We start from the raw sequence: 144,179 nt of genomic DNA, 5'->3' as shown, positions 1-144,179 counted from the left end.
CAAGAAGAGGTGACTAATCCAATAATCCACACACGGCATGCTCTCCACTATGAAAAATACTCCTTCTTGGTAACTACCAGAGGTGGAGAAACCTTGTACAAGACTCACACAACAAGATACAACACACAAGAGGAAAATACAAGAATGAAAATGAAAAACCCTCTTTGTCCTTGTTGATGAAGAATGCCTCTGGACCCTTTGGAAAGTGCACAAGCACTTCTCTTCCAAGCTTGAAGTCTGGCGATGAGTAGTGCAGAAATCGTATGAAGATCGGGTAAGCTCTTTCGAAGAAGAAAGCATGCAACGACTTTATACTTGGCGCTTCTAGGGTTCCCAATCGATTGGGCTTGCTCCCAATCAATTACCACATCAGATCCCAATGATCCCAGCCATCCAAAACCTACAACCTGTGCAATGGTTATATCCCAATCGATCAGCTGATTGATTGGGAATGCTTGAATCGATTGACTAATCGATTCAGCGCTCTTTTGTGCGCTTGCTTCCTCGCGATAATCCCAGCTCCAATCGATCGATCGATCGATTGGCGATGCCCAATCGATCGGCCGATCGATTGGATTGCTCTCTATGCTTGCGACAAAGACTTCTAATCGATTGACTGATCGATTGGGCTGCTATTTGTCACAACACTGTGCCCAATTGATTAGCTGATTAATTGGGCTTGGTCCAATTTGATCACTTGATCAAATTGACCAACCCTAGCTTGCCAGAGTCAAGTCTAGGGCTCTTAAATCCAACATCCGGTCAACTGTGATGGTCATATACCAATCGATCGGCTGATTGATTGGGAAGACTTGAATCGATTGACTAATCGATTCAGCGCTCTTTTGTGCGCTTGCTTCCTTACGATAATCCCAGCTCCAATCGATCAATCGATCGATTGACGATGGCCAATCGATTGGCCGGTCGATTGGACTGCTCTATGTGCTTGCGATAAAGACTCCTAATCGATTGACTGATTGATTGGGCTGCTATTTGTCACAACATTGTGCCCAATCGATTAGCTGATCGATTGGGCTTGGTCCAATTTGATCACTTGATCAAATTGACCAACCCTAGCTTGCCCGAGTCAAGTCTAGGGCTCTTAAACCCAACATCCAGTCAACCGTGACCTGTTGGAACTCCTCGTGCCTAGCATCCGGTCAATCTTGACTTGTTGGGACTTCTTCACCAAGTGTCCGGTCAATCCTTTGACCCACTTGGACTTTTCTCCTCGTGCTAAGTATCTGGTCAACCTTGACCCACTTAGACTTACCGCCTTGTGCCAAGTGTCCAGTCCTCCATGATCCACTTGGACTTCCTTCCACCAGATGTCCGATCATCCTTGACCCATCTGGATTTCCTTGTGCCAAGTATCCGGTCACTCCTTTGAACTACTTGGACTTCCTAGCACCAGGTGTTCGGTCAACCTTGACCCACCAAGATTTCCACGTGTCTGGCTTCACTCACCAGGTCTTTCTATCTGCCTAGCTTTACTCACTAGGACTTTTCATCTACCTGACTTCACTCACCAGGACTTTCAATCTGCCTGACTTCACACACCAGGACTTTCAATCTGCCTGACTTCACTTACCAGGACTTTCCCACTGCCCGACTTCACTCATCGGGACTTTCACATAGCTTCACTCACCAGGATTTCTAACTGCCTAACCTCCAGTTAGGAATTTCCCAGTCAAGTATCCGGTCAACTTTCATCTACTTGACTCTTTTTCACATCAAACTGGTTAAACCTTCACTAGAGGGGAATTGCACCAACAATCTCCTCAATCGGACGATTTCACCTGCAATCTCTACATATTGTCAAACATTGAAACCCAAACATCAAGACTCAAGCATGAGCCAACTTAAGCTTAGTCAACTTGGTCAACCTTGACTTAGGAGATATTACACCAATAATCTTTCCTTTTTTGATATTTGATAATACCTTTAAGTTAGTCTAATCCCATAGCCTCAAATTCCCTTCATGTTAAAGCATGAATGAGGGTTTCCTTTATTCTCTCCCTTTCCTAGAGGGCAAACTCCCTCTTTAGGTAATGAAGACACAACTTAAACTCTACATTCTACCCCTTTGGCATGCATAAAAAACTCTCCCCTGAAGAGTTACTCATACGTTGTTCACAACCTCACATGTTGTTCACAACACGACAATGAAGGTCCTATACCCTTCATTTTCTTCAATGCTCACTCTTGAGCATTAACCACTTTGCAATGCTCATCCTAGAGCATTCATCATTCCAATAATGAAGGTCTCATACCCTTCATTATATCCAATACTCATCCTTGAGTATTGATCCACTTCATAATGCTCATCCTAGAGCATCCACAACTCAACAATGAAAATATCTACTCTCCATTATTTTTCAATGCTCAACCTTGAGCATTTACTCTAACGAAGGTTAACCACTTTCCATGATGTTTGAAAAATTAAATTTCATGTGCTTAAAGAGTGACTCCCCCTCAATACATGCTCTAAATTTCTGTCATTGCACCAACAATGACTTGGAATTATTAAACCTTTAGAAAACCCAAAACTTGAAGTTTCGAGGCTTAAAAGATTCAATATTGAAATCAACCTCAACCTAAACTCCAATTTAGTCTATTTTTAACCAAACCATTCTTGTTTCAACAAGAATATTACCCTTAAATGTATATAAATATATTCCAAGGGGTTAGGAATGGTTAAAGAGACTAAAAATAGCTTAAAGTGATGAAATTAGACTTTCCCAGCTAAAATCAGCATTCTCAATCGATTGGTGTTGGGACTCAATCGATTGGCACCATTTCAATCGATCCACTGATCAATTCTGCAAGCTCCTGTTCGCGGAGAAAACGCTTGAATCAATCCATTGATCGATCCAGGCAAGAATGAATCGATCGACTGATCGATTCAGTGAGCTTCTGCCCACGGGAAACCAATCTCAATCGATTGTCCGATCAATTGAGACACTCCAATCGATTGAAGGTCTGATTTATTGAAAGTGAATTTCAATCGAAATTCAGAAATGCCCTAAAAATTCTATAAAATTTTAAAAATCATGAAACTTCTTGTAGACAATATTTAGGGTATATACTATCATGAAAAAAATATTTTTCTAAGAAAATACTTCCCATTTTTAAAGATTGACACAAATTTTAAAACTCTTGAAAACTTCAATGTTTTCTTCTAATTTGTGTCTAATTTTTCAATGATGATTACTATCAAAAGATAGTCTTCACCAAGGTTTCCCAAAGTATATTTAAAATGAATTTCAAAACCAATTTCCAACCATGTTCTTTGGGCTCAATGCACATGACTTATAAATTATCTTTTCCAATGATTGGAGTACACATAACTATGTGTTTTGATGAAATCAAAACTCAAATAGATGCACTAAATTAACATCTTGAGTCTTGTTCATTATCCTAACATCTCACTTGTATCTAATGTGCATTAAAATACATACAAGTCAACTTATAGTCCTTGTGAGATGTAGATTTTGGTTTTGCCCTAAACTAGAGATCATGCATATCTATCTAGGTATTTCAATAATTATGATCATCCACCTAGGATGTCACTTGTTAGTAAATGTCATTGTTCTTAATTACAAGAAATTAAAATGATGCATGATGATCTATGGCATACATCAAAATAAGTAATTTTTTAAAAGAAAACATACTATAGCTACATAATGTATGTATGTCATGACATGATATTTTTGTTTATTTTTCCATAATAAGCATGAATACAAAATATGATATCATGGCATATGATAGACAAACAATGATGGAAATTAGCATAAATAAAATATACCTAGATAATCTATCTAAGTATCTTAAATCCTTAGCTAAACTAAAATTGATCCTTGATTTGCCCATATCTTCCTAAAAAATGCCAAAACCCAACTTGATATTTCTTCTACTCGTGATTAGTTGTGCCAATTTAAATCAAGTCCAAATCCCCAAATTTGACACATTTTACTCTTCCAAAGAGTAATCAATTAATCCTTTTCATTTTCAAAGGTTAACAAAAACCTTGAAAATGCATTCAAGTGTCAACTTTATCAAGGTTGGGTTAACCACCCAACCCATTTAGAGTTGACACTCTCTAAACCCATCTAGGATGTAGAGAATATACTCCTAGAAATCCAAAACCTATTGATGCTCCATGGATACTCTAGGTACTCAATAGGGATAACTTCCCTAGTTATCTTCTTAATGACCTTTTTAGGTTTCTTAAAAGCCTTGGTCATTTCCTCTAGGTCAACTCTAGGGATAACTTCCCTTGTGACCTTCTTGGTGACTTTCTTTGACTTCTTAGAAGTCTTAGTCACGTTAGTCTTTGCAAAAAATACTTTTAGGGATAACTTCCCTTGTATCTTTGACTTGACCTCTAGACCTAGAATTAGTTCCATAACTATATGGAACCCTATGGTAAGAAGTCACATCCTTTTTCACCTTAGGTTTGTATCCCAAACCTTTATGGTCATTTGATGGCTCTTGATGTCCTAAACCTAGGTTTTACTGATTTTGACCCTTAAGAATATTTTTCATTTTCTTTATGGTCTTTTCTAATTTATCAAGCCTTGACCTCAAGGCTTGGTTTTCCAACCTTAAATCCTTAGATTTTGATTTTTCTTGATTCTTATAAGCATTTCTATTTTTAGGCCTATATCTAAAATCCTTAGAATCATTGCCTAATTTGTTGTCTATTTTTCTAGCCTTAGATTGTGTGGTTTTAGCAAGATAAGCTATATAATTTTCCTTAATTTTATCATGCTTCCTATTTTCATGATAAATAGTATTAAAATGATATACACTATTCCTAGCATGCTTTTTATCATTACTTAAAGGAATAGACTCAATAAATGATACCTTGGGTTTGCTCTTGAGAGCTCTCCATTGAGTTGAGCTTCCTCCTTAGGCTTTGGCCAGTTTCTTCCCCTTAGGACATTGACTCCTACAATATCCTTTTTAATGGCACAAAATGTTAGAGTGTATACCAAAAGCCTAACTTTTGGTATAAACATTTATCTAGAAATAAGAATCACATTAGTCAAATGTCTACATTTATGATAAATGTAGTTGCTCAATTAATTTATATTGTATATAACATGGTGTGTGGTGTCACACACAGAAAATCGTGTTATCGGTTCCTTATAAATTATAAATAGTAGCTCACGACCAAGATGGAAAGGAACAAACCATTGGAAGGTCGTAGTGTAATTAGGTATTAGTTTATCTTAACTATATAATTATACTAGTACACTTAGAGTGTATTGAGTAGGACCATTTGAGGTCGTTCCTTTTATACTGACTTTATGAAGGAACAAAGACCTCAGTTATTATGGAAGTGTGTGCTCTTAATCCTAATATAATAACAAGCACATATATTTGATATTTATTTCTTTAATTTATCAATGGGTGAGATTTAGTTCGATAAATCAATAAGTCCGATAAGTTGGGAAATGATATCACTTATAGTGTGTGTTGTTGATTATAAAAGGAAACTGTGTCCTAGTGATCTAGGTTAAGAATGTCCCCAAGAGGAGCTCATAAGGATTGTCATGTTAAACCCTGCAGGTGGACTTAGTCCGACATGACGATGTAGTTGAGTGGTACTACTCTTGGAGCTAGATATTAATTAAGTGAGTTGTCAGTAATTTACTTAATTAGTGGACATTTGTTATCTTAAACACAGGGAGACTAACACACTCATAATAAGAAGGAGCCCAAAATGTAATTTGGGATTGGTGCGGTAGTTCAATAATAGTTCTTTAGTGGAATGAATTATTATTGATGAAATTAAGTTGTGTGTTCGGGGCGAACACGGGATGTTTAATTTCATCAGGAGACCAAAACCAATTCCTCCTCTCGGTCCCTATCGTAGCCTCTAGTATATAGAGATTTATACCCACCGTATACCCACCTTCTTACCCATCCAATGGGGCCGGCCAAGCTTGCTTGGAACCCAAGCTAGGGCCGGCCAAGACCAAGTGGATGAGTCATGTAGGTGGCTGGCCAAAGCTTGGGTCCCAAGCTTAGGTGGCCGGCCACTAGAATATTAAAAAGGATTTTTATTAAAATTATTTCTTATGTGGATATCATGATTTTGAAAGAGAGTTTAAAAATTAAAAATTTCCTTTTATAACTTTCTACAAAAGATTAAGAGAAGAGATTAATCTCTTTCCTTATTTGTAGTTTAAAAGGATGGTTTTAATTTTTGGTAAAAACTTTCCTTATTTGTAAATCATCTACATGTTTAAAAGAGAGTTTAAAATTTGAAATCTTTCCTTATTTGTGGATTAAAGGTGGATTTTAAATTTTAAGAAAACTTTCCTTTTTAACCATGTTCATGATTTAAAAGAGAGTTTAAAATTAAATATTCTCTTTTATAAGTTTCTACAAAAGATTAAGAAAAGATTTGATATCTTTCCTTATTTGTAGATTAAAAGAGATTTTAATTTTTAGAGATAACTTTCTTTTTATCCACATGTTTAAAAGAAAGATTTTAATTTATTAAATTTCCTTTTTATAAACCAATCATGAAGGGATAAAAATTATTGGAGAAATTTTTATAAATTTCCGGAAGCAAATAAGGAAGTTTTAATTGTTGTTTAAAATTTTATTTGCTTGGAAAATTTATGTGGTGGCCGGCCATTACAAATTAAAAAGAAAAATTATTTTTAATTAAATAAATTTTCCTTTTTAATGGCAAAAGAATTAAGGAAGTTTTTATTAAATTTTCCTTATTTGCCAAGACCAAGGATTATAAAAGAGGGGGTAGAGGAGGCTTCAAGGCTAATGATCTCTATTCTTTTCCCTCCTCTCCTCTTTGGTTTTGGTGGCCGGCCCTAATTCTCTCCTCTCCTCTTGTTGGCCAAAACTTATCTTTTGGTAGAGCTTTTATTTGTGGCCGGATCAAGGAAGGAGAAGAAGGAGAGAAAGCAAGCCTCGTTTCTAATATCCCTTGGAGCATGATGGTGGTAGCCGAACCTCTTCATCCTAGAAGAAGTTTTGATGGCCGAAATTTGCAAGGAAGAAGAAGGTGTTTGGTGGTTCTCATCTCGGAAGATCGTTGCCCACACAATGTCCGAGGTTAGAAGAGGAATACGGTAGAAGATCAAGAGGTTTTTCTAAAAGGTATAACTAGTAATTTTTCTTTCCGCATCATACTAGTTATTTTTGGAAATAATACTAAATACAAGAGGCATACGATTCTAGTGTTTCAAATTTGTGTTTCTTTTATTTTTTTTGAACTTGTGATTTGATTGTTCTTTTTGGTTGACCTAAAGTTATTTTAGGAAATTAAATATTAGCTTTCCATAAAAGGTTTTGTCTAGTCGGTGGTGGTTGTTCCCATATCCAAGAAGGCCATGTGCCTCGCCACGTTAGTACTGGGAACCAATTATGGAAATTAATATTTAATGGAATTAATAACTTAGGTGATTTGGATCGAACGTGTTAAGTTCCGCAGGAGATCCAAGTCTAAACCTAAAAGAACAAATAGATTAAGTTTTGGATCAAACGTGTTAAGTTCCGCAGGCGATTCAAAATTTAATTTAAAAGAACACATGGTAGCTAGGAAAAAGTTCAGTCCTTTGTACAAAATTTTTGTACAGTGGAACCTCTAGGTTTTCCGAGTAGCAACCAACACAAGAAACACACAATGTGTTCCTTGCTCTTCTTTGTCATGGGGCCGACCTCCTTGACCTTCTTCTTAGCCTTGGGTGCCACTTGGCTCTTCTTCTTGGTCAATTTAGGGCACTTACTCTTGTAGTGTCCTTTTTTCCTACACTCAAAGCATATAATGTGATTTGTATTATTTAAATTTGAAATTGTTATACCTTTACTTATGAGGGTGACACTTTCTTCATTTGATCCAGATAAGGAGACTTCTTCTTGATCCGGCAATAAAGGTCCACGCTCCCCCTCAATCCTAGAGGTGGAGACCTCTTCATCTTCATCCTCAAGCACATAAAATAATGAGTGCACACTTTGCCTTTATTTTTATGCTCTCTTGAGGATGACTTTTCTTGAATTTCTTTTCCGATATTGAGTACCTCTCAACTTCAGATTCTTCTTTCTCTTGATTCAATGAATTGTCCTCTTTGGATTCTTCTTGATTTTGTATAGTGGGGGGTTCTTCATGAATCTTCACCAATTTAATCCAAAGCTCCTTGGTGTTTTGATAATCTCCAATTTGGCTCATGATTATGCTTGGTAATAAACTAACTAATAATTTGGTTACCTTGTCATTCGCCTCGCACCTTTGAATTTGCTCCTTGCTCCATTTGTCTTTCTTGATGAGCTTGCCTTTTGAATCCCTTGGAGCTTCAAAGCCCTCCATTAGAGCAAACTATTGCCTATTTCCATCATGAAGAAATTTTCAATTCTTAATTTCCAAGAATTGAAACTTGTGGATACGTATGGTGGATGCACCCTTGTATCATATCCGAGTCCATCTCAAAAATCCATCTTGAAGTTGAGCTTTTGAAATCTTGTCTTGTTTTCTTTGGAGCTTCAACTTCTTCTCCCTCTAGCTTGTTTCCCTTTCTGATGATGATTCCGGTGAAGAGAGACTTTGCTTTGATACCACTTATTGGGGTTAATTTGTAGCTAGAAGGGGGGGGGGGGTGAATAGCTCTTCACACTTCATTTGCTTGCTTCGATGTTGTTGATATGCAGCGAAAATAACTTGAAACAAGACTCACAACGCTAATACAAGGATTTACTTGGTATCCACCTCAAGAAGAGGTGACTAATCTAAAGATCCACACATGACACGCTCTCCACTATGAAAAACACTCTTTCTCGGTAACTACTGGAGGTGGAGAAACCTCGTATAATACTCACATAACAAGATACAATATACACAAGAAGAAAATACAAGAATGAAAATGAGAAACCCTCTTATTGCTTGACCTTGTTGATGAAGAACACCTCTGGACCCTTTGAAAAGTGCACAAGCACTTCTCTTCTAAGATTGAAGTCCAGCAGTGAGTAGTGGAGAAATCGTATGAAGATCGGGTAAGCTCTTTCAAAGAAGAAAGCGTGCAACGACTTTATACTTAGTGCTTCTAGGGCTCCCAATCGATTGGGCTTGCTCTCAATCGATTATCACGTTAGATCCCAACGATCTCAGCCGTCTAAAATGTACAACATGTGCAATAGTCATATCCTAATCGATCAGCTGATCAATTGGGAAGGCTTGAATTGATCGACCAATCGATTCGGCGCGCTTCTGTGCGCTTGCTTCCTCGCGATAATCTCAGCTCCAATCGATCAGTTGATTGATTGGCAATGCCCAATCGATCGGCTAATCGATTGAGCTACTCTCTGTGCTCACGACAAAGACTCCCAATCGATCGGCTAATCGATTGAGCTGTTGTTTGTCGCAACACTGTGCCCAATCGATTAGCTGATCGATTGGGCTTGGTCCAATTTGATCACTTGATCAAATTGACCAACTCTAGCTTGACCGAATCAAGTCTAGTGCTCCTAAACCCAACATCCAGTCAACCGTGACCTGCTGGAAGTCTGGAACTCCTCGTGCCTAGCATCCAGTCAACCTTGACTTGTTGGGACTTCTTCACCAAGTATCTGGTCAATCCTTTGACCCACTTAGACTTTTCTCCTTGTGCCAAGTGTTCGGTCAACTTTGATCCACTTGGACTTATCGTCTCGTGCCAAGTGTCTGGTCCTCCATAACCCGCTTGGACTTCCTTCCACCAGATGTCTGATCATCATTGATTCATCTAGATTTTCTTGTGCCAAGTATCCGGTCACTCCTTTGACCTACTTGGACTTTCCAGCACCAGGTGTATGGTCAACCTTGACCCACCTAGATTTCCATGTGCCTGGCTTCACTCACCAGATCTTTTTCATCTGCTTAGCTTCACTCACTAGAACTTTCCATCTACCTGGTTTTACTCACCAGGACTTTCAATCTTCCTGGTTTCACTCACCAGGACTTTCACCTAGCTTCACTCACTAGAATTTTCTATCTGTCTGACTTTACTCACCAGGACTTTCAATTCAGCTTCACTCACTAGGACTTTTTCACTACCCGACTTCACTCACCGGGACTTTCACCTGACTTCACTCACCAGGATTTCCAACTGCCTAACCTTCAGTTAGGACTTTCTGTTATGATTTCGCAAGTGCACGGATTCGTCGTCAGTAATAAAGATTATCGATTCCATGAAGACTGGTTATAAGCACTAGCGATGGCTTACTTAGGATTAGCTAAACTACCAATGGTTGTAAGTTATCTAAAGAAAAGAGGTTTGGAAACGGAAACAAGAACTAGCAAAGAAGAAGTAATAGACTTGGTTTATGAAGAGTCCTAGGAGTTCGATTTCATTGTGGTAGTATTGATGTATCACATTCTATCCTTTACTTATTGTCCATCAACATGCATTCGCCGGAAGCTGAAGTATCTATTCTTAGGTACCAAATAAAGAAGATCCCTATGAAATTTTGTTATGATTAACCCCTATCACTAGGGCGTCTCGGTAGATCACAAGAACACTACTCTAATTGGTGTCACTAAGGATAGAGATAAGGAACTTAGTTTGGTCTCTTACTTCCTTGTGGAGGAATTGTCTCTCCTTTCAAGGAAGTACCCTAGATGTCCGTGAACGGGTTACCCTTATCACTAGGGCCCCTCGGGTGTACGATCTAAGATATTCTCTCTACAAGATAGGCAATTCCTACACAATCAATTAACACGATATAGAGATTAAGTAGTCGAAACAAAGCAAGCGAAATCATCCAATGAAATAGAGGTAAAAGTATGAGTCTTACATCAAACCAATCCACAACTACTCCCTCATCCTAGAACAAGGAATCTACTCCATAGACGCCGGAGAAAAACCCGAAGACATAATGTTAAGTATACAATTTTCAAACAAGAAGAGAGAAAGAGAAAAGACGTTTATCCAACGACGATGAGTGATCTTCGGATCCAATCCTTTGCTTCTGGAGTTGATGTGGTGATGAAGGATCACTGGATGGAGGTCCTGGATAGCGTGGAATGGTACCAAGTCGATTCTCTCTCTGACGGCTCACTTCCCCGCTCTCCTCCCCTTGAGGAAAAGGGTTAAAACCCTTTTATAGTCTAGGGTGCGGCTGCGGTGGCACGACCGTGTAAGAATGGCACGGTCATGCCCTTTCTTGTCTATGGCCGCACTGCACGGTTGTGCCAATTGGCAAGACCGTGTGAGCTTAGGGCTCGGTTCGTGGGCACGGCCGTGCAGGGTTGCACGACTGTTCCTTGCTTGGCTTCGATCGTGGGGGGCATGACCGTGCAAGTATGCACGACCATGCTCTGACCTACCTCTGGGTTGGCCACATGACCATGCAAGAGTTGCACGACCATGCACTTCTCCACTCCTGTTTGGCCACACGACCGTGCGAGGTTGCACGGTTGTGTTCTCTGGCTTATTCCGGTGCGTCGATGTAACGACCCGCCTTCTAACTACTAGGCTATAAGGCGAATCGCTACAGTTTACTGTGCTACTGTAGCTAAATTACTAATGCGGAAAACTGGGCTGAATAAAATTTTTCTTTTACTAAACTATTGTGGTTGCCTCTGTTAACTCTGTGAGAGTGAGATTTCATGTCCCACTACCTTCTAGATGTTTATAGCTAGGCTGAGGAGGCGAAATTGGAGCTTTGGATCGGTCCGTGGAACGATCCATCGAGCCCCACGCGAACACTGGCTGGATCGGTCTGGGGACCGATCCAGTAGAGGCTGGATCGGTCGGTAGACCGATCCAGGAACCTACAGAATCCTGGGTTCGCTACTGTCCAGTGATGGATCGGTCGGCAGACCGATCCAAGTATGTCTGGATCGGTCGGCTGACCGATCCAAGCACCTGGAATACCTGGGATCGCTACTGTATCGCGCTGGATCGGTCGATACAGTAGCATACTGTATCTCGCTGGATCGGTCGGCTGACCGATCCAGTGGCACAACTCAGACCCTGATCGATCTGGAGACCGATCAGAGTCTGATTTCACCCGGAAGTTCTGATTTCAGCACTTTGGCGTGCCAAAACCTCACACAGCAGTTCTAAATCAATTGAAGCTACTTCTAACATACATTAACAAGCATTCCCAGAAATGACTACTAACAACCTAACTCGTTCTTTCATAGTTTAGTATGTTCCAAAACTAAAGGTGCATAAAGATGAAAGTATTAAACCATAAACTGTAAAGTGCTAAGGTAAACATGCTAAAAAGTCTAATGTTCATCCTGCTAAGTCCCCTAAGGACCTTTGATTCCAGTTCCACACACACACACCCTCATCTGCATTGACCTCCAGCCTCCACTGCTAATCCACTTTTCTTTTACCTGTATCTGCAGTATAAGAAAAGTAGTATCTGTAAGCTAACGCTTAGTAAGAAACCATCTACCTCACAAAATCATGCATACGATGCAGTTATGATTTGAAAACATGCTATTCGAAAACATACTGGACAGGCTAGCATGGCATGACATACAATCATATAAACATGGCATACTGAACTAATCATGGCATAGCATACAACCAATTATAAAGCTAACATAGTGAACTGAACTGAAATATAATACTGAGCTAAACTAACTAAACTGAAGCTGCAATCAAACTCAACTAGCATAAAAACTGAACTGAAACAACATGCTGAGCTAAACTATCTAAACTGAAGCTGCAATCAAACTCAACTAGCATAACTGTTTTTGAGTTTTGAAAACTAGTACATAATAAGTGAAAATAATAAACATGCTGTTGGGCCCGGCAACTGTACTTGCTGTGCGCGCATCCCTACTAGACCCGGAGTTGCAAGTCCCGAATTTAGCAGGGTTCACTAGGTTATCTGAACCTAGGGACCGACTATGGGAGCCCAGCCCAATGGACATCTAATCCAGTACGGTGCCAACTGAAAGTAAAATACTGAAGTAGCTAATACTGTTTTGCTGAAACTAGGTTGTCTGAACCTAGAGGCGACTATGGGAGCCCACCCATTGGATATCTAATCCATATCAGCTGTAATAACTGAGTATACTGAATAGATACTTCTAATGTATCTAACTGAGCTGTTGAAGATGCCTAAGGTGCATTTTTACTAAACTAGCTATTTTATCGAACACCTAGCGTGGCCTAACTCTCCTCTCTATTAGGGAGACCACCTCTAGGCACCCGACAACGTCTAACCTCCTATCTGAAGAGGGAAGACATGCCCGGCCCATCTAAAGGTGTTCAACTAAGACCCTAATCTGAAAAGAGAGTTAAATACACCCTAGATATCGATAAAACAATCTGCATACATCCTACTAAAGCGTAAAAACTCAAACGGAGCTATTATACTGCAGGTGAGGGGTTTCTTACCTCAATCGTAAGGTTTTCTTACGATTCTATCCGCTAGGTTTTCCGGAAAACTGATCCTCTCGACGATCCGTTCACGTCTTCGCGTTCCTCTCGCGGAGATGAACCTTTTTCGTGTTGGAGTCGTCGCCGGAAAGTGATCCGAGAGCCTTGGGGCTTGGGCGCCGAGAGAGAGGGAGGAGAAAGGGTGTTCGGCGGTGAGGGTTTGGAGAGGATCGGCGTGAGTTGGGGTGAGGAGAAGGAAGTTGCCGAACCAAAACTAAAATAAACCAAACCCTACTTAAACCCTCTATTTATATTAAGTGGATAACCCGAACCAACTCTAATATAAATTAAATTGTCCCCCTTTCCTTTCAGCACAGCCCTGCTGGGTCCACTGGTTACTAGCCTTGTCCACTAAACCATAGGTCTCGGGTTAAATCCCCGCCTAGGCCGTTTTACGCTTATATTTATTTTTGCTACTTCCGCTACTCGGAAAATTCCGGAAAAATATCTAAAAATTCCAGAAAAATCGTAAAATAATTCTAATGCAAGTTTGAGAATTTTCGGGCGTTACAATCCCCCATACCTTATAAAAAGTTCGTCCTCGAACTTAGAACAATTCTGGGTACTTCTGTCTCATGCTGACTTCTGTCTCCCAAGTCGCCTCTGCTGCTGTGTGATTTTGCCAGCTGACTTTGACTAAAGGTACTTCCTTGTTCCGTAACTTCTTTACTGCTCGGTCTATTATCTGAATAGGCCGACTGTCATAGCTGAGATCATCACGGACCTGTACCAACTGGGGCTCAATCACCTGGGTGGCGTCTGGAATATGCTGCTTCAGCATGGAGACATGAAATACGTTGTGGACAGCTGACATCTCCTGAGGTAGCTCTAGCTCATATGCTACCTTGCCCACTCTCTTCGTGATAAGGTATGGTCCCACATATCTGGGAGCTAGCTTGCCCTTCTTCCCGAAACGCATGACTCCCTTCATGGGAGCTACTCTGAGGAAAACTGTATCCCCAACTGAGAACTCTAGGGGTCTGCGGCGTGTCGGCATAGCTCTTCTACGGCTCTGTGCTGTCTCTATCCTCTGGCGAATCTGCTATATGGCTACTGTGGTATCTGCTACTAGATCTTGCTCACCACTCTCATACCAGCAGATTGGTGATCTGCACCTCCGCCCATAGAGTGCCTCATAAGGTGCCATGCCGATAGTGGCACGATAGCTATTGTTGTATGCAAATTCTGCTAAGCTCGGATATTTGCACCAACCTCCTTGAAATCTAGGGCACAAGCTCGGGCATATCTTGAGTATCGGTTTACTCGCTCAGTCGACCATCATGCGAGGATGGAATCTTTGTCTTGAATCTTAACCGTGCCCAATCTTGTTGTACACTCCCGAAGTGTGATGTGAATCTGCTGTCTATCCGAAATGATGGTTCGTGGGACTCCATGTAGTCCGACGATCTCCGAGATACAACTGAGCTAGCTTCTCCATGGAATAGGATACCTTGATAGCTAAGAAGTGGGCTGATTTAGTCAACATGTCTATTACCCGGATGGCGTCAAAACCATTCGTGGTTCCGGTAGTCCCACTATGAAATCCATGGAGATATCCTCCCACTTCCATTCGGAATCAGATAGTGCTGCAACTCCCCACAGTCGTGATGTTACGCCTTGACCCTCGGCGGGTGAGGGATGCTAACATATCTGGCGATGTCTCGCTTCATCCCGGCCACCAAAACGTTTCTTGGTCTTGATACATTTTGGTGGAGCCTGGATGCATCGCATAGGGAGTCTGTGAGCCTCATCTAAAATGTCTCCGTAGCTCCTCCCGATCTGGAACACATAGTCTGCCGCCAAAATACAACACCCGCTATCGGACACTCGAATTCTCTACTTTCGCTTGCTTGATTTTCTGAATCTCGGGGTCCCGATCCCGAGTGATGAATATCACCAAGCAAGGTAGACTCTAAGGTCATAGTAGAGAGCTGTCCCACGATGAGTTCGAGACCAAAATCCACGATCTCCTTCCGTAGGGGCGGTGACATGGTTAGAGATAATAGGTAGCACTGGATTTCCGCTAAGTGCATCTGCTACCTTATTGGCTTTCCCTGGATGGTAGAGGATGTCTATATCGTAGTCCTTGACCAGCTCAAGCCATCTGCGCTGTCGCATATTCAGATCCTTCGAGTGAAGAAGTACTTGAGACTCGATGATCTGTATACACTCTGCACTGAGCTCCATATAAGTAATGTCTCCAAATTTTGAGAGCGAACACTACTGCTGCAAGCTCAAGGTCATGAGTAGGGTAATTCTTCTCATAATCCTTGAGTTGTCTGGAGGCATAGGCAATCACCTTGCCATTTTGCATCAGTACTGCTCCTAGTCCCAACTTAGAGGCATCACTATAGATGTCAAAGCTGCTGGTGTTGTCTGGTAGAGCCAAAATGGGAGCACTGGTCAATCTCCTTTTTAGCTCGCTGAATCTGTTCTCACAGTCCTCTGTCCACTGAAATTTCCTGTTCTTTCTGGTAAGAGCTGTCAGTGGGGAGGCTATCCTGGAGAAATCCTCTACAAACTTCCTGTAATATCCTGCTAATCCCAGAAAGCTCCTGATTTCGCTGGCGTTCTTCGGCTGCTTCCAGTTACTTACTGCTTCTATCTTGCTGGGATCCACCATAATACCATCCTTTGAGATGATGTGACCCAGAAAGGACACCTGATCTAGCCAAAATTCACATTTCGTGAACTTGGCGTAAAGCTGGTTCTGCTGAAGTGTCTGCAATACTAGTTTCAGGTGCTCTGCATGTTCTTCCTGAGTTCCTGAGTAGATAAGAATGTCATCGATAAACACAATAACAAACTTATCTAAATACTCCCTGAATACTCTTCATGAGAATGACTGAGCATTGGTCACGCCAAAGGGCATGACCACGAACTCGTAGTGTCCGTATCGGTTACGAATCTGTCTTTGGTATATCCCTTCTTTAACCTTTACTTGATGATAACCCGATCGAGATCTACCTTAGAGAACACCGATGCCCCTTGGTGATCGAATAGGTCATCTATTCAGGAAGAGGATACTGTTTTTGATTGTGACTGGTTCGGTGATCATAGTCTATGCGATCGCGTACTTCCATCCTTCTTCTTCACGAACAACACGGCGCTCCCATGGTGAGTGACTCGGGCGTATGAAACCCTTGTCAAGAAGCTCCTGTAATTGCTCCTGAAGTTCCTTGATTCTGCTGGAGCCATGCGGTATGGTGCCTTGGAAATTGGATTTGTGCCGGGAATAAGCTCTATCTCAAATTCAATCTCACAGGTGTCCACGTAGCTCTTCGGGGAAGACGGCTGGGTAGTCACAAACGACTCGGACCTCTGCTAGTTGTTGGCCCTTCTGGTGTTGACTACGTGTGCTAGGAACCCCGTGCATCCAGAATCCAATAGTTCTTCATAGCTGAGAGAAACCTCTTGGCCTTTCTCCTTGGTTCCCAAGCCAATTGACGTGCTTCCGCTTGAGTTGGAGCGTGACTTCTTTACGACTCGATAGAGGCACCGTATTTGACCAAAAAGTCCATTCCGAAGATAATGTCATAGTCGGTCATTTCTAGCACTATCGGATCGCAAAAGAGCTCCCTGCGCTATAATGACCGACCGCCTTTGAGCCGCGTGGACGCCATGATCTCTCCGAAGGTAGCGTCGTCAAAAACCGACCAAGTATCTCTGGAGGTACCTCTAATCTTCGGAGAACATCCCGGCTATATATGAATGGGTTGCCCAGTGTCAAATAGAACAGTAGCACTATCTTGAAAAATGCTAATCGACTGTGACAACTGTTGAGGCATTGGCTCGTCCTCTCGGTGAGTCGTAGATCCTCGCGTTCGCTAAAGCTGGAGGGGCTCTGCCCTGGCCGATAAGTGGACCTTCTAGGCGGCTGCATCGATGTAACCGGCGGTGGCGGCTGCATCTTGAATCTGCGTGGTGAGGAAGACCGGTCTTGTTCGGGCACTGTTTGGCCATGTGCCCTTCCGTCCACATTCAAAGCATCCTCGGGCGCCCTTGCGACAAACTCCGGTGGAATTTCCCACAAGTAGCACACTTTGGATAACCGGGTCGCTTGCTAGATGGTCCTCCTTTTGAGTCACTCCACGATTTGCGCTTCTTGTTGGAGTTCCCTTTCCAGTTGGCTGTGGCCTTGCTGTTTCGAGTGTGAGAGCTTCCTTGGCCTTTGGACTCGAGGAGACTTGCTGTTGCTTCATGCTGTTCTGGTAATGCTCTGTGGTCAAGGCACTGCTCACTAGCTCCTCCGTGGTCTGTGGCCTATGAATGCCACCAGCCACGTTCACTGCAATCTCGGGCCTCAGCATCTTGAGCATCAACCGGACTCGTTCCTTCTCTGTGCTGACTAACTCTGGACATAGACGAGCCAACCTGTTGAACTTCTTCACGGCTTCCTCCACTGAAAGGTTGCCCTGACGAAACTCCGTGAACTCGTCGTAGTGGCGGTTAGTAACCCGCATGTGAAAGAACTCCTCAAAGAATTCCTTCTCGAAGTCCCCCCATGACATCTGATTCACTGGGCGCTTCGTTCTGATCCTTTCCCACCACATGCGTGCGTCTCCTGTCAGGCAGAAGGAGGCACACTTCACCTTCTCGTGTTCTGGCCAGTCCAGAAGCTCCATCGTGCTCTCCAGTGTTTTGAACCATGCTTGTGCATCCCATGGTTCACTAGTGCCTGAGAAGTTCTCTGGCTTGACTCGCTGCCACTGGATCAGATAGGCTTCCTTCCTTGGCTCAGCTGCTGGGACTGCTGGTGCTGGGGCTGGTGCTGCAGGCTGAGCTGATGGAACCTCTAAGACTACTGGAGTCGTCAGATTTGGCTCCGGGGTGACTGTGGGGGTATTCTGCTGGTTAGCCTTTAAGGTGGCTATCTCCTGTTGCTGTTCAGCTAGCTGCTGCTGTAACTGAGCCACTAATGCTGTAAGATCTGGAGGAGGCACTGAACTGCCTGCCTCTTGCTGGGGCTCAGTGGCTAGTGCCCTTTTAGCTGGGCGTCCTCGTGCCATTTCTAATGACATAGAGAACATATGTATAACTAATACTATCACAGTTATATAATTTCTGATATCATGTTTAAACTACCATGTACTAACAAGCACAAGCATATAACATGAACTGTAACTATAAGCAAGAAACATATAACATGAACTGTAGCTATAAACAAGAACATTAAGGAGAGTAGAGGTATCCTTACTTGGAAGCTGCAGGTGCAATGCTGATGTGTGTGTAGGAAGTATGGAACACTGCTCTGATACCACTCTGTAACGACCCGCCTTCTAACTACTAGGCTATAAGGCGAATCGCTACAGTTTACTGTGCTACTGTAGCAAAATTACTAATGCGGAAAACTGGGCTGAATAAAATTTTTCTTTTACTAAACTATTGTGGTTGCCTCTGTTAACTCTGTGAGAGTGAGATTTCATGTCCCACTACCTTCTAGATGTTTATAGCTAGGCTGAGGAGGCGAAATTGGAGCTTTGGATCGGTCCGTGGAACGATCCATCGAGCCCCACGCGAACACTGGCTGGATCGGTCTGGGGACCGATCCAGTAGAGGCTGGATCGGTCGGTAGACCGATCCAGGAACCTACAGAATCCTGGGTTCGCTACTGTCCAGTGATGGATCGGTCGGCAGACCGATCCAGGTATGTCTGGATCGGTCGGCTGACCGATCCAGGCACCTGGAATACCTGGGATCGCTACTGTATCGCGCTGGATCGGTCGGCTGACCGATCCAGGAGGATACAGTTGGATCGGTCGGCTGACCGATCCAGTGGCACAACTCAGACCCTGATCGGTCTGGAGACCGATCAGAGTCTGATTTCACCCGGAAGTTCTGATTTCAGCACTTTGGCGTGCCAAAACCTCACACAGCAGTTCTAAATCAATTGAAGCTACTTCTAACATACATTAACAAGCATTCCCAGAAATGACTACTAACAACCTAACTCGTTCTTTCATAGTTTAGTATGTTCCAAAACTAAAGGTGCATAAAGATGAAAGTATTAAACCATAAACTGTAAAGTGCTAAGGTAAACATGCTAAAAAGTCTAATGTTCATCCTGCTAAGTCCCCTAAGGACCTTTGATTCCAGTTCCACACACACACACCCTCATCTGCATTGACCTCCAGCCTCCACTGCTAATCCACTTTTCTTTTACCTGTATCTGCAGTATAAGAAAAGTAGTATCTGTAAGCTAACGCTTAGTAAGAAACCATCTACCTCACAAAATCATGCATACGATGCAGTTATGATTTGAAAACATGCTATTCGAAAACATACTGGACAGGCTAGCATGGCATGACATACAATCATATAAACATGGCATACTGAACTAATCATGGCATAGCATACAACCAATTATAAAGCTAACATAGTGAACTGAACTGAAATATAATACTGAGTTAAACTAACTAAACTGAAGCTGCAATCAAACTCAACTAGCATAAAAACTGAACTGAAACAACATGCTGAGCTAAACTATCTAAACTGAAGCTGCAATCAAACTCAACTAGCATAACTGTTTTTGAGTTTTGAAAACTAGTACATAATAAGTGAAAATAATAAACATGCTGTTGGGCCCGGCAACTGTACTTGCTGTGCGCGCATCCCTACTAGACCCGGGGTTGCAAGTCCCGAATTTAGCAGGGTTCACTAGGTTATCTGAACCTAGGGACCGACTATGGGAGCCCAGCCCAATGGACATCTAATCTAGTACGGTGCCAACTGAAAGTAAAATACTGAAGTAGGTAATACTGTTTTACTGAAACTAGGTTGTCTGAACCTAGAGGCGACTATGGGAGCCCACCCATTGGATATCTAATCCATATCAGCTGTAATAACTGAGTATACTGAATAGATACTTCTAATGTATCTAACTGAGCTGTTGAAGATGCCTAAGGTGCATTTTTACTAAACTAGCTATTTTATCGAACACCTAGCGTGGCCTAACTCTCCTCTCTATTAGGGAGACCACCTCTAGGCACCCGACAACGTCTAACCTCCTATCTGAAGAGGGAAGACATGCTCGGCCCATCTAAAGGTGTTCAACTAAGACCCTAATCTGAAAAGAGAGTTAAATACACCCTAGATATCGATAAAACAATCTGCATACATCCTACTAAAGCGTAAAAACTCAAACGGAGCTATTATACTGCAGGTGAGGGGTTTCTTACCTCAATCGTAAGGTTTTCTTACGATTCTATCCGCTAGGTTTTCCGGAAAACTGATCCTCTCGACGATCCGTTCACGTCTTCGCGTTCCTCTCGCGGAGATGAACCTTTTTCGTGTTGGAGTCGTCGCCGGAAAGTGATCCGAGAGCCTTGGGGCTTGGGCGCCGAGAGAGAGGGAGGAGAAAGGGTGTTCGGCGGTGAGGGTTTGGAGAGGATCGGCGTGAGTTGGGGTGAGGAGAAGGAAGTTGCCGAACCAAAACTAAAATAAACCAAACCCTACTTAAACCCTCTATTTATATTAAGTGGATAACCCGAACCAACTCTAATATAAATTAAATTGTCCCCCTTTCCTTTCAGCACAGCCCTGCTGGGTCCACTGGTTACTAGCCTTGTCCACTAAACCATAGGTCTCGGGTTAAATCCCCGCCTAGGCCGTTTTACGCTTATATTTATTTTTGCTACTTCCGCTACTCGGAAAATTCCGGAAAAATATCTAAAAATTCCAGAAAAATCGTAAAATAATTCTAATGCAAGTTTGAGAATTTTCGGGCGTTACAGTCGACAATCGTTGTTTTTGCTCTAAAAGTTATCCCTGTCAACACAAAACCAAACAAAGAGCAGATATCCGAACAAAAGAATATATATGATGAGTACATGATAAAAGAGGCGATTATGCAAAGAATATATACGTATAAAGCAAGTGAATGTGCGTTAAAACATACATAAATGATCATAATATTTACGCACATCACTTTCCCAGTCAAGTATCCAGTCAACCTTGACATACTTGACTCTTCTTCACATCAAACTGGTCAAAACTTGACCAGAGGAGAATTGCACAAATAATCTCCCCAATCGAATGATTGCACCTACAATCTCCACATATTGTCAAATATCGAAACCCAAATATCAAGACTTAATCTTGAGCTAACTCAAGCTTAGTTAACTTGGTCAACCTTGACCTAGGGGATATTCCACCAACATTTCTGAGGGACGAGAAGCCAGAGCGGAAGGTTGCTCGAGAAGGCCGGAAGATGGGTTCGGGTAAGCCCTATTTCGGATGACCGAAATCACCCAAGCAAGCAGAACTAGAGCGGAAGACCCAGACCAAAAAGTCAATAGAATGTTGACTTTTGGGTTTGGGCGCCCGGACCAGAAATTTCATCAATTCACTATGTGGCACGATCCGTTATGACGAGGATAAAATTTTATCCACGTCTAGGCATCTGGAACCCTTTCAGGTGTCCCAATCAGGGCTATAAATACAACCCTGATCTCAAAAGCTAAGTATAAACACTTGTAATCAATTTTAATTCAGTTTAGCTTTGTAGTTATGAGATTTAATTGCTGTAAGAGGCTTCTCCGCCCAGAAGAGATTTTAGTGAGCTTTCAACTTCCTTGAATTAGCAATCCCCTAATTGCAAATCAAGTAACTCTTCCTATGCCTCTCCTTTCCTTAATTAGTTTGTATTACTTTTTATGCAAGTGTTAGTTTGATAAAACTGTAAAGTTTGAGAAAGGTTTGTTTATTATAGTGCAGGCTATTCACCCCCTCTAGCTGGCCGCCAAAAGGATATACAACTCTTCCATCGGGAGAAATGTATGCAAAATGTAAGCACTGCAATGCTTCCTACAAACTCTAAGCCAGCGGCGGCTATAGGTCGTTGAAATGACATATAGAAATGAAGCACCTGATGAAATATTCAACCATTCTCAAACACAATTATCAAGATTTTCTTCAACTAGCGATAGTACTAATTCTGGTTTATTTTTATATTTGGATAATAAATTAAGAAAATCATTAGCTAAATTTATTTCCATAGAATATCTTTCTTTTAGTTTTGGATCTAAATGCACATTTGAAGATTTTTGTAAAGAATCTCTTAATCCATGTGCTAAACGTGTTCTTAGGACTATACTTACTCATACAATTTAAAAATTAGTAAAGCAAGGAAAAAAGAATTTAATTGATGAATTTAGTAAATTAGATAATAAAGTTTCTTTATTTTCCAATATTTGGAGTGATCATTGGCAAACACATTCGTATATGGGTGTGACTTGACATTGGATCGATAACTTTTAGAACCTCTAAAAAAGATTGTTAGTTTATAGAGTTTTTGATGAATCACATAATGCTCATAACATCGTAAAATTATTATGTTTAATTTCAGAAGAATATGGATTAACTCATAAAATATTTTTAATATCATTAGATAATGCTAGTTCTAATACCGCTTGTATAGATGATCTAAAATTTATTTGTCAATCTATTATTGGTGGTTTATTTTTTCATATTCGTTGTGCATGCCATGTTTTAAATTTATGTGTTCAAGATGGATTAAAAATTTTAGAAAATTATATTAAACCAATTATAATTATAATTTCTTATTTATGGCCTCATCCTTCTATAATGAAACAATGAAGTGGGTTTTGTAAAACTAATGGAATGAGACTTAAAAAATTTCCACGTGATGTACCAACATGTTGGAATTCAACATACCAATTATTACAAGTTTCATTTTAATATAAAGAATTATTATGTTTTATTTTTTACAAAAAATACTAATACTAATATATATTTATTTTCACAACAATGGAATATTTATAGTAGTATTTGTGAAATTTTAAAAATATTTAATGTGCAACCGAATAACTTTCTGGTGTTTATTATCCATCTGCTCAATTAGTTTTAGAATTTTTTTTCTAATATAGTGTTAGTTTTAAATGAACATATTAATAATGAATCTTTATATTCTTGCATCTTAGCTATGAAAACTAAATGAAAAAATTATTTTTATTTTATTCCTGAAATTTATTTAATTGCATTTAGTTTAGATCCTAGATAATGTTAACTTTATATTATGATGCTTTAATTTCAATTAAAGATTCTTCTTTTCTTGATCCAGTTAATATTATATATAATGTTAGAATTTATTTATATGATATTTATAATCAATATTATGCAAAATATGAAACATAAATTAATATTTATGAAATACAACAAACTATTAGTAGTAATTTAAAACTTATAAAAGCACAACTTTTATTAAAAGAATAGACGAAACATCTATGAGGATCCTTAAGTTTCACACAGGGACTTGAGAATTTTTTTACGACTTCTTTTGATTTTAATGAAGCAGATAGTAAAAATTTTGATATATTAAAGTGGTGGTCACAGAAGGTCAAAGCTTTCTCGTCCTCTCCATAATCACCAAAGAAATTTTAGCTTGTCTAGTGTCAACTGTTGCTGTGGAGTAAACGTTCAGTGCCAACGATAATATATTAAATGAACGACGATCAACTTTGTCTCCTGACTTATTGGAAGCCCAAGCATTACTAGAAGATTGGACCAGAGCCGAGAAAAGAATCCAAGGAATACAACTTTCAGATGATAAAGTTGAAGATTTTGATACTAAAGGAATGAATACAGCAGGAACGGGAAATGGAAGTGAGTGACAATGTAAAAGGGTAAAAATATAAAAGAACTACGTGGACTTTGATTCCCTTATATCCTAAGGGGATATGTAGGCAACTTAAATAAGTGCAAGTCCTTTTTTAAAATAATTTTTATTTTTTATTTTTTTTAATATAATAATCTTGAACCGTGGTGAACCGTGAACCGAACAATGAATTGTAACCATTTTGGATGGTTAAAGTTAAGGGTCGACCTGTCAGGAATCGTTAAATCATTAGTTCTGAACCGTGGTTAGGTCTAGGTAGATCCTCTGGTCCACAAAAAAAATAGGCCAGAGGATGAATCACTTGCAATTGCAGCCGGATCGTGGCTGCGATCCGATCGCAATTGGTTGCAATCCCTCTCTAGGTTCACCATCTCTCACAGGTTATAGTTTAGGTCATGGCGGGTGGATGGAGGCCGCCGATAATGGACAAGTAGCTAGGAAGCCTGGCGCCGAGCAAGGGGTGGCCTCTTGCCACCCGCCACAACCCAAACTATAATCTGGGGGGACGATGAACCCAGAGAGGGATCACAGCCAATTGTGGTCAGATCACGGCCAAGATCCAACCACAATTAGAAGTGGTCTATCCCCTAGTCTACTTTTTTGTTGACCAGGGGATCTGACCTCCAAAGATATACTTTTTTTTTCTCTTTATCAAAAGATGTGACCTTTTTGTAACTAACATTATTGTAACTGTCATGTCCCATTCAAGTTTTGACTCGTTGGACTTAACTTGGATGTGAATCAGGTCTATATCAACCATGAGTTGGCTGACTTGACCTTAGTTCAGTCACGAGTCAAATAAAATGATCTGAGTCTAGCCATGAGTTAACTCAGTTCAACTATGAGTTGACTGCCATGTTTATAAAATCGTGATTCTGGATCATAGGATCGTACGCATCCAGGATTGTGCAGAATCAATTTTTGCAATATGAGCACAGGAAGATTGGTAGGATTGGAACAAAATCGGTAGGATCGGAGCATAATCAGAGTAGGATTGGTGGAAGCTTTGAGAGGTCATAACTGTTGACTCGAATTGAACCACGAGGCCTATAATATATCAAATCAAAGCTCGTTTAGAGATCTTTAATAAATTTTAAAGTTTATCTTTAACCACCCTATTTCAAACCCCCAAAATATCAATTAAATCCTTTTCAAAGACCCAAACATTTTTATCTTTTTTTATTATATTTTTTTGTCTTGTTAGGGTTTTAAATTATTTAAACATATGTTTAATTATTTTTGAGTTAGTTTTTGATCAATAATATTCTGTCATTTCTTTTCCCTAAAATGATGAGTTTTTGGATGTCTATTGTCTAGTATTGTGTGGCATCAACTAGTCTTTAGAAGATTATTTCAGACGTTCATATTTGAATCAAAGGATTCAATAACTTTAGTTATGTACGTTAGGTACTTTGTTAGCCTTTAAATTGGATCATCTTATAAACTAAGAAAATATTTTTGAGGTTGAATGTGTTATTATTATTGTATTAATAGAAATTTTAAATTCTTTCATTTTATGATATAAAAATATAAATATTATTACTGTATGAGAATGGTAGTTAAACTACTAGTTAATTTAAATTTGTACATATAGTAATGTAATATGAGGTGTTGAGTGTAAATAATTATATATATATGCAAAATTAGTTATCTATTTATATGTAAATGAGTTTTTTAGGTATTTTTTTCTAATTATTAATTATGTATGATAAGATTTTAAGGATTTTTGGTAGGATTGTACGATTCTACAATCCGATCTCGACTGATCCAATCCTGACCCTAAATCGATTCTATGTAGGAAAGCAATTCTATAAACTATGGTTGGCTGAACTCAACCAGAGCATGTATTGACCAAATTATGAGTCTGGTTGATTAGAGTTGAACTCAGAAGAACTAGTCTGACTAAACTTGAGTTCGTCTCAAACTGATTAGGATCCTAGGCCTGCTTCATGGCCCCTGCTGTTCATCTAAGAATACAAAATCTTGATCATAACTTTGGCATATCTACATGGAACCATTTTCTTTTTTTTTTTTAAAAAAAAAAGTCTAACCATTAAAACATCCCATTTAAAAAATTGATGACCAATTCAAAAATCTAGGGGTGAAATCGGAGGCATCCATTTTCCCTCATGTCTTGTTCTTATTTGTTAGCGTTTTTAGGGTATAGTCGAGTTAGTTATTGATCCTGTCCAAAAGCGGAAAGGTAGAAAGTTGGGGATGTAGCGGATTCGATGACCGGTTGTAGACCTCGCTCCGCTCTACAAAATAAGTAACGTCAGTACCAACTCAAGGAAGGGGTCCCCAGCGTTGGCCCTCCAACGCTCAAATCAGTCACCGGAACTATAGAAGAAGTGGAGCAACAGTAGAACTAGCACCAAACAGTAATAATGCGTACCTCCATCGGTGATCGACCCCCTTTATATAGAGCCTTGGTGGGCGAAGTGCATGATCCTCGAGGCGTGGGTGTGTTCTCCAATACATCATATGAAAGGACTTGTTAGGAAAGTACCTCTGACACCATACCTTAACAGGACATGCATATCCCTAACAAGATAGTAGAAGCTTCCTCCATACGATCCGCCTATCGACCATGCCTAGCGTCACCGACACTATCTCCCAAAAGGATGTCGAGAGATACTACAGTGGTTTCGTTACTTGGCTGAGCGGGATAGCCGCTCGACCGAGATTTCGCTCCATCCTTGACCAAGTCCCATTGCTTGACTGAGCGGGGTAGCCGCTCGGTCAGGACCCCTCCGCTCTGTAGACCTCAATTACTCTTTCGTGCAGTAACTGTGTAGTAACATGGCCTCCTCCGTTCGGACAAGTTATCCGGTCTCCTTTGGTGTTATGCTGCTCCGTACTGAGCGTCAGTTGTCTTACGTATCATCCCGAGTTAGACGGGTGGTCGGCTCGGACATGCCTCCCGCCGGTCGGGCCCTAACCGTCCTGACCGACCATCACAAGCCTCCCCCTCAAATCTAGTCAAAGGATGCTACAAGTCCCACTGACTCAACAAGGTGCGTCTTCAGTGTCTTGCACAACCGATCAGACCCTACATGTGCTCCCTAGTTTCTGATCGACACAAGCATCTTCATTGTTTAACTTTGTTTTGTCAAGCTAGGTCCGTAGTTGTCGCTCGGACCATTCCTCTCCTAGTAGATGATACCTCGGTCATTCGACGATGTGCAAGTTCATTATCTGTGCCTGGTTAGGGTAATGGGCAACAACACTTAGCGAATTTTCTCCCTTTCTTGAGCTCACTCGGCTGAGTGTCCTAACGTCATCCAAATTTCTTGAATACCGTGTAAATCTTTGATAATTATGTCCGAGCACGCGACCATACTTTTTAATTAAGCCTCATTAATGCCTCCTGCTAGCTACACGCCATGTGTCCCATTTTCTGTCACCGCACGTTTGACACGACAAGTCGATATCCGCTGACGACGTGACAAGCATTGTTTCAAATTCAACTGTTGGATCTGTTGGATCGAGACGCGCTAGGGGGGGTGAATAGCGCTCGTGGCTATTTCGTTCGATTCGTAAAACTCGAGTTAAAACAGCGGAAAAGAACAACACACAAAAACCCAAGTATTTTTACTTGGTTCGGAGCCTTGGGCGACTCCTACTCCAAGGCCCTCGCTCGTTGAGTGATTACTGTGGACAATTCACTATTTCGCGCAAATAGATTACAAATATGGATTATAAACTGAAATATTAAAGTTATACCGACAACAGAATTGAAGAAAGTAAAGTTCCGGGTCGTCGGCGTCAAGTCGTAGCTTTGTTGGAACTTTGCGTTAGCAGCTCGTAGCAGGAGGGTCACTTGAAAGATGATTATTCAATAAGCTGCTCGAGACCTGCTTTTATAGCATGTTGGAGGCGCCTCCAGTGCCATCCAAGGCGCCTCTAAAGAGCTGATTCAGCCGCGTAGATTAGCGCAGACTTCTTCTGCACTTATCCTGCTCAAGGCATCTTCATGACAGTCCAAGGCGCCTTTAACCCCAGCTCCAAGGCGCCTCCAGATCCCACCAAGGCGCCTTCAGCTTCTCTTCGCGGACTCCATCTGGCTTGCACCCGAGGCGCCTCCAAGCTCCATGGAGGCGCCTCGGACACTGTTCATCCGAGGCTAAGTGTGCTTCTTTGTTCCTGCAAAATGTGTTAGTCCCAAACACAAACCCTGCAAAACAAAGTTAGCACATAAACAATATGATAAATATAATTGACAGTCATCGGACTGTCCGGGTCTGACTTCGGATTTCTAACCGGAAACCCTAGGTCGACCCGACGCCTTCTGTTCCCTCTATGGGGAACGCGTCCTCACCTACTCCACTTAGGAGATTTACCTGTTGCCAGTGCGATCCTCCAGATCGACTGGACTTTTGCTCAGCGTTCGAAGCTTCCGGACTTTCTGCTGGACTTTCACTTCCCGACTAGTCCAGTCTTTCACTTGGTTCGCGACACCAGGACTTTCCACCTAGGGTTATCCCCTCCCAGGACTTTTGCCTGAAGCTCTCGACCCGCTAAGACTTTTCGCATAGGGTTACCACCCCCTATGACCTAGGGTTACCACCCCCTAGGGTTTTCCACTTGTCTTAACTGCAGCTAGGACTTTCCTGAAACACTCAATTAAGTACGTTAGATTACAAAACAACTTAACTTTGAATTCCTTTGCCATTATCAAAACAACGGTCGATCGTCGGATGCTTCCCGCACCAACAATCTCCCCCTTTTTGATTATGACAACTGAAATTCAAAGCTAAGTAAAATAGATGCATAAAGTTTAAGTAAGCAAGCTTAATAAATTTTGAATGCAAGCATGATTAAACTAAAACTTAAACTTTGTCAGGCTCCCCCTTAATAAAGGCTTTCTTTATAAGTTCTTAGTTTTTCTTTATAAAATTTTCTTTTGAATTTCCCTACTCTCCCCCTTTGCCATTTATCAAAAAATAAACACGGTTGAAAAAAATCTTAACTTTTCACGAAGATTTTAGGAAAAAGGTAAGAGAAAAAAAGACTAAGTAAGGATTCTTAGGACACTTAGCTTTTTATAATTCATTCTAAAAGTCTTAGCTAAGTGAAATCAAAGTCTAAAGATCAATTTTTCTTTCAACTGAGTTTAAAAGACTAATAAAAAGTGGACTTTGAAATATAACTTTAGCCAATTTTGAAGCTTAGTTGAATTCTTTGAAAAACATGTTTTAGAATTTGAAAAGCATCTTGGAATACTTTGAAAGTCTTAGCTAAATTTTGAAAATATGTTAGAAAATACTTAGCTAAATTTTCAACAGTTATTAAGGGAGAGATTTGAAAGACTTAGCTAAATTCCAAAAAGGCTTTGTTGTCAATTATTAATTTCAAAAAGACTTTTAAGAACGACTAAGGTTAAAAAGAATAAAATGATTTTTGAAAGGAAATTTTTGGAAGTAATAAGCTAAATTTTGCAAAAACTTAGCTAAATTTGAAGGGATTTTTCTTTTAGACGAATAGTCAATTTAAAACTTTTTGAAGGCAAAAGAGGAGCTTAAAGCCTTAATGTCCAAGCATGAGTTGAGTTAGATTGATTGTAAATTAGCTAATTTCTTTAAGTAAGGTATCAGAGCCCTAAAGTTCAAGCCTGAGTGAACTCAAAAATTTAAAAGTCAAGCACTTAGGTTCGCGGCCACATGTCTAACCATTTAGCTACTAGTTGATTACCTAAAGGGCAACAACTTTCTCTTGGTTAGTCAAGTTAAGTCAATAGATCCAGTTAGATTTGACTAGGGCTGGATGACTTGACTTGATTACTGTTAATTAGGTGTTTAACGCCCAGACTCATATTGATGCACAGACATGAGCATTCTTGAGTCCAGGTTGTACCCTATGCATCTCACACCATTCTAAGTTTTTTCAGGCACAATCAACGTACACCTAGGTGTTTGTGAGATGCTCTGGCTGAATTCTAGGGGAACATGATTTCTAAGGTAGAGCCTAGGCTAAGTCCAAATTTGAAAATCTAGTACAATTGAAATTTTGAAAACAAAATTTTCCTAGAATTTTAAAACATAAGACGATTTTGCAAACAAGTAAAAATGTAGGAAACTAATATGAAAATCAAGACCTATTCTATCCAACATATTACCATTTGTGCAGAATGTAAACAAATAAAACTAGTAAACATAAATAAGTGGAGGTCAACCAAGCACTAGTACAATTAGAGAAGAAATATAGGTGTCTGTCCAAGATACTTCAAATGATAGTGTCAAAAGGCAGGATCATCAGCTGGAGGGTCGTCAGCTGGAGGTGGTGCAAGGGGCTGCTCGGGTGCAAGCTGAGGCTATCCCTGGCGATGTATCTCACCTCAGAGGGAAGCGAACCCTACAGCTATCTCGGATCGTAGAGATCGGAGGAAGCGATGGCTATCTACCACAACCCGTCGCGTCTGAATGGACTGGATCTCAAGCCGAGCGAGTCTGTCCTCGACGGAAGGAGGTGCCAAAGTCGAAGGCCCAGCTGATGTGGAGGGCCCGGCAGAGGTGGAAGGATCTGCGAAAAACTCCTCTGCTAAGAAGTCGGGCCACTCCTCTCCCTCGCCTGGTGCATCCTCGGCCTCTGGAGCGATAGGAGCAGCGACTGGTGGCGGTCGGCCCTTCCAGGCCAGAATCCCCTCGACAGTGACCTCTATACCGGCTAATCGAAGACTCCGCTGCCCTAACTCATCGTATATGGTAAGTGGGATGAGTGTCCCTATGGTCGTGTCTATCCTAGAGGTGGAGAAAATCTGAGTCAGGATATGACAGTAGGGCATATGGATCACTCCAGACGTGACTGTACTAGATGCATGAATGATGTTATGAAACATATTCAGTGCGATGTCTATATCTAGGCACTGGCCAAGAGCATACAAAAAGAATGAATGGGATGGTCGCATCTTCGAGACGTCTCAAGATGTGATGGGAAAAATTCATGCTGTCAGGACCCTGTACATAACATAGTCCTGAACCCTAAGAAGGGTCGACCTGAACTCAGTCAGTCCAAGAGGTCTCTCCTCCCCAAAAAAATGCATATAGATGTCATCTAAGGTTATATGGGAATAGGGATCACCGAATGGTAGATCCCTACTCGGGTAACATAGGAATGTACACGGAGACTCCCTAAGCTCTAAGCTAGTGCGCATCAGGGAGGGAGTAAACTGAATGTCAGTTCCACCAACTCTAGTGGAATAGGTACTATCATCAACCTTTTCAAGGTTGTGATAGAACTGGGTACACAAATCTTGATTTACTGTGGTGTTGCAGTCAACCAGTTTTCCTAGGTGATAGTAGTCTATCATCTGGACTGCGGGGAGACAAAACTGGGCAAAAAATGCCCTACCTACATACCTAGGTTTAATGGACTCAAATATAAACCTAGCAAAATCTATCCTATGCTGCTCCGAGGGGAATCTAGGGTCCGTAGAAGGGGCCCTAGCCGGTGTAGGATCAACAATGCGACGTTTCCTATTTTTGACAATATATATAAAAAGATGCAGAATAACTACAAATAAGGACAATAGGGAGGTTTGAGATATACCTAGGAGACATTGTAGGGGAGCGAAGGATATTGGATGGTTTGAAGGCGCCTTAGGGGAAGAAATCGCACGTGTTTGGAGAGGGAATCGTGGAGTGAAACGAGTTGAGAATGAACAGAGAAAGGCTCTATTCGTTTATGATATCTCAGGTTGGAGGCGCCTTATTCGGTTCTTAAGGCGCCTTAAAGGAGCAGTTGGAGGCGCCTCGGAGACTATCCGAGGCGCCTTAGGTTAGGGCGGCGGGAGTTTTCCCGCCGCTGTTTAGGGCGCCTCCCTAGTTTAGGAGGCGCCTCTGAAAGGCGCCACGTGTATCACCCTTTTTTTTTTTTGGTTAATTTGTTTTAAAGGTTGGGTTTAAGTTTTGAGGAGTATTAGGTTGATTTAATTCATTTTAATTTTAAGTTGACTTAATTTTGAAAAATATTTAAGTTAATTTAATTTTTGAAAAATATTTTAAGTTAATTAAATTTTTTGAAAAATATTTTAAGTTAATAATTTTTTGAAAATTATTTTAAGTTAATTAAAATTTTTGAAAAATGTTTTAAGTTAATTTAATTTTTGAAAAATATTTAAGTTAATTTAATTTTTGAAAAAATATTTAAGTTAATTTAATTTTTGAAAAATATTTAAGTTAATTTAATTTTGAAAAATGTTTAAGTTAATTAAATTGAGAAATAATTAAGTTAATTAATCTCAAAAATATTTAAGTTAATTTTTAATTCAAATTTCGAATTTGAATTTCGAATTCTGGATTTGAATTAATTTAATTTTAATTTCGAATTTTTAATTCGAATTTCGAATTTTGATTTATATTTTGAATTTTAAATTGTTTTTAATTTCTGTTCCTTAGTCATTTCACCCGATCTAAATTTTCAATCAGGGAATCCTATAATTTTTGTGAGATGATTTATGGTTTAATTATAAGGTTTAGTTTTAACCTTGTGTTAGATTCAGCTTTAGCTTTGGGTTCAACAAATAGGTATTCTTTGGATAAACTTCTGGGCTATGGTGAGTCACAAGGACATTATTAAAGTAACCATGCCTTTGAAGTTTTCCAAATAGTCCTACCCATTGAACTTAGTACAAAACTTTGATCTAACTGGTTAGGATCTATAAAGGGTAGCTTCGGTCAGTTCCACTTAGCCAAATACACCAGGTCGAAGCCATATCTTCCTAGACATGCGATGACTAAGCTTCCCCAACGTACTATCATCCAATACTTCACCAGTACCGTGGGTCAAGTTAAACCTAGCCCAGTTTAATCTAACCTTAATTACCCTGCCGGGTAATCTATTCTTGGTTACCCTTATCGGGTGGATTAAGTTTGGAGGTGTCAGCTATTCTGGAGCCTTCCCTTGGATTTTTAAGATTTTGTAAGAATTTAATTTTAATTTTATTTAATTTGAGTTTTAATTTAATTTTATTTTTAATTTGATTTTTGAATCTCAGATTGAATTTTGATTTAATTTAATTTTAATTTAATTTTATTTAATTTGAATTTGAATTTAATTTTATTAATTTGAATTTTATTTAATTTGAATTTGAATTTAATTTAATTTTTATTATTTTTCTTCTAGCTCCCCCTGGATCATAGCATCGATATGGTCTATCGAGGTAATGTATTTGATCCTTAGGGACCCAATATTGACCAAGTCCAACTTGATTGACCAGGTTGGACTTGGGTACCCATGCTTGGACTGATTTATTATTTTGTCTATTTACTAAGGACAGGTAAGATCTATATTTTCTTTTAGTTTTATAACCTAGTACAGTTTTGTTGTAAAAGACTCTTTGTGTCCCAAGAATTAGGTCAAGCTTCTTGGAGCCCAAGGAGAACCGTTCTAATGTATTTTTTAAATCCTTAACCTGAGTTTTCAAACTGGAGTTTTCTTCCTCAAGTTTTTGAACTTGAGTTGAATTTCCAGTCTGACTTGGGTCAGGCAAGGTTTTGGGGTTAGTCACTTCTTTAAGGACTGCTACTTCCTTTAGAAGTGACTTGACCTTTAGGTATGATTTAGCTAATTTGCGTAGTAAGTAATTAACTAAATTATTAAGTTGAGGAACACTTACAACGGGGTCAGGCCCTTCGGAAATGGATATAGATCCGTGGCTTCGTTCAGACTCGGCTTCTGACTCGCTCTCGCTCTCGAACAGTTCAATCTGGTTCCGGGCCATCAGCGCAAGTAGACTCGTCTGATCGAGTTCATCGTCGGTGTCTTCTTCTGAGGATTCTTCCCAAGTCGCTTTCAATACCTTCCTTTTCTTCTTCTTATTTTCTTCCTTTTGGTTTGGGCAGTTGACCTTGATGTGCCCTTTCTGGTTGCACCCATAGCAGATCACCTCGAACTTGACTCTTGAGCTGGGTTGACCTTCCTTGGATTGTATTGCTTTCTTTAGGTCTCTCTTGTTGAAGCCCTTCTTCTTCTTGTAGAGTTTCTTTAAGAGATTTACTAGTTCAGTTGTCAATTCATCATCTTCATCGTCTGAGTAGGGTTCGACTTCCGATTCCGGTTCAGTTCTTCGCCATGATTTCAGTTCGCGTGTTCGACTGGTACCTGCAACCAAAGCAACCCCCTTCTCGGTTGGCTGTGTATTAGTCTGTTCATGCAATTCAAACTCACAAAATAACTCATCTAATTTTATAGAAGATAGATCCTTGGAGACTTTGTAGGCATCTACCATTGATGCCCACAATGTACTCCTTGGAAACGAGTTTAGTGTGTACCTTATGATGTCTCGATTCTTGACTTTCTGCCCGATTGCATGGAGGGAGTTGAGAACGTCTTGTATGCGCGCGTGGAGTTGACTTGTCGTCTCTCCTTCCTGCATTTTTAGATTATATAGTTTATTGAATAGAAGATCTCTTTTACTAACCTTGGTGTCGGAGGTGCCCTCGTGGAGTTCGATCAGCTTCTCCCTAAGCTCTTTTGCGCTGGAGAATGGTCCAACTCTGTTAAGCTCCTCCTTGGTCAGTCCGCACTGGAGGGTGCAGGTCGCTTTCGCATCAACTTCCACCTTCTTGATTAGGGTCGGTTCCCATTTTTCGCAGGGTGTCAGCTTGCCGTCTTCATCGATTGGCAGTTGTATTCCAGTCTTGATAATCATCCAGGTATCAAATTGGATCTTCAGGTAAGTTTCCATTCATCCCTTCCAGTACCCGAAGTCTTCTCCGGAGAAGAGCGGGGGACGAATGGTGCTGAAACCCTCTTGTTGGGCCATTTGTTAAATATGCAAAACAAATAATAGCAGAAATGTCCCAAGACTAGGTCTTGGATTAGCAGTGCGGAAAATAAAGTTAAGAAATAATGAACTTGAGTGGTGTTGCACCAACCTCGAGCAAAAAACGATTCGAAAAAAATAATTAGAATATAGCTATTAAGCTAATTCAAATTGACTCCGTAAAACTGAAAATACCACGAAAAAATTTACGTGATTGGTGGTTGCACCAGATCAACGCGACCCCGCTCTAATACCAATTGTTGGATCGAGATGCGCTAGGGGAGGTGAATAGCGCTCGTGGCTATTTCGTTCAATTCGTAAAACTCGAGTTAAAGCAGCAGAAAAGAACAACACACAAAAACCCAAGTATTTTTACTTGGTTCGGAGCCTTGGGCGACTCCTACTCCAAGGCCCTCGCTCGTTGAGCGATTACTGTGGGTAATTCACTATTTCGCGCAAATAGATTACAAATATGGATTACAAACTGAAATATTAAAGTTATACTGACAATAGAATTGGAGAAAGTAAAGTTCCGGGTCGTCGGCGTCAAGTCATAGCTTTGTTGGAACTTTGCGTTAGTAGCTCATAGCAGGAGGGTCGCTTGAAAGATGATTATTCAATAAGCTGCTCGAGACCTGCTTTTATAGCATGCTGGAGGCGCCTCCAGTGCCATCCAAGGCACCTCCAAAGAGCCGATTCAGCCGCGTAGATTAGCGCAGACTTCTTCTGCGCTTATCCTGCTCAAGGCGCCTTCATGATAGTCCAAGGCGCCTTCAACCCCAGCTCCAAGGCGCCTCCAGATCCCACCAAAGCGCCTTCAGCTTCTCTTCGCGGACTCCATCTGGCTTGCACCCAGGTGCCTCCAAGCTCCATGGAGGCGCCTCGGACATTGTTCATCTGAGGCTAAGTGTGCTTCTTTGTTCCTGCAAAATGTGTTAGTCTCAAACACAAACCCTGCAAAACAAAGTTAGCACAGAAACAATATGATAGATATAATTGACAGTCATCGGACTGTCCGGGTCTGACTTCAGATTTCCAACCAGAAACTCTAGGTCGACTCGACGCCTACTGTTCCCTCTACGGGGAACGCGTCCTCACCTACTCCACTAAGGAGATTTACCTGTTGCCAGTGTGATCCTCTAGATCAACTGGTCTTTTGCTCAGCGTTCGAAGCTTCCGAACTTTCTGCTGGACTTCCGCTTCCCGGCTAGTCTAGTCTTTCACCTGGTTCGTGACACCAGGATTTTCCACCTAGGGTTACCCCCCTAGGACTTTTGCCATAAGCTCTCGACCCGCCAAGACTTTCCGCATAGGGTTACCACCCCCTATGACCTAGGGCTACCACCCCTTAGGGTTTTCCACTTGCCTAACCACGGCTAGGACTTTCCTGAAACACTCAATTAAGTACGTTAGATTACAAAACAACTTAACTTTGAATTCCTTTTCCATTACCAAAACAACGATCAATCATCGGATGCTTCCCGCACCAACAGGATCCTCTCCTATTATTCGCATCCTTGGATCAGACGACTCAGGTCGATCAGTCGCGAGATTTATAAGCCTCATTTGCATCGCCGTCTCCTTCCTTCCTCATGCCTTCGTCTTCAAGCTCTCTCCGCAACATCTTGCTGCTTCTTCTTCTCCGGAGATCTTTCCTCTAAGTTCCTTCACTTTTTCTCAGTTTAATCCATTTGTTGTTCTTCCCCAACCTCTTTTTCAATGGCCAATTCCTTGCAAACTCCTGTCCCTGGGATCTGATATACTTCCACCGAGTCCAGGTTCGACGGGGACGATATTGAAAGCCTGAAATCCATCTATGAGTTTCCCTTTGACTACAAAGTTGTCATGCCTTCCACGTACGATCAGTCGCACGCATCTCCACCGATTTTTTTTTATGTTTCTTTAAGGATCAGTTCACCGTCAGTCTGCGGTTCCCTGTCCACCCTTTTTCTCTGTCGTATTTCTCTTAATCAATTAGTGTCGAACTCCTTTCGGTTACTGTGCGGGGTTGTAGTTTTATTCCACCTATGTGGCATTCCTCTGACTCCTCGGCTCTTCCATTACTTCTATTACCTAAAACTGTCTGAGCTAGGAACCTTTCTATTCCAAGCCCGAGTGGGCTTGTTTTCTTTGATAAAATGTCATCCTCCAATAAGCATTGGAAGGATCACTACTTCTTCGTTTGCTTTCCTGAGCAATCAGATTTCCTGATCGACTAGCAACTAGAAGTGATGAGCCCACCATCGCTCAAGAAGTACAAAGGCCGATCGGACTATCTCTAGGTAGCTTCAAGCTTGGTTGGTCAGAAGTACCACATCCATAAGTTACTACTGGAGGGTGTCCTCTACGTGTTCGGCTTGAGTCCGATTCGTATGAAGCTTCCGTCTAGCCTAGGTATGCTCTTTCTTTCCCCAATCTTTGAATCTAACTGATTTTTCCTCCTCTTTTTCAGCTTGAATCATGTTGCGAGCATGTCTAATCGACAAATGCAAGATCACCGACGTAGAGATCAATGCTGCAGTAGTGGATGAGTTGGAGAGTCATGGCTTGCAGCTGGTTTGCTCTCATGAGGATCCGCTCGGCGAAGCCAAGGGGACGTAAGCACCGGCCAGTGGCGGGAGAAGCGCGACCGCGCCGAGTGATGCAATGGCTGGCATAGTGGACCTTCCTCCAGAACGGTCGTCGATGCTTCCAATCGTGGTGGCTTCGGAGTCAGCTACTTCTGAAGAATCGCTGCGACATCGTAAGAGACGCTGAGTAGAAGGGTCCTCCCGATCTGCAACTTCTGCCTTGCATACCCTAACATCGGTCTTCTCTCGACCCTCCTCTAAGCAGGGCGAGACTTGTTAGGATGTATACTAAAAGCCTAGCTTTTGGTATAAATATTTATCTAGAAATAAGAATCACATTGGTCAAATGTCTACATTTATGATAAATGTAGTTGTTCAATTAATTTATATTGTAGATAACATGGTGTGTGATGTCACACACAGAGGATCATGTTATCAGTACCTTATAAATTATAAACAGTAGCTCACGACCAAGATGGGAAGGAACAAACCATTGGAAGGTCGTAGTCTAATTAGGTATTAGTTTATCTTAACTATATAATTACACTAGTACACTTAGAGTGTATTGAGTAGGACCATTAGAGGTCGTTTCTTTTATACTGACTTTATAAAGGAACGAAGACCTCAGTTATTATGGAAGTGTGTGCTCTTAATCCTAATATAATAACAAGCACATATATTTGATATTTATTTCTTTAATTTATCAATGGGTGAGATTTAGTTCGATAAATCAATAAGCCCGATAAGTTGGGAAATGATATCACTTATAGTGTGTGTTGTTGATTATAGAAGGAAACTGTGTCCTAGTAATCTAGGTTGAGAATGTCCCCAAGAGGAGCTTATAAGGATTGTCATGTTAAACCCTGCAGGTGGACTTAGTCCGACATGACGATAAGGTTGAGTGGTACTACTCTTGGACTAATATATTAATTAAATGAGTTGTCAGTAACTCACTTAATTAGTGGACATTCGACATCTTAAACACAGGGAGACTAACACACTCATAATAAGAAGGAGCCCAAAATGTAATTTGGGATTGGTGCGGTAGTTCAATAATAGTTCTTTAGTGGAATGAATTATTATTGATGAAATTAAGTTGTGTGTTCGGGGCGAACACGGGATGCTTAATTTCATCGGGAGACCAAAACCAATTCCTCTTCTCGGTCCCTATCATAGCCTCTTGTATATAGAGATTTATACCCACCACATACCCACCTTCTTACCCATCCAATGGGGCCGACCAAGCTAGCTTGGAACCCAAGCTAGGGCCGGCCAAGACCAAGTGGATGAGCCATGTAGGTGGCTGGCCAAAGCTTGGGTCTCAAGCTTAGGTGGCCGACCACTAGAATATTAAAAAGAATTTTTATTAAAATTATTTCTTATGTGGATATCATGATTTTAAAAGAGAGTTTAAAAATTAAAAATTTCCTTTTATAGATTTCTACAAAAGATTAAGAGAAGAGATTAATCTCTTTCCTTATTTGTAGTTTAAAAGGATGGTTTTAATTTTTGGTAAAAACTTTCCTTATTTGTAAATCATCTACATGTTTAAAAGAGAGTTTAAAATTTGAAATCTTTCCTTATTTGTTGATTAAAGGAGGATTTTAAATTTTAAGAAAACTTTCCTTTTTAACCATGTTCATGATTTAAAAGAGAGTTTAAAATTAAATATTCTCTTTTATAAATTTCTACAAAAGATTAAGAAAAGATTTGATATCTTTCTTTATTTGTAGATTAAATAGATTTTAATTTATAGAGATAACTTTCTTTTTATCCACATGTTTAAAAGAAAGATTTTAATTTATTAAATTTCCTTTTTATAAACCAATCATGAAGGGATAAAAATTATTGGAGAAATTTTTATAAATTTTCGGAAGCAAATAAGGAAGTTTAATTGGTGTTTAAAATTTTATTTACTTGGAGATTTTATTTGTTATGGCCGGCCATTGTAATTTGAAAAGAGAAAAATTGTTTTAATTAAATAAATTTTCCTTTTCAATGGCAAAAGAATTAAGGAAGGTTTTATTAAAATTTTCTTATTTGCCAAGACCAAGGATTATAAAAGAGGGGGTAGAGGAGGCTTCAAGGCTAAGGACTCTATTCTATTTTTCTCCCTCTTTTCCTTGGTGTGGTGGCCGACCCTTCCCTTTCTCTTCTCTCCTCTTGTTGTGGCCGAAATCTATCATCTCTTGGAGATTGGAGGATGTGGCTGTTGGTGCAGTGAGCACCAGATGATCGAACCTGAGTTTTGATTATGGCAAAGGGCTCAAAGTTAAGTGGTGGTGTTATCTAACAAAGTTCATGGAGCTTGCAGGAAAGTCCTAAGTGATACTTAGGCAAAAGTCCTAACTGCGGTTAGGCAGGTGAAAACCCTAGGGGGTGGTAACCCTAGGTCCTAGGGGGTGGTAACCCTAGGTGGAGAAAAGTCCTAACTGCGGTTAGGCAGGTGAAAACCCTAGGGGGTGGTAACCCTAGGTCCTAGGGGGTGGTAACCCTAGGTGGAGAAAAGTCCTAACTGCGGTTAGGCAAGGTGAAAACCCTAGGGGGTGGTAACCCTAGGTCATAGGGGGTGGTAACCCTATGCGGAAAGTCTTGGCAGGTCGAGGGCTTCAGGCAAAAGTCCTAGGGGGTGGTAACCCTAGGTGAAAAGTCCTGGTGTCGTGAACCGGGTAGAAGTCTGAAGGGTGAGGCGGATGTCCAGCATGAAGACCGGAAGCAACGAACGCTGAGCAAAAGTCCAGTCGATCTGGAGGATCGTACTGGCAACAGGTAAATCTCCTGAGTGGAGTAGGTGAGGACGCGTTCCCCGTAGAGGGAACAGTAGGCGTCGGGTCGACCTAGGGTTTCCGGTCGGAAACCCGAAGTCAGACTCGGACAGTCCGGAGACTGTCTATACTTTATTTATCATGTGTACTGTGCTAACTTTGTTTTGCAGGGTATGTGTTTGGGACTAACACATTTTGCAGGAACAAAGGAGCAAGTTACAACTCGGATGAACAGTGTCCGAGGCGCCTCCATGGAGCTTGGAGGCGCCTCGGGTGCGAGCCAGGAAAAGGCCAGCGCAGCAGACTGGAGGCGCCTTGAATGGAGTTCAAGGCGCCTTGGACCGGAGGTTGGAGGCGCCTTGGATAGGCTGAAGGCGCCTTGAACCAGATAGAGTTCGACCAGGTCAGTGCTGATCCACGCGGGTGACTCGGCTCATTCAAGGCGCCTTGATGAATAGTGTAAGGCGCCTTGAACCCTCTTTATAAGGGGTCTCGACCAGCAGCTCTCAAAACAATTTCCAAGCTTCCATTCTGCTGTGTTCTGCTCAAGTACTACTTCCGAAGTGCTGTTGCAACATTCCGACAACCCGGAGCTCAGATTTCTTTTCTACTACTGTTGTCGGTATAATTTTAATTGCAGTTAAATTTGTAATTAGTTTGTAATATTCATACGAGCTTATAGTTGTTGCCCACCGGAAGCGATCAAGGATCGCGGGCCTTCGAGTAGGAGTCGTCACAGGCTCCGAACGAAGTAAAAATACTCTGTGTCTTTTGTTTTGCTTGTTTTTATTCCGCTGCATTGTTTTAACTCCGATAAGTTTTACGATAATCGAACGATTTAGCCACGAGCGCTATTCACCCCCCCTCTAGCGCGTCTCGATCCAACAGTGGCTGGATCAAGGAAGGAGAAGAAGGAGAGAAAGCATGCATCCCTTGGAGCTTGGTTGGTGGAAAATTCTTCATCCTTTGGAAGTTCTTGTGCTCGGCCGAAACTTGAAGGAAGAATGAAGAAGGTGCCTAGGTGGTTCTCATCTTGGAAGATCATTGCCCACACAACGCCCGAGGTTAGAAGAGGAATATGGTAGAAGATCAAGAGGTCTTTTCTAAAAGGTATAACTAGTAATTTTTCTTTCCGCATCATACTAGTTATTTTTGGAAATAATACTAAATACAAGAGGCATACGATTCTAGTGTTTCGAATTTATTTTCGATATAGTGTTCTTTTGTTTTTCTTTTCCTTGTGATTTGATTGTTCTTTTCGGTTGACCTAAAGTTATTTTAGGAAATTAAATATTAGCTTTCCTTAAAAGGTTTTGTCTAGTCGGTGGTGGTTGCTCTCATATCCAAGAAGGTCATGTGCCTCGCCACGTCAGTACTGGGAACCAATTTTGAAAATTAATATTTAATGGAATTAATAACTTAGGTGATTTGGATCAAACGTGTTAAGTTTTGCAGGAGATCCAAGTCAAAACCTAAAAGAACAAATAGATTAAATTTTGGATCAAACGTGTTAAGTTCCGCAGGCGATCCAAGTTTAATTTAAAAGAACACATGGTAGCTAGGAAAAGGTTCAGACCTTTGTACAAAATTTTTGTACAGTAGAACCGTTAGGTTTTCCGAGTAGCAACCAACAATTGGTATCAGAGCTAGGTTTTTGCCTCTGTGTATTTGGTATTAGTTTAATTATACGCATGTCATACATAATTTAGGCAGGTTAATAGTAGGATGTACTAACTTTGTGGATGCAGGATCCAACTATTATGGCTTATAATTATTATGTGTGTGATTGGACCTTTGGACATGTCAAGGGCATTTCATTCTGTGTGCATGATTGTATTATAAAATACAGCAGGAGCTGTATTTAGTTTTATTAGGATTTTATTTTTTGATCTAGTTACATGTACATTCCTTTTATGGAATATAGGATCGATGGATGTCAATTTTATTTTATGTTCGATCTAGTTTACATGTACATTCCTTCGAGGAATATAGGATCAAAAAATGTAAAATTCTATTTATGTCGCGGATCGAATCTTGCAAGGCGTGGAACCTTTTGAGGATCAGAGGCGCAGTGGAACAAAGAGCAAGATAGATGCGACAACTAGACCCGGTGGCGGTGGCCAAAGATGGCAGCAGCTAGGGTTGGCGACACACGGAGGACAGCAATAGATAAAAGTCATAATAGCTGAAAATTAGTTTTTCTATTTATTGCTTTTTATGCTTTGTTGTGTGTGTTTGTTAGTATGCATGCTAAGTAGGCTAGCATAGTCAAAATTCCTCACTTTAAATAACTAAGTGGGAGAGGAATTTATTTTTAAATAAATTCCACGGTCTCCATTACTGGTTTATAAGTGATGCAACAAGCTTGCGCGTTGGCTCTGAGTGCCTTCCTCCATATCGGATGAGCTTGTTTGCAGATCACTAGCTTAAACTTTCATTTTGGATGACTATAGGAAGTTAATTAAGAGCGTGTGATCTTCCCCATCGGAAGGGGCACAATCTTATTAATGGACTTAGTGTCAAGTAATGATATACACTTAGACACGTCTAATAGTATCCTCCCCATCGGAGTCACTGCTATTATTTGTGTGACCGAAGAAAACCAACTATTAATTTGTCAAATAAATAGATTGACAAGATAATAAAATTAAAAACTCCTCTTACAAATGTTTGATTTTGTATACGTCCACACTATCGTGGCATACAAAATTCAACGGTGTTTGAGGTAATTTTATTTTGTCATAAAGATTTATTGATAAGATAATTAATGGGTAAACCTCTCCTCTTACAAATGTTTAATTTTGTATACGTCCACACTATCGTGGCATGAAAAATTGACGGTGTTTGAGGTGTTGGTGAATTTAAATAATATTGTTTGAGGAATCAATGTTATTTTAAATTCAAAAGTTTTGACCAATTATTTGATCAAAGAAAGATCAACTATTAATTTTATTCGTCATAAAGTAAAGTTGACGAGATAATAAAATTAATGGATAAAATCTCTTCTTTGATTTTGTATACGTCCACACTATCGTGGCATACAAAATTCATGGAATTTTAAGGAGTTGATCTTGACCAAATATTTTTGTGACTCTTAGGATTTAAAATGTTTGTCAATCCCCTAGTTGTTATACTATAGAAAAGACTTAGTAGTCCCAATTGTAATGATTGGAAATAGGACATGCCATTAATCATGTCCGTAATTCATTGCAGGGTTCCAGGAAACCCGACAACTAAATGAAAATAAAAACACCGTCCACATGGGCACTGCTGTAAAAGTGGTAGCTGTTGCAGTGGGAGATGTTTATCCTTTGATAAGAATAAAACATGGATTTTGAGTAATTGTCTTTACGTACCAAGTTTAGAAAGAACTAGTTTTCAGTTTCTAAACTATTCAAAGAACTTGATATTCTGCCTCTTTTAATAACAAAGTTGTTATTAAGAAAAAGAGGGAAGTTATCTGTTCTGGTACGTTGGTTAGCAATTTATAAATCCAATAACTCCCACGATGCAACAAATGGAAATTAGTAACACATCTTCTAACTTTAAGAGAAAGCAACCTTCAGAAATGAACCAATTATATCTTTGGCATCTAAAGCTAGGTTATATTAACTTAAGTAGGATTCATTGGTAGTTGATGAACTTTTGGGTTCATTGGTAGTGGAAATCTTTCCAACCTGCGAGTCTTACTTGGAAGGAAAAATAACCAAGAAGCTTTTAAGTCTAAAGGGTATGGAGCCAAAGATATGTTAGAATTGTTTCATTCTGATTTGTGTGATCCTATGATTATCTGGACAAGAGGTAGTATCGAATATTTCATCTATTTTATAGACAACTATTCAAGATACAAATACATTTACTTAATGTGCCGCAAGACTAAGTGCTTTGATTAGTTCAAAGAGTACAAGGCTGATGCGGAGAAACGTCAAAGTAAAATTATCAAGATACTACGGTGAGATCGTAGTGGCAAGTACCTCTTGGGAGAATTTAGGAGTCACTTATCAGAAGTAGGGATTCAATCCCAACTAACTGCACATGGTACACCCCAACAGAATGGTGTAGAAAAAGGAAGGTATAGGACTCTTATGGAAATAAATAGATTGATGATGAGTTATTACCAAATTCATTTTAAGGATATACTCTGGAAACGGAAGTGAACATAGTACCTTCCAAAGTCAGAACTCTCTACTCATATAGAATTGCTGAATAAGCGTAAGCCTATTTTGAAGCATATTCGGATTCGGGTAGTCCAACACATATGCTGAAGAGAGATAATGATAAGTTGGACAAGAATTCACTTGTTTGTGGGTTATCCTAGAGAAATGAAAGTAGGTTTATAGTCTTAAAAATCAGAAGGTCATTGTTAGCATCAATGATCGATTTTTAGAAAAGGACTATGTAATAAACCACAAGCTCATAAGTAAATTTGTTCTTAAAGAAATTATAAAGGACATGTCTAATCTAGTACCAACTGTACAAGATGAAATATCACAAGAAACTGCAACACGTATCACAATTGATATACAATTACAGACAGTACATCATCGTAGTGGGAGGGTTGTCAAACAACCAAAAGGATTCATGTTTTGGGAAAGTTTTTGGACTTGATCCCAAATGAACATGAGTCTGATCCAGGAAACATGATGAAGCACTCCAAAATAAAGATGCAGCATCTTGGCAAAGAGCAATGAATACAGAATTAGAATATAAGTATTCTAATCAAATCTGGAAGCTTGTAGAACCACCAGATGGTGTAAAAGCCATTGGGTGAAAATATGTCTACAATAGGAAAAGATGGATAGACAGGAAGGTGGAAACTTTCAAAGCAAGGCTTGATGAAAAAGGAAACTTTTTCACTGGTAGCTATGCTTAAGTCTATCCAGATTCTTTTATCTATTTAGCAAGTGGATATCAAGACAACATTCCTTTATGGAAGTCTTGAAGAAAGCATCCATATAAAGTAACCAGAAGAGTTCATTGCAAAGGGCAAAGAGCATCTTGTGTGCAAGCTCAATCAGTCTATGGACTGAAGCAAAGCTTCAAGGTCTTGGAACATCTGGTTTATCAAAATAATCCAGACCTATGGATTTATTTAGTAACTGGATAAGTCTTGTGTATACAAAAAGTGTGATGGAAACGTGGTGGTATTTTTTGTACTATACGTAGATAACATTTTTGATAGTTGGAAACAATATCAAAATGTTGTCAGAAGTAAGGGTATGGTTGTCCAAACAATTTGATATGAAGGACTTGGGAGAATGTATATATTCTTGGGATCAAAGTAATAAGGGATCGCAAGACAAGAATATTTTACTTATCCCAAACTTCATATATCGAAAAAAATCCTTGCTCGTTTTAAGCATACAAAACTCCAAGAAAGATTTCTTACCTTTTTAGCATGGAGTAACTTTATCTAAAGAAATGTCTTCGTAGACATCAAAGGAGATTGAGGAAATGAAGGCAGTTCTTTATGCTTCGGCTGTCGGAAGCCTAATGTATGCTATGCACGAGATGAGAAATCTGTTTTGCCAAGGGCATAGTTAACAGATATCAAAGTAACCCTAGACAAGGATATTGGACTGCAGTAAAGCATATATTAAAGTACCTTAGAGGCACTAGAGATTATATGCTAGCTTACAAAGCAGTTAATTTGGTCCCTGTGGGTTGCACGAATTTTGACTTCCAATCAGATAGGGACAATAATAAGTCAACCTCGGGGTTTTGTGTTCACTTTAGGAGGTAAAGTCATAACTATGGAAGAGTGATAAGCATAGGTGTTTTTCTAGACTCCACCATAGAAGCTGAGTATATGGCAAACCTCTGAGGTAGTCATAAAAGCTGAATGACTTAATAATCTCAAGATAGACTTAGATATGATTTTCTGGTTTGTCCAAAGATTATTACAATTTATTGTAATAATAGTGGTGCAGTAGAAAACTCGAAGAAATCATGAGTCTATAAGGCAAGTAAACACAATAGAGCGCAAGTACCACCCATTACGAGAAATCGTATAAACGAGGAAAAGTTGTTACTGCCTAGATTGCATCAGATGATGACCTATAGATCTTTTCACTAAGGCTCTTAAGGCAAGAGCTTTTGATGGGCATGTTGAAGGGTTGAGAATCAGATGTATGACAGCAGATATGGCAGCTTAGTCTTTTAGTATAAATGGGAGATTGTTAGGATGTATACTAAAAGCCTAGCTTTTAGTATAAACATTTATCTAGAAATAAGAATCACATTGGTCAAATGTCTACATTTTTGATAAATGTAGTTGTTCAATTAATTTATATTGTAGATACATGGTGTGTGGTGTCACACACAGAGGATAATGTTATTAGTACCTTATAAATTATAAACAGTAGCTCACGACCAAGATGGGAAGGAACAAACCATTGGAAGGTCGTAGTGTAATTAGGTATTAGTTTATCTTAACTATATAATTGCACTAGTACACTTAGAGTGTATTGAGTAGGACCATTAGAGGTCGTTTCTTTTATACTGACTTTATAAAGGAACGAAGACCTCAGTTATTATGGAAGTGTGTGCTCTTAATCCTAATATAATAACAAGAACATATATTTGATATTTATTTCTTTAATTTATCAATGGGTGAGATTTAGTTCGATAAATCAATAAGCCCGATAAGTTGGGAAATGATATCACTTATAGTGTGTGTTGTTGATTATAGAAGGAAACTGTGTCCTAGTAATCTAGGTTGAGAATGTCCCCAAGAGGAGCTCATAAGGATTGTCATGTTAAACCCTGCAGGTGGACTTAGTCCGACATGATGATAAGGTTGAGTGGTACTACTCTTGGACTAATATATTAATTAAATGAGTTGTCAGTAACTCACTTAATTAGTGGACATTCGACATCTTAAACACAGGGAGACTAACACACTCATAATAAGAAGGAGCCCAAAATGTAATTTGGGATTGGTGCGGTAGTTCAATAATAGTTCTTTAGTGGAATGAATTATTATTGATGAAATTAAGTTGTGTGTTCGGGGCGAACACGGGATGCTTAATTTCATCGGGAGACCAAAACCAATTCCTCTTCTCGGTCCCTATCGTAGCCTCTTGTATATAGAGATTTATACCCACCACATACCCACCTTATTACCCATCCAATGGGGCCGGCCAAGCTAGTTTGGAACCCAAGCTAGGGTCGGCCAAGACCAAGTGGATGAGCCATGTAGGTGGCCGGCCAAATCTTGGGTCCCAAGCTTAGGTGGCCGACCACTAGAATATTAAAAAGGATTTTTATTAAAATTATTTCTTATGTAGATATCGTGATTTTAAAAGAGAGTTTAAAAATTAAAAATTTCCTTTTATAGCTTTCTACAAAAGATTAAGAGAAGAGATTAATCTCTTTCCTTATTTGTAGTTTAAAAGGATGGTTTTAATTTTTTGTAAAAACTTTCCTTATTTGTAAATCATCTACATGTTTAAAAGAGAGTTTAAAATTTGAAATCTTTCCTTATTTGTTGATTAAAGGAGGATTTTAAATTTTAAGAAAACTTTCATTTTTAACCATGTTCATGATTTAAAAGAGAGTTTAAAATTAAATATTCTCTTTTATAAATTTCTACAAAAGATTAAGAAAAGATTTGATATCTTTCCTTATTTGTAGATTAAAAGAGATTTTAATTTATAGAGATAACTTTCTTTTTATCCACATGTTTAAAAGAAAGATTTTAATTTATTAAATTTCCTTTTTATAAACCAATCATGAAGGGATAAAAATTATTGGAGAAATTTTTATAAATTTCTGGAAGCAAATAAGGAAGTTTTAATTGGTGTTTAAAATTTTATTTGCTTGGAGATTTTATTTGTTATGGCCGGCCATTGTAATTTGAAAAGAGAAAAATTGTTTTAATTAAATAAATTTTCCTTTTCAATGGCAAAAGAATTAAGGAAGGTTTTATTAAATTTTCCTTATTTGCCAAGACCAAGGATTATAAAAGAGGAGGTAGAGGAGGCTTCAAGGCTAAAGACTCTATTCTATTTTTCTCCCTCTTTTCCTTGGTGTGGTGGCCGACCCTTCCCTTTCTCTTCTCTCCTCTTGTTGTGGCCGAAATCTATCATCTCTTGGAGCTTGGAGGATGTGGCCGGATCAAGGAAGGAGAAGAAGGAGAGAAAGCATGCATCCCTTGGAGCTTGGTTGGTGGAAAATTCTTCATCCTTTGGAAGTTCTTGTGCTTGGCCGAAACTTGAAGGAAGAAGGAAGAAGGTTCCTAGGTGGTTCTCATCTTGGAAGATCGTTGCCCATACAACGTCCGAGGTTAGAAGAGGAATACGGTAGAAGATCAAGAGGTCTTTTCTAAAAGGTATAACTAGTAATTTTTCTTTCCGCATCATACTAGTTATTTTTGGAAATAATACTAAATACAAGAGGCATACGATTCTAGTGTTTCGAATTTGTTTTCGATATAGTGTTTTTTTGTTTTTCTTTTCCTTGTGATTTGATTGTTCTTTTCGGTTGACCTAAAGTTATTTTAGGAAATTAAATATTAGCTTTCCTTAAAAGGTTTTGTCTAGTCGGTGGTGGTTGCTCCCATATCCAAGAAGGTCATGTGCCTCGCCACGTCAGTACTGGGAACCAATTTTGGAAATTAATATTTAATGGAATTAATAACTTAGGTGATTTGGATCAAACGTGTTAAGTTTCGCAGGAGATCCAAGTCAAAACCTAAAAGAACAAATAGATTAAACTTTGGATCAAACGTGTTAAGTTCCGCAGGCGATCCAAGTTTAATTTAAAAGAACACATGGTAGCTAGGAAAAGGTTCAGACCTTTGTACAAAATTTTTGTACAGTGGAACCGTTAGGTTTTCCGAGTAGCAACCAACAAGACCTCCATTCCTCCTCTCGAGCAGGGAGTCACATATCTCCCTACTTCCATATCCTCCGATCGGACACCCTCGTTGTCCGAGCTACCTTAAGGGACAATTTGCGTGCCGCTGGTCACCTTCATGCCACCATCTTTGCCGGCGACCCAAATATCCCGGATCCGACCAGTTCTGACGTCTCGTTCTTCAGGCAGAACGACTTCAAGCCCCTTTGGCCCGAGCAGCCAGAGGCAAATAACAATGATTATCCATTTACTGACCGACAAGTATCGTAGTGCGGATGACTCGACATCCCTCATCCTCGAATACCAGATAAGGATCCAAGGGCCACTAGCACAGATATGGGTCGATGCTCGGACCCATGCAGCGATCATCTCTCCGGGAGAGCTCACTAATAGTTACACCCATATGTCCACTGGGTATGTATGTTGCTTTTGCATTTATTTTTTATCCATTCGGCACTTTACAATTTTCCTATTGTTGCAGTTCTGGGTGGAGAGTCTGGCCATGTGCCACAGTCTCGCTTATTTGGAGCATGAAGTCCAGCAGCTGTGTGCTCCGAGTGGCCAATCGTTTGCTTCATAGGCGCACTTGTAGCAGATGAGCGCCGAAGTGGCACAATTAAAGGCTGAAAGGGAAAAAGTGTAGAGCAGGCAATGCAACTGGCAAGGCTCAACAAGCAGGCTTCCTCCTTCGAAGAAAAGATCCACTCGTCCAACACCAGGAAGCTCCGAGCAATCATGTATTTGGAAATCAAGAAAAAAGAGTATCGAGTGTTAGCTCAGAGTCTGAAGGAGGCGGAGGCCTCCTTGAATGCCGAGCGGGAGGGTCGGTCGGGCGAGCGCTCCACCGCGAAAACCCAGGTTGCCGCAAAGGATGAGGACCTGGCTAAATTAAAGGTGGACATGGAAGCATCCCGAGCGGCCCTCAAGGTTCATTAGAGTGCTAAGGCCAACCGGTTCAAGCTCATGAAGCGGGACTACATCTGCTCAGACGCCTTCAATGACCAGCTTATCGTCAGGCGCTCCGTCTCTTCAACATTGCCATGATGGGATGCTCAACCAACTAAAGGGCAATGGCTATATCCCGACCGCTCTGACAAACAAAGTCATCAGCTGGGACAAGATGACCAAGTCCCTGCTCGACGATGTGCTGGATTACCTCGAGTGAACCTGCTCCTGCGAATCTCTCGTTTTGTATTTCTCCTTGTAAAAATTCTAAGTGTTAATGGAAGATCACCCATTCGGTGTGCTTTTCCTTTTATGCATTAATCTTTGCTCTCGTCAAGTAGGACTACAAACCACTTACCATTTTTGTGAAAAATTTCTTAAGTATGGTTCCATGGACTATCGATCAGCGACATTATATTTGTCGATCATCTCTATTCATAGTAGGCTTAGCTTGAGAGCGGTCGATCAGCCATTTTTCGTTGTAGCCTCGAGTTTAAAGTTGTCGTTTGACTGTTGATGAAGACTGGGATTTAATGTCGTTGCTCGACGGTTGAAATGTGTAGGCACAAGTTTAAGATCACAGCTCGATCATCGATGAAGACGAGGGCTTAAGGTCGCCGCTCGACAGTCAATGAAGATGAGGGTTTAAGGTCGTCACTCGATTGTCGATGAAGACAAGGGTTTAAGGTCGTCGCTGGACTGTTGACGTAGATGAGGTTTAAGGTCACCGCTCGACTGCTGGCGTAGACAAGGGTTTAAGGTCGTCGTTCGACCGCTGACGTAGATGAGGGTTTAAGGCCGCTGCTTGACTGCTGAGATAAACGAGGGTTTAAGGTCGCCGCTCGACCGCTGATGTAGATGAGGGTTTAAGGTCGCCGCTCGACCATTGGCGTAAACGAGGGTTTAAGGTTGTCGCTCGACCGTTAATGTAGACGAGGGTTTAAGGTCGGTGAAGATGAGAGTTTAAGGTTACCGCTCGACCGTCGATGAAGACTAGGGTTTATAGTCGTCGCTCGACTTTTAACTTGGACGATTGGCTCAAGAGTCTAGAACACTTAGTACTTTTATTTATATTTGTCGTGCATTCAGAAGACATACATGCACTTATACAGGTACATCTATATTTATTTCGCATCTCTCATCCTGCCCTATAAAGTTAGAGATGGTTCGTGCTCCATGGCCGCTCGAGCTGTCTTCCGTCTTCGTCCTCCAAATAGTAGGCTCCCGAGCGAAGCTTCTACATACCCTTATAGGGTCCCACCCAGGAGGCTTTGAGTTTAGTGATGTTGTCGACCAGCTTTATTCTTTTCCACACCAAATTGCTGACCTAGAAGGATCTCAGAATCACCCTTCGATTGTAGTTCTGCTTCATCCACTACTGGTATGCTATCAGTCGAATGACAACCTTATCCCATGCCTCGTCCATCAAATCAAGCTCCATAAGTTTTCGCTCGACAATCCCCTTATCGTAGAGCTGTACCTGATCATATTCTACTATGACTTCTACCGGAACTAACGTTTCACCACTGTACACCAGATGAAATGGTGTTACATCGGTCGCTTCCTTTGGAGTCGTGCGAAGAGCCCATAGGACACTGGGGAGCTCATCGACCCATCTACCTCTTGCATGGTCGAGTCGAGCTCATAATGTTGGTTGCTACTCGGAAAACCTAGAGGTTCCACTGTACAAAAATTTTGTACAAAGGTCTGAACCTTTTCCTAGCTACCATGTGTTCTTTTAAATTAAATTTTGGATCGCCTGCGGAACTTAACACGTTTGATCCAAAACTTAATCTATTCGTTCTTTTAGGTTTTGGCTTGGGTCTCCTGCGGAACTTAACACGTTCGACCCAAATCACCTTAAGTTATTAATTCCATTAAATATTAATTTCCATAATTGGTTCCCAGTACTGACGTGGCGAGGCACATGACCTTCTTGGATATGGGAGCAACCACCACCGACTAGACAAAACCTTTTATGGAAAGCTAATATTTAATTTCCTAAAATAACTTTAGGTTAACCGAAAAGAACAATCAAATCACAAGGAAAAGAAAAACAAAAGAACACTATATCGAAAACAAATTCGAAACTCTAGAATCGTATGCCTCTTGTATTTAGTATTATTTCCAAAAATAACTAGTATGATGCGGAAACAAAAATTACTAGTTATACCTTTTAGAAAGACCTCTTGATCTTCTACCGTATTTCTCTTCTAACCTCGGACGTTGTGTGGGCAACGATCTTCCGAGATGAGAACCACCAAGCACCTTCTTCTTCCTTACAAGTTTCGGCCATCAAAACTTCTCCTAGGATGAAGAGGTTCGGCCACCACCACCATGCTCCAAGGGATGCTAGAAAAGAGGCTTCTTTTCTCTCCTTCTTCTCCTTCTTAGATCCGGCCACCAAAGCTATCTCCACCATGAGAAGGTTTCGTCCACACAAAGGAGAGGAGAGGAAAGAAAGGGCCGGCCACACCCAAGGAGAAAAGAGAGGAAAAATAGAATAGAGTCATTAGCCTTGAAGCCTCCTCTACCCCCTCTTTTATAATCCTTGGTCTTGGCAAATAAGGAAAATTTAATAAAAACTTCCTTAATTCTTTTGCCATTGAAAAGGAAAATTTATTTAATTAAAATAATTTTCTCTTTTCAAATTATAATGGCTGGCCACTCTTCTCCCCAAAACAAGGAGAGTTTTAATTAAAACAAAAATTAAAACTTCCTAATTTGTTTCTAGAAATTTATAAAAATTTCTCCAATAATTTTAATCCCTTCATGATTGGTTAATAAAAAAAAATTTATAAATTAAAATCTTTCTTTTAAACATGTGGATAATTTCCAAAAAGGAAAGTTATCTCTAAAAATTAAAATCTCCTTTCAATCTACAAATAAGGAAAGATATTAAATCTTTTCTTAATCTTTTGTAGAAACTAATAAAAGAGAATTTTTAATTTTTAAACTTTCTTTTAAATCATGAATATAATTAAAAGGAAAGTTTTTACCAAAATTAAAATCAACCTTTTAATCTACAAATAAGGAAAGAGATTTTAACTCTTCTCTTAATCTTTTGTAGAATCTTATAAAAGGAAAGATTTAAATTTTTAAACTCTCTTTTAAATTATATTATCCACATAAGAAAAATTTTAAAATTAAAATTCCTTTTTATTTTAATAGGGACGACCACATGAATTCACCCATGAACATACCCATGGCCGGCCCTAGCTACCCCTATAGGATGGGTAAGAAGGTGGGTATAGGTGGGTATAATACTCTATAATTAAGAGGCTACGATAGGGACCGAGAGGAGGAATTGGTTTTGGTCTCCCGATAAAATTAAGCATCCCGTGCTCGCCCCGAACACACAACTTAATTTTATCAATAATAATTCATTCCACTAGAGAACTATTATTGAACTACCGCACCAATCCCAAATTACATTTTGGGCTCCTTCTTATCATGAGTGTGTTAGTCTCCCTGTGTTTAAGATAATAAATGTCCACTAATTAAGTAAGTTACTGACAACTCACTTAATTAATATCTAGCTCCAAGAGTAGTACCACTCAACTTCATCGTCATGTCAGACTAAGTCCACCTGCAGGGTTTAACATGACAATCCTTATGAGCTCCTCTTGGGGACATTCTCAACCTAGATCATTAGGACACAGTTTCCTTCTATAATCAACAACACACACTATAAGTGATATCATTTCCCAACTTATCGGGCTTATTGATTCATCGAACTAAATCTCACCCATTGATAAATTAAAGAAATAAATATCAAATATATGTGCTTGTTATTATATTAGGATTAAGAGCACACACTTCCATAATAACTGAGGTCTTTGTTCCTTCATAAAGTCAGTATAAAAGAAACGACCTCAAATGGTCCTACTCAATACACTCTAAGTGTACTAGTGTAATTATATAGTTAAGATAAACTAATACCTAATTACACTACGACCTTCCAATGGTTTGCTCCTTTCCATCTTGGTCGTGAGCTACTGTTTATAATTTATAAGGAACCGATAACATGATCTTCTGTGTGTGACACCACACACCATGTTATCTTCAATATAAATTAATTGAGCAACTACATTTATCATAAATGTAGACATTTGACCAATGTGATTCTTATTTCTAGATAAATGTTTATACCAAAAGCTAGGCTTTTAGTATACATCCTAACACGTAAACCTCTGAGGATCTTCCGATTGGTGACTTCCACTTGGCCATTGCTCTGGGGGTAAGCCACTGAGGTGAAGGCTTGCTGAATAATATAGCCTTCACACTACTCCTTGAGCCCCCGACCGACGAACTGCCTCCCGTTGTCTGAGATGAGCTAGCGAGGGATACCGAACAGGCACAAGATGTTCTGCTAGATGAATTTAATGACCATCCACTCGGTTATCTTTGTTAACGGCTCATCTTCCACCTATTTTGAAAAATAATGTACGGCGATGAGAAGGAATCTTCGCTGAGCGGTTGTCATTGAAAATGATCCAACGATGTCCATGCCCCATTGGTCGAACATGCCCCATTGGTCCAATGGGCAAGACATTGTGGACGCCTTTATCTCCTCGATTGGTTGATGTTGGATATTATGATATTTTTACGACAGGCAAGTAGCCACTGCCCGAGCAGCGTCTTCCTGAAGCATGAGCCAAAAATATCCAACCAGAAGGATCTTCCGGGCTAATGATCGGCCACCCGGATGACTTCCGCAGGAGCGTTGATGTACGTATTGGAGGATGTACTTTGTGTCTTCTGATCCAATGCACTTGAGCAGTGGTTTCGAGAAAACTCGCTTATAAAGTTAGTCCCAGATTAACGTAAATCGTCTGACTCTCTTTTTCAATAGACAAGCTGCTTCATGATCGAACAGTGTGCTTCCTGATCGGAGGAATTCAATCAACGGTGTCCTCTAGTTGCTTGGGAAGGAGACTCCCTCCATCCGATCGATGTACGCTACCAGTGAGACCTGCTCGATCGGGTGGTTTATCACAACCGGGGATAATGAACTAGCTAACTTAGCCAGTTTAACTGCTGCTTGGTTGTCTGATCGGGGGATCTTCTATATAATGACTTCTTGGAAATTTACCTTTAGCTTTTCGAAAGACTTCTGCGTATAGCTTGAGTCGGGAGCTACTTATTTCGAACATCCCCGATAGCTGCTTAGCAGCTAACTGGGAGTCCGAGTAGATAAGGATTTTTGTAGCTCTGACGTGCTGAGCTGCTTGTAGGCCAGTTATCAAGGCTTCGTACTCGGCTTCATTATTCGTCGCTCAATAATTTAGCCGAATGGACAGCTGCATCCAGTCCTCCTGAGGTGACATCAACAGAATGTTGATCCCGCTGCCTTGCTGAGTGGACGAGCCATCGACGTATATTTTCCAAGTTGCATATGGCTCAGTGTTCTGGACCTCTGTGACGAAATCAGCTAAGGCCTGGGCTTTAATCGCCGTTCGGGGCTTATACTAAATGTCAAATTCACTAAGCTTGTTCGTTCACTTGATCAGCCGTCCGAGCGCCTTTGGATTTAGAAGGACTCTTCCTAGGGCATTGTTATGTTGGACCCTGTGGGTGTTTTGATGTGATCAACTAAGTTAGGTTAGGTCCTGTTTGATTTTGATCCCTGTGTCTAAGTGTGCAGGAGCTTAGGAGTGTAGGAAGTCGAGCGGAAGACATAGCTAGCGAGAAGGACGACACGGGAAGGGAGCCACGGGCTCGGTGCATTCGAAAGACGAAAGAGCTACGGAAAAGTACACCGGTGGACGAGAAGAATGTGCGCGATGTTCGAGGGACGAGAAACAGGGCGGAAGCCTGCTCGAGGAGAAGGCTGGAAATTAGGTTCGGGTGAGCCCTATTTCGGTTGATCGCAATCATCCAAGCTATCAGAACTTCGGAAGCTAAAAAGAAGATGAAGAAGTGCTGGAAAAGCAACTGGAGGCGCCCTCAACAACTGTTGAGGTGCCTTCGCCCTCACCAGAGTGAGGGCACCCTCAACTACATTGAGGGCGCCCTCAACAACATTGAGGGCACCCTTAATGTCCTTGAGGGCGCCCTCAATTGGGTCAACATGGTGTTTGCGCGCGGATAAAGTTTTATCCACTTATCCACTTGAAGGCGCCCTCAACCCCTTTGGAGGCGCCCTCAAGACTCGAGATAGGATTTCCAGGAGCTATATAAAGGCCCCTGGAGCTAGGAAATTATTCAATCAACTCTGTAATCAATTCCTAACAACTCTTGAGCTCTCTAAGTGTGTAAAAGGCTTCTCCGCCTTCAGAGAAGGAGTTTCTTAGTGCGTTGTTCAACCACCTTGGATTAACAACTATCTAGGTTGTAACTAAGTCAAATTGCTGAGTCTCTTTTCCTTCTTTTCAGTTATTTGCTTTTATTTAATTGTTGCTATTTTAAGAGTTGAAAGAACGAGGAGGGTATTTTCTTTTTACAGGAAATTCACCCCTCCCCTCTTGCCGACCTCGCTGCACCAACAAGTGGTATCAGAGCAAGACCACCTCAGAAGGACTAACCGCGGTCTGAAGCAACAAAGATCAAGATGATGGCCGGTGCAAGTATTCATCCCCCGAAATTCGACGGAGACTTCACAACATGGAAGCGCCGAATGGAGGTATTCTTCAAAATAGAATTTGATATTCTTTTAATTATGAAATACGGTTTTGCAACCCCTAAAGATAAGGAAGAATACAACTGGACGAAGAAGGAGCAAGCTAATTTCGTGGCCAACGGAAAGGTAGAGTTCCATCTGCTCAGCATCCTGTCACTCCAGGAGGTAAGTCGGATCGGAAGCTATGATTCCACCAAAGACCTCTAGGAAAAATTCCTGGAGCTCTACGAAGGCACCTCAGAAGCGAAGTTAGCAAAACGCAACATCCTCCGGACTTAGCTGAAAAATCTCCAGATGAACAACGGCGAAAAGGTAGCACAACTCCAAGCGAGAATTAAGGAGATGATAACTCAATTGAACAACCTCGGAGAATCGGTAACAAACTAGGACTCGATCCGGTATGCTCTCAACTCCTTCCCAAGAACTCCAGAATGGGCGCCCTTAGTAGATGCACACTACATCTTTAAGGACTTTGAGGTAAGTACGTTAGAAAATTTATTTTCTACATTTGAACTTCACGAATCTCGAATTGCATAACCTAAACAAATAGAGAAGTCAAATCTCAATGTTGCCTTACAAGCTTAGAAGGATGATCCCTACTCCGAAGTGTCAATCGACGAAACTGAAGCAGTGTTATTGGTAAGAAAGTTAAATAAATTTATTAAAATTAATAAATTTAGATCGCAGACTAGAAAGCATCAACGCAACAAAAGGACGGTCCGATGCTACAACTGCAATGAGGAAGGGCACATCAAGGATGACTGCCTAAAATTAAAGAAAATGGACAAGTAGAAGTCTCAAAGACCGACGTCCTCCAAACGCAAGAGTCTGAAGGCTACATGGGATGAATCTTCATCCTCCGAATCAGAAGTCGAAACCTTCTCGGGACTAGCGCTAATGGCCAACCATCAATCGGAGGAAGAAACCAGCCCAGAGATGAGCATAGATGAAGGGGTAGGATCATCAGAAGAAGAAAGCTGCGATGAAAGGGGAGCATCAAAAATTGAGGTAAGTAAGGTACGTACTCTAACTCCCAAGCAATCCTTTCAGTTCATTAAAATTCTTATTAAAGACTTAGTTAAGTTAGAAAGGGAAAATGATGAGTTAAAATTAAACTTAGCAAAAGCATGTCCTCTAGAAATGTACGATAATATTAGAGAATGAAAATTTGAAAATTAAAATTGAAAAATTAAAAAATGATCATGCATGCTTAAATAAATTTCAAAAAACAAAATTTAGAACTTATGGGAAATTAAATTGGTATATTAAACATCACCAAAGACAACTTAGAAAATTTCTCAGAAATTATATAACCCCTAAGTTTTTTATTAATCCAATAGGAAGGAACCTATACTAGGTTCCAAAATCTTTTCTAGATTAAATTTTTGTAAGTTAGCGCTTTCAGCAAGAAAAATTAAACAGTTATTTTCTTTATGAGGATTTGTCCAAGAAAGTGGCTGTTTCCCAATAACCAAGAAGGCCTAGTGCCTCGCAACTGGCTGGAAGCCAAAATATTAAAATAAAATATTTAATTAACTTACTGATAAAGCATGAAAATAGAAATTAAACAATACTTTAACAAGTTTTTTTAAACATTTGTTGGAAATTTCTCAAAAAATACTTTGTTTAAATTGGCTAAAAGTTAGAGTTCTTTATTAACTTAGAATTTATTTTGAAAAATTCCTACCCCGTTATTTGCTGTGATCAAAGGGGGAGAGATAGGAACAAGTTTAGGGGGAGTTAATATTTTTAAATTGGTACTTAAATTTTTTTTTGGAACAAGATAATATTTTTTAAAATCTTTTGTTTACTTAGTATTGAAAATTATATTATTGCAATCTTTATGCTTAAAATATTAGTTTAGTGATTTCTTTAAATTACTACTTATCTATTTTTTTACCCTAACTTGAACTTGGGTTGATGCACATCAAAAAGGGAGAGATTATTGGACCCCGTGAGTATTTTGATGTGATCAACCAAGTTAGGTTAGATCCTGTTTGGTTTTAATCCCTGTGTCTAAGTGTGCAGGAGCTTAGGAGCGTAGAAAGTCGAGCGGAAGATGTAGCTAGCGAGAAGGACGGCACGGGAAGGGAGCCCACGGGTTCGGTGCGTCCGAAGGACGAAAGAGCTACGGAAGAGTACACCGGTGGACGAGAATAACGTGTGCGACGTTCAAGGGATGAGAAGCCGGAGCGGAAGCCTGCTCGAGGAGAAGACCGAAAATTGGGTTCGGGTGAGTCCTATTTCGGTTGGCCACAATCACCCAAGCTATCAGAAGTTCAGAAGCTAAAAAAAAGATGAAGAAATGCTGGAAAAGCAGCTGGAGGCGCTCTCAACAACTGTTGAGGTGCCTCCGCCCTCACCAGAGTGAGGGCGCCCTCACTCAGCATTGAGGGCGCCCTCAACAGCATTGAGGGCGCCCTCGATGTCCTTGAGGGCACCCTCAATGTCCTTGAGGGCGCCCTCAACTGGATCAACATGGTCGTTTGCGCTCGAATAAAGTTTTATCCACTTATCCACTTGGAGACGCCCTCAACCCCTTCGGAGGCGACCTCAAGACTTGATATAGGATTTCCAGGAGCTATATAAAGGCCCCTGGAGCTAGGAAATTATTCAATTAACTCTATAATCAATTCCTAGCAACTCTTGAGCTCTCTAAGTGTGTAAAAGGCTTCTCCGCCTTCAGAGAAGGAGTTTCTTAGTGCGTTGTTCAACCGCCTTAGATTAACAACTATCTAGGTTGTAACCAAGTCAAATTGTTGAGTCTCTTTTCCTTCTTTTCAGTTATTTGCTTTTATTTAATTGTTGCTATTTTAAGAGTTGAAAGAACGAGGAGGGTATTTTCCTTTTACAGGCAATTCACCCCTCCCCTTTTGCCGGCCCTACTACACCAACATGTTAGTCATCACGATGATTGGGTGGGCCAAGAAATATGGACGGAGTCTCCGAGCGGCTAGCACCAATGCGTATGCTAATTTTTCAAGACAGGTGTAGCGGGATTCTGCATCTTTCAATATATGACTCAAAAAATACATGGGTTGTTGTTCGTGGCCGTTCTACTTTACTAATGCTGAGCCAACCGCATACTCGGTGGATGACAGGTAGATCCAGAGCGGCTCGCTAGCGCTCGGCTTGGCCAATACAGACAATGAGTTGAGATATTCCTTAAGCTCTTCTAGCGCCTTGTCGCATTCGACATCCTATTGAAATTTTGTCGCTCGACGAAACGCCTTGAAGAATGGATGACTCCGATCAGACGACTTGGAAATGAACCTTGATAGCGCGGTGATCCGTCTGGTCAGCCATTGGGTCTCCTTCAAGTTATGAGGTGGGGGCATGTCTTGTAGCGCTTTCACCTTGCTCAAATTTGCCTCGATGCCTCATTCAGTGATGATGTATCTGAGGAAGCGACCACTCTTTATGTCAAACAGACATTTGCTCGGGTTCAACTTTATCCCATATGCCCTTAAGGTTCGACATGTTTCTTCGATATCTACATAAAGATCAGCAGCTCGGAGAGATTTTATTGATATGTCATTGGCATATACCTCTATGTTACAGCCGATCTATCGATGGAACACTTTATTCATTAGCCTCTAGTAGGCGGCACCGACGTTCTTCAATCCAAACGGAATCACGTTGTAGAAATATGTTCCGTCGACCGTGATGAAGCTGACCTTCTCCTGATCCTCCAGGGTGAGCGACACTTGGTGGTATCCTTGGTATGCTTCGAGCATGCAAATCAGCTCACAACCCGTCGTAGAGTCCACCATCTAATCGATCCTTGGCAGCGAGTAGAAATCCTTTGGGCACGCCTTATTCAAGTCACGGAAGTCGATGCAGACCCTCCACTTGTTGCCTGACTTAGAGACCAACACGACATTAGCAAGCCAGCTCGGGAATTGGACTTCTCGGATGTGTTCGACCTCTAGCAATTTTTCGATCTCTGCCCGGATGATCAGGTTCTGCTCCGCGTTGAAGTCCTACTTTTTTTGCTTCATGGGCCTAGCGTCTGGTCGGACATGAAGCTCATGCTGATTCATGCTCGGCGAAATCCTAGTGAGCTCATGTGTTGACCAGGCGAACACGTCGTGATGTCATCTAAGGCAAATGACCAACTTTGCCTTCTTCTCACTTTCCAGGTAGGCGGCGACAAAGGTAGTTGCTTCCGACCGGCTTGGGTGAATCTGCACCTCCTCCTTTTCGTCATAGACTAGCGTAGGAGGTTTCTCTGTGATACCGTTCATCTCCAAGCGCGAGTTTTTCTGAGCGACCCTCGCTTCAGATTTGACCATCTCGACGTAGCATCACCAAGCAGCCAATTGGTCACCTTGGACTTCACCCACCTTGTCATCCATCGGTAATTTGATCTTCTGGAAGAAGGTGGATACCACCGCTCGGAACTCATTGAGTGCTGGCGGCCCAGTATGATGTTGTAGACTGACGACGCATCCACCACAATGAAATTTGTGGTCCTTGTTCTCTTCAGCGGCTCCTCCCTGAGCGAGACGGCCAGGCGGACTTAGTCGATCGACAACACTTCGTTGCCTGTGAATCCATAGAGTGGAGTCGTCATGGGCAGCAAATCGCTCCGGTAGATTTGTAGTTGATCGAACACCTTCTTGAATATGATATTCACTGAGCTCTCTGTGTCAACAAAGGTCCGATGAATAACATAGTTAGCGATTACTGCTCGGATGATGAGAGCATCGTCATGAGGAATCTCCACTCCCTCTAAATCCCTAGGGCTGAAACTGATCTCGGGTCCTTCGGCCTTCTCATTACTGCAGCCAACGACATGGATCTTGAGTCGCCGAGCATGCGACTGTTAGGATCGATGGTTGCGGCTAGAGAGGGGGGGGGTGTGAATAGCCGACCCCAAATCTTCGTTTCTTTCTACAAGTTGACGTTAGCGCAGCGGAAAATAAAACAAAGAAACAAAGACAAGAAGATCAAACCTCAACACGCAGCGATGTAATGAGGTTCGGAGATAAACTCCTACTCCTCGGCGTGTCCGTAAGGTGGATGAAGCCTACCAATCCGTCAGTGGATGAGACCCCGGAGAACCGGCTAATATATATACTCCTTCTGGGTGGAGAAACCTCGCCACAATAACTCTTGCAACAGCAAGATAGAAGTACACAAAATACAAAGAAGCACAAGACAATATGAATGTAAAACAAACAAGCTTGCCTTCTCGTCTGGAGATCCGTTGATGAAGCAGCAGCTTCACGGATGCCAGCAGCAGGGAAGCTCACGCGAAGCTTCAAGAAGTATGAGCTCAGCAAAGCTCGCAGAAGGAACCAGGAAGAACTTCCAGAAGCAAGAAGAAGATCCTGTAGAGTCGCTCGACTATTTATATAGCTGAACCTGCAAACCTGTGAAGGCAGAAGAAGACACAGAAGACTGAGATCTAGCCGTTGTCACTCACAACGGCTAGGCCTGGACCGATCAGGCTCCAACCTGATCGGTCAACACTGTCCCTGATCGGTCTTGGGACCGATCAGGCCTTAGGCTGATCGGTCCCCAGACCGATCAGCCAACTCTCACAAAGAGTTGGCCTCGTCTCTGATCGGTCTGGGGACCGATCAAGACTCAGGTGGATCGGTCCACAGACCGATCCTCCCTCTTTCTTCTCCCGATCTTCTTCGCTTCTGATCGTTTCCTGATCAGTCTGGTGACCGATCAGATTGCTTACAGTGAGCCACTGTTTGGTTACTGATCGGTCACCATACCGATCAGATAACCCAGTGTATCACTGGATCGATCCACTGATCGATCCAGCTCTTGGTTTTTGCCCAAACTAAGTCCCACGCCTTCCAAATCAATATCCGGTCAACCTTGACCTATTGGTATCTCATGCTTAGCATCTGGTCACTCCCTTGACCTGCTAAGACTCCCTACTAAGTGTCCGGTCAATCCCTTTGACCCACTTAGACTTTTCTCTTCGTGCCAAGTATCCGGTCACTCCCTTGACCTATTTGACCTTCACAACACCAGATGTCCGATCAGCCTTGATCCATCTGGATTTTTCCTTGCCCGGCTTCACTCACCAGGACTTCCCAACTGCCTGGCTTCACTTACCAGGACTTTCACCAACTGCCTGGCTTCACTCACCAGGACTTTCACTTTCACTTTCACCTAGCTTCACTCACTAGGGTTTTCACCTGGCTTCACTCACCAAGATTTCCAATCTGCCTGGCTTCACTCACCAGGACTTTTCCGTCTGCCTGGCTTCACTCACCAGGACTTTCTATCTGTTTGGCTTCACTCACCAGGACTTTCACTTTCACCTAGCTTCACTCACTAGGGTTTTCACCTGGCTTCACTCACCAGGATTTCCAATCTGCCTGCCTGATCTAGAGAACGAGCTACCGAGCCCTCTCTGACCTAGTCCGAAGAACGAGCTACCGAGCCCTCTCCGTCTTTCACTTCCGGTCCAGAGAACGAGCTACCGACCTAGTCCGGAGAACGAGCTACCGAGCCCTCTCCGACTTCCACTTGCCAAGTTCTCATACTTGGACTTCTCCGTGCCAAGTCTCCATACTTGGACTTTCTCCCGTGCCAAGCTCCCTGCTTGGACTTTTCCCGTGCCAAGCTCCCTGCTTGGACTTTTCCGTGCCAAGTCAACTCACCTCGGGTCAACCAGGTCAACCTTGACCAAGGGTTGCACCCACAACCTCCCAAGTTTCTGTTCTTGTCAAACATCAAGATACAACTTGAGTCAGGTCAACTCGAGTCAGGTCAACCAGGTCAACCTTGACCTAAGGTTGCACCAACAATCTCCCATCAAAATACAACTCTTCTGTTCTCGTCAAACATCAAAATACAACTCGAGTCAGGTCAACTCGAGTCGGGTCAACCAGGTCAACCTTGACCTAAGGTTGCACCAACAATCTCCCCCTTTTTGATGTTTGACAAAACCATAACCTAACTTAGGTTTTCTAATGTTCTTCCTTGAACATTCTCCCCAAACCTACACTCTCCCCCTTTTTGACACACATCAAAAAGAGTGAATCAAGGTCAAGAGTTTCTTTCTAATGAAGGTCCCATACCTTTCATTGAAACCCTTAATTTCCCCCTTGATACTAAGGTCAACAATTAACTTAGTGATAATCCCATATCACTCAAGTCTTTAGGAGTAAAAACTCCCCCTTGACTAATAGGTAAAACTCCCCCTAAAGGTCAACTCCCCCTTGACCATTGCACCAACAATGTCTTAGAGAGTTTCAAGCCTTTAGAAATCCAAAACACCAACTCCCAGCTGAAATTTCAGACAAAACAGTCGAAAATCAGCAAGTTGGCACGCGCTGATCGGTCACCTGACCGATCAGACCTTCACTGGATCAGTCACCAGACCGATCCACACTCTCCTGGACCGGTCCAGTGACCAATCCAGAGTGCCCTGGACCGATCAGAATCCCCTCTGATCGGTCCCCAACTCTGATATCAGAAGTTTCTGATTTTTCTACTTCCGAAATTCAGAAACCTCTCAAAAATCACATAAAATTTCAAAAATTGTAAAATTTTGAGGATACATTTCTCATAACATATATTATCATGGAAAAATAATTTTCGATGAAAATAACTTCCATTTTCAAAACTTGATACAAAGTTCGAGAAACTTTGAAATAGTTCAAGTTTAACTCAACTTTGTATCAACTTGCTCAATGATGAATGCTATCACTAGAAAAGCTTCATCAAGGTTTTTCAAATCAATTTTGAAATGATTTTAAACCATTCAATTTAGGACCACAATCTTAGGGCTAAATGTACATGACTTGTACACAAGCTTTCCCTATGATCCTCCAATTTCGAATTAGGCTCATCTAGGTACAAGAACTATGCACCTTGATCCTAACTCATCATCCTAATATCTCACACACATCTAACGTGTATCAAACACATCCAAGTCAATTTTGATGTGAGATATGGATTTAGGTCATCTTAACTAGGTTCTCATGCATTTTCTAAACAACAATTTGATCTCCATATCAAATTGTGTTTTAGTCCTTAAATCAATTTCATTGATTATAAATGCAAGAGATGATGACATGGCATAAAATAGTATCATAAATGGAACATGTGCCAATGTCATGATGTCATGGCATAAAGTATGAAACTTAAATAGAGCATGACATTTAACTAACCTAAGCATTATCATGACATTTCAAATGATAATAAATTGAATATGATGTCATGACATGACATATGGCAAACAATATATGGCAAATAACATGTAAAGGTATAGAAGATACCTAATTCTAGCCTTAATTGCCATTTTTGATAGTTTTGATCATTTTGCCATAGGTTCTATATTCCTAAGTGTAATAGACCTAGCATCTTATACCAAAGATGTTTAGATCACTATGTGCCAATTAAACTGACCTAAGAGAACTCCTCAAATGTAGTTGGCACATTCTAATCACCTTAGGAATAATTCTTAATTTCATTTTCAAGGCTTGATTACACCTTGAAAATTTCTAAAGTGCCACCTTTTGTCATGAATAGATTAACTACCTATTCAATTAAGGTTGGCACACCCTAACTCTTCTAGCGTGATGGAATCACGCTCCTAGGAACCCAATACCTATTTGAGCTCATTGGGTTCACTAAATATTCACTAGGGATGACTTCCCTAGCAACCCTCCTAATGACCCTCCTAGGCTTTAAAGCCTTGGTCATTTGGGACTCATCAAGATCAACTCTAGGGGTGACTCCCCTTGTGACCTTGGTGATGGTCTTCCTAGTCCTAGGTTTTGTTCCATAATCGAATGAAACATCATGGTTAGTGGGCTTGACCACTTGGGACTTAGGTTTGTGACCCAAACCTTTCTTGTCCTTGGACTTGGGTTTTTGACCCCTAGACCCTAGAGTCAAATCCTCAAAAGCCTTTTCTAGAGAGTCAAGTCTTGACCTCAAGACTTGATTTTCTTTCTCTAATACCTCAAGCTTTAATTTATCATTTTTCTTTGAGGTATTCCTAGGCATATGTCTAGATGATTTGGGATTTCTACCTAGATTTTCCTTAGCCTTAGATGGGTTAATCCTAGGGTTGACATTTCTAGAGTTGTCCTTATTCAAGCTAACATGTTTAGCACCTAAGCACATATATTGATTCCTATAATTAACATGCTTATCATTATTAGCAATTGCAATAAAACTACTAGCATGTGTCTTATTAGAATTGCAATAATGAGCCTTAAAGGTTACCTTAGGGTTTGCCTTAGCTCCCCCTATCGATGTGCTTGGTTTCTTGTCCTTGTGAGGTTGCCTCCCCCTCGGACATTGGCTCCTATAGTGTCCCTTTCGCTTGCATTGGAAGCACACCACGTGCTCCTTGCCCTTGCGTATCGGGACTCCGGCTTCCTTGACCTTTGGCGCCGGTGGAGTCTTCCTAATCCTCTTTGGACACTTACTCTTATAATGCCCAAATTCCCTACACTCAAAGCACATTATATGCAATTTATTTGAACTTAAATTGCTTGAGTTACCTAGGGTTGAGGATGAGCTCTCTCCTTCATCCCTTCCGGAGGTAGAAGCTTCTTCTTCTTGCTCCGATCTTGAAGAAGAACTCTCCTCCTTTTCTTCCTTAGATGTTGAGTGGCCCTCAACTTCTAATTCCATGCCTCCATGAAGTGAGCTACTTAGCTCACTTGACTCCTCTTCATGACTTGAAGTGGAGCTTCCCTCATGGAACTTGGCCAAGTTGTTCCACAACTCCTTGGCATTGTTATATCCACCTACCTTACACAAAATGTCATTAGGTAATGAAAATTCAAGAATTTTCGTTACCTCATCGTTGATTGTGGATTGGTGGATTTGCTCCTTCGTCCACTTTTTCTTCTCTAGGGTTTCTCCGTCTTTATCCACCGGATGAGTAAACCCTACCTGCACACAACTCCAATGAACTAGGTTAGTCATAAGAAAGTACTTCATTCTTACCTTCCAATATGCGAAATCATCGCGATCGTAGAAAGGTGGAATTGTGACGTCTTCTCCAAGTCCATCCATTCTCTAGCTTGTGCTCCCCCGGGTATTAATCCGTCGAAGAGCAACCTTGCTCTGATACCACTTGTTAGGATCGATGGTCGCGGCTAGAGAGGGGGGGTGTGAATAGCCGACCCCAAATCTTCGTTTCTTTCTACAAGTTGACGTTAGCGCAGCGGAAAATAAAACAAAGAAACAAAGACAAGAAGATCAAACCTCAACACGCAGCGATGTAACGAGGTTCGGAGATAAACTCCTACTCCTCGGCGTGTCCGTAAGGTGGACGAAGCCTACCAATCCGTCGGTGGATGAGACCCCGGAGAACCGGCTAATATATATACTCCTTCTGGGTGGAGAAACCTCGTAACAATAACTCTTGCAATAGCAAGATAGAAGTACACAAAATACAAAGAAGCACAAGACAATATGAATGTAAAACAAACAAGCTTGCCTTTTCGTCTGGAGATCCGTTGATGAAGCAGCAGCTTCACGAATGCCAGCAGCAGGGAAGCTCACGCGAAGCTTCAAGAAGTATGAGCTCAGCAAAACTCGCAGAAGGAACCAGGAAGAACTTGCAGAAGCAAGAAGAAGATCCTGTAGAGTCGCTCGACTCTTTATATAGCTGAACCTGCAAACCTGTGAAGGCAGAAGAAGACACAGAAGACTGAGATCTAGCCGTTGTCACTCACAACGGCTAGGCCTGGACCGATCAGGCTCCAACCTGATCGGTCCACACTGTCCCTGATCGGTCTTGGGACCCTTGCTATGAGACCCCCCCTCTCAGCCACCTATGGGCACCGTCGTCGGATGTCGATCCTCGTCTAGGAGCGTCTCCTGAATGGTCCGGTCATGTTCTCCCTCTTCTTCTCCCGATCTTCTTCTTCATATTTTTGACCGACTGTTTTCCTATCAGATTGCTGATGATTACTTTCTCGGCAATACCAGTGGATAACCCAGTGTATCACTGGATCGATCCACTGATCGATCCAGCTCTTGGTTTTTGCCCAAACCAAGTCCCACGCCTTCCAAACCAATATCCGGTCAACCTTGACCTATTGGTATCTCATGCTTAGCATCTGGTCACTCCCTTGACCTGCTAAGACTCCCTACTAAGTGTCCGGTCAATCCCTTTGACCCACTTAGACTTTTCTCTTCGTGCCAAGTATCCGGTCACTCCCTTGACCTACTTGACCTTCACAACACCAGATGTCCGATCAGCCTTGATCCATCTGGATTTTTCCTTGCCCGGCTTCACTCACCAGGACTTCCCAACTGCCTGGCTTCACTCACCAGGACTTTCACCAACTGCCTGGCTTCACTCACCAGGACTTTCACTTTCACCTAGCTTCACTCACTCGGGTTTTCACCTGGCTTCACTTACCAGGATTTCCAATCTGCCTGGCTTCACTCACCAGGACTTTTCCGTCTGCTTGGCTTCACTCACCAGGACTTTCTATCTGCCTGGCTTCACTCACCAGGACTTTCACTTTCACCTAGCTTCACTCACTAGGGTTTTCACCTGGCTTCACTCACCAGGATTTCCAATCTGCCTGCCTGATCTAGAGAATGAGCTACCGAGCCCTCTCTGACCTAGTCTGAAGAACGAGCTACCGAGCCCTCTCCATCTTTCACTTCCGGTCCAGAGAACGAGCTACCGAGCCCTCTCTGACCTAGTCCGGAGAACGAGCTACCGAGCCCTCTCCGACTTCCACTTGCCAAGTTCCCATACTTGGACTTCTCCGTGCCAAGTCTCCATACTTGGACTTTCTCCCGTGCCAAGCTCCCTGCTTGGACTTTTCCCGTGTCAAGCTCCCTGCTTGGACTTTTCCGTGCCAAGTCAACTCACCTCGGGTCAACCAGGTCAACCTTGACCAAGGGTTGCACCCACAACCTCCCAAGTTTCTGTTCTTGTCAAACATCATGATACAACTTCAGTCAGGTCAACTCGAGTCAGGTCAACCAGGTCAACCTTGACCTAAGGTTGCACCAACAATCTCCCATCAAAATACAACTCTTCTGTTCTCGTCAAACATCAAAATACAACTTGAGTCAGGTCAACCAGGTCAACCTTGACCTAAGGTGTTGGAGTATATACTGAAAGCCTAAGTTTTGTAAACATTTGTTTTGAATAAAGAATCACAGTTGGTCAAATTATCTACATTTGTTTGTAGTTGTTCAATTAATTTATATTGTAGATAACATAGTATGTGGTGTCACATACAGAATATGATGTTATCAGTACCTTATAAATTATAAACAGTGGCTCACGACCAAAATGGAAAGGAACAAACCATTAGAAGGTCGTAGTATAATTAAGTATCAGTTTATCTTGATTGTATAATTACACTAGTACACTCAGAGTGTATTGAGTAGGACCATATGAGGTCATTTCTTTTATACTGATTTTATAAAGAAACAAAGACCTCAGTTATTATGGAAGTGTGTGCTCTTAATCCTAATGTAATAACAAACACATATATTTGATATTTATTTCTTTAATTTATCAATGGGTGAGATTTAGTTCGTTGAATCAATAAACCCGATAAGTTGGGAAATGATATCACTTATAGTGTGTGTTGTTGATTATAGAAGGAAATTGTGTCCTAGAGATACTAGGTTGATAATGTCCTCAAGAGGAGCTCATAAAGATTGTCATGTTAAACCCTGCAGGTGGACTTAGTCCGACATGATAATAAGGTTGAGTGGTACTACTCTTGGACTTAGATATTAATTAAATGAGTTGTCAGTAACTCACTTAATTAGTGGACATTCGATATCTTAAACACAAGGAGACTAACATACTCATAATAAGAAGGAGCCCAAAAATGTAATTTGGGATTGGTGCGGTAGTTCAATGATAGTTCTCTAGTGGAATGAATTATCATTGATAAAATTAAGTTGTGTGTTCGGGGCGAACACGGGATGCTTAATTTTATCGGGAGACCAAAACCAATTCCTCCTCTCGGTCTCTATCGTAGCCTCTTATTTATAGAGTTCTATACCCACCTATACCCACCCAATAGGGGTCGGCCAAGCTAGCTTGGGATCAAGCTAGGGCAGGCCTAGGTATGAATTTGGGTGGCCGGCCCTAGCTTGAACCCAAGCTAGTGGGGCCGGCCAAATTAAATTAAAAAAGAAATTTAATTTTAATTTTTATTATTATGTGGAAGATATAATTTAAAGAGAATTAAAAATAAAATATTTCTCTTGTAAAAGATCTACAAAAGATTAAAGAAAGAGATTAGATCTCTTTCCTTATTTGTAGATTAGAGAGATGTTTTATTTTCTCTTTAAAAATTATTCACATGTTGATAAAATTAAAATTATAGAAATTTCTTTTTATCAACCATGAAGAGATTTTAAAAGAGAAATTTTATTTTTTAAAATTTCCGGAAACAAATTAGGAAGTTTTAATTGTTGATTAAAACTTGTCCAATTTGTTCTCCAATGATGTGGCCGGCCATTGAAGTTTGATTTGGAAAATTTATTTTATTTTTCTAAATTAAATCATGTCAAGGAAATTGAGGAAATTTTATTGTAATTAAATTTCCTAATTTGCCTAGGCCAAGGAATATAAAAGAAGGGGTGAGGGTGCCTTCATGAGACACAACATCTATTATTTCTCTCCCTCTTTTGTTCCTTGGTGTGGCCGGCCATCATCTCCTTCTCTTCCTCTTGTGGTGGCCGAACCTCTCCCTCTCCCTTGGAGCTCTTGTGGTGGCCGGATACTACTCGGAGAAGAAGAAGAAGAAGGAGAGAAAGCTAGCATCTCTTGGAGCTTGGTTAGTATTTTGTTTTTCCTCCTTGGTGAAGTTTTTCCTTTGTGGCCGAACCTTGCTTGGAGGAGAAGAAGGTGGTTGGTGGTTTCTCATCTCGGAAGATCGTTGCCCACACAACGTCCGAGGTTAGAAGAGGAATACGGTAGAAGATCAAGAGGTTTTCTACAAGGTATAACTAGTAATTTTTATTTCCGCATCATGCTAGTTATTTATGGAAATAATACCAAATACAAGAGGCTTACGTTCTAGAATTTCGAATATATTTTTCGATGTTGTGTTCTTTTGTTTCTTTCTTTTCCTTGTGATTTGATTGTTCTCTTTGGTTAACCTAAAGTTATTTTAGGAAATTAAATATTAGCTTTCTATAAAAGGTTTTGTCTAGTCGGTGGTGGTTGCTCCCATATCCAAGAAGGCCATATGCCTCGCCACGTCAGTACTGGGAACCTTTTATGGAAATTAATATTTAATGGAATTAATAACTTAAGGAGACTTGGGTCGAACGTGTTAAGTTCCACAGGAGATCCAAGTCAAAACCTAAAAGAACAAATAGATTAAGTTTTGGATCAAACGTGTTAAGTTCCGCAGGCGATCAAAAATTTAATTTAAAAGAACACATGGTAGCTAGGAAAAGGTTCAGATCTTTGTACAAAATTTTTGTACAGTGGAACCTATAGGTTTTCCGAGTAGCAACCAACAATTGGTATCAGAGCTAGGGTTTTGCCTCTGTGTATTTGGTATTAGGTTAATTATGCACATGACATACATAATTTAGGCAGGTTAATAGTAGGATGTGCTAACTTTGTGGATGCAGGATCCAACTATTATGACTTTTAGTTATTATGTGTGTGATTGGACCCTTGGACATGTCAAGGGCATTTATCTGTGTGTGCATGATTGTATTCAAATACAGCAGGAGCTGTATTTAGTTTTATTAGGATTTTATTTTTGACCTAGATACATGTACATTTCTTTTATGGAATATAGGATCAAAATGTAAAATTCTATTTATGTCGCGGATCGAATCTTGCAAAGCGTGGAACCTTCTAAGGACCAGAGGCGCAGCGGAACTAGGAGCAAGATGAATGCGACAGCTAGACCCGGTAGCGGTGGCCAAATATGGCAGCAGCTTGGGATGACGACACACGGAGGACAATTAGAGAAAAGCCATAATAGTTGAAAATTAAATTTTCTATTTATTGCTTTTATATTATTCTGTGTGTGCATGTTAGTTTACAAGTTTTAGTAGGCTAGCATAGTTAAAATTCCTCATTTATAAATAACTAAGTGGGAGAGGGATTTTTAAATAAATCCCATGGTCTCCATTACTGGTTTGTAAGTGATGCAAACAAGCTTGCGCATTGGCTCTAAGTGCCTTCCTCCATAACGGATGAGCTTGTTTGCGGATCACTAGAATAGACTTTCATTTTTGGATGACTATAGGAAGTTAATTAAGAGCGTGTGATCTTCCCCAACGGAAGGGGCATAATCTTATTAATGGACTTAGTGTCAAGTAATGGTATACACTTAGACACATCTAATAGTATCCTCCCCAACGGAGTCACTGCTATTATTTGTGTGACCAAATGATACCAACTATTAATTTTATTTGTCAAAAAGTTAGGTTGACAAGATAATAAAATTAATGGGTTAAAACCCTCCTTTTACAAATGTTGAATTTGTATACGTCCACACTAACGTGGCATACAAAATTCACGGTGTTATGAGGTGTTGGTTAATTTAAAATAGTATTGTTTGAGAAATCAATATTATTCTAAATTTAGAGTTCTGACCAAAAGTTATTTGTGATTTTTAGGATGACTTTCAACCCACTGTCCATCATACTTCAATAAAATAGACTTACTGGACCTAATTACATAGATTGGAAAAGGAACCTGGACATTGTTACATTGCTTTGAAAGCTATAAATTTATCTTGATCGAAACTTGTCTGATGCACCTTGGTGAATCTACCCAAGAGGAGATTGAATATCATAAGAAATGGGTAAAGGCGGATGAGATGACGGTGTTACATTTTGGCTTCAATGTCAAATGTATTGCAACATCGACATCAAGATTTACCAACGACTTATGATATTATGAACAATCTCAAGGAGCTCTTTGGTCATCGGGATAGGGCTTCTAGACAAGAAGCTATGAGAAAAATAATGACCACCATGCAAGAGGGTACTCCTGTAGGATCATATCCTAAAGATGATGGCTTATCCGAACGAGATGATCCTTGGAGGAGAAATTGATGGGAAACCCGGATCGATATGATCCTCAAACGCTACCTAGAAGTTTTGAGCGGTTCCCGAACTATAATATGAATAAAAGGATTTATTCATTAGGGAAACTACTGACTTCAAGCAGCAGAAGGATTATTCGTCACAATTCTCAAATTCACTTTGTTGAAAATGGTTCTACTTCTAAACCGAGAGGAAAGAAGAAGAAACAAGCGGCTCAGGAAAGAAAGTGAATAAATCTCGAGTCTGGATTTAAAGTCGAGTGAAGAAGCCAAGGGCAATGCTTCATCTGACAAGGACATTGGAAGACGGACTGTCCTCGTAGGAACCAAAACAAAGGTATATCTCATGCTCTAGTTGTTGAAACATGTTTAGCGGTGTTATCTACCAGCACCTGGTGTGTAGATACGGGAGCCACTGATCATGTCTGTAATTCCTTGTAGGGGTTCCAGGAAACCCGACGACTATCTGAAGGGGAGATTACCGTCTACATGGGCAATGCTACTAAGGTGGCAGTTGTTGCAGTGGGAGACGTCTACTTATCTTTTAGTAGAAATAGAAATTTAGTTTTAAGAAATTGTCTTTATGTACCCAGTTTTAGAAAGAATTTAATTTCAGTTTCTAAACTGTTTTTAGATGGATATTCAGTTTTTTTCAGTAACGATGTAGTTATTAAAAGAAATAAAGTGATTATCTGTTCTGGTGCATTAGTTGGCAATTTGTATATTTTAAATCCAATTTCTTCCACAAATCAAAACATGGAAATTTATAACTCATCTTCTAATTCAAATAAGAGAAAAGAACCTTCATAAATGAACCAAGCATATCTTTGGCATCTAAGGCTTGGTCATATTAACTTAAGTAGGATTCAGAGGCTTATAGCCGATGGACTTTTGAGTTCATTAGAGTTGGAAAATTTTCCAACTTGTGAATCTTGCTTAGAAGGTAAAATGACCAAGAGGCCGTTCAAGGCCAAGGGGTATAGAGCCAAAGAAGTGTTAGAATTGGTTCACTCTGATTTGTGTGGTCCTATGTCTGTCCAGGCAAGAGGAGGTTTTGAATATTTTGTCTCTTTCATAGATGATTATTCAAGATATGGATATATTTACCTAATGCGCCGCAAGTCCGAGTGCTTTGATAAGTTCAAAGAATACAAGGCTGATGTGGAAAAACGATTAGGTAAAAGTATCAAGACACTACGATCTGATCGTGGTGGCGAATACCTCTTAGGAGAGTTTAGAAATTACTTATCGAGGCCGGATTCAATCCCAATTGTCCGCACTGGAACACCCCAGCAGAATGGTGTGGTAGAGCGAAGGAATAGGACTCTTATGGAGATGGTTAGATCAATGATGAGTTATTCAGAATTACCAAATTCGTTTTGGGGATATGCTCTGGAAACAGCAGTATACGTTCTGAACTTAATACCTTCTAAATCAGTTTCTTCTACTCCCATAGAATTGTGGAATGGGCGAAAACCCAGTCTAAGACATATTCGGATTTGGGGTAGTCCAGCACATGTGCTGAAACCAGATGCTGATAAGTTAGAATCTCGTACAGAAGTTCGCGTGTTTGTGGGATATCCCAAAGGAACGAAAGGAGGTTTATTTTATAGTCCTAAAGACCAGAAGGTCATTGTTAGCACCAATGCCCAGTTTTTAGAAGAAGACTATATAATGGATCACAAGCCCAGTAGTAAAATTGTTTTAGAAGAACTTAGAGAGGACACGTCTACTTCAGTACCAACAGTACAAGATGAAGTACCACAAGAGACTGCAACACGTGTCACACATGATACACAACCACAGACAGTGCCTCGTCGTAGTGGGAGGGTTGTGAGGAAGCCTGAGAGATTCATGTTTTTGGGAGAGTCTTCGGACTTGATCCCGGGTAAACATGAACCTGATCCACGAACATATGATGAAGCACTCCAAGATATAGATGCAACATCTTGGCAAAAGGCGATGAATTCTGAAATTGAGTCTATGTACTCTAATAAGGTCTGGGAGCTTGTAGAACCACCTGATGGTGTAAAAGCTGTTGGATGCAAGTGGATCTACAAAAGGAAAAGAAGGACAGACGGGAAGGTAGAAACCTTCAAAGCTAGGCTTGTTGCGAAAGGGTACACTCAGAAAGAGGGAATCGATTATTAGGAAACCTTTTCACCGGTAGCCATGCTTAAGTCTATCCGGATACTCTTATCCATTGCTGCTCATATGGATTATGAGATTTGACAAATGGATGTCAAGACAGCTTTCCTTAATGGAAGTCTTGAAGAGAACATCCATATGAAGCAACCAGAAGGGTTCATTGAAAAAGGCAAAGAGCATCTAGTGTGCAAGCTCAATCGGTCCATTTATGGACTGAAGCAAGCTTCAAGGTCTTGGAACATCCGGTTTAATGAAGTAATCCAGTCATATGGATTTATTCAAAGTTCGGATGAGTCTTGTGTATATAAGAAGTGTAACGGAAACGTGGTGGTATTTCTTGTACTATACGTAGATGATATTTTGTTAATTGGCAACAATGTCAAGGTATTATCGGACGTAAGGGTATGGTTGTCCAAACAATTTGATATGAAGGACTTAGGAGATTGTGCACACATTCTTGGGATCAAAGTGATAAGGGATCGTAAGAAAAGAATGTTGTGTCTGTCCCAAGCTTCATATATAGATACAATCCTTGCTCGTTTTAGTATGCAGGATTCCAAGAAAGGTTTCTTACCTTTTAGACATGGAATAGTTCTATCTAAAGAGATGTCTCCAAAGACGTCGAAAGAGATAGAGGACATGAAAGCAGTTCCTTATGCTTCGGCTGTAGGAAGCCTAATGTATGCAATGCTATGTACGAGACCTGATATCTGTTTTACCGTGGGCATGGTCAGCAGATATCAGAGTAATCCTGGACAAGGACATTGGACTGCGGTAAACCATATATTAAAGTACCTGAGAAGGACTAGAGATTATATGCTAGTTTACCAGGCAGACGATCTGCTCCCTGTGGGTTGCACGGATTCAGATTTCCAATCAGATAGGGATAACAGTAAGTCTACATCAGGCTATGTGTTTACTTTAGGAGGTGGAGCCATTTCATAGAGGAGTGTTAAGCAGAAATGCGTTTCGGACTCAACCATGGAAGCTGAGTATGTAGCAGCCTCTGAGGCAGCTAAAGAAGCAGTATGGCTCAGGAACTTTCTAATGGACTTAGATGTGATTCCTGGTTTGCCCAAAATCATCACAATTTATTGTGATAATAGCGGTGCAGTTGCAAACTCGAAGGAACCACGAGCTCATAAGGCAAGTAAACATATAGAGCGCAAGTACCACCTGATACGAGATATCATGAAGCGAGGAGAAGTTGTCATCGCCAAGATTGCATCAGCGGATAACCTGGCAGATCCTTTCACTAAGGCCCTTCCGGCGAAAGCTTTCGATCGGCATGTGGAGGGAATGGGAATCAGATGTATGGTAGAAGATATGGCAGCTTAGTCATTAGTATAAGTGGGAGATTGTTGGAGTGTATACTGAAAGCCTAAGCTTTTGTAAACATTTGTTTTGAATAAAGAATCACATTTGGTCAAATTATCTACATTTGTTTGTAGTTGTTCAATTAATTTATATTGTAGATAACATAGTATGTGGTGTCACATACAGAAGATGATGTTATCAGTACCTTATAAATTATAAACAGTGGCTCACGACCAAAATGGAAAGGAACAAACCATTAGAAGGTCGTAGTATAATTAAGTATCAGTTTATCTTGATTGTATAATTACACTAGTACACTCAGAGTGTATTGAGTAGGACCATATGAGGTCGTTTCTTTTATACTGACTTTATAAAGAAACAAAGACCTCAGTTATTATGGAAGTGTGTGCTCTTAATCCTAATGTAATAACAAACACATATATTTGATATTTATTTCTTTAATTTATCAATGGGTGAGATTTAGTTCGTTGAATCAATAAACCCGATAAGTTGGGAAATGATATCACTTATAGTGTGTGTTGTTGATTATAGAAGGAAATTGTGTCCTAGAGATACTAGGTTGATAATGTCCTCAAGAGGAGCTCATAAAGATTGTCATGTTAAACCCTGCAGGTGGACTTAGTCCGACATGATAATAAGGTTGAGTGGTACTACTCTTGGACTTAGATATTAATTAAATGAGTTGTCAGTAACTCACTTAATTAGTGGACATTCGATATCTTAAATACAAGGAGACTAACACACTCATAATAAGAAGGAGCCCAAAAATGTAATTTGGGATTGGTGCGGTAGTTTAATGATAGTTCTCTAGTGGAATGAATTATCATTGATAAAATTAAGTTGTGTGTTCGGGGCGAACACGGGATGCTTAATTTTATCGGGAGACCAAAACCAATTCCTCCTCTCGGTCCCTATCGTAGCCTCTTATTTATAGAGTTCTATACCCACATATACCCACCTTCTATACCCACCCAATAGGGGCCAGCCAAGCTAGCTTGGGATCAAGCTAGGGCAGGCCTAGGTATGAATTTGGGTGGCCGGCCCTAGCTTGAACCCAAGCTAGTGGGGCCGGCCAAATTAAATTAAAAAAGAAATTTAATTTTAATTTTTATTATTATGTGGAAGATATAATTTAAAGAGAATTAAAAAAAAATATTTCTCTTGTAAAAGATCTACAAAAGATTAAAGAAAGAGATTAGATCTCTTTCCTTATTTGTAGATTAGAGAGATGTTTTATTTTCTCTTTAAAAATTATTCACATGTTGATAAAATTAAAATTATAGAAATTTCCTTTTATCAACCATGAAGAGATTTTAAAAGAGAAATTTTATTTTTTAAAATTTCCGGAAACAAATTAGGAAGTTTTAATTGTTGATTAAAACTTGTCCAATTTGTTCTCCAATGATGTGGCCGGCCATTGAAGTTTGATTTGGAAATTTTATTTTATTTTTTCTAAATTAAATCATGTCAAGGAAATTGAGGAAATTTTATTGTAATTAAATTTCCTAATTTGCCTAGGCAAAGGAATATAAAAGAAGGGGTGAGGGTGCCTTCATGAGACACAACCTCTATTATTTCTCTCCCTCTTTTGTTCCTTGGTGTGGCCGGCCATCCTCTCCCTCTCTTCCCCTTGTGGTGGCCGAATCTCCCTTTTCCATTGGAGCTCTTGTGGTGGCCGGATACTACTCGGAGAAGAAGAAGAAGAAGGAGAGAAAGCTAGCATCTCTTGGAGCTTGGTTAGTATTTTGTTTTTCCTCCTTGGTGAAGTTTTTCCTTTGTGGCCGAACCTTGCTTGGAGGAGAAGAAGGTGGTTGGTGGTTTCTCATCTCGGAAGATCGTTGCCCACACAACGTCCGAGGTTAGAAGAGGAATACGGTAGAAGATCAAGAGGTTTTCTACAAGGTATAACTAGTAATTTTTATTTCCACATCATGCTAGTTATTTATGGAAATAATACCAAATACAAGAGGCTTACGTTCTAGAATTTCGAATATGTTTTTCGATGTTGTGTTCTTTTGTTTCTTTCTTTTCCTTGTGATTTGATTGTTCTCTTTGGTTAACCTAAAGTTATTTTAGGAAATTAAATATTAGCTTTCTATAAAAGGTTTTGTCTAGTCGGTGGTGGTTGCTCCCATATCCAAGAAGGCCATGTGCCTCGCCACGTCAGTACTGGGAACCTTTTATGGAAATTAATATTTAATGGAATTAATAACTTAAGGAGACTTGGGTCGAACGTGTTAAGTTCCGCAGGAGATCCAAGTCAAAACCTAAAAGAACAAATAGATTAAGTTTTGGATCAAACGTGTTAAGTTCCGCAGGCGATCAAAAATTTAATTTAAAAGAACACATGGTAGCTAGGAAAAGGTTCAGATCTTTGTACAAAATTTTTGTACAGTGGAACCTATAGGTTTTCCGAGTAGCAACCAACAATAAGGTTGCACCAACAATCTCCCATCAAAATACAACTCTTCTGTTTTCGTCAAACATCAAAATACAACTCGAGTCAGGTCAACTCGAGTCGGGTCAACCAGGTCAACCTTGACCTAAGGTTGCACCAACAGCGACTTCCTTGCCTAGTTGGAATCATCGCCGCTTGGGCCCACCAACGATCATTCCTATTTTTCCCTGAGCAGCGTTGCTCCTGTTCTCCTCCTCTTGAACTAAAGGTCTGCTCCGCTCGACAAAGGCTCGGGCAGGACTCCGGTTGTGCCCCCTCTGAGGTTGATAAGGGTGTGGTTCAGCCATCGCCCTTTCTTCCTCCCTTCGCCAGGCTGATCAGTGTCTGTGTCACCGATCGAGAGATGGGGATCGGCGATGATATCCCTATGAAGCTAGCCTGCTAGCTCTTAGCGTTTGGTCATAGCAATCCTTTGTGTTGTGCGTCGTCGACTGGTGGAAGGAGCAGAACATTGGCGTCCACACTTTTCCTTTTGCGACTTATGGGTGACCGGACGACATATGTTGCATGACATGTGTCCTTGGCTCGTTATGTGGCTGCGCACCTCCCGATCGAGGCCCCTTGGAAGGCTAATGGCTACTTGACGAATGCCGCTTAGGTGCTGCGGCGGGTTCGACCGACACTTCCCTTCTTCTGGCCGCTTGAGCTTCTTCCACATTTATGTACTTGGTTGTCTTCCTTTGCAAGTGGTCAAAGTTCCTCAGCGGCTTCTGAATCAGCGATCAGAAGAATTCCCCCTCGGTCAGTCCCTGGATGAAGGTGTTCACCAATACATCTGAGGAGATCACTGGGATGTCCATTGCCACCTAATTAAAGTGTTGAATGTGGGCCCTCAGTGCTTCTCTGGGCCCTTGCTTTAGCGAGAACAAGTTCAAACTCGTCTTTTGGTGGCGACGGTTGCTGGCAAAATGGTGTAGGAATGCCGCTCGGAAGTCCTTGAAGTTGTGGATGGAGCCGATCGGCAGTCTCTTGAACCAATGTTGCACCGATCTAGAGAGAGTTGTGAGGACAACCTAACACTTCACCCCCATCAGTGTACTGGTGAAGTGTGACCGCCTTGTTAAATTTGACCAGATGATCATCCGGGTCGGTAGATCCGTTGTATTCTCTAATCTCTAGTGGAGTATACTGCTGGGGCAGGGGATCGTTCAGAATCTCTTATGAAAATTGTTGATTGATCCGATCGAGCGAATCATCATCCCTCGGTGCCTTCCCTTTCCTTGCATTCCGAACGGGCGCATCGTCCGATAAAGATCCCTGATCCCTATCCGTTCGACCCCTTTCCTTCGATGAGATCTTGAACAGCGCCCGATGGAAGGAGATCGGCGCATCAGGCACTTCCTCATACGTGCTAGTCGGCTTCTTGTTCTTCCCTCAAGTGGATATTTGGTCTGCTCGGTCTTCGTGTTCAGCTGGTCGGCCGACAGCTGATGTCGCGGATTCCTGCGCTTGGCGCTCAACCAGCGCCTGTTGTTGCTGCTGCTCCACTATTTTTGTTGCTCGGCCTTGTATAGCATATCGAGCTCCTCTTGCGTTAGCGTCACTATTGTGAATCGTTCATCATCCATCGTCCTCTATCTTCTCGTTCGTATACATGCTACATTTCCACAGACGACGCTAAAATGATCCTGTCCGAAAGCGCAAAGGTGGAAAGCTGGGATGTGGCAGATTCGTTGACCGGCTGTAGACCTTGCTCCGCTCTGCAAAACAAGTAACGTCAGTGCTAAGCCAGGGAAGAGGTTTCCGGCGTTGACCCTCCGACGCTCAAGTCAGTCACTGGAACTGTAGAAGAAGTAGAGCAACAGTAGAACTAGCACTAAACAGTAATAACGCATACCTCCGCTCCGCTGGTGATGGACCCCCCTTTATATAGAGTCCTGGTGGATGACGTGCACACTCCTCGAGACATGGGTGCGTTCTCCAATACATCCTATAAAGAGACCTGTTAGGAAAGTACCTCTAATACTATACCTTAACAAGGCATGCATATCCTTGACAAGACAGTAGAAGCTTCCTCCGTATGATCTACCTGTTGACCATGCCTCGTGTCAGCAACACTATCTCCCAAAAGGATATCAAGAGATACTATAGTGGTCTCGTTTCTTGGCCGAGCAGGATAGCCGCTCAGTCAGGATTCTGCTTTGTCCTTTACCAGGTCCCGTTGCTTGGCCGAGCGGGGTAGCCGCTCGGCCGGGACCCCTCCACTCTGTCAACCTTAGTTGCTCTTCTGTGTGGTGACTGTGTAGTAACATGCCCTCCTCCATTCGGATAAGTTATCCGGTCTCCTTTGGCGTCCTGCTACTTCGTACTGAGCGTCAGATGTCTTACGTATCATCCTGAGCTAGATGGGTAGTCGGTTTGGACATGCCTCCCGCTGGTCGAGCCCTGACCGTCCCGACCGGTCATCGCAATTATCCTCCGTTCGATCATTTGACACCTGAGCATTGACCCCTTTGACTTTGACCTCCATCTTAGCAATTGACCCCATGTTAGGTGTGCCTCCTTCTATCGTCGCATCAGTTATCACTTAATAGATTTATAGAATTGAGAAAGGGTCAAATCCCGGTAAAGTCCGAGGAATTCCTTTCTTATGTGACGGTTAATTTTGATTTCCTAATTTACTTTCTCCTAATGATGGGAGGAAGTCGTGGGATGACTGTCAGAATAGATTTTACTTTTTACAAAATTATTCTTATTTGATAGTAATTTCCACTAAAACATAACGGTAAACAATAATGGCTATTGATTGACCATCTTTACCTTATACCATAAGTGGAAGCTTGACGCCCCTTCGGATGGGTCTAGTGGCTAGCGCATGAGGTGTTGTCACAATGAGATCTGGGGTTCGAATCTCGGCTTTACCGAGGTAAATACCTCTCTTATGTGCTAGTCACTATTCCAAAGGCTAGTAGCCGCCCGTGATTTACCTCCTCCGTATTGGCCTTGAGACAGGTTGGCGGGGGCACTGGGGACGAACGTATTCGTCTTTTGCCACAATAAGTAAAAGCTTGACGCACTTCTATTAGTCTTGGCTTGCAATATATTTGGAAATGTTTCCCTTTCCTCCCAGTTTATTCCCCATCCACATCTCTATCTATATTGTTTGGTGGTGGAAGCAAGCATTAAAGAACAACTCGAACATTTCCTCAAACAATTACAATGCAATGTGACACTCAACCAATCCCTTGTCCAATGGAGATCAAAGTTAAATGGCGGGACAAGGAAACCAGTGCTAATTGTGTCATTAGCTCAAAGTAAGGTTAGATATTTGCTAAAAAGAAGAGAAAGAGACAATTAATTCAATGTACTAAGTGATAGTTTTTTTTTTCTATCTATTTCTTTTTCACTTTTGTCTGCTTATTGTCCATGATGCTTGGGGTTAATAATTGCTCTTGGATTCCCCAAACAAGCATCTTTGTAAAGTTGGGATTTTTGTATTGGTTAAAAGGAGAGGTCTTAATTTGGTGTTACTCGTTGAATCTACCATGTAGTTTTTTTTGGATTATATGAGAGTTATAGTTGCAGAGATTTTTGCAAAAAGAAGAGAAAAAAATTGAAGCTCCTTCAATGGAGTACTCCAATTCAAACTCACCGAGTGATGGATGAAAAGGTGCAGAAAAGGAAATGGCACGATTAGGGTAAGAGAAAGAGGAGTTCTCTCAGAGATGATTGAGAGTAGGAGGGAGGGAAGGTAACCAGTCACTGTCCTGCAACTATGTCGATGAGACATTCACCGAGCTTTTTCGATTTGGTTAATGTGGGATGGCAATAGTAAGGAAGAAACCATTCACCCACTTCCTTTTCCCCATATTCCACCATCAGAGAGAAAAGTGGTGTGGGAGCTGTTGAGTCACACTGAGGTGACAGGAGCTGCAGACGCCAAAAGGAATCATCGTATAAAGATGGAAAGCAGGATGGAAGAACAGAAGAGGCGTATCAGAAGGCGGTAACCGCCTAAAGGTGGAAAGCATCCCTTGCTGAGGTTGCCTTTTTCAACGCAAGATGGTAATGAATGCTCCTTCTCCTGTTTGGATTTGTTTCTTCGACGTTGTTGATCTTTAATGGCAAAAATGTTTGGTAAAGCTGCTACCTTTGGGTTTTTGAGTAGAAGATGCTGCGCTTGCTTAGGTTTTTTCTGTTCTGTTCTTGGATGGTGTCGATCTTTAGATGGCAAAATGGTTTGATTTGGTAGGGAGGAGATAGGTGGAGCAGGGAGTGGATCTTGGGGAGGAGGTAGGGTTAAAAGGTGCGATTTTTTTGTCGGAGGTAAATCGAGATGGATGGGAAGTGGAATCTCAACGAGCTGGCCGCTGGGGAGGAGAGCGGCGGCGGTTCCCGTTCCTCTAGTACGGCCTCCGCGGGCGGCGGAGAGGAGGAACAAACGAGGCCCGATGGTTGCGCCTCCTCCGGCTCCGAGGCGGACGCTTTCGAGGAGGGGGAACCCGAAGCCGGCCCCGCCGCCATGAGAATCTTCGGGTTCTCCATCTCCTGCCGCCGCGACGAGAGTTCCGCCGCCGAACCAGAACCCTACGTCATGACCACCCGCCAGTTCTTTCCGGAGGGAGGGGATGGTTCGTCGTCGGAGCCGGTCGTGGTCTGCAGGGCGGCGGAGGAGCCCCAGGCCATGAAGAAGAGCCGGCGAGGTCCGCGGTCGAGGAGCTCTCAGTTCCGGGGCGTCACCTTCTACCGACGGACCGGCCGATGGGAATCCCATATCTGGTTAGTTTCTTCCTCCTTTTCCACGTCTGCAAACCCTAACCAATGATTGGATTTTTAGAATTTGGATTCAATTCAACACTTTGAGGCTATTCTGGATTGCTTTGCAGGGATTGTGGAAAGCAAGTTTACCTCGGTATGTATCCATGAAATGGTTGAAAGATTTTGCTCTGTTTCTTGTTTTGGGATCGAAACCCTAAATGTTGAAGCTTGCTGATTTGTTGTTCTCTGTAGGTGGATTTGATACTGCACATGCTGCGGCAAGGTTTGATTCGTGTACTCTGCTTTTTGTTGCTTCATTGATTGATTCTTTATCTAAAGAGATCACAGTGCAGGGCGTACGACCGAGCTGCGATCAAGTTTCGGGGACTAGAAGCAGATATTAACTTCAATCTGGACGATTACATGGGTGGTCAAGAACAGGTGGGGGTGCAAGAGGGATGCTCATATGGATTATGGCTACTTTCAGTGACCATACAGTTTGATGAACTTAAACTGGAAAACTGAAGTTTCTTTGTTGGCTTATTGCAAGATGAGCAATCTCACTAAGGAAGAGTTTGTTCATGCTCTTCGACGCGAGAGCACGAGCTATCCTAGAGGAAGCTCCAAGTACCGGGGAGTGACCTTGCACAAATGCGGCAAGTGGGAAGCAAGAATGGGGCAGTTTCTTGGTAAAAAGTATACTTTCTTCTATGCTTCAGTTCTTTCTTATGTTTCATCGGAGTTCTGTCTGTGTTCATGTTACGATAAACATATTGTTGTTTGTGATCTCAGATATGTGTATCTTGGTCTTTTTGACACCGAAATTGAAGCTGCGAGGTACCTGAAAATCTCATCTTTTTTAGGGTGTTTTTTGCTGTTTGAGTGTGGTCTTTATTTGAAAATTTCAGAGCTTATGACAAGGCGGCAATCAAATGCAATGGAAAGGATGCCGCGACAAACTTCGATCCTAGCATCTATAAGGAGGAGTTCAGTGCATCCAGTAAGTTTTTCCAAGCGACTACTTTAGTCTGCCTCGACTGAGAATTTTCACTACCCCCAATTTTGTCCATTTTGTGGTTTGTGGCAATTTTCATTTGTAAGTTGACTAGCGCGACTTATGAGAGGTAGATATCCATTTGATTACAAACTTGAATGCCAAACTTGCATTTTCAAACGAAGCGAACTTAGGAGCCAAGCGAAAATGTTCCTCTCGTTAGCCAAGTTATCAAAAAAGTAATTGTAGAATAAACGTCTTGCAGCAAGCCATGGCCAGCTCGAACACAATCTTGACTTGAGTTTGGGGGGATCAGGATCAAGGGGCAGTGCTACTGAACCAGCGATCTTCGAGTCCCAGTGGAACAGAAACACTAAATCAAAGGTATATACTATGCTAAAGAAAACGATATAATTAGTTGCCTGCCAACATCCTGTTTTGCTTGCCGGTGCCAGTTAATGTTAGTGTTATTTCTACTAGTTTGACGACAAGTTCAAGCTGCCCGAGGAGAAATACAACACTAGCAGCATCCCACACTGCAATGGCCACATCAACTCTCTATTCCAGTTCCGGCCGCCGGCCCACATGAATGCTCGACTTTCCTCGCCATTCCAGTTCACTCCAGGCCCCTTGAATTTTCCTACCTCCATTCCAGTAAGCTTCCTCGAATAGAACACTATGCTGTTTGTGTCCCTTTATTGCATTTAAGCTAAGCTGATTAAGGATTTCATTGTTTGTTTCGAATCAGACCAAAGATTTTTCAGTTTCGTTTCGTTTTCTTCTCAAACATGTTCGGTTAAAGGTTATAGATCACAAAGTAACCTTTTAAATGGCAACTACACGTCTTTGTTTGTAGTATATTTTCTTCAAAACTAGTTACACTGATCAAATTTCAATTTCTGTAGGGCTTTCGGTGTAGAGTTTGTGCAGTTCGATTCGGTTTTAGTTCAATTTTGATTCGCCCTGATCAACTAGCCACTCCGCGAACCTTAACTCAGCTGTTGGCTTATCGATGTTGATGCAGTATGCAAGAAGCAGCAGCAATGGAGAAGGCTTCATCTACAACTTCATGGCGAGCAACAACAGACCCATTCGGATCGGTGAAGGATCAGCAGCAGGAATAAACCATCACCTGCCATCGAACAATCCATCATCATCGACAATGGTTTTGCAGCATCATCAGGATTCCCACCACAAGTAGTGGTAGCAGCAGAGTGGCCTACATCTCCATCTTTCTCACCAAGCACAAACAAAACTGGAGAAGAACAGAATGCAGGATCAGCGACAACACATCGAGATCGAACGAGAAGCAAGCCGACGACTCTTCTTCTGCGGCTCAATGAGTTTCTTTCTCTCTTTCCTTTTCGCTTTCAGATTTCAGGAACCACTGAAACATTGAACTGCACAGGCAACAATTGAAGGTGCCAAGTTGATTGATAGTGTTCTTATATAGTGTAAGTGTTTGTTTCTTTTGAATGATAGTTTAAATCGAAAAACAAATCCAACTAAATTAAGCTTAAACTATAGTTTCAATTCCATTTGGGTATCAATGTGTTTGTTTGCTTTTTTAGTTTATTTTTAAAAATATGTTTTGATTGATAATCATTCAATAATCAAATTATAAATGTACTTTGCAATTTGTATAATAAGTCCAAAACAATCTAATGCTTCTAATTGAAATTAAAAATAATATATATGTTTTCCATGAATAAAAATAATTAAATTGAAGTGAACTAAATTAAATTAATAAAATAATGAACTAAATTTAGGTAAAATTTCATGAAAGGTAATAATATTATTAATCGAGTTCGATGAGTAAATTTGAAGGGGCATAATCGGATTTAATTAAAATAATAGGATGAATTTGAAAACTTTAAATTATGTGTTAAATTTGAGAATTGGTACAAGAAATTTAATGAATTCTTAATTAATCCTCATTAAATTCGTTGTCCCGAAATAGAGAGTTTTGGGGGGAGAGAGAGAGAGAGAGGGGTAGGCGAAAGGATCGGGTGGCAGCGATGATGGATCCAGCGAGCGGCGGCGACGGGGGAGGAGAAGGCGGAGGGTTGTCGGCCCTGCTATCGGGGTGGAGCTTCGGGATTTCCCGGCGGTACCAGCACCTGCTCGACAAGGCCACGCCTTATGTGCTCCGGCGCTGGGTCTGGCTGGCGGCGCTGGGACTTGCCTATGCCATCCGCGTTTTGATCGCCCAGGGTTTCTATGTCGTGACCTACGCCCTCGGAATCTACATCCTCAATCTGTTGATCGCCTTCCTTTCGCCCCAGGTAGATCCCGAGATCCAGGCGCTCGTCGATGATGGCGCCGGTCCCTCCCTGCCCACCCGCTCCTCGGATGAGTTCCGACCATTCGTTCGCCGCCTCCCCGAGTTCAAATTCTGGTTAGTCTCGTGCTTCATCATCTATTGTTTTTTAACGCGATTTGACCTCGTGATCCTTGTCTGACTTTCTAAGGATTAGACCTTGATTCTCGTTAGATGAAAAGTTGAAATTTTAATGCCAAAGTTGAATTCTATTTTTTTTTTTGTCCGACGAATTATTGAATTGATCACTTGTAATCTATCCGTTCAAGAGAACTGTTGGCGTTTATTCTACTTTTGCTACAAATGTGAATAAATTCTCACGTATGTTATGTGGATCAGAAGGCACAGGACCACTAAAAGGATAGTGACCAGAGACATTAGGCTACTTGCACTAAATCAGCCACAGATACGAGTGTCAGCCTTCCTCTCAGCATATTTTCTTCAGACCTCTGCAATGCCACAATTAATTGCCATGAAAGATCGCGTATTAACATTCCCTGGATTCCACTTGTCAAAGTATTATCTTTTCATTTTCCACTGTCAACTTTGGGTAAACAACCTCCCTTGGCAAAGTAATCTTAAGAACTAAGATATCAGGTTTTGGTGCTTCTGCCCCGTTAGCCTAAATGAATCTGTTGAACTATCAAGCACCGGTTGATGAATCCCTACATGAATTGCTTGATGAATGCTGCCCATTTATGCTTGTTTGTAAAGTCACATGCAATTGGGTTATCAATTTTTAGGATTCTTCCCATCTTTGGTTTTGTATGATAACAGAAGTGCACTGGATGAATTTGTTTATTTCACACTTCAAAAAAGTACAATATGGAAATAAAAGTTCAGCTTTTGGTATTAAATTATTTGAAGAGAAAATAATAATAATATGCCCTTGCATTTTTATTATTATGTCTTTAGGATGCTTACTTTGGTTTTTGTAACAGTATGATGCAATTCTTCAAGAAAAAATCTAATTGCCTCCCATTTACTCTCATCTAAGCATCTTTGATGTCATCTTATAGATGCTGTACAATAAAATTTGTTATTAATGTGTTTGCAAAGTTTAGACATAGCTTAAAAGTAATTTCAACAAAGGATAGAGTTACACTAAGGGAATGTGCTCACTCATAGATTACATGACATGGGAGAAAGTGGAAGTTTCTGTGAGCGCTTAATTAAAATTGTACTTATAATTTCCTATTTTTTAAATGTTTTGTTATTCTTCCATCATTGTTGATGGTCATGGGTAGCTACATAATTGTCTAAATCATGATTTAAACTTTAATGTTAGATTAATATGTCAATATATTGAACGTTTGCAGACTTGTTTATAGTACATGCATCTACTATATTTTTTTTTATCATATCCCAAAGTTGTTACTCATGCTCAGGAATTTGAGATTTAGTGTGTCATGAGTATAAGGTTGTTTAATGGGATCATTTGGAGGTGGAGTGGGAGTGTAAAAACAAGGTAAAATAGTGAGAACATAGTAATTTGATGAATGAAGGCAACAGAGCACCAGATTTATTCCTTACCCAAAGAAGGCTGTATGTAGTATCTCAGAAGCAAATGACTAATTTCTTTTCTTCTCAAGTATTTCAAACATAAGAAGAACAAGGATAAATAGTTGTCAATAAGTTAATTCTTGGCGCACAATTTATCCCAAATCTGGTGGTGAAGGTTGCAAGGTGGATCAGGAGTAGCCTACTTGGCTGAGCTTTGATGTCATTTGACATAGCACAAGCAAGGTCGTGAAACGTGTTGGTCTCTGCTGTTGATCTGATGGGTTTGTATTCCTTGATCTGCAATCTCATGGAGGAGAAAATTTTCAAATAGAAATAATTCTGTAACTTTACTGACTGAATGAATAAAATAATGAGAGACCTATAGACCTTACATTAACTCTTATCTCTAAGACTTTGTTTAAAATAACTTAGGTTTTCTAGAAATTGTAAAACTAAAAATAATAACTATTATATTTTATTATAAGTTTAATTTTAGACCATGTACTAATTTATTTTACTAAATTGGTTTGTTTTGGAAAATATTTTTTTAGCTTTTATTATTTCTTTTGCACTGTTCCTCTTGAGAAGTGATCTCATGGCACAGCCTCATGCTTCAACATGGATGGAGTGCATTGTTCCTGCTATAGAGGGCATTGCAGTTATTGAGTGGGGTGAGAATGCCACAGGAGGAATCACTCGATCTCTCAAAATGGCTAAAGTGCTTTGTTACTCGCATACATTTAAGGGGCTAAGTTACCGATAGGAGGATCCACAGTTTCAAGATGGATCGACATGTTATTTGTGTATTGGATTAATTTTCCCATTAACTTTTGCTATGGTTGGACAACAGTTGTCCATCCAAATCCTTGCCGGATTGCTATTTACCATTAGGACAGAGAAACATGAAAATTCTGCATGTTCATTTCACTCTTATAATCTTGTTTTTGTCTATTTGGACCATCTGACTGGAATGGTTGTGCATCAGTCGTCAATTAATCTTTCATTCTTCTTCCTTGCTTATGTATAATTGCATTAGTTCTTTTCTCTTGATTCTGATAACCTTCAAAATGTGCAGGTATTCCATTACTAAAGCTTTTTGCGTCGCTTTTGTACTGACATTCTTCAGCGTGTTTGATGTGCCCGTGTTTTGGCCTATTCTACTCTTTTACTGGTTAGTGCTGTTCACGGTCACAATGAAGAGACAGATTCTCCACATGATCAAGTACAAATATGTCCCGTTCACTTTCGGGAAGCAGGTAATCTCAAAACATCCAACTGTCGAAGTACTTCCATTGCTCTTCAGTTGCTTTACCAGTGGTCGTCTTATTTCTCCCAGCGTTACACTAGCAAGAAACCGGCCTCCTCTGATGACGCAGGTCTTTCTAGTAACTGAATAAGTGATTACTTCTAAGCATCCCAAGGCGAAGACTATGTTAGAAGAAGCGGACAGTCATTTGCTTCTTCCACTCGTCGGTGTTTGGCGAGCTGATGTTAGTTTGCTGTTTCAGGCAGGCTCACTGAAAAAGATGGCTTCTGATGTGCATTTTTTTTTTCTTTTATCTTCTGTAACACTGAAGTTTGAACACCCAGAAACAGTATGCTTATTAGATTGTGTAACTACCGGAAATGTTGAAGTTCTTCGATGTGTTTGAATCTCTCTGTTGACTGTTGGTAAATGATCAAACAGATAAATAATGGTTTTTGTTTACCATCTTGGCGTTCTACGTGTTTGAATCGATGTATTTTCCCTTCCCTACTGTTTATTGCTTCAAATAGCTTGTTTTGCCATCATTGCACTCTAAACAACAATAATTGGTGATATCAAATTGGGAAGAAATCATAATGGCAAAAGGCGAATACGTTCGTCCCTAGCATCTCCGTCAATCTGTCCCAAGGTCAACACGGAAGAGATAAATCATGGACGGTTACTAACCTTTAGAATAGTGATTATCACATAAGGGAGATTTATTTCGATTTTGTTAAGATTTGAACTTCAGATTTCATGATGATAATATCTCCTACGTTAACCACTAGATTTATACGAGAGGACAAATTGGAAAAAAACCATGCACCACCAGGAGAGTGATATGAAGTATTGAAGCACTGAAAGGGCAATGATGGATCAGTAAAATATTCACACGAAGTACGAATACAGTCCTACCAGTAATGGAGAGAAAAAACATAATTACCATAAAGCATCATGAACGCTGGAAAGAAAGAGTTGCAGTGAACATCGAAAGCATAAAGCCTAGTCATTGGATGCCAGAAAGACAGAAGTAACGTTAGATTATTATTGTTCGAATAACTTAAACAAAAATAAAGTTCTGCCTCATTTAACAAAAATGGAAAAGAAAGGAAACCAAAAATACAAGAAATTTAACAATAGCATTCAAAGTAAATTGTTGACTCAATCAGAACATAGTAGATATGTCTGAATATTAACCTGGATTAGCAACTAACAAAAGAGTTGATTAAGCTGCGCATTTTTTAGGAGAAAATAAAAATGAAGGAGCATTATAATCATTGTTTCAAATTATATTCCGTGTCAGTCAGCACACTTAAAGATTTTGCTGTGCCCAATAGCGGACAAATGTAGATCCGCTATATTAACGATTCCTTTAGTGTTAGTCTCATAATATGAAGGGAGATACATGTAGATACACAGACGTCAAGTGTATGGTGAGGTAAATCTCAGATCGTCAGTTTCTAAGAATTGATCCCTGACCATTAGATGCGCTCACAATCTGTATTACATCCTGGGGCCAATGGTCAGCACACAAGAAGCATGAGCCGTAGCCATGAGAATTGCCTGCCTCCTCTACAAGTGCATCTAGGGTTTTGTGGCAAGACTTCTTCGAGGTATGTCTCTTCCCCCGCCTTCGTTTGCCTCTTTCTTCTCTACCTCTGCCTTGTCATCGCCTCCTTCTCAGAGCAATCAGCACCTGACGGACAAACTGTTCGGAAACCATATTTTCAGATCTCTGGCCAAAACTTTGAACTTTTATTACAATGCACCCAAAATGTAAATCCTTAGCAATTGGCATAACATCCCATGTTTGCATGAGCAGGTCCTTTGCTAATCGAGATTGCAAAAGGGAATTCATTGAACTAAGCCAATATTTAAACAGCAAGTTTTCATGACCATTGTTATTTCTCCATAAGAAATCAACTTCAGTAAATGATTATCAGAAAGTAGCTGCTATTTCTATTTATAAAAAGTTGGCAAGTAACAGATTCAAAACATAAAGAAAAGTCTATGAGGTACCATTCAACCCGTTGTTCTACAACATGACTGCTTGTTGCCACTTCGTGCATGTATGTATTAGTCAGAAACCGACATCAAACCAAAAACAATAGTTAGTTAGAGTACACGGGGCAGTTTATTTAAACACATGCTCTGATAACTACACACTTCTGTCTGACATTGATTAGCCTTGCATAATGTGCATGCCATCTGGTTGTGTTTTGATCTGTTCGAAAATGATGAAGACAATTGACTGAGAATGTGATTTTACTATTGACTAAATGAAGACTTCATGTTATTCTGTATAATATAAAAAGCATTAGTATCAGACTAAGGAAGAGATCTCCGGTATTGATCATTCAATGGTCTAATTAAGAGGAGAGAATAGTAGACGAAAACTGTGGCAATGTGCGTGTAAGATTATAGGGCATCACATATCTTTACATGTGAATGGAGATCCCCTTTTATAATGTCACTGTTGTATTCATGCACGTATCTCAAAAGTATTTGTACGCTTCCCAAAGTGTTCCTAAAAAACGATAGGTCATAAAGGGCTTCTGACACCTTTCCTTAAACGAACGCTCAAATCTTTGTGTTTGACGTACTAGAAACTTCTAAAGCACGATTTACCTGCAGGATATTCTCTGTCCTTTACAGTACAAACTTCCAAAAGGGTATGACATGACAGGTACATGGGGCTTGTGTTAGGCCGACCGCCCTTACTCAAAGGGACCGCCAACTCGATCTTATAGCTTGTCGTCGACGACCCAGTCTTCACTCGACCTCTTTCTTGGCGATAAAGGACCAGCGTGTCCGATCAACCCACATCGTCGATCGACTGAGGACGTCGGTAGGGTAACTCGATGCTCAGCAATGAGGATGGCTTGCATGTCCCGGGCTGAGACACAAAGTCCGACCGAGTAGGAGATCAGCAACGAGGATGGTCTGTCGATCCTGGGCTGAGACAGAAAGTCCAGTTGAGCGGGAGCTCAGCAATGAGGATGACCTGTCAGTCTTGGGCTAAGACACAAAGTTCGACCGAGCGAGATGCTTGGCCAGACACTCACGTCCGACCGGTCCTGTGGCCAATTTAGGCACGCCCCTACTATTCTTGTTTCCTTTGCCCTCCTGTTAACTTTGACCGCCATGCCAACTGGTCTTCCCCATTTTGACCATTTTTTGGAGAGTCGACCTTTATTGCTGTATCACAAGTCTCCCTTCCAACTCTAGTCGAGGGAGGCTACAAGTCCGACTGACGGGACCCTTAGTATTATTTATACTCCTCCTTTCCAACCAGCGTTTGTTTATTGGCTGTTGCTCAACTTGGACGATCGCTGTCTCCATCCATAGTTGCTCTGTGAACTCTTTACTCCCCAACCGGGGGCTTCGTGGTATGACATCGCTTGGCTTGAATGCCAGCGACACCTGGTTGTTTGTTATCTTCTATCTCTCCGTCCCGAGCGGACCTTAGTTCTCCACAGTGCCTCGAGCTTACGGTTGACATCGTTATAATTTCTTAGAAATCGATCAAATCCCCTCTCATTAACGCAAAGCATATCGAGCATGCTTTTTCATCATGAGTCTACCGATTACTTCCATTCCTCATAAATGCATCCTGTGATTGGTTGCCATGTGTCACACTCTCGCGCCGTCGAATATTCAATGTGATAGGCGACTGTTAGGCTTCGATGTGACAACTATCTTTTTAAATTTTACAACCCCAATTAAATCTCACTTTCCTAAACCCTTGATCAGATGACCATGAATAACCAACAGGGGGTTTTTAAGGCCTTCGTTTTCCTTTGCCCTGTGTCGCTTCCGATTTTACCTTCATCTTCTTCTTTTTTGCTCTCTGTTTGCTGTCACTAGCAACTTGTCTTAGTAAGTCTCACCTTCCTTTTCATCTTTTGATCTTCATTTTCTATCTTCCTTTCCTTATGGCCCATTCACCTTCTCCTCCTCCCGCTATACCCAGCCTGTGGTATACTTCCACTTCATTAGACTTCAAAAGCGATAAAGTGGATTAAATGAAACTGACCTACCATATTCCCCATGATCATCAAGTTGCTATCCCCTCAGGCTATGATCATCCTCATACACCCCGAGTGGCTTTCTTACTTTTTTCAAAAACCAACTCTATGCTGGCTTCCATTTTTCGATATACCCTTTTTTCTCTGAAGTCTGTAGATATTTCTGCATCCCATTACAGCAACTAGTACCCAATTCTTTTAGGTTATTGTGTGGAGTCATTGTACTATTTTGTTTGTACAGAATCTCTCTTCATCCCTGTATTTTTTATTACTTTTATTGCCTTAAACAATCCGAGCTGAACATCTTTCTCTATTAGGCTTGAGTGGGCTCAGTATACTTTGATAAAATTCCCTCGTCCAACAAGGGCTAGAAATCTCGCTACTTCTATGTTCAACTTCTCGACCAGGCATCCTTCCCGACTGGTTGGCAAATGGAACTACCCAACTCTCCCAAGCTGGGTAAATATAGGTGGGACCCAGTCTACCTTCAAGCCATTGTGTAGCTGACCGACTTGAAATATTACATCTATAAGCTGCTGCTAGATGGCGTTTTGTATATGTTCGAGCTGAATCCCATTCGTACCCAACTGCCCAACCCTTTTGGTGAGCAATTTTACCTTCTATCATTTTTGGATCTAACTGATTTTTCTTATTTTTTACAACTAAAGTAATGTTGAAGGCTTTGCTCGGTGAATCCACCAAGTTAACTGATCTAGAGGTTGAAGCCAGGGGAGCCAATGAGCTAGAGAGCCATGAGCTCTTGCCAGTCAGAACCTTTGAAGGGTCGACCGATGATGAAGAAGTGAGTCGAGTAGCGGAGAGTGACGCCGCTACTAATACTAGAGAGTTGTCTCCCGAGCGCCCATAGTGGTGCCCTCGAAGTCAACCACTTCTACCGAGCCGCTGGCCCAGCGTCAGCGTCGCAAAAGGCTCCAATTAGAAGCTTCTACCAGATCAACGACCTCTATTCCTCAAACTTCTGCTTCCGCGTCTACCCTACAACCACCATCTGAGTAGAGAGAAAGTTCTATTTCTGCAGTCCTTAAGAGAGCTTCTAGCCAACTGACTCCCCCCTCCTCCGATCAGATGCCTTCTTTGTCTGAGCTGTCGGTCAATGCTATCCTAGCTCAACCTATATATTATCTGATGCCTCCACCAGTTGACTTAGCGGCTCCATTCTCTATCCGTTCAACCCCCATGTCCAAATCCAAAAGCAAGTCCAATTTTGAACCCATCAGCTTGAGCACTATAGGCGCATCACGACTATTCTCAAGCTGCCGACAGACAAATGATGTCATCCAGACCCCAATGAGCCATGCTCCCCTGAGAATAATATCAGAATCCAAGGACCCTTGGCTCAAACTTGGGCGGATGCTAGAGCCCGAACGGCGACAAGCTAGCTCACCTGACGAGCTCGTCGATTGTTTCAGTCTAAATTCCATTAGGGTAAGTGTGTTGGATAGTTTAAGATGCTAGAGAGGGGGGGGGGGGGGGGGGGAATAACGTTTGTCAAAAATTGCGAGTTAAAACAAGTTACACAACAGAATAAAGAAAACAATGACAATGCTCACAAAATCAAGTTTTACTTGGTTTGAAACATGTGACAACTCATACTCCAAGGTCTGCGATCGTCGATTACTTTCATTAGGCAATCACTATCAATTCGAATAGTGTGTTACAAGTATTGAATACAAGAACTAAAATAATTGTTACCAACAAATAGAAAGGAATTTAAAATCTTTTGTTCTTCGAACTTCGGAGTAGCCTTTCGGTGTCGTCGGAGCCTTTTCGGAGCAGCACGTAAGAATAAAGCTTGAAGTAGATGATATATTGAAGCTGTTGGTTGAAGGCCCTTATATAGGCCCATTTCGGGCGCATGGACCATGCTAACATGGCGAGCTCTTGTCGAAACTCCATTCACGAAGTTTTATCCACCTACGGGCGCATGAACCATTGATGTGGGTTTGGCCAGTTGACGGGCTCCAATTTAGCTCCTGGATAACTTTTCTGGTCAGCACCTGGACCAGCTTCGGCCGCTAAGATTGCTCGGGTGCCTGCCGCCTGCCCGGGTGAGGCTGGTCCAGGCACTTGGATCCTTCCGGGCATCCGAACTCCTTTTATCAGCATCTTCTTCCCTGAAAAAAAGGGTTAGTCCAGACAATAAAAATATATTTATCCTACAAAATAAAATTAGCACAACATAATAAGATAGGAGTAGTAATTAGATCTTGTCTTCCTCAGACCAGGATCTAGTCAAGGTCTCAGCTTATATTTCCCAAATGACCCAAGTTGGGCTGACGCCTACAGTTCTCTCAACCTAGAATGCGTCCTTACTGGATCTCTCCTCCAGTTGTTTACCTCTTACTTACTAACTACAGTCACTTGACTTGGCTTTGACCCACCAGGTCTTCCCGCTAGTTGTCATGTCCCGTGGACCCAATTGGACTTCAGCCGGTTGTCAGGTCCCGCGGACCTAACCGGACTTCCCACCAGATATCAGGTCCTGTGGACATATCTGGACTTCACACCAATTATCGGGTCCCGCGAACCTACCTGAATTTTAGCCTGGTGTTAGGTGTTTCAGACACGTCAACTCCTGCATACTTGGTAAGGTAATTAGATCACAAAATACTCTAACTTTAAACCACTTATCATTCATCAAAACCTGAGTTGAGTTAGATCATTAGTGACAATTGCACCAATAAAATGTATTTAGTATTTCCACATTTAGGTTTCTCAGTCGACTCCTCTTGAACACTTTTTTACTTTAACAGTTTTGGGTGGATGACTTGGCTTTGTGCCAAAGGATGGCTTAGCTGAATCATGAGTATAAGTAGCTACAAGAAATAGTTGGGGGAACGAGTTATTGGTGCAGTTTGCACTAACGGTCTAACTCATGTTTTTATAAATGACAAGTGAGTTAAGTTAGGTGTCTTTTTGATCTAATTATTTTACCAAATGTGCAGAAAATGATGGGTCTGGAGGACCTGACACCAAACTAAAATCTAACTAGGTCTGCGGAACCCGATAGCTGGTGCAAAGCCTAAATAGGTCAAAGGGCCAACCTGATATCTGACAAGAAGACCAGCTAGGTCCACGAGGCCTGACAGCTGGCAGAAATTCAATTGAGTCCGTGGACCTAACAACTGGCATGAAGACTTAGTGGGTCAAGAGGTTAGTCAACCGACTGTAAGTGAATAAGTCACTGGAAGAGAGTGACTCGATGAGAACGCATCCTGGTGGAGGTACAGTAAGCGTCGGTACAGTTTAGGTCTATTTTGGATCCCTAAACTAAGACCTTGATTAGATCCTGATCTCGAGAAGACAGAGTCTAATTACTACTCATTATTATTGTACTAACATTTGTCTTGCAGGTTATTGGACTAACACTTTTTACAGGATAAAAGGAGCACAAAAGACCTCAAGTGAACAGTGCCCGAGACACCTTCAAGCAGTGGAAGGTGTCTTTGCATTGTTCATGGAAGGTGCCTTCAAGGCTATGGAAGGTGTCTTTTGTAGATAAAGTTCAGAACTCGTTAGTGATAAGGAGCAACAAACTCGGGATCAGATTTCTCATGTTGGAGGCGCCTTCAAACCTATGAAAGGCACCTTCCACACCCTTTATAAGGGCATCTCGACCAAACTTCAATACATAACTCATATATAAGCTTCTATGCGTCCGATTTGTTAGAGTGTATACTAAAAGTCTAGCTTTTGTAAACATTTATTTTTGAAATAAAAGAATCACATTGGTCAAATGTCTACATTTATTTGTTAAGTGTAATTATTCAATTAATTTATATTGTAGATAACATGGTGTGTGATGTCACACACAGAAGATCGTGTTATTAGTTCATTATAAATTATAAACAGTTGCTCACGACTAAGATGAAAAGGAACAAACCGTTGGAATAGTCATAGTGTAATTAGGTATTAGTTTATCTTGACTAATAAATTACACCAATACACTCTAAGTGTATTGAGTAGGACCATTTAAGGTAAGTTCTTTTTATACCAACTTAATAAAAGAACAAAACCTTAGTTATTATGGAAGTGTGTGCTCTTAATCCTAATATAATAACAAGCACATATATTTAGTATTTATTTCTTTAACTTATCAAAGGGTGAGATTTAGCTCAATAAATCAAAAGGCCCGATAAGTTGGGAAATGATAATAATTATAGTGTGTGTTGTTGATTATAGAATGAAACTGTGTCATAGTCATCTAGGTTGAGAATGACCCCAAGAGGAGCTCATAAGGATTGTCATATTAAACCCTGCAGGTGGACTTAGTCCGACATGATAATGAGGTTGAGTGGTACTACTCTTGGACTAAGACATTAATTAAAATGAGTTGTCAGTAACTCAATTAATTAGTGACCATTCGATATCTTAAACACAGGGAGACTAATACACTCATGATAAAAAGGAGCCCATAATGTAATTTGGGATTGGTGCGGTAGTGCAATAATAACTCTCTAGTGGAATTGGTTATTATTGATGAACTTGAGTTGTATGTTCGGGGCGAACACGGGATACTCAAGCTCATCGGAAGGCCAAAACCAATTTCTCCTCTAGGTCCCTGTCGTAGCCTCATTAAAGCCTCAAGTCCATCCAAATATAAGCTCATCTTGGTATCCAAGAAGGGGGCCGGCCCAAGGCTTGGTGACCAAGCCAAGGGCCGGCCACCATCTCCTCAAGAGGGCCGACCCTATGCTTGGTGCCCAAGTAAAGGAGGGGTCGACCACTATATTTCAAATTAGGAGGGGTGTTTTGAATTTTTAAAATCTTCTCTTTGTAGATAACTACAAGTTTAAAAGAAGGATTTTAAATTTATAAAACTTTCCTTATTTGAATTAGGCCACATGGTTTAAAAGAAAGTTTAAAAGTTTTAAAACTTTCCTTTTTTAACCATCCTCATGGTTATTGGAGAAAAGGAAGGGAGTTTTAAATTTGAAACTTTCTATTTTTGTAACCATGTTAAAAAAGGAAATTTTAGAAGAGGAGTTTTAAATTTTAAAACTTGGTTTTAATTTTTAAAACTTTTCTTTTTTAACATCCATATTAAGAAATTAAAAGAGAGCTTGTAAAATTTTATAAGAGCTTTCCTTCTTTGCTTATAAAATTTTTACAAAGTTTTTATTCCTCTTTAAGTGGCCGACCACCCTTGCTTGGTGCCCAAGCAAGGGGCCGGCCAATCAATTAACCAATCAAAGATTGATGATTGAATCAATCCAGAGAAAAGAAAAGGAAAAATAAAAGAGGAAAAGGAAAAACAAGAGGAAGATTTTAATTTTTGTAAAAAGTCTTTCTTTATTTGCCTTGGGCAAGTAATATAAAAGAAGGAGAGAGGAGGCTTCATGTATTATCAATTCTTATTCTCAAGTTGGTGCTCCCTCTTGTAGTCGACCCTCCCTCCCTTTCCTTTCCCCTTTCTCTCTTTTGTTCTCTTGTGGTGGTGGCCGGATTTTAGAGAAGGAGGAAGAAGGCTTTTGGGTGGTGTTCATCTTGGAGGATCATCGCCCACACGACGTCCAAGGCGAGGCGAGGAATACGGCAGAAGATCTCGAGGTTATTAGCATACAAAGAAAAGGTATAACTAGTAATTTTCTTCTGCATCATACTAATTATTTTTCTTTGTATGAATTCCAAACACAAGAGACATTAGATTCTAGTTTTTCGAATTTGTTATTCGAGTTTGTGTTTTTTTTTATTTTTCGAATTTGTGATTCGATTGTTCCTTTTGGTTAAACCTAGAGTTATATAAGGAAATTAAATATTAACTTTCCTTAAAAGGCTTTGTTTAGGCGGTGGTGGATGCTCCCATACCCAAGAAGGTCATATGCCTCACCATGCAGTCCTAGAAGCCAATTTTGGAAATTAATATTTAATTAAATTTATAACATAGGTTGATTTGGATCAATAGTGTTAAGTTTCGTCTGCGATCCAAATCTAAACCATTAAGAACAGATAAGTTAAATTTGGAATCAATAATATTAAGTTCCGTTTGCAATTCCTAATTTAACTTCTAAAAAACACAATAGGTTGTTTAGGAACAGGTTCGACACTTGTACAAAATTTTTGTACAGTGGAACCGGTACGATCTTCCTAGGACCAACCAACACAATTGAGGTTCCGACTGCTTCGGCTTCTTGCTGTAATTCTGCTACGATGCTGCTATACCCGTTTATCATTGAGAAGCCGGCCACACACTGAGCTTGAGCTGACCGTCTCCAAAAAAGTGTTTGGTAACTTTAATCTTTGTAGTGAATTATTGCAAAAGGACAAGCGTAGTGTGTTGTACTTGTTCTAACTTTCTTTGTATTTGATTCTCTCTTTCGACGGTTTCAGAATATCGTATTTTAGTGAATTATCCATCGATAGGTCTGTGGGACCTGGGTCTTTGAGTAGAAGTCGCCGAATGTTCCAAACCAAGTAAAATCGATTGAGTTTTCCTTGCGTGTTGTTTTTCTTTAATTTTTCCGCTGCGTAACTCCGTTTAACTCATGATTTTTTATGAACGTGATTCAACCCCCTCTCACGATCCAACACGAGTGCCCCCAAGTTTCTGTCGAACGACTAACTGCTATTGTAGCCCAGCTGAAGGACTTGGAAAGACAATCCAAGTAGCTTTTGGGGTCCGAGCGGGTGTTGATTGTGGAGAAGGACAAGAACCACGATCAAGTCGTCGAGCTCAAGAAGTTGAGGAAGCAAGCACATAATTTTGAATCGCGCATCAACTTGGCCAATGCCAAGAAGCTCAGGGCTATTGAAGACTCAAACATCGAGAATAAAGAAGCCTAAACCCTAACCAAAAAGCTTGAATACCGAGCAAGTGGGCCAGACGGCCGAACAAGCGAGCCATGAGCTCTAACTCGGGGAGTATCAATGATCCATGAATGAAAAAGATACCTAGATGCAAACCCCTAAAAGCCTAGATCCCTCTAAGGCCAAACTTGCTAAGCTCAAAGAAGAGGAGCTCGGTAGGTTAGACGCTCATAAGGTCAAGTATCTTCACTCGAAAGACTTCAACCAAATGCTATCTGATCAGACCATTAAACTATTCAGGTATGACATTAAAGGGGCCCTTAAGCAACTAAAGGAGGGTAGCTATCTCTTTATCGAGGTTTCCTAGATTTTCATCAAATGGTAGAAAATCCTAGAAGTGATCCTGGAAGATGTCATTGTTAACTTTGCATAATGTTTCTTTCCAGTTTACCAGTGGATTGTTGTAAAAGTTAAGGAAATTTTTATGCTCTACCCTACGTATATTTACTCTTTGCCTTAAAACTTTCATCTTTTGAATAATTTAACTTTTAGTTGTACTCCTTTCATTTCTCATACTTTGCTCTCTTAGTTTACTCAAGCAACATTACAAAGAACCTTTATTGTCGTGGCTTTTTGGAATTTAGGGAGAGTTCCAACACTCAGCGATGAATCAAATTCACTTGTGACTCAGCTGCTCGGCTTGACAAGATCCCAGCCGAGCGGCTCAAGAGTCTAGATATTTGGTCATAAGAGTATGCTCACCTATAATTCGGCCGATCAATTCAAAAGTCTGGAACTTGGGCGTGAGAATAAACTCACTTATAACTTGACTGAACGACACGAGAGTCTGGGACTTAGCGTGGGAGCATGCTCACTTATAACTCAGCCGATCGGCTTGAGAGTTTGGAACTTGGGCGTGAGAGCATGTTCACTTATAACTTGGCGAAACAGCACGAGAGTCTGGGATTTAGTGTGAGAGTATACTCACTTATAACTTGGTCGATCGACATGGGAGTTTGGATACTTAGGTGTGAGAGCATGTTCACTTATAACTCGGTCGAACAGCGCGAGAGTCTAGGAATTAGCATGAGAGCATGCTCACTTATAACTCGATCGAATGGCGCGAGAGTCTGGATACTTAGGCTTGAGAGCATGCTTACTTATAATTCGGCTAAACAACGTGAGAGTCTAAGGCTTGGTGTGAGAGCATGCTCACTTATAACTCGATCGAACGACGTGAGAGTCTGGATACTTAGGCGTGAGAGCATGCTCACTTATAATTCGGCAGAATGGCGCGAGATTCTAGGACTTGGTGTGAGAGTATGCTCACTTAGAACTCGGTCAAACGGCGCAAAAGTCTAGATAGTTAGGTGTGACAGCATACTCACTTATAGCTTGGCCTAATGGCACAAGAGTCTAGGACTTGGTGTGAGAACATATTCACTTATAACTCAGCCGATCGATATGAGAGTCTGGAACTTGATTGTTTTTCATTTGCAAATGCCTGCATTCATTGAACATAAATTTTTACAAATTATATAGATTTAGCATGAACATACTATTAAGCCCGGTAGGGCTACAAATGATTTGCGCTTCAGGGTCGATCCAAGTGTTTCCTGTTTTCGTCTTGCAGGTAGTAAAATCCTGAGTTGAGCTTTTGTGTCACTTTGTATGGTTCGCACCACTATGGTTCTAACTTGCTAACATAACCGATTGCCTTGATTCTCTTCCATACTAAATCGCCGACTTGGAAAGATCTCAGAATAACCCTCCTGTTATAGTTTTGCAACATTTTCTGCCTGTATGTCATCAGTTGAATGATTGTTTTATCTCTGATTTCATCCACTAAGTCCAACTCCATAAGGTGCCGATCGAAGTTTTCCTCGTCATATAGCTGTCTTCGATCGGATTCAACGCCAATTTCTACCGGTACTACTACTTCTCCTCCATATACCAAGTGGAACCGGGTAATGCCTGTAGCTTCTCAAGGTATAGTATGATGAGCCCACAATACACTCAAAAGTTCATCAACCCAGCTTCCCCTCAGGTGATCGAGTCGAGTTCTGAGTCCTCTGATAATTTCTTTATTGGTGACTTCCTCCTGGCCGTTGTTCTAAGAATAAGGCACGGAGGTAAAGGCTTGTATGATACCATAACTTGCACCATTCTTTGATCTTCTAACCTTGGAATCATAGTTTGTAGAATCACAACCCTACACAAGATCGATTTGGGATCAGGATTGGAGTGGTCAGAATCAGATCGATTTGGGATCAGGATTGGAGTGGTCAGAATCAGATCGTAGAATCATATGATCCTATTAAAAATTCTTAAAATTTAATTTAGTATTTGATAGGATAATAAATTGATCAATGACTACTAAATTAATTTGATATTTTATCAAAATTTTAATATTAATAATGATATTAATAACAATAATAAATTAATAATATATATAATAAATAAATAAAATTTATTTATATTTTTTAAAATTTAAAATAAATTCATATATATATATATATATATTAATGAAATAATACAATAATTTTATTAGGGTTGGAGGAAGATTATTTAAATTATCCTATTTACGCTTAAAAATTTGTTTAAATTAATTAATTAAAACTATAATCAAAACATAATCTTTTTCACCTAAGTCACAGTGTTGATCTTTTTTATCCTCATTCCTCACTTGTGGTGGTGTCGATGCTCTCCCTAACCAGCGTATCTATGCCCTGTCGTCGTCGCTTCCAGCCTTCCCACTGCCGGTTGATGCCTTCCAGCAATTGGAGAACAACCTCCGATAGCTGTCGGAGATAGTTCCTGCCGCAAGAAATTAGCCCAAGTTTGTGCATCACTTTGGTAAGCCACCAGCGGTGCCTCCTCCACTGCCGCTGCCCACAAACCCACTGACGAAGACAGCTATACGTGGTTCCACCGACGAGGAAATTCCGTTGGAAGGAGAATCGTTTGCAACGCTAAACTCATGCTGATCCTACCAATTTTATATGATTCCGTCGATTTTATTCCGACTCTGCTACAAAATCGATTCTCAACCGATCCGGATCAATTTCCTACCTCTGAATCATAGGATCGTACGATCCTATGATTCGGATCATGATTTTACAAACATGGTTTAAAACTACCTTCCATTATGGGAAACGAGTTTATGAGGAATCTCGAACTGATACACAATATTCTGCAATAGAAACTTAATAACCATTTGCTCTGTTATCTTAGCAAGTGGTTTGACTTCTACCCACTTGGAGAAGTAATCCACGACTATGAGAAGAAATTTCCTCTAGTCGGTAGCCATGGGAAAACGTCCAACAATATCTATGCCCCACTCCACTGGTCGAATAGGCATGAGACAATTGATGTCTTCAATTCTTTCGTAGGTCGGTATGATATGTTTTGATGCCTTTGACATGATAGACAAGTGGTCACCGTCCAAGCTGCGTCCGTTTGCAGGGTGGGCTAAAAATATCTGGCTAATAAGATCCTTCGGGCTAGCGAACGGCTGCCCGGATGACTTCCACATGAACCTTGGTTCACTTCTTGTAAGATATAATGAACATCCTCCGACCCAATACATTTGAGCAGCGGTCTTGAAAAGGCTCTCTTATAAATTAGTGTGAATCGAGCATCCCTCTTTTTTAACAAATGTGCTTGCTTCTGGTCGGCTGGTAAGTTTCTTGCACGGAGAAACTCTATAAATGCTATTCGCTAATCACTCTACACTTCTTTAGTTGGTATTTCAATATGAACCACCGGTAATGTTTCCTCAATAGGCTTATCTAGCGCCAGCGGGCTCAGCGAACTAGCTAACTTGGCTAACTTATCTGCATATTGATTATCTGTCTGGGGAATCTTTTGTACTATTGCTTCTTGGAATCTCGCCTTTAACCTTTCAAATGCCTCGACATATAATTTCAATCTCGTATTGCTTATTTCAAAGTTACCTGAGAGTTATTGGGTCACTAGTTAGAGAATCCGAGTAAATAAAAACCTTGATAGCTCCCACTTGCTTAGCTGCTTGCAGACTGACGATCATAGCTTCATATTCTACCTAGTCATTAGTAGTCTGGTAATCTAGTAGGACGGATAGTTGTATTCTGTCTTCACGGGGTGATATTAAGAGAATCCCTACTCCGCTGTCTTGCCGTGTGGACGATCCATCCTTGTAGATTTTCCATGTCTCCTCTAGCTTAGGATTTTGCATTTCCGTGACAAAATTAGCTAAGATCTGCGCTTTGATAGCCGATTAGGGTTGATATTGTATATTAAATTTACTTAACTCCGTAGTCCACCTAATAAGCCATCCGGATGCCTCGAGATTGAGGATAACTCAGCCCATTGTGCTGTTAGTTAAAACAATTATAGGATGAAAAAAAAAAGTAAGAGTGCAACCTCCAAGAGGCTAATACCAACCGATACACCAGCTTCTTAAGAGCAGTGTAGCGGCATTCATCATTTTTCAATAGATGACTTAAAAAGTTTGCTGACTATTGTTCATTGCCATCCTGTTGCACCAATGTTGATCCAATAACCCGCTCGATAGAAGACAGATAGATCCAAAGCAGTTCGCCGACGATGGACTTCGCAAGTACAAGTAAAGAGAATAAATAACTTTTAAGCTCCTCCAAAACCTTATCGTATTCTATATCCCATTGAAATTTTGTGACCCGGTGAAGTATCTTGAAAAATGGCAGACTCAAATTGAGAAAGTGCTGTAATCCATCCGGTCAGATGTTGATCCTCCTTCATATTACGTGGTGGGGGCATAGGGATGTAAATGATCCAAATAGTTTGCGAGCTATTCAGAGCTCGATTCAGTAAAAAAGTTCATTTGAGTTCGTTTATTTATCTTATCGAGTTGAGCTCGAGCTCGATTTCAAGCTCGACAGTTTTATCGAGCCGAGTTCAAACTTAAGCACATTCGGCTCGTGAGCTCGCGAACATGTTCGTTTATAGGCTCACGAGCTCGCCTCGTTTAAAGGGCTCAAGCTCGGCTCATTTAAAGGGCTCGAGCTCGGCTCATTTAAAGGGCTGGAGAAAATATTTTTTAATAGGCTCGTGAACTGGGGCTCGAGCTCAGCTCGATCAAAGGACTCACGAACATGTTCAATGATGTGTTGAATTTGGAAATTTAATGTAGTAGTTTGGGATGTTCAATGATGTGTTGAGTTTATATTATTTTAGTTGTTAGATTTGTTGAATATTTATTCAAACGAGTTTTTGAACTCGCTTAATAAGCCTACAAAATGATCTCTAAAATGAGCCTTAAAATGAGCTCTAAAATGAGCCTGAGCTCGCTTAACGGGTTAGACTCATTAACTATGATAGTCAAGTTAATAATGTGTTGGATCGAGAAGCGCTAGAGGGGGTGCGAATAGCGCTCGTGGCTTTCACGCGTTTCAAAATTAAAAACACGACGAGTAATGCAGCGGAAATAATAAAATAAATAAGCAATCACACAAAAGACACCAAGGGTTTACTTGGTTCGGAGTCTAGGGCGACTCCTACTCCAAGGCCCACGATCATTGATCGCTTACGGTGGGCAACAATTATATAGCGCAAAAGTGTACAAGAGTATTACAATTTTAACAGTATTAAAAACTTATACCGACAACAAGAAATCTTAAAACTGAAGCTCCGGATCGTTGGTGGCTTGTCGTAGCTTGGCTGGGACGTCTCGTTAGCAGCTAGTTGAAGACAGATGGCTTTTCAGATTGTTTTCTTAGCTGCTGGTCGAAGTCCTCTTAAATAGCTCATTGAGGGAGACTCCAATGCCCCATGGAGGCGCCTCAAACACAAGGTTTTATCCTGACTTCGTCGTTGCCGATAAGCCTCTGCTGCTGCAACTTATCCGCCTGAGAGTGCCTCCAATGCCCCATGGAGGTGCCTCCAAGAAGCAGTCCAAGGCGTCTCCACTATCCTCTAAGGCACCTCTAAGCTCACTGCGCAGACAACTCCAGTTTTGCACCCGAGGCGCCTCCAAGCTCCATGGAGGCGCCTCAAATAGTATTCATCCGAGGCTTAAGAGTGCTCCTTTGTACCTGCAAGATACATTAGTCCAAAAGATACCCTACAACACAAAGTTAGCACATAATATCATAAATATAAAGTCTGACAATCATCGGACTGTCCGAGTCAGACTTCAGATTTCCGACCGGAAACCCTAAGTCGACCCAACGTCTACTGTTTCCTCTTTCGGGGAATGGTCCTCACCTACTCCCCTCAGGAGAGATTACCTTATGTCAGTCCAGTCCTCCAGACTGACTGGACTTGCCTAGGATTACCACCCCCTAGGACCTAGGGTTACCGCCTCCTAGGGTTTTTCTCCACCTAGGAATACCTTCCCCTAGGACCTAAGGTTACCCCCCCCCCCCCTAAGGGTTTTCCTCCACCTAGGGTTACCACCCCCTAGGACCTAAGGTTACCACCCCTTAGGGTTTTCCTCCATCTAGGGTTACCACCCCCTAGGACCTAAGGTTACCTCCCCTAGGTTTTCCTTCACCTAGGGTTACCACCCCCTAGGACCTAAGGTTACCTCCCCTAGGTTTTCCTTCACCTAGGGTTACCACCCCCTAGGGCCTAGGGTTACCACCCCCTAGGGTTTTCACCTGCCTAACCACAATTAAGACTTTCCTGAAATCTCATTTAAGCACGTTAGATAACACGGAATCTTAACTTTGAATCCTTTTACCATTATCAAAACCTAGGTTCGATCGTCGGATGCTTCCCGCACCAACATAATGAACCGAGGTCAAACTATTCGTGAGCTTGGTAATTCCAAAACTAGTCGAGCTCAAGCCTTGCGATAAAAGTTTGATTCGAGCTTGAGCCAAGCTCGAGCCCGAATATAACTTGAACGAGCTAAACTCAAGCCTAATACTATTCGACTCCGTTCAGCTCATTTACATCCCTACAGGGGCATATCCTGGAGTGCCTTCAGCTTGCTAGGGTTAACTTCAATTCCCCTCTCAGTCACGATATAGCTTACGAAGTGTCTACTTCTAGCCTTGAATAAGCACTTATTTGGGTTAAGCTTGACCTATACTTCTGCAAGATTTAGCATGTTTCCTCAATGTCTGTACACAGATCAACAGCTTGAAGAGATTTTATTAGTATATCATCAACATATACCTCCATGTTTTTGTCGAACAACCCTCGAAACACCTTGTTCATAAGCCTCTAGTACATTGCCCTCGTGTTCTTCAGTCTGAACAGCATGATATTGTAGCAGTAAGTTCTATTTGTCGTGATGAAACTGCCTTTCTCTTGATCTTCTTTGGTGAGTTAGACCTGGTGGTATCCTTAGTATGCATCTAGCATGCATATCAATTCGTAACCCGTGGTAGAGTCCACCACTTGATCAATACATGGCAGAGGATAGTAGTCCTTCGGGCATGCCTTATTCAGGTCTTTGAATCTACGCAGACCCACCACATTCCCTGGCTCTGATACTAGCACCGCGTTCGCAAGCCAGCTTGGTAATTGCACTTCATGGATGTGTCCAGCTTCGAGTAACTTTTCAACTTTTGCTCAGATAATTTGGTTTTGCTCTGTCCCAAAATCTCTTTTCTTCTGTTTGTCAGGCTGAGCGTCTGGCTGGACATGCAATTCATGTTGCATCACAATTGGAGAAATACCTAAAAGCTTGGGTGTTGCCTAGGCAAACACATCATGGTTGCGTTTCAAGCAGACGGCCAGCTCAGCCTTCTTCTCAGGGCTCAGATTGGCCACGATGAAGATAGTAGCTTCTGATCGACTAGGATGAATTATACTTCTTCTTTTTCTTTATAGACCAAAGCAGGTGGAGCCTCCTAAATTGCAGTAACATCCCACCGTTGAATTTTCCGGGTGGCCCATGCCTCAGCTTTCACAATCTCCACAAAGTATTTATGTGCTACCAATTGGTCACTCCTCACCTTGCCAACCGAGTCACCTACTGAAAATTTGATCTTTTGGCATAATATAGAGATGACTACCCGGAATTCATTCAGTGTCGATCAGCCAAATATCACATTATACGCCGAGGGGACGCCCATTACAATGAAATCCATTCTGTGTGTCCTCATGAGTGGCTCCTCTCCGAGAGAAACAGCAAGACGGACTTGGCCTATCGGCTGCACTTTATTGCTGGTGGACCCATACAGGGGTGTTGTCATTGGTTAGAGCTTATCCTTGTCCATCTGAAACTGGTCAAACGCCTTTTTGAATATTATATTAATCGAGATGCTTGCGTCAATAAAGGTACAATGGGCATTGTAATTAGCAATTACTATCTTAATAATTAAGATATCATCATGGGGGATTTCTACTCCCTCCAAGTCTTGAGGACCAAAATTAATTTTTGATCCCTACGCCTTCTCCTTACTGCACCCAACCGCATGGATCTCCAATTGTCGTGCATGTAATTTCCTAGCCCAATTGGAGTCACCATTGATTGAGCCACCTGCTATCATGCCGATGTCACCTCGGATAACATTACTGTGATTTTCTTCCTCCCGGTCAGATCAGCGTAGAGGCCGCTAGCCCATGCCTGAGCAGGCCTTTTATTGTCTCTTGGCTAGGGATGTTACTAGTTCCGCTTGGCCGATATATTTACTTGACCTTGGGGCTCACCCGATCGGTGATGATGTTGGCGGGTAGGAGAGGGAGTTCGTCGATAAAATCCTTGAGGGACTGGTCGGCACGACCCTAGATTAAAGTGGTAGCAGTCCTTCGTGTTGTGAGTAGCCGAGCGATGGTAAGAGCAAAACATCGTAGTCCACTGTTGGGACTAGGGGAATCTCGTCCGCTCAGCTTCTACATGCTGGACCGTATGTGGTCGAGACTCATGATGTTGTTGAGGGCCCTCTCGAGGCCCTTTTGGGGGCACATTATTGTTGGTCGATCGATGTTCAAGAATAGCAGCAAGCTCGGACATCACTTCTTTCTTCTGAGCTGACTGGACTTCTTCAACGTTGATGAATTTTGTAGCCCTTCCGAGCAGATGATCGAAATCCCTTGGAGGCTTTCTAATTAGGGATCGGAAGAAATCATTATCTGTAAGTGCTTGTGAAAAGACACTTACCAAATTTTCTGAGTGGCCGATGGGATATCCATGGCAACTTGATTGAATCTCTTAATGTAGGCTTGTAGTGTCTCTATGGGCCCTTGCTTGAGCAAGAATAAATCACAGTCATTTTCTGATAGCGACGGCTGCTAGCAAAGTGTTGGAGGAAGGTCATTCGAAAATCCTTGAAGCTATAGATAGATCCGACCGACAGTCGCTTGAACCATCTCTGCGCTGAACCAGACAAGGTAGTGAGAAACACTAGGTATTTGACTCCATCGGTGTACTAGAGTGTGACTATATTGTCAAACTTGAGTAAATGATTCTCGGAATAAGTCAATCCTCTATATTCTCCGATCGATAAAGGTCAAAAATGAGCTGGTAGCTAGTCATCAAGGATTTCTTGGGAAATTTGCATGTTTACCTACTCGGGAGAATCGTCGGCACAGGGCGCTTTGCCTTTACAAGCATCCCGAATAGGCGCATTTTCGGAAGTTGATCCCCGCGTCTTCTCCACTCAGCCATGTTCTTCCAAGGGCATTCAAAATAGCGTCTTGTGATAAGGGATCGGTGAATGCTGCACGGGTGGCAAGCTGATCGACGGAACGAGTACTTGATCAAGAAGAATGCCAGGTTGAGCATAGTTTGGTTGTCGCCTTATTGGACCCTCCACTTGTATCCCATGTTCAACATGTTGGCCCGTAGCGGATACGGTCGAGTCATTCAGTGGTCGGCACTCGACTGTTGCTTGCTGTTATTGTTGCACCTGTTGAAACTAATAGATGAAGAAAAGAAATAGAATAGAGAATACTTTTTTGATTTGTATTTACCAAAGTCAATAGACTTATTTATATAAGTTGTCTAAACAATAATAGAAATATTAAATATGACATACAATTTATAAGCATAGTAATAATATAATAGATTTGGAAGTATTATTTTTGCTATTTGATTCATGTTGATCTGATTGTGTATCGATCTTAATTGTGATGCAAAATATGATAAATCTCAATTGATTGAAATCAATTCGAGTTTATTTTATATTGTTGTCATTACCTCCCGACAAACTCAACAGGAGTGCCTGAACGTTGAGTTTGAGTGCTAACTTAGTCAAACGTTGTCTAGATAAAATGGCAAGGTAAATATATCAGCAATTTGATTTTCAATAGAGATGTATGAAACTGAAAGTTTTCAAGTCGCCACATGCTCATGAACAAAATGAAAATCAATCTCTACATGCTTACTACGAGTATAAAAAAAATAAGATTTGCTACAAGATAAGTTGCTCCAATATTATCACATTAGATATTAGACGTAGCAGTTGGGGAAAAGTGTAATTCCGAAAGAAGATATTGTAGCCAAATAATTTTTGACGTCACATTAGCTATAACATTATATTCAACTTCAATACTTGAGTGAGAGACTGTAGGTTACTTTTTTGAAAGCTAAGAAACAAGATTTTTATTTTTATTTTTATTTTTGCCATGTTTTTTTTCTGGCTCTATTTTTTTTTTGTTTTTTTTCCCTTCATGTTTTTCCTTTTCGGTTTAACAGAATGGAAAAGGAAAAAAAACACGGTGAAGGAAAAAAAAATGAAGAGAAAAATAAAATGAACAAATAACAACTTTGTCTTGCTACGATTGACGTTGTTGAAATTGCTATGACGAAAAAGAGTTGTCGATGAAATGAGAAGAAAAGTTGTTGCTGCCAAAGTTGTCATTGTCGAAGTTGGCCCAGGTTGTCGCACTGTAGACGATGATATTAAACCTAGATTTAGAAACTCTTATAGCTACTCTAATAAAAATTCGGAAGAGGAAAATTGGGAGGAAGAGAAGATAACTCTAATACCATGTTGAAACTAATAGATGAAGAAAAGAAATAAAATATAGAATAATTTTTTGATCTGTATTTACTAAATTCAATAAGTTTATCTATATAAATTGTCCAAACAATAATAAAAAGATTAAATATGATATACAATTTATAAGCATAGTAATAAATATAATAGATTTGGAAATATTATTTTTGCTATTTGATTTATGTCGATCTTGATTTTGATCCCGATCTTGATTGTGATGTTAAATATAATAAATCTCAATTGATTGAAATCAATTCGAGATTATTTTCCATTATTGTCATTAGCACCATCCTTGTAGCTCGAGCGTTTATCAACATCTCCAGCTCTTCTTGGGTTAAAGTTACTGTGGTGAGCTATCCAGCGTCCTTCATCTTCACGTTTCGGAAGCAGGTGAGATTCTCACATACGACGCTAAATATGATTCTATCCAAAAGCGATGAAGGCGGTTGGTTAGGAACGTGGCTTTGTTATTGACTAAACGAAGACTCCACATTGTCCTGTATAACACAAAAAATGTTAGTGTCAGACCAGGAAAGGGGTCCCCAACATTAGTCCTCCGATGCTCAAGTGAGTGATTCAGTTAAGAGGAGAGAATAGTAGACAAAAACTGTGGCAACAAGCATGTAAAATTATAGAGCATCGCATACTTTCACATATAAATGGAGACCCCTTTTTATAATGTCATTATTTTATTCGCGCACTCATATCAAAGCATTGCACATTTTTCAAATCGTTCGTAAGAAATGACAAACCATAAAAGACTTTTGACACCTTTCTTTAAACTAGCATGTAAATTTCTGTGATTTGATATACTGGAAGCTTCTAAAGCATGATTTGCTTGCAAGATATTCTCTGTCCTTTACAACACAAACATCAAAAAGGGTAGGTACATGGGGTCCATGTTAGGCCGACCGACCGTAACTTAGAGGGACCGCCAACTCGGTCTTATAGGCACTTACCGACGATCCGGTCTTCACTCGGCCCCTTCCTAGACCGTAAAGGACTAGCGTGTCCGATCGACCCACATCGCTGATCGGCTGAGGATGTTGGTAGGGTTACTCGATGCTCAGCAATGAGGATGTCCTGCTTGTCCCGAGCTAAGACACAAAGTCTAGCCGAGCGGGAGCTCAGCAATGAGGATGGCTTGCCGGTCTTAGGCTTGAGACAGAAAATCTGGCCGAGCGGGAGCTCAGTAATGAGGATGGTCTGCCGGTCCTAGGCTGAGACACAAAGTCCGACCGAGTGGGACGGTCGGTCGAACACTCACGTCCGACCAGCCATACGGCTAGTTTGGACACACCCCTATTATTGTTAGTGCTTTTAACCTTCTCTTTCCTTTGATCGTTATGTCAACCGATCTTCCCAATTTTAACCCCTTTTTTTTTTGGGAGTCAACCTTTACGAAGAGGGAAACTAAAACTTCACCATTGATTAACAGGAAAATCATAGCCCATGACTCCCCTGTGAGACTTCGCGCCTTTGTAACAATAGCCTCCCTTTGATCCTCTCTATTCATCTTGAGCATTTTTCCTTTTTCCAATCTCTGCTCTTCATGAAATATGGTCTCCCTCTGCTCCCTCTGTCCTTGAACACTTTTTCCTTTTTGTAATTTCTTCTCTTCAAGAAAAATACGCTTTCTTTTCTTGTTCATTTCATATCCCTACCTCTTAGCTCCTTTCCTAATTCCCATTACTATAAAGGAATACTTGTGTTAATGGCAGATAATGGAATTCCATCAGATACACTGTAACTATATGTTATAGTAATTTATGCGAAAGACTTCAATTTAACATTTCTAATAACAAAAAACTTATTTTAGAGAGGTACCGACATAAAAGGTTGCAACGAGCAGCTGGCAGCTGGCAGCTGACAGGATGAACAATAAAGACATATATCAAATCTCATCACTGAAAACATGTTGTGATCATTAGACCAACAATAGCAATTAAACCATATTTGAAATTTCAAAGGCTTCCAAAGTATGATTTAACAGTAGAAACAAAGAAAACAACAACTATTTGGGGAGCAATTAATGAAAATAATTGCATATAAGATTGATATTCACAAATATCATAGAAGTTTAGAAAAAGTTCCTATGTTTTATCATCTGTACTAATAAAATGATTAGTAGTCATCCATGATTTACTTTCTTTATGTTGGTCTAGAGACAGATTGACGGAGGTACTGAAACGAACAAATCATCTTTTACCGCATAGAGATTTAGAAAAAGAACACGTCGTTAGTCAAGAATTTTTTGAACAATGGCAATAAGTCAAAGAAATTCTTACCAACAACACGTCGCCAAAATAGTTCCCGCTAACAAGAAATCGAAGAAAGCAACTGAAATAACGGTGAAGACAGAATTAATCAAATTCTCACCATACCTAAACACACAAATGTTTGCGACTTAGTTTCAGAAAAATTAGATCCTATACAAACTACGATAAAAACTATGCCTTAACAGCTTGATGGATTACATGTATTTCACCAAAACTCCCTGATAATTATAAGTTGATAAGATTGAATTAAAGAGGTGAATAGAAAACAATCAACTTACGCAGCACAATAAGCTGAAGTAGCAACTATCAATAATATACAGAAGATCACAACAAAAGCAGGTTCATCCCTAGCCCACTGATTCTTTGTTTCTACATACATTGGGACACGATAAAAAATATTGATGATTTTTAGCAAACAACAATCAACAAAAAGATGGCATCATATAGAGCCAATCTATAAGTCTGAGCATACTATTGTTTATAAGATAGAGCCATAAAACTAGGACCAATCAAACAGCTTTTAGGAAAACTAGGGGCCTCACTGAACAAGCAAAATAGGAAACAAACAGCTAATTATATGTCTAGAATCTAGATCTTGTGTTTAGATGGGATGAGTCAAATCAATCAGAACCCATGTGGGGACTGGGGAGTGGTAGAGGGAGACTTAAAAACTAGAAACTCAATGGACGTAAGGTAACATGGGATGTTGCTCTGCCTGTGGCATATAGCAAGAACAGATGCACACTAACACCAAAAAAATTGGAAAATTAAAATTTGTAGTTGGTGGTAAATATCAAGGATTCAAGTCTTAGTCCATGTTGCATGATATGTGCAGAACATACAGTCCTAGCCATGTTCCGTACATCTTGTCTTGATATACCTTTATGTATCCAGAACCGACCACTGGTGCCTCCATGCTAGATCTAATCGAGAAGGAAGTGGGACAAGGCCTATCATGAAGAGCAGTGGCAACGAGGGTATAAGCAAAAGCAAGTAGTTCTTTTAACTTGTATGACACTGTAATTTGTAACCAGAATTCAATGTAGCAAATTTTATGCTCTTCTTTCAAGAATCTTTAATGAAACAAGATAAAAAAGTTAATGAGCCAAAACAGAACAACAGAAAGAAATAAATCAACATATCAATATGCAACAGAAATCAATAATGTAAGATAGTAAGAATATCTTACATTATGGTAAATAACTAAATAATACATTGACACTGATAATAAACCAATGAAAACCAGATACAAGGCTCTTAATTGGAAAGTTTTAAAACTCACGTTTATGGTACTGTGTGTGCTGATAGCTATCTTCCAAAGGTAATGTCCACATGAAGAAGCACAATAAACATCAATAAGAAATTCCTAATATAACAAAAAAAAACAAGACAATTTTTTCCCCAGAAGGTATAGAAAATTAATTAACTAAATGCATTACAATTTATTTTTCAAACATGGTTAGTCAAAATCAACATGTTGCAAGTCATGATCATATGTAGTACAAATAGCAATTGCCAGTTATGTTGGGTGGTTGCAGTGTGACCATAAATATGACCATACTATATGCAATGAACAGATGGCTCTCAACTTACAACTGGTGGCTGCTATGAAAAGTTAAGTTATAAATAGCATAGATATGCAATGAATGATACAAAAAGTAGGTGAAAGATCCACAAGAAAGACAATATAATCTATTCTTCTATTAAATGTTTCTCCCAATCAAGTCATCCATGATCAGACAACTTAAACAATTGATGACCAACAATTAGATTTTTCCTTGCAATTTGCCTTCCCAGTTGGTTAAAGATAATGGAGAAGTTTTGGTATATCCACCAATTTTTTAATCTTTCCATTTAGGACTACATAATTCAAATTTCACTTGATTCTTCAATTTATCCTTCCATTTAGAACTAAACAATGAAAATTTCAATTGATTTTTCAAGTTCTTCCTCTCCCTCCTTTTAGCTGGTGTTTCTGAAATGTGAAAGCTAATAAGAGACACTTAGATGTCAAGTTTGCCCTTGGAAATATCTTTTTCAATCTTCCAAGGCTCCCATTATGTAAAGAATTTCATGGATCTTTATTAGATGATTACTATTTTCATGCTTCGTCGGTAACAAAGAAAAGTTTAAACTGTCAGGCTATTTTCTAAAGAAAATGTTCACAAGTTTATCAGAAAATGAAGGAGAGAAATTTGATATGTCAGTTAGCTTTAAAATGGATACCATAATATAATGCAAAGCATTTAAAGTAACTGTACTTGAGAAAGATACATACGCAACTTTAGGGGAGGTGCAAAGATGGAGCATTTGCCAGAATGAATACTCTAAATCCATTTGCTGCCACTAAAACACCAAACCGACATGCTCTGTGAGACAATTTTGTTCACAATCAAATATCAAGCAACGATAGCTAAGCATTAAAAAGTATAAATGGTATGGAAATAAATTCTTATCTTCTAGGTCCAGTTTCAGTAATCAAATAGTATATCAGAATTCAGACACAACATGCAAAGTTACTCATGAAAACCTTGAGATAAAATGTGTTACAATTGAAAGAAAAAAAATTCCTTTTTTGTGGCATTATCTTGATGTTAGTTAGGCTAATTGATTAATGAACCCTGAACTTCCATAAATTTACCACAGTTACTTCACAGGTTCTTTTTTTTTCCAACTAGTACATGAAACTTTCATTAGAATCAATATGCAACTTTTAGTCAATTTAACTCTTAAGTGATTAAGCTACCCACAAGACTATATATAGGGATTCGAGGTGATTGAGCTCATTAGCAAGGAGATCGGTGAGGATGGAACGTTGAATAGAGTGGCACCCTTTTTTGAGTCAAACTCAATCCTAAACTAAGGAGAAAACAAATGAGCACTGGTACTAGTATTCTCTGACTCAAGGAGGTGCAACTGGGCTAAGTACTAAATACATTTGGAAGGGGAGTTCTGATCCAGAAATGATACAGCCAGATATTAATTTAAGACAACAAGAACTCATAATGTGCAAGTAAATGTAATGCAAAAAGTATCAGTACTTATTGAAGAAACAAGAAGTCAAAGTTACAACTTCCAACTAAAGTAGGAAACAACTTCCAGTGCCAGGAGTGTGCTAGCGGCCGGCACAGCCACCTACCACGTGTTGTGCCATCCGGCAGTTGCCATCGATGTCGAGGGGGGGGGGGGGGGTATCGCACGTAAGGAAAATCAGGGTTGTGCCCTAGGTTTTTAGACGGACTTACCGACGGAAGTAATTCCGTTGGTAATCCGTCGGAGACTACCGACGGAACTTCGTATCCATTGGTAATCCATGTCTGATATTACCGACAAAAATTATGTTCTGTTGGTAATACTAACGGAATATCCCTACCTATTTGGTATTACCGACAAAATATGCATTTATCGATGGAAATTGATATTTCGTCAATAATCCCTTAGGTTCTCTGGCTATGGCTTGCCTTCCCGACGGAAATAATATTCTGTCGGTAATTACAGACAAAACATTATTTCCGTTGGTAATCCCCATCACTAATCTGAGATATTTTTCTAGTGTTCAGTAAGAAAAGAAAATTTTCCTATTGAGTTCTCCTAAATCATAGCCTTGATATGTATCTAGATAGTGAATTTGATTCTTAGGGATTCAATATTTATTTGATCCAGCTTGATTAACCAAGCTTGAATTAAGGACTCATGTTTGGACTTGGTTTCTAGCAGTTTTATTAACTAATGACATATATGACTTGAAACGAATATTAACCCTGTATCCGAGTCTAGATCAATTATACACTGCTCGTTAAGATCCAAGCATCATATCAAAATTTTGGATCGCAATGTGAACTTTTCCAGTGATCCTTTAAGTTTTTGAACTTGACTTTTCAAATTCGATTTCTCTTCCTCAAGATTTCGAACTTAAGTTAAGGTTTCATTTTGAACTGGGGCAAGAATTTGGGTTAGTCTTCTTTGTAAGGATTTGAGCTTCCTTTTGGACTGAGTTGTTCTTAACATTGAATTTGGTTAATTTTCGAGTTAAGCAAAAATATCATATTATATAATTTTTCAACTAAAGCAGAACTTACAGTGGGGTTTGAACCTTTTGAACCAGATACAGATCCATGACTTGACTTGGACTTGGCTTTGGACTAGGACTCAGTCTCAGACTCAGACACTTGAATTTTTATCATCATGGCTAGGTAGCTTGCTTGACCATGTTCTTCTTCGTCTGATTTTTTTGAAGACTCGGACCACGTTGCTTTCAAGGTCTTTCTTCTTCTTTACTTCTTGGTTTCCATTATGTTCGGATACTCTAGATTGTAGTATCCTTTTTTATTACACTTGTAGTAGCCCACTTCTGACTTGGGCTTTGTGGTTCTATTCAAACCTAGTTTCTTGTCTTTTGATTGCATCACTTTCTTGCTTTTGCACATAGTGAATCCTTTCTTTTTCTTGAACATTTTTTGAATTAGGTTGACTAATTCGGAGGCAACTTCTTTGTCATCTTCTGAATCCAATTCGTCTTCATATTTGGGTTTGGTTTGGGACTTTGATTATGGTTCCTTATTCTTGAATTTACCTACAAGCAGAGTTACACCTTTCTTGACCGAATTAGCATTAGTTTATTCATGTAATTTGAATTCAGAGAATAACTCATCTAACTTTACCTTTGAAAGATCTTGAGTGACCTTGTGAGCATCTACCATCAATGCTCATAGTGTATTTCTTACTTACCTTGATGTCAAAAGTCCCTTCATGGAGTTCGACTAGCTTATCCCATAAGACCTTCGCACTGATGAAGGGGCCGACGCGGTTGAGCTCTTCCTTAGTTATGATGCATTGTAGAGTTTTAGTAGCTAGTGTTAGCCTCGATTTTATTTTTTGCTAGTTGGTCCCATTTTTCACATGGTTGTGACTCCTTCTCCATTGGTGGAGATAATGAATCTGATTTGGATTACTATCCACATTTTCAGCTAAGTCTTCAAGTGGTACTCTATCCGACCCTTCCAGTAGCCGAAGTCTTCGCCAGAGAAAAGAGGCGGGCAAGCTATGTTGTAGCCTTCTTGATGAACCATTAAATCAAATCTCGCACAAGAAAAACAAACGAAAAAAATGTACCATGAAAAAATTGCTCGAATGATGATTGCACTAATTCAAAGTGACCCCATTTTAATACTAATTGTAGGATTAAAAAAGCATTAGAGGGAAGGTGAATAGCGTGTTTCGCTAACTTCCTTTTTTTGAAAATATGCAGTAGAAAACAAGGAACACAATTTCTTTTTTACTTAGTTCACAACCCAACGACCTTTAGTTCAAGGCCCGCAATCATTGACCACTTCCGATGGGCAATCCACTAACAATCTCCTTCTCCAAATAGAAACTCAAAGCCAAAGATTCATCTTTTACAAAAAGATAGAATGATAATAGATTTACCGAACCTTAAAACTTTTATACAAAAAAAAAAATAAATGCAATGAAATACAAGTATACTGACACAAAATAAGATTGAAAGTGGAGTGTTGATATCGAAGTCGCGTTTCAGCGTCGTAATAACTTTTCAAAACGTGTAGCACTTGGAAGATGAGTTGGAAAAATATGTTCTAAGGTAGTTGTTTAAAGCTTCTTATATTAACCATTTTGGGCGTCTAGACTCGGCCACATCCGATCCAATGTAACTGTTCTTTATCTTCTCGTGATAAGCCTCCTATTCTAAGCACTTGGAAAATTTTAGGGCATCTAGAACATATCCAGTGCATGGAAAGTTTTAGGGCGCCTTGACTTTCTAGGCGCTTGGAACAACGCCTACCATTCTCTAATGGGGAACCCACGTCCTTACTCACTCTTCTCAGGAGAATTTACCTGATGTTAAACATCCGGTCCTCTAGACTTGTTTAGACTTTTGCTTAGTATCCGATCTTGACCCCTAGGGTTGCCTCCAATGTCTGGTCCTCATTGATCCATCATTCCTCGTTAATCCATCAACCTGCTAGACATTCGATTCTCTGACCTGCCTAGACTTCTCGTCTAGTGTTCTCGATCTGCTAAATTTCTACCTAGTATCTAGTCTAACTGACTACTAGGGCTTCCAATTGCCTAGTATCCAGTTAACTTGACCTACTAGGATTTTCACTTGCCTAGTCTCATTTGGAATTTTCCTTTGTCTAGGCTTACTAGGACTTTACCTGCACGCTTGATCAACTTCATTAGATCACTCATCAACTTAACTTTGAACTTTTGTCAATATTAAAACTAAATTTGAGTATCTTGTGCCCCCTGCACCAACACATATTTCAATTTTTTCTCCATCAATTTAAAACTTTAGTAATTTAAATTTACATTATTGAATTCAGATCTAAGGGCATAGATATATTATAGAGATTTTTAGAAGTACATTAGTTTTGATTCAAAGTGAATTGGAGTTTTCTAGTTTCATTAGTCGATTTAGACTAAACTAAGACCTACATCATTCAAAAATTAACAAATTTGATATATATATTTTTTGAATTAGAGGAGTACTAAGAATCTATTGGTAGTATTGGCTAGTGATTATCATTGTCCTAATTCTTATAATAGATTGTGATAAATTTTATCAAACTTTTATAAATTTAAAATTTTAATATTCTTAATTTATACTATCGAATTTATATCTGAAGGCAAAAATAAGTTAGAAGATTTTAAGGGGACGGGATCCTCTGGACCCATACCCCTGGTCCACTCCTGGACTAGGGGTCGCTCATTGGCAGGATTCCATGAACCCCACCTGTATAACAGGTGGGATCTATACGATCTCACCAATAAATAGAATGGTCTATCCTCTGGACTACACTTTATGGTCTAAAGAATCTGTCCTCGATTTTGAGGAGTACTATAATTTTGATTTGAGTAATTTATAATTTTCTAAGTCATATAGTAAAACTTTTATTGGCTTATAAAAACAAAGTGAAGGTCTATTTCAGAAATATAATAAGTATTATGGAAGTTCAAAACTTATTTATGCGGTGATGTGGATATGTCTTAAGGGCAAAGGAGGAATTAGGAGGGGGAGGAGGGGAAATTTTATCTTTTCACTGTTTAGAGCTTAAAAGGGGAGAGGAGGCATGGAGGCAAAGGGGTGTTTTCGTGGGGCTTCTCCGCTGCCACCACAAGTAGGGGAGGGAGAGAGCTTCTTCTTGGTCTCTCGCCGCCACTAGCGAACGACGCTCGTCGACGATAATCGCCTCTGAGCCGTCTCCTTCCTTCCCTACGCTAGTGACACCGGATTAGCGTTGGCACTGCCTCTCGCAGTCGCTTCCTTCCTTCTTTGAATTGGTACCACTGGGGCTGCCAACGCCACCGCATTACCCCTTCCTCCTCGACACGCATGTTGTTGGGATTCAATCAAAGTCCCACATTGGAAAGATTTGGAAAAGATCATGGGGTTAAAAGGATGTAGGATATTTCCATTGGCATGAGGCCTTTTAGAGAGAGCCCAAGAGCAAAACTATGAGGGCATAGGCTCAAAGTGAACAATATCATGCTATTATGGAGATATGTGGACATCCTTTGGGCACAACAAATGATATCAGAGTCATGGTACAGACCATATGCAATGTAGGATGGCCTTGAATGAAGTTATGGGTAGGCCCGGAGTAGGTCAGGGTATTCAGATGCTCACAGGGAGGCTCAGAGTAGGTCAAGAGTAACCAGAAACGGATGCTCGCGGGGAGGCCTAGAGCGGGTCAGGGTGACCGGATGCTCGGGGGGAAGGTCCAGAGTAGGTCAGGATGATTGGATGCTCGTAGCGAGGCTTAGAGTGGGTCGGGGTAACCGGATGCTCGCGGGGAGGCCCGAAGCAGGTCAAGAGTGACTGTATACTCATGGGGAGGTCTAGACCATGAGAGTAATGGTGGTCCTTCGTTTGAGGGGAGGATTATTGGGATTCAATCAAAGTCTCACATTAGAAAGATTTAGAAAAGATCATGGGGTTAAAAGGATGTAAGATATCTTCATTGACATGAGGCCTTTTGGAGAGAGCCCAAGAGCAAAACTATGATGACGTAGGTTCAAAGTGGACAATTTCATGTCATTGTTGAGATATGTGGACATCCTTTGGGTACAATACATGCTGCTTCCTGATGCTGGCAATGCCAACAACCCTCTCCTTCTCCATGTCGATGTCGTCTCAAGAGTTGAGGTCGCGACCGCCACCTTCCACGCGCCGACAACTCCCTTTCCCTCTCCTCCCGCCGGCAGCCTGAGCGAACAGTCCAGCGCCGACGTAGCCTCCAGCGGGAGGTCGTCACCGCCATATCCAGCAGCAACCACCGTCATCGCTACCGATCGCCCCGTCTCCAAATCCGATCTATGATCGTCCAGTGCCCTTGTCCTTAGGTCCGACGTAGATCTAGCCCCCGATCCGCGTCGTCAGGCGCTGTTGATGCGATCCAACCTCCCCCGAGCTACAGCTTGCATGCCAATCTCATATCCCGGCCTGTGCCCTGATGTCCTATGTCGGCCTGTGGCCCGATACCCTATCCCGGCCTACGTGCTGATGTCATATCCCGGTCTACGCATCGATATCATATCTCGGTCTACGTGTTGCTGCTAGGTCCCCACTACATGTCGTCTTCTGAATCCAGATTGCGCTCGACTAGGTGCCTTCCAATCCAACTCTTCATCCTGCTCAGAGTCATCTACTCTTCCGGGTCACAACAACTCGAGCAGTGCCCCGACCAGTTCACCGATCCACCATAAGGCGCTCCCCTAGGCCAGGGTACGTTATCGTACCCACTCTACATTCATTTTATTATTTTACTATTAGGTTGTACCTTATATATTCGTTGGATCTGCCTCGAATATTGAGGTACCAAGGACTGGTGCAACCTGATCATTGGCTACAGGTAGCGTTGATCAGAAGATTTCTGACGACTTGATCAACATAAAAACTAGCTCAGTATATCCCCTTCAAAATATCATGATTTAATTAACATTCCGGTCATTCTATCATGTGATCTGTCTGACTTAATTTTCGGACAGTACCATGCGATTTAGTAAAATGTTTAAAAATTTATGAATATTTTAGAAGTATTTTTTAAAAAAAAAAATTCGGAGCACACTCAGAACTCCAACATTTATCCTATTTATTAACTTCGATTCTTTCTTAATTTTATTGAAATATTTTGTTTTAATGTTTGTCCTAGTTTCATTTAAATGTACTCAGAAACCACTCGCTTTTGCATTTAACGCCATTAATCATCATTTAATACCCTGCATATGATATGATTCGACTTTAAAATTTAGAGAAAAAAAAAATCATTGAGTCAGATCGCTGCTAACTGATAACCTAATTGTGCAGTCGGTTTTACCATTCAAGCCGTCAACATTTTTAAATAGACAATATTAAATAATTAAAATTAAGTCAGTCAAAATAAAATCTTTTATATTTAATTTTTTATTGACATGTATTAATTGAGATGATATATAATAATAAAATATTTTATATTTAAATTCTGATTGACTATATTTTAATCATTGAGATTTATCATTTTAAAATTATAAATTGTTCGCAACTAAAATTTGACTGTTAAACATCTGATTAATAACTTAAAATATCTAACTGCTGTATCATTGCTCGAGGACAAATTATGGAGTCAGTCTTTATCAAGTAAGTCCGGCTTCGCTAAAAGATCTCGGGAGATGCGACCACGTAGATGGGGATCACGTGAATAGGATGACGAGTAAGCTGGGTAATTGTAGCCCCTTTATAAAAAACTTAGAAAGGAGGTCAAGATGAATTTTAACTAAATCTCTCGAATGTTTAAGTTGGCACAGGCAGAGGTACCTAAAATAGGATGTTTTGGACTCAGCTCAGTTCAGGAAAATATATATATATATATATATATATATATTCTATAATTTGGCATCAAGTGAAATTGATGTGTTTTTTTTTTCTTTTTCATTTTATTTTAATGCCTAGACCACCTAATCTCTGCCACACACTTTTTGTACGTCAATCCATATTCTCAGAATGTGCCTGGACCACTACCCCCACTCGCTCGTCTACCTGGCCCCTGTAAGGTAGATCCATTTTCTTTCGAACCGAGTTTTATGCCTATCACATAGTCCCCTGTATTCTCCACCACAATCAATGATCATAATCATTATACAGACTAAATTAACTCAAATTAATTATTATAATTATAATCATGATCATACCCTCTATCAATATTTAAAACTGTTAATATACACGAAAATATAATCCTACGGTATACATCCGTGTGGATCGGTGCAGTGGATCGATCCACTGATCGATTCAGCCCTGCTAGATCGATCAGTGAATCAATCCAGCAGGCGCGAGAAGATGAAGCGGGGCTGAATCGATCAGTGGATCGATTCAGCCCCGCTTGCTGGTCTTCTTACGTGCGATGGATCAATCCAGCAGGGGCTAGATCGATTCAGCCCTCATCTTTTCACACCCGTCTCACGATCGTGAACAATTTCGGCTGCAATCCAACCCCAACAATTGTCGGAACCCCTTGGGTTCACCTTCCCCTCCAATTATAATAAAGTTCGGAGCAGGTGGCCGGAGACCGCCGACAGTGAGAGGGCGCGACTGGCACGACAGGCGCGAGAAGACAAGCGGGGGCCAATTTCGACCTTAATCCAACCCCAATAGTTGCCGGAACCCCTTGGGTTCACCTTCCCCTTTGGTTATAGTAAAGCTCGGGACAGGCGGCCGGAGGCCACCGATTGTGGTAGGGCGCGACTGGCACGATGGGCGTGAGAAGACAAGCGGGGCCAATTTCGGACGCAATCCAGCCCCAACAGCTACCGGAACCCCTTGGGTTCACCTTCCCCTCCGGTTATAGTAAAGTTCGGGGGCAAGCGGTCGAAGGCCGCCGACGGTCGAAGGGTGCGACTGGCACGACGAGCGCGAGAAGACAAGCGGGGTTGAATCAATCCAGCAGGCACGAGAAGACGAAGCGGAGCTGAATCACTCCACTGATTGATCCAGTACTAATTTTGATATGCACCACACTAAATCAGTACTAATTTTGATATGCACCACACTAAACCGCACGGAGCGTATCACATGATAACTTTTCTCTCTGTCTCTCACTCTCCAGCACTAATTATGTTAAGTATCTTTTTAATATTTTCTAAATTAAAATACTGTAAAAAATAAGGAATATTCTATTGAAATTTTGAATGAGGAACGTTAATTGCCAAAAATGTTTATTGAGTCTCAAATTTAGAACTTTGCTTTTTAAAAAAAATAAAAATGAATCAGATAAAAAGTGTTATCTAATGCTAGACATTTTATATAGGTGACCATGACGGGCAGTTTACATGATCATCTAATGTGATTTTAATTCAAATTTTTTAATCTCTCATCTATGTACAATAATTTTCTTCTCTTCTCTCTTCTTTCTTCTATATGTAAAATGATATTAGTTTCTAATTCTCTTCTCTCCTTTTAAATCCGTTACCTTAACGATCCTCCTAGTACCGACCCCACGGATATAAAGGAAGGTACATACAGGTACACAAGCTATAGACGTATGGTAGGATAAATCCCAGGTCATCAGTTCCTAAAAATCAACCCCTGACTATTACGTCAGAGATGTCATACACCCACCATCTGCGCTATGCCCTGGGGGCATTCTAATTCTCTTATCTCTCCTGCATGTAAAGTGGTCTGGTTTCTATAAACTAGCACTAACATTGAAGCTGATCTTTAAAGATTAGCACTAATACGGTGTATGATCGTGGGGTCCAGGTGATGACGTGGTCAGAAGTCAAGGCAGAGGGATGGTCAGAAGTCAAGCTCACGCAGCAATCAAAAGTCAAGCTCACGTGACGATCAAAAGTCTGGCCTACGGGGTGGTCAAAGTTCTACCCTACATGGAGGTCAAAAGTCCAGCTTACGTGGAATTCAAAGGGTCGGGACAACGGAGGGTCTTGGTCAGGCCCGAGTGACATTCCGGGGTCGGGCCTGTATATACGGGTTAGGACTTACAGTCCTACAGCACCTGACACAGGAACAAAAGCGTACAGGTCGAGATGTGTCAACCAAGGATACAGGTTAGGACTTATAGCATTGTGGCACAGGATATCTGGATCAAAGCGTACAGGTTGGGATGTGCCAGTCAAGGATACAGGTCAGGACCTATAGCTCTGCGGCACCGGACACAGGAACAAACAAGGATACAGATCAGGACTTATAGCCCTGCGGCACCGGACACAGGAACAAAAGCGTATAGATTGAGATGTGTCAACCAAGGATACAGGTCAGGACTTATAGCCTTGTGGCACAGGATATCTGGATCAAAGCGTACAGGTCGGGATGTGTCAGCCAAGGATACAGGTCAGGACCTATAGCTCTGCGGCACCGGACACAGGAACAAAAGCGTATAGGTCGGGATGTGTCAGCCAAGGATACATGTAAGGACCTATAGCCCTGCGGCACCGGACACATGAATAAAAGCGTACAGGTCGGGATGCGCCAGCCAAGGATACAGGTCAGGACCTATAGCCCTGCGGCACCGGACACAGGAATAAAAGCGTACAGGTCGAGATGTGTCAACCAAGGATACAGGTCAAGACTTATAGCCTTGTGGCACAGGATATCTGGATCAAAGCGTATAGGTCGGGATGTGTCAGCCAAGGATACAGGTCAGGACCTATAGCCTTGCGGCACCGGACACATGAACAAAAGCGTATTGGTCGGGATGTGCTAGCCAAGGACACATGTCAGGACTTATCGCCTTGTGATGCAAGACACAAGGATCAAGGGGTACAGGCCGGGATATGAAAATCGAGGATTACAGATCAGGAATCATAGGTCAGGATATACGAATCAGAATGCTCAGATGATCTACGAATCAGGATGTACAAGTCTGGAAACACAGACTAAGGCATACAGGGCGAGACAGACGGAATTAGACTAAGACATACAGGTCGGGACTCAGGATAAGCGGAGGCAGGTGGAGGCATACAGGTCGGGATTCGGAATAAGCGGAACCAGGCTAAGGCTTACGGGTCAGGACTTACAAGGTAAAGTAGGTCGGGAGGTCACATAACAGGACATGCAGGACAGGAATGGACACACAGGTCTGGAGTTCTGAAGCGGCAAACGCGGGTCAGGAAAGATGGGTCTACACCCACAGCTTGAGGCCGGCCGACGCGGGGACCCAGTCCAGGGTTAACAGATCGGGGCAGACACCCACTACACGACAAGCAAGTCAGGGAATCGTAACAACCTGTCAAAGAATAATCACTGCCTGTCAGGGAATAATCACTGCCTGTCAGGGAATAATCACTGTCTGTCAGAGAATATGCTAACAGTCTGGCGCTCAATACTCGCTGATTCCTTCTCCGACTTATAGGAAGATGCCACGTGCCACTCACTGCCAGATAAAACCTGACACCTGACATTCCCTGACAACCGTCAGACTCTAGAAGCACCCGTTGCAGTATAAAAAGGGAAACTTTGTCTTTTACGCAGGTACGCTCACTCGTCATTTCATTCTCGTCTCTTACTTTTCGTCCTTTCTCTGTGCTTCTGGGGAAAAAATACCTGACTTGAGCGTTAGAGGGTCTGACCTGGGGACCTTTTCCCTGGTTTCTGGTCTCTAACGACTCGTGGGCTCGTTTGAGTGTGTGCAGGGTCCTCACTTCATCATCTCTGTCATCACCCCTCGTCATCCGCTCATGTAAGCCTTTCCGGCGGGTGCCAGATCAACCAGGCTCTGCAACGACTTTCTGTCAACATCAGCGACAGCGCGGTCCGCCTTCATCCGACTCAGCTTCCAGACGAGATCAAATTTGGCGTCGTTTGTGGGAACACAACTACCTGTTCCAGAACGTGACGATGGAGAACTCGGGCAGAATCAATGTAACCATGATTGTTGGAGAATATGATCTCTTCAAAGAGGCAAAGAAGCGGACGACCTCTAAAAGCAACAGACTACCGCCTCCCGACCAAAAAAAGTTACCTGAATCTTCTAAGGAACCGGCTCACGCTTCTGATCGAGGCACTAAGAGGAAACAACCTCTGGAATTTCCTCCGACCTTTTACAGAGAGCCTGGCCAGGGGTATTATCAACCAGAGCCGGGATACTATAGCCACAAGGAGCAACCCCAAGCTTATGTGGCGGAAAGTTCATTGCCCAAAGATTTTAAAAAGGGGAAGGCTACTGTCCCCCGCAAAGAGCGGCGAATGGAGCCAGAGGAGAAGGTGCCTTTCTCTTCCAAAATATTGGAGGAGAAGCTACCCAAAGGGTACCGACCCCCGGCTATCGGGGAATACGATGACAGCAAAAATCCTGAGGATCATCTTTGCAAGTTCCGAAATGCGGCTCTGCTTCATCAATACAGCGGCACCGTTAAATGCCGAGTGTTTCTAAACACTCTATCGGGCTCCGCCCAGAAGTGGTTTGATGGACTGCCGTATGGGTCCATCACGTGCTTCTCTGACTTCAAGATCGCTTTCCTGCGCCACTTCGCCAGTAGCAGGAAGTATAAAAAAACTGACCACTGCTTGTTCGCTCTCAAGCAAGGGTCCGCTGAACCATTGAGAAGCTACATCAAGCACTTCAATCAAGTGGCCCAGGACGTTCCCTTGGCCATATCTGAAATACTTATGAGCGCCTTCTCCCATGGGCTGACCGAGGGAGATCTTTAGAGACCTCATCAGAAATCCCGTAAGGAATTTCGATGAGATGCTAGAGAAGGCCGCCAGCTACATAAACGTAGAGAAGGCACAGGTAGCTCAAAGGAAGGCTGAAAACCGCCTCCTTCTACCAACAGACCGGAGAGAAGAGCACCTCAACCGCCAGCTCAACCTCTCCCTCCACGCACTCGGGAAACCAGACCTACCTTCCATCCCGGTCAAGATGTTCGACCGGGTTCGCGTGTAGCTGCAGTTCAGGTCCCCCGACCTGGGCCTTGGGGACCATGTTACTGTACATACCATTAGTCCCACACGCACACCACCAACGATTGCTTCCAATTTGCCCGTGATTCCCGGTGCGCGACTGAGCTGGGCTTGCCACCTCCAGAGCTGGCACCTCAAGTCCAAAGAATGATGGAGGAAAGACACAACTCGGCGGGGCAAGCCGGTAGACCCCGAGTAGATCAGGGAGGCCCTAGCATGCCGCAGCAAGGGCACACTGGGGAGCCAGGAGAGGCCCGCGAGGCCAAGAACAGAGGCAACGCGACCATCCGAGATATTGGCATGATCTCCGGAGGTCCTACTGATGGAGATTTAGGTCGGGCGCGCAAGTCCCATGAGCGTCGATTAGAGATCCATGCTGTAGGGTGCAGCCAGGAGCAGGCTGCTGGTTCGGTCATCAGCTTCGGTCTGTAAGACTTGGAAGGACTGGAGCTGCCCCATGACGACGCCCTCATCATCAAGGCTATTATAGCCAACAGTCGCGTGGCGCGAGTCTTCGTTGACACTGGGAGCTCTGTCAACGTATTATTCAGATATGCTTTTGAAGAAATACAGATCGACGCCAATGAGCTCCAGTCGATAGCCACTTCTTTATATGATTTTACCAGTAATGAGGTCAGACCCATAGGTCAGATCAAGCTGGCCATATCCTTGGAAAGCGAGCCACTAGTGAGAACTAGGAGAAGCACCTTCCTCATAGTTGATTCGCCCTCCTCTTACAACGTTATTTTGGGCTGACCGACCTTGCATGAATTCCGGGCGGCAGTTTCTACATTCCATCAAAAAATCAAATTCCCGGTCGGCGAGCAGGTCGGGGAAGTTGGGGCAGAATAGCGGGTCTCTCGGAGATGCTACATTGACATGGTTAAAGTAGAAGCTCGCAAAGCACAGAGGACTCAGGATGGGAATGTGCACACTATTCAAGAAGAACCCCTACCTATAGTTGAAGAACCTATTCCCTGGGAGGAAGTTCAGCTATATCCTGATCGTCCAGAAAGTTTTACTCGGGTAGCAGGTGACCTACCTCTGGAGCTCAAAGAAGAACTGATCCAGTGCTTGACCCGCAACAGAGATGTCTTCGCTTGGTCCACTGAGGAATTACCAGGGGTCAAACCTGAAGTGGCAGAGCACAAGTTGCATCTCTTGCCAGATGCCAGGCCTGTAAAGCAGAAGAAGAGAAATTTTTCGACCGACCAGAATAAAATTATCAGAGCTGAAGTGGACCAGGTCAGGAAAGCAGGACATGTCCGAGAAGTACAGTTCCCGTCCTGGCTTTCCAATGTTGTTTAGGTAGCAAAACCCAATAATAAGTGGAGAGTCTGCATAGACTTCCGGAATCTCAATAAAGCTAGCCCTAAAGATTGCTATCCTCTGCCTAAAATTGATCAGCGGGTGGACTCAACTGCCGGTTGCCAAAGAATCTGCATGCTGGATGCTTATCAGGGGTACCATCAAATTCCCTTGGCCGTGGAAGATCAAGAAAAAGTTAGTTTTATTACGGCAGATGGTACCTTCTGCTACACTGGCATGCCCTTCGGGCTCAGGAATGCTGGAGCCACTTATCAAAGGATGATGGACAAGATCTTTCAAGAGCAGGCTGGGCATAATGTAGAAGTCTATGTAGATGACATACTCATCAAGTCTCCCTTAGCGGCAAATCTGATAGCAATGTGGAGGAGACCTGCGGCACCCTACGACAGTACGGATTAAAATTAAATCCCTTGAAGTGTTTGTTTGGGGCCAAAGAAGGAAAATTCTTAGGGTATCTGGTGACAGAGCGGGGAATCGAGGCCAACCCGGAGAAGGTTTGAGCACTCCAGGACATGAAGGCTCCACAGAACTTGAAGGAGGCTCAGAAATTGGTAGGCAGGGTTATAGCTCTGTCTCGATTCATCTCCCGATCAACAAACAGATTAGCGCCCTTCTTCAAAGTACTTAGAAAAGCATCCAAGTTCCAGTGGGATGAGGAATGCACACGGGCTTTCGAGGAGTTGAAGAAATATCTGGAGACCTTGCCCTCTTTGTTCAAGCATGTCACCGAAGAACCGCTCTGGGTTTACCTATCTACCACCCCTGAGGTCGTGGGGGTGGTATTAGTGAAAGAACAAGACAATGTATAATAGCTAGTGTATTTTTTCAGTCATCTATTAAAGGGAGTTGAGTCTTGGTACACAGCTCTGGAAAAGTTGGTCTATGGATTGGTGCTTATGGCTCGACGTTTAAGACCTTATTTTCTGGCACACCCCATCACGGTCTTGACCAACAGCACTATGGGTAAATCCCTTACCAACGTTGAAGTTGCTGGCCGACTTATCAAATGGACCATCGAATTGGGAGAATACAATATCACCTATCAACCTCGTACAGCTATCAAAGCACAAGCCCTGGTTGATTTCTTAACCGAGGTTCATCAGTTTGACTCAGAAGAAACCTAGAAAGTATATGTGGATTGATCAGCCACACGTCAGGGGAGTGGTGTTGGAGTTCTTCTGATATCTCCTCAAGAAGACATCTTGCAGCTGGCCGTGCGGCTGAACTTCAGAGCCACTAATAATGAAGCCGAGTATGAAGCTCTATTGGCAGGCCTACAAGCAACCCGGCATGTAGGAGCCGTCCGAGTCATTATTTATTCAGATTCCCAATTAGTAACTCAACAAGTAACTGGTAACTTTGAGATCAACTGTGACAAGCTGCAAGTATATCGGGAGACTTATGAAAAGATGAAAGAAGAGTTCAAGGAGGTCACAGTCAGCAAGATTCCTAGAACAGAAAGTGGCCGAGCTGACGAGTTAGCTAAAATGACTAGTTCTCTGACCACCTAGGTACTGGATAGGTTAATGACACAGACCTTTCTCATAACCCAAATAGACCTGCAGAATAACCAGGACGAGATTATTGATTAGAGGGCACCAATGATTAGCTATCTTCAACAGGGCACCCTGCCAACAGACCTGGAACAAGCGCGACTGGTCAGGAGAAAGGCCCATACCTACACTCTGATAGGAGATCAATTATATAAGTGGGCGTTTTCCAAACCTTTACTCAAATGCATAAACATAGAAGAGGCAGATCAGGTCTTGCGAGAAATGAATCTGGGGTGTTGTGAAAGTCACGCTGGAGGCCGAACGCTAGCCCACAGGGTGATGTTGGCTGGATATTTTTGGCTCACTTTACAAAGAGATGCTCAGCAGCTGGTGAACACTTGCGTGTCCTGCCAGAAACATCAAAATCTGACGCATATGCCCACCTCAGTGTTGAAGACATCTATAGTTTCCTGCCCATTCGATAAGTGGGGTATGGAAATTGTCGGACCCTTTTCGATGGCATTCGGCCAAAGGCGATTCTTACTGGTGGATGTAGATTACTTTTCCAAATGGGTGGAAGCCGAAGCTCTGGCCAGGATTACCGAGAGCACGGTCATTCAATTTTATGGAGGAATATTTTGTGTAGATTCGGCATACCCCATAAGCTGGTATCAGATAATGGAAGATAGTTTCAAGGTCGGAAGATTCAGGCCTGGTGTCGGGGGTTCGACATTACTCAAGCGTTCACATCTGTAGCATATCCACAAAGTAATGGACAGACCGAGGTTATCAACCAAGAAATTGTACGAGGACTGAAAATTAAGCTAGACCATGTGGGAGGAGACTGGGCAGAAGAGCTGCAAAGTATTCTTTGGACGTACCAGACGACACCCCGAGAAAGCACAGGCCTTACTCTGTTTCACTTGGTCTACGGTAGCGAGACAGTGGTACCTGTGAAGGTCGGGGTGCCTTCAACTAGGAGAATGCTATACGACGAGGAGAATGTCGAGCGACGGCTAGCAGAGCTGGACCTCATTATCGAGACTCACGAGCGAACGGCAGCCCGGCTAATGGCCTATCGACAGAGGATGAGGTAAAATTATGATAAGAAGGTGGTTCCTCGTTTCTTCGGAGAAGGGGACCTGGTCTAGAAGTGAGTGAAACCTGTGGGAGATGTAACCAAGCTAGCACCCCAATGGGATGTGCCCTACAAAGTTATTAAAAAGTTGGCATCATGTGCGTACTACTTGCAGGACGACTGGGGCAGGAATCTAGATCGGCCCTGGAGCGCTAATTACCTTCGGCCTTACCGCACCTAGGTATAGGTTTGGATGGAGTAAGATGGGCCAGGTCGGGAAACCTGCCAGTAAGATAAAATAATCGCTTGGTCAGGAATGTTATATCTTTGCAAGTCATTTTGGGACAACCAAGGAGCAAAAGATCATAAATAGGATGAAACATTCATTATAGAATAGTTTAATTTACACAAGGTACAAGTACAAACTATTTGAAAGCGGAAAAAACTTCATCAGACATCTCATCCAGGATGCGATGATGATCCAAAAAGTTTGTGGGAGGGGCAGACTTGAGATAGCCTTGTTCATATAGTTGTCGCAGAGCCCCTGCCACGCCAGAGGATACAGAGACCACGAAGCGGTCCCCGACCTAGACGTTGAACTCTGGAGAATGGAGGTAGGCCTCCCAGCTCTACCGGCATCGTTCATCTTCACCCGCTTTATATATTTCCAAAGAGGATGTAACTCCAGCAAGGCCAGAACGGGCTTGGGACATCTCATCTTTTAGGGTAAGCAGTTTGGCGGCCTGGGCTTCCATAGTCTGGCTCTGCTCTTGCCGGAGGGCCTCTTTAGATTTTAACTCCTGGGTCAGCTGATCTGCATTTTACTTATGGAGACCCTCAGCTTGACTTTTTTCTTCGCGAAGGGTCTGGAGCTCTTGGTTTGCCGTCCGTAGAGCTTGGCAATGATGAGCGTTAGCCCTCTTCAAGGCTGTTATTTCGGCCCTTTGAGCACGGTCGGCCACTTCAGGATCATTCAATTGCAACTCCAGCTCAGCTACTCTGTCCGATAGCACTTTATTTCGGTGATAATTAAGGTGGAGCGTTTGATTTATCATCATCAATTCAGCGTGAGCCTGAGCCAAGAAAGAAAGAGTTTAAGAAGGAAAAAAGTTTTGTTACATGAATGAGGGGAGCTCACCTAGACATACAACTCAGAAAACCTATCCATCCTATCAGACATAGATATATTCTCCATCATTTGAAAGCTTTGCTCCCAACAAGTGGCTAGTTCACCTCTTAGAGTAAGATGGTTGGTGGGAGCATTTTGTTGTCGCCTCAGCTCTGATTCAGAAGGCTTGGTGGAATAATACCGGTGGTAAGCAAGACCCTGTGGCTGTGAAGCGGGTGTCGTAGGGTTGCGAGGGGGAAAAGCTGGGTGCGATGGTCCCGTTCGTGCTTCATCCGGCAAGGGAGCAGTTGAAGGACCTGCCGTGTCACCTGGCACTTGTGAAGAAATATTGACAGGTTTAGAGGAAGGAATAGGTTGGGAAGGGGGCGTCGCCTGCTCCTGTACACGTGTGGCAAGAGGATCCGCAGTAGTTGTAGAACTGGTAGCCGGCATAGGAGGAATCGGAGACTTGAGGACTTGATCAGCAGATGGGCTGCCAGCACCACCCGTGCCTAGGTCTGGTTCTGGTGGAATACGCCTTCTGCGAAATCTCAAGGGTTGGTCATCCGAGTCTGAGTCTTCACAAGGGGAGCGAGATCGCGGAGTCGGAGGGTCATTAGTTCTGGCAGTTCTGGTAGGATCGACAGCGAGGCGGGCCTACCAGGACGCTTGGGATGCCGCTCGGAAGGAAGGACTGGCCGGGGGAATGTCTCCAGACCCTGAAGGAGGTCGGGGGGTCGGTCTGGCGGAAGGTCCTTGCATTGTTGGAGGAACCGACTGAGAAATGGCAGTGGTAGTCGTTCCTAGTTGAGCAAGTGCAGAATGGGAAAGTAGTCTCCTATCCAGTATAATTCGACCTCTGCGCATTATTTCTTGCACGCTAAGGGGGAGAGGCTGAACTTCTGAAGCGCGAAGGAAGGTGTTGGCTGCACAGGGAAACCAGACTCTTGCCCCAGTGCGAGTTATAAGTGAGCATGCTCTCACGTCCAACTACCATCCTGGTCGGTGTCCCAGACTCACGCCCCAGTGTGAGTTATAAGTGAGCATGCTCTCACACCCAACGACCGTCCAGGTCGGTATCCCAGACTCTCGTACCAGCGCGAGTTATAAGTGAGCATGCTCTCACGCCCAACGACCGTCTAGGTCGGTATCCCAGACTCTCGTCCTAGTGCGAGTTATAAGTGAGCATGCTCTCACGCCCAACGACCGTCCAGGTTGGGTCTCAGACTCTCGCCCTAGTGCGAGTTATAAGTGAGCCCTGCCCTCACGCCCCTCAACACCCTACTGGTCAGTTTTCTTCAGCCTTTGCTTTTTTTGATCTTATAAGCAAGTAATCCTCTGCAAGGTCTCGGAGACTAGTTGTAATACAAATCCTCAAACAGGTTCGTTCATATGACTCATACACTGTTAGAAATATCTAGAAATATCTATTCATAACAACAAACAGGACCCAACTCTTTAAATTATACATAGCAAATTTCATGCATGTTATTTCTCTCTTTCCCATAAGCAACATAGGGGATATTTGATATCTAGGAGGGCCCGACAGTGTTGGTAGAAGGGTCATTCTTCTGTTCAGAGGTTCTTTTCGAAGGGGGAGGTTCGGAAGTAGCCGGGGCTTTTCCTGATTTCACCTTGAGAAGATTAATGAAGTCTTGTCGTTGGGCAATAAAGTCCCGTTGTTGGGCGATGGTGTCGTCCTTGATACAGATCTCCTCCCGAAGAAGGGATATCGAATTGGCATGCTTATGTTCCAGGTAAACTCAGAGATGCTTTTGATGTTTCAGGTCCGAGTAAGCCTTCCGTTTCAGAGCTAATTCAATCCTAACTCGGGATTTGGTTGACGACAAGAAAGCTTCAGTATCCTCGCGAAGCGTTATTTGATGATCTCTGCCTTGAGTCATCTCAATCAGCTCTGCTTCTTTTTGAGCGAGTTGTTGAGTAAGTTGATTTAGTCGAGAGTGAAGGGGTGATTGATCAAACTCGTTAGAAGAAGACGAACTCATAGCGTTGGCAGAAGGGGTCTATGATCAAGGAGTGCTAATCGGGCATCTTTTAAAGGAGTGGAATAGTGGAGAATTAATGATATTGTAATTAAGGAGATATAATTCCCCAGGCTAATGGAGCAATTTCCCTAAGCTAATGGAGCAATTAAGTGGGTAAGGAACCCCAAGAGGCAAGGCATAGAGGACTGTGCTGCATTTAGTTCATCTTTTTTTGGGCGATATGCGTTTATGGAACATGATACTATGAGAAACAAGGAGATATAAACCAACAACCTTGGAGGCAGATATTATTTAAAACAGATGGAAAATTGATGTACAGACACTCAACCATGAAGAACAGATAATGCAAGGATTATTATATAATAAAGGTTGAAGAACATTTGTTTAGTTCACATTATCATCGCGAGATCCAGATTCGGGGGCCTGATCTTTCCTGGCCAGGTGGGCTTGAGCTCGAGCTAGATCTTCTCTGATAAGTTCGAGGGTGCGTTTCAGTTCGCTGATAATGTCATCCTTGATACGGATTTCCTCCTGGAGAAGAGATATCGAATCAGTCTGCTTACCTTCCAGATACATTCGAAAATGTTTTTGACATTCCAAATCTGAGTGGGTCTTCCGTTTCAGGGCTGCCTTAGCCCTGACCCGAGATTTGGTTGATAAGAAGAGAGTCTCAAGATCCCAGCGAAGCATTCTTTGAAGGTCCCTGTCTTGAGTCATCTCAGTCAGCTCTGCTTCTTTTTGAGCAAGTTGTTGAGTAAGCTGATTTAACCTAAAGTAAATGTGTGACTGATCAGCCTCGTTAGAAGAAGACGAACTCATAGTATTGGTTGAAGGGGGCTACGACCAGGGAATGTGAATTTTACGTCCTTTTAAAGGAGTGGAATAGTGGGAATTAATGATACTGTAGTTAAGGAAATACAATTCCCCAGGCTAATGGAGCAATTAAGGGGGTAAGGAATCCCAAGAGGCAAGGCATAAAGGAATGTGCCGCATTTAGTACAGAAAAGGGGAAGAACAAGGAGCTCGGATTGGGTCTAGTCAGTCGGGGACTTGGGGTCTCTTTCGACTAGACTTGAGGGGGAGGCTTGTGATACGGTGCATGATCGTGGTGTCCGGGAGATGACGTGGTCAGAAGTCAAGGCAGAGGGATGGTCAGAAGTCAAGGTCACGCGGCGGTCAAAAGTCAAGCTCACGTGGCGGTCAAAAGTCTGGCCTACGGGGTGGTCAAAGTTCTGGCCTACATGGAGGTCAAAAGTCAGCATTACATGGAGTTCAAAGGGTCGGGACAATGAAGGGTCTTGGTCAGGCCCGAGTGGCATTCCGGGGTCGGGCCTATATATACAGGTCAGGACTTACAGTCCTACAGCACCTGACACAGGAACAAAAGCGTACAAGTCGAGATGTGTCAACCAAGGATACAGGTTAGGACTTATAGCCTTGTGGCACAGGATATCTGGATCAAAGCGTACAGGTCAGGATATGCCAGCCAAGGATACAGGTCAGGACCTATAGCCCTGCGACACCGGACACAGGAACAAAAGCGAACAGGTCGGGATGTGCCAGCCAATGACACAGGTCAGGACTTATCGCCTTGTGATGCAAGACGCAAGGATCAAGGGGTACAGGTCGGGATATGCAAACCGAGGATTACAGATCAGGAATCATAGGTCGGGATATACGAATTGGAAGGCTCAGATGATCTACGAATCAGGATGTACAGGTCGGGAAACACAGACTAAGACATACAGGGTGAGACAGACGGAATTAGACTGAGGCATACAGGTCGGGACTCAGGATAAGCGGAGGCAGGTGGAGGCGTACAAGTCGGGATTCGGAATAAGCGGAACCAGGCTAAGGCTTACAGGTCGCGACTTACAAGGTAAAGCAGGTCGGGAGGTTACATAACAGGACATGCAGGACAAGAATGGACACACAGGTCTGGAGTTCTGAAGCAGCAAACACAGGTCAGGAAAGATGGGTCTACACCCATACCTTGAGGCCGACCGACGCGGGGACCCAGTCCAGGGTTAACAGATCGGGGCAGACACCCACTACACGACAAGCAAGTCAGGGAATCGTAACAACCTGTTAGGGAATAATCACTGTCTGTCAGAGAATATGCTAATAGTCTGACGCTCAATACTCGTTGATTCCTTCTCCGACTTATAGGAAGACGCCACGTGCCACTCACTGTCAGACAAAGCCTGACACCCGACATTTCCTGACACCCGTCAGACTTTAGAAGCACCCGTTGCAGTATAAAAAGGGAAGCTTTGTCCCTTACGTAGGTACGCTCACTCGTCATTTCATTCTCGTCTCTTACTTTTCGTCCTTTCTCTGTGCTTTTGGGGGAAAAAAATACCTGACTTAAGCGTCAGAGGGCCTGACCCGGGGACTTTTTCTCTGGTTTCTGGTTTCTAACGACCCGTGGGCTCGTTTGAGTGTGCGCAGGGTCCTCACTTCATCATCTCCGTCATCACCCCTCGTCATCCGCTCATGTAAGCCTTTCAGGCGGGTGCCAGATCGACCAGGTTCCGCAGCGACTTTCCGTCAACATCAGCGACAGCGCGACTCGCCTTCATCCGACTCAGCTTCCGGACGGGATCAAGCACCAACGTTGGAATTGATCTTTAAAGATCAGGTCCAACGTGATCGTCTATAAAGACAAATACGTTGATGTTGGTTTGTATAAACTAGCACCAAAGTAATACCAACATAGTACTAGTTTCTGAAAATCAACACTAACATGATATTGATTTTCACAAATCAACACCACGTTGATGCTGATTTTCACAAATCAACACCACGTTGATACTAACTTACATAACCAGTACCATATTAGGATTGGTTTGTGAAAATAAGCATCAATGTGGCATTGATTTACGTATATTGATGTTGTTTTGCGCATACCAACACCAATTATATTTTGGTGCCACTTTTTACATTAGTTAGTGCTACCTTATGCATCCGTTGGTGTTACTTTGCGTAAAGCAGCACTAACGTTGTGCTGATTGGCAACATTTGCAAACCCACACCAATTGGTGTATAAATCAACACTAACTTTAGGTATTAGTTTATACAAAGTAATACCAGCATGATGCTACTTAGAACCACCAGCGCTGATATTTAAAGATCAGCACCCACGTTTTCAAACTAATACTAATGTAATATTAGCCTGAGCTAGTTTCAAACTAACGCTAGTATTAATTTATAGAAATAAGCACCATCTTATTTGCAATAATGCAGACCGTGTTAGCATATTGACTTTGGATATCACCGTTGTGCATGGTATCATCCTAGAATAAAATACAAAGCATTGTAATAAAAGCGCACGCATGACACGTGTCTTGTCCCCTTGTTAATTATGATTTCGCGCGTGTTTTAGCAAATTAAACGAAAATTTATTTGAAGAAATTAGAGCCACTCAATTCGTCGCCGGCGCCGCCAGCTTCCTTATCTCTTCGACGAAGGCTTTTATGTGGCGATCCGTCGAGCCGCCCTCCGCCTCCGCCTTCACCGCCGCTTCCTTCCACTCCGCCGCGCGCCTCCTCGTCGCCTCCGCCGTCTCCCCGTCGGTGACGGCCTTCACGCACCGCTGCACTTCCGCCCTTCTCGCCGGCGCTGGCAGCCTCACCCCGACCCCGCACGCCTCCACAAGCATCTTCGCGTCCGGCACCTGGTCGCCCCATTGCGGGTACGCCACCACCGGTACCCCCGCGGTTAGCCCCTCCAGTGTGGAGTTCCACCCGCAGTGCGTCAAGAAGCACGCCACGGCCTCGTGCGCTAGCACGCGCTCCTGCGGGCTCCATTCCACCAGCAGCCCTATCCCCTCCGCCGCCACCGCCTCTGCGAACCCCGCTGGCAGCCGCTCCCGCGCGTCTCTCCGCACCACCCACAGGAACGGCCGTCCGCTCTGCTTCAGGCCCCACGCCATTTCCTCCATCTCCTCCTCGCTCAGCACCACAACGCTTCCCACTGAGACGTACACCACCGAGCGCGGCGGATGCCGCCCCAGCCACTCGATGGACTCCTCCGCGGCCTTAAACAGGTCGGCCCTGACCTCCCTTCTGCCGATACCCTTCGATCCGCCTTCCTCCAGCGGTGGATCGGTCAGCGGCCCGATGGGGATGAGGACTTGGAGATCGGCGGTCGCCTCGATGACTTCGTGCTCGAGCTCTTCGAAGGTGTTGGCGAACACCCACGAGGCGCTCGACAAATTGCCGAACTGCTCCAAGATAACATTTTTGAGGATCTTATAGGGCGATGTCGGGAGGAGGAAGGTGGGGAGGTCCTCGGACCGCAGCGGAGGCAGGCCGGGCAGTTGGACGGTGACGTCGGGCTCGTCCTCTGAAGGGAATGCAGCGAGGGCGTGGCGGTAGTGGTAGTAGATGGAGAAGACGGCGGCTGACTGGACCCAGAGGACTCCGCTCGGGAGGCCGAGCTCGGCGGCGACGTCGAGGACCCAGGGGATGAAGGGGTTGTTGATGATGCAGGCGACGGGGACATCCTGGCGGCGGACGAGCGCCGCAAGTGCGGGAGGGCCCGTGGAGCGGAGGGCCGCCATGAGCAAGTCGAGGTTGTCGCGTGCGGGGTCGTCGGGGGCGATGCCGTCGTCGAAGAACTCGAAGCGGATGAATCCGCGGCCGACGGGGGTGGGGTCGGCGAGGGCGGCGACCGGCGTCGACGCGGCGGCCGACATGCGGCGTGCGATATGATCAGTTGAGCACAGCGTGACCAGCACACCTTCAGCTGCAACGCGCTTCGCGAAGCGAAGCAGCGGGTTGAGATGGCCCTGCGCCGGAAAGGACACCATGACGACGTGGGGCATCCTCGAAGCCTCTCCGGCACCTCCTTCCTCCGTGCCCGCCATTGGAATAGCCAGGCTCACAATCACAAGGTACTCTCCTCCTCCTCCTCCTCAATTACGTTTACTTGGAGTGATTAAGAACCAATTTACAGAAGAAAACAATCCATCTCCATGTCTCGTTCGCCAAATCAAATTGACTTTTTAAAAACCAAAGTCGTATACGACTGTAACTCAATTAAAATCGCTATCATGTATGTTCTTCATTGGCCTCTACCTAGAAAACAATTACTATATAACAGAGAGATCGTTGAGTCTACTTCTTGGTGAAGAGAGCAATGACGTCTTATTGCAGCAGGGAGCGTCTTATCTTCTCCCTCTTTACCTACCACTCGTATACGATCGATCTCTGTTTTTTTTTTTTTAGTTTTTTGATCAAAATTGTTTATTATTTTCTCGCAATTAATGGCCCTGCTGTCATGTTTCTTTTGGTAGAGCCCTTTGAGGTTTTAACTTGATGGGGGAAAGATTCTCGAGGTGATCTGAATTGGTCCGCCATTCCTTTCATTTGTCATAGTCTATTACTGTTTGTTTGTGATTTGTAAGATTAGATTTAGCTGAATCGGGTTGGAATTCATGTTATTATATTGCTCGAGAATCCTAATTTCTCTCCAAAGTCATTGTCTGATAGGAACTCAGTTCTCGATACTTCACTTTCATCCGAATTTAAGTTTTCATAGCATCCTACTTTTTCAAATGCGATGTTTTTCAACATGATGTCATTCCAGTGCAGTGACCAACGTACGAAAGAGAAAATATGCTCGAGTATCAACCTCATAATTTAACGCGGTAACATTTCATAATTTAACTATTACACCGCCCGAGGAAACATATGATGTGTTTTCTTTTTCATTGAAATTAGTGTTCTTATATGCTTTGTCAGTTCACTGGAGAGTAGCTACCTCTTTTTATTAAATTTCATTAAAAACATGCCTATATACCTTACGAATCCTATTGGATGATAATCTAGTGGCTTTTAGTCCACTGAAAGTTGCTATAAGCAATTTTTCTTTAAAAAGTAGTACTTGTTGTTTGTCGTCAAACATCGATAAGAATCCTGATTGTTGACTAAAGCCACTAGATTATCATCCAATAGGATTCGTAAGGTATATAGACATGTTTTTAAAAGGTTGTTTCAGGAATGTGACTCCTCGTACCGACTAAATACTTAGTAAGCCTTTGTATATCTTAGTATTTTATTAATAGCTTTTTTTATGTGCATACAACTTATTGTTCGATTGAAGTAGAAACTAGGCTCCTGACTTCTTATACACCTTCATCCCAATTAGTCTTTTAATATAATATATATTTTTGGAGAATAATTAGTTGTTATTTGGATTATGAAAAATGTAACTTTGAATTAATTTCATTATGAATTATTGAGTTGTATATTCACTTAAAAGAATATTGAGAATGCCTCCTAAATATCTGTCAGAAGCTCAAACGATAAAAATGAAACAAAAGGAGGAGACATTAATTCAAAATCAAGTCGGTAATATTAACAAATATTTTATTAGAAGTAGCATAATAGAAAGAGAGGAATTAAGGGATAATTTGATGATTGAAGAACAAAGCCACAATGAAAATGAAGAATTGATTGAGGCTACCAATTTGATTCAGTCGAATGAAAATTTAGAAGAAGACTTTCAACATGAAAAATTAAATTCGACTCTGAATTTGGAGGATCCTGCAAATTAGAATAACATTTGTCAAAAATTGAGACATTACTTAATAGAAATGGGTCCAAAAAGAGTGAATGATTTTTTGTTTCCTAAGGATAGTAACAATAGACATTTTGATTCATTCCATTATACACGGGTAATGACAAATAGACAAACATTAGATAGAAGATGACTTATATATTATATTTTATTGGATAAAATATTTTTCTTCTGTTGCAAATTGTTTAAGATTGAACAAATGATGAGTAGAATGGAAAATTTGGATAATGATAGATACAAAGATTGGTGTAATATGCATAGAAGCCTTAAACAACATGAAGCTAGTAGAGACCATATGGATTACATGATTGCTTGGGTTGAATTAGAAAAGAGGCTAAAAAAATTGAACAATTGATTACAGTATACAACTTCAAATCAACAAAGAAAGACAATATTGGAGGCAAGTGTTAACAAGAATAATCTCCATTGTGAAAACACTTGCCAAAAATACTTTGGCCTTTCGAGGGGATGATGAGAAACTTTATGTCGAGAACAATGGATTATTTTTGCAAATGACAGAAATGGTTGCTGAGTTTGATCCAGTGATGAAGGAGCATGTTAGACGTTGTGACGCAAGGGAATTTCAATATACATATTTTAGTCCCAAAATTCAAAAATGAATTGATAGAGACTTTAGTAAATGAAGTGAAAAGGGCAATCATTGCAAAAGTTAAACATGCAAAATATTTTCAGTAATACTTGATTGTACTCCAAATGTAAGCCATGAAGAACAAATGTCTCTAGTGCTACGATGTTTGGGTGATTCAACAGACAAACCAAAAGTAGAAGAATATTGAGTTGAGTTTTTGAAGGTGGATGACACATCAGATCTTGGATTATCAAGTGAACTTCTGAATGTGTTAACTAGAGTTGGACTTGACATTGATGACATAAAAGGACAAGGGTATGACAATGAGGCTAACATGAGTGGAAGACACAAAGGTGTACAAAAAGATTGCTTGAAATAAATCATAAAGCTTTTTACACATGGTGTGGTTATCATAGTCTTAATTTGGTCTTAGTTGATATGGTGGAATGTTGTCCTAAAGCCAGTCCTTCTTTGGAGTGGTGCAACACATCTACATATTATTTTCTTCCTCTACAAAGAAATGGAAATTTTTTAAAGATAAGATGTATGGTTTGACTGTTAAGCCATTGTCACATACCCGTTAGGAAAGTCATGTTGAAAGTGTGAAAGCCATAAAAGAGAAAATTGTAAATATAAGAGATGCTTTACTTGACTTGACAGAAGTTGCTGAAGATTCTACAACAAAGAGTGATGCTGAGACCTTAGCACTATATGATCTTGAGAGTTTTAAGTTCTTGCTTGGAATGGTAATCTAGTATAACTTGTTACGAGCAATAAATACTGTAAGTTTTTTTTAAAATTTGAAGATATGGATATTGATATTGCGATCAACCTCTTACAAGGACTTGATCAATTTCTTTATAAGTTTAGGGAAGAGGGGTTTGCTAGTTCCATGAATGAAACTATACAAATGACAAGTGAATTAGGGATTGAACCTAAATTTCGAGAAAAACGTATCATTCGAAGAAAGAAATAATTTAAAGAAAGTGGCAATGATGATGTGACACGATCAGGTGAAGAATCTTTTAGAGTTGAATATTTTCTATTTATAATTGATCAAGCTCGATCTTCTCTTCAAGTTCAGTTTGAACAATTTAAACAATATCAAGAGATTTTTAGGTTTTTATTAAATTTGGAGAAGTTAAAGAGTGAGCCTTTAACTAGCCTGATGATGTCTTGTATGGAGCTTCAACAATTTTTAAGTCATGATAGACGTTCAGACATTAATGGTGATGATTTGTGTTCGGAGTTGCTAGTCATGAGATGCTATTTAACAAATGATTAAAGAGCAATTGATATGCTCAATGTTTGGCAAAACTAAATGGTTTATTCCCAAATGTTTACATTGCCTATAAGATTTTGTTAACAATACTAGTAACGGTTACATCGGCAGAAAGAAGTTTCTCAAAATTGAAGTTAATCAATAATTATCTTTGATTAACAATGACACAGGATAGACTAAATGGGCTAGCAATGTTGTCGATCGAAAAAGAAATTGTCAGACAATTAGATTATGCAAATTTGACAAATATTTTTGCTTCTAAAACAGCTAAATAAGTAGTTTTTATATAATTATTTCAAATATTTGTTAACTTTTTATTGATGTAATATATTATTTTTTTGTTTATTTATGTATTTAGTGTATTTGTTATATGTATACTGAACATTACAGTTATTTAACTCCACAAAAGGGCCACTTTTTATTTTTGCTTCAGGCCCCGTCAAACACAAGTATGGCTAATGACATACCGTCAAAGAATGAAATAAAATTACAATAGAAGAGTTATTCCAAGATTA

General features: G+C 41.4%; 3 protein-coding genes and 1 pseudogene across 5 annotated transcripts; 2 read left to right on the top strand and 2 right to left on the bottom strand.

Moving 5' to 3' along the window:
- Positions 1-81,964: 81,964 nt before the first annotated feature.
- On the top strand, positions 81,965-85,744 carry LOC122047213 (AP2-like ethylene-responsive transcription factor TOE3). Of its 3 annotated transcripts, XM_042608344.1 has the most exons (11): positions 81,973-82,536; positions 82,724-83,250; positions 83,358-83,383; positions 83,482-83,512; positions 83,583-83,670; positions 83,780-83,925; positions 84,022-84,066; positions 84,138-84,229; positions 84,489-84,607; positions 84,704-84,877; positions 85,248-85,744. In XM_042608344.1, the coding sequence occupies exons 2-11, from the start codon at positions 82,808-82,810 to the stop codon at positions 85,422-85,424; spliced, it is 1,341 nt and encodes a 446-aa protein (XP_042464278.1). In that variant the 5' UTR covers positions 81,973-82,536; positions 82,724-82,807; the 3' UTR covers positions 85,425-85,744. The 3 variants fall into 3 exon arrangements, with proteins under 3 accessions (XP_042464279.1, XP_042464278.1, XP_042464277.1); XM_042608345.1 differs by having other exon boundaries at positions 81,965-83,250; positions 85,129-85,268; XM_042608343.1 differs by having other exon boundaries at positions 81,973-83,250.
- A 429-nt stretch (positions 85,745-86,173) lies between these two features.
- LOC122047215 (protein RER1A-like) lies at positions 86,174-89,754 on the top strand. Its single transcript, XM_042608346.1, has 3 exons — positions 86,174-86,621; positions 89,122-89,302; positions 89,383-89,754. Exons 1-3 carry the CDS (start codon positions 86,242-86,244, stop codon positions 89,437-89,439), a joined length of 618 nt encoding a protein of 205 aa, XP_042464280.1. The 5' UTR covers positions 86,174-86,241; the 3' UTR covers positions 89,440-89,754.
- Positions 89,755-90,082: 328 nt separating this feature from the next.
- Positions 90,083-121,587, bottom strand: LOC122048712 (annotated as a pseudogene).
- A 16,940-nt stretch (positions 121,588-138,527) lies between these two features.
- LOC122047212 (gallate 1-beta-glucosyltransferase-like) lies at positions 138,528-140,387 on the bottom strand. Its single transcript, XM_042608342.1, has one exon. It carries the CDS (start codon positions 140,076-140,078, stop codon positions 138,633-138,635), a length of 1,446 nt encoding a protein of 481 aa, XP_042464276.1. The 5' UTR covers positions 140,079-140,387; the 3' UTR covers positions 138,528-138,632.
- Positions 140,388-144,179: the final 3,792 nt, after the last annotated feature.

This window comes from Zingiber officinale, chromosome 2B, assembly GCF_018446385.1.
Source record: "Zingiber officinale cultivar Zhangliang chromosome 2B, Zo_v1.1, whole genome shotgun sequence".
NCBI classification, from domain to species: domain Eukaryota; kingdom Viridiplantae; phylum Streptophyta; class Magnoliopsida; order Zingiberales; family Zingiberaceae; genus Zingiber; species Zingiber officinale.
The sequence above is the reverse complement of the archived record's forward strand: the minus strand, read 5'-3'. Positions and strand labels throughout refer to the sequence as shown.

Coding starts and splice junctions, on each gene's coding strand:
- LOC122047215 (XM_042608346.1), top strand. CDS start 86,242: ATGATGGATCCAGCGAGCGGCGGCGACGGGGGAGGAGAAGGCGGAGGG. Junction 86,622..89,121: donor CTCCCCGAGTTCAAATTCTG/GTTAGTCTCGTG, acceptor CAAAATGTGCAG/GTATTCCATTACTAAAGCTT. Junction 89,303..89,382: donor CGTTCACTTTCGGGAAGCAG/GTAATCTCAAAA, acceptor TATTTCTCCCAG/CGTTACACTAGCAAGAAACC.
- LOC122047212 (XM_042608342.1), bottom strand. CDS start 140,078: ATGGCGGGCACGGAGGAAGGAGGTGCCGGAGAGGCTTCGAGGATGCCC.
- LOC122047213 (XM_042608344.1), top strand. CDS start 82,808: ATGGATGGGAAGTGGAATCTCAACGAGCTGGCCGCTGGGGAGGAGAGC. Junction 83,251..83,357: donor CGATGGGAATCCCATATCTG/GTTAGTTTCTTC, acceptor ATTGCTTTGCAG/GGATTGTGGAAAGCAAGTTT. Junction 83,926..84,021: donor GGGCAGTTTCTTGGTAAAAA/GTATACTTTCTT, acceptor TTGTGATCTCAG/ATATGTGTATCTTGGTCTTT.